Here is a 144,179-nt window from a genome sequence, read left to right on the forward strand (position 1 = left end):
TTGAAAAGCACAAGTCAGGAGATGGATATGAGAAAATTTCCAAGTCACTGAACATCTCTTGGAGTAGTTAGATCAGTCATTAAGAAATGGAAAGAATATGGCACAGCTGTAAATCTGCTTAGAACAGGCCCTCCTCAAAAGCTGAGTGACCATGCAAGAAGCAGACTAGTGAGGGAGGTCACCGAGAACTACGACAACTCTGGAGGAGTTACAAGTTTCAGTGGCTGAGATAGGCGAGACTGCACATACAACAACTATTGTTTGGGTGCTTCACCAGTCACAGCTTTATGGAAAAGTAGCAAAGAGCAAGCCACCATTGGAAAAAAAATCTCACATGGAATCTTGCCTAGAGTTTGCCAGGAGGCTTGGGGAAGACTCTGAATTCAGCTGGAAGAAGGTTCAATGGTCTGATATAACCAAATTGAGCTTTTTGGCCATCAAACTAAATGTTATGTTTAACACCTCATGTTATCAAAAACACATCATCCCTACTGTGAAGCATGGTGGTGGCTGCATCATGCTGTGGGGATGCTTCACAGCGGCAGGCCCCGGAAGGCTTGTGAATGTAGAGGTAAAATGAATGCAACAAAGTACAGGAAAATCCTAGAGGAAAACCTAATGCCGTCTGCAAGAGAACTGCAACTTGGAAGATTTATTTTCGAGGAAGACAACGACCCAAAGCATAAAGCAAAAGCCACACAGGAATGCCTTAAAAACAGAAAGGAGATTGCTAGCAGGTCTTAGTGGAAGATCGTGTTCCAGTACTGAAGGCATATGCTGCAGAAGGAAGGCTATTTGATTATGTTATTAATGACCTGACAGCTGTTCCTATCTCTACATCTCCGGAAGAGGGTAAATACTGAGACTTTTATTCATTTTCAAGAACTGGGTATGGTCAGCAGTTACTGCCCGTCCCTGTTTTATGAAGGAGCTTGCTTATTATGGTTTTATGATAACTTAGCAGTTTTATGGTTCCCATTAATCATTTAGATTTACTTTGCTTTACTTAATTAGCTTCATTTAAATACCCTTGTCATTCTCGAGCTACTGTGTAGCATTGCAACTTGTGCATAACGTTTGTCATTTTGTTCCGTAGTTACTATTCCACTATTACCAAAATCACTAAGAACCAACTCTGACATCATTGCTGTGGATCCACTGCACTCCATTTGCCAATTCTTACAACTTTATTTTTTGTGAAAACTCTAATTTTATCTGTACTTGGGTTGAAAACTTGTTGCTGAAGGATAGTGTGAGTATTTTCTGATTGCTACTGAGAGTCTGCAGAGATATAGATGGGTTAAGTGAGTGGGCAAGGTCTGGCAGCTGGAATACAATGTTGGTAAATGTGAAGTCATCCACTTTGGAAGGAAAAATGGAAGAGCAGATTATTATTTAAATGGTAAAAATTGCAGCATGCTGCTGTGCAGAGGCACTTGGGAGTGCTTGAGAATGAATCACAGAAAATTGGTTTGCAGGTGCAGCAGGCTATCAAGAAGGTAAATGGATGTTGGCCTTCATTGCTAGAGGGATTGAATTTAAGAGCAGGGAGGTCATGCTGCAACTATACAGGGTACTGGTGAGGCTGCACCTGGAGTACTGTGTGCAGTTCTGGTCTCCTTACTTGAGGAAGGCTTTGGAGACGGTGCAGAGGAGGTTCACCAGGTTGATTCCAGAGATGAGGGGGTTAGACCATGAGGAGAGATTGAGTCGCCTGGGATTGTACTAGCTGGAATTCAGAAGAATGAGAGGTGATCTTAAGGAAACATAAAAATATGACAGGGATAGATAAGATAGAGGCAGGAATGTTCTTTCCACTTGTGGGACTAGAACTAGGGGACATTGCCTCAAGATTTGGGGGAGTGGATTTAGGACGATGAGGAGGAACTGTTTTTCCCAGAGAGTGGTGAATCTGTGGAATTCTCTGCCCAATGAAGCAGTGGAGGCTGCCTCAGTAAATATATTTAAGACAAGGTTGGATAGATTTTTGCATAGTAGGGGATTTAAGGTTATGGGAAAAGGCCGGTAGATGGAGATGAGTCCATGGCCAGATCAGCCATGATCTTATTGAATGGCAGAGCAGGCTCGACGGGGCAGCTGGCCTACTCCTGCTCCTATTTCTTATGTTCACTAATAAAGTTAATGTCCTGAAGAGGCCAAGTCAGAGTCCAGATCTCAATCCAATTGAAAATTTGAGGCTGCACTTCTAAAGGGCTGTTCACTCATAATCCCCATGACAGAGCTTGAGCGTTTTGTAAAGAATAGGGAAAAATTTCAGGGCCCAGATATGCAAAGCTGATCCACATAGACTCGGCTGTAACTGCCGCCAAAGGCATCTCTCTAAGACAACTGCATTGCTCCAAAGTGTGCGACATGAGTTCATTCTTACGCTCGGCTATGAGGTTCTATAATGAGTCAACCTATAGCCAGGGAAGTGATGAGCCCCTCCTGTTAGACATTTGAGGTATTTATTTTTTACTCTTTCTAACTTCTCTTCTAATATTTGTATAACTGTGCACTTGTAATGCTACTAAGACACTGTAATTTCCTTTGGGATCAATAGAGTATCTATCTACCAACTAAATTCTCAGTTGAAGGGGGTGAATACATATGCAATCAATTACTTTGTTTTATATTTGTAATTAACTTAGCTCACTTTATAGAGATCTGTTTTCACTTCAACACGCGTCTTTTTCTGTTGATCGGTTTCAAATTAAATCCACTGTGATTTCAATGTTGTAAAACAATAAAGCATGAAAATTTCCAAGAGGGGTTAATATTGTTTATAGGCACAGTACACTGGTTGCCTTCAAACTGTCTTGAGATTTTGGCAATGTCCCTGTCATCCACACTGGTAACAAATTTTGTCATCCAGGTAACACTGAGTTCCTGGGCAGCCTTGCAGCGCCTGGTCCATAGCTTTCTGTCAAAGTGCAGGTCAAGAAACTACTCCAGAAATAAACCTATTATGGTGATAAAGCCTTCTGTGAATATTTATGGTGAGCAACACTTCGGACTCTTCTTTCATTCCAACTGTAGGTAGGTCTCAACTAAGTTCACTTTGCAGCAGTGTTTCCCTCTGGAAAGGTTTTCAAAGATCTCCTCTATCCTGAGCAGAGAGTATTGATCTACTTTCTGTACTGGATTGACTGTGACCTTAAAGTTACCACAGACCCTGGCAGATTAATTCTTCTGGGCTACTAGGAACACTGGTGTTGCCAATGGACTACATACAACCTTGGAAAGAGTTCCTCCAGCCTCCATGTGATCGGGCACACTGGCTACTTTATCACAGATGTTATACGGAACCGGATGGGCTTTGTATAAATTGTGAGTGGCAATTTCATTTAAATCGACTTTACCTTTGATTGGTGTGAGTTTTCCAATGCCATCCATGGATACTGCTGAGGCATCGTCCAGGGGCTATCTCAATTTGCCGTTAGTTGACTCTATTGCAGGGGATGTGGCATGCAAATTGTGGATGGATCTCCAATCACATTTTAGTTGTCTCAACCAATCATGGCCCCACAATGCTGCCCTTCCTGTCTTTACCAAATAAGCCCAATGTGGCTTATTGGTTGTTGTATTTCACTGTTATGAATGCCATTCCCACAGGACTTATCTTTTACGTTCACCGACATCTTTAACCTCTCGAATCGGCAGTCTGAGGTACCCACCTGACTTAAGCATCCTGCAATTATACTCCTGGCTAAGAAGAACATGGTTACCTGCCTCAATGTCTATCATCCGGTACCACTTACATACACAGGGATGAAGTGTTTTGAGAGGTTAGTGATGAAACATATCAACCGGATCCACTCCCATTGCCTACCAGCACAACAGGTCCACAGCAGATGCCAGCTTATTGGCTCTTCATTCAAAATCTGGACAGCAAAGGTGCTTACACCTGGATGCTCTTAATCAACCAACACTCAGCATTTGATATTATGATCCCCTCAAAGCTAATTAATAAACTTCAAGAGCTTGGCCTCAATACCTCCTTGTGCAATTGGATCCTCAATTTCCTCACTTGCAGACCCTAGTTAGTTCAGATTGGCAACAACATCTCTCCACAATTTTCCTCAGTGCATGTACACCACAACCCTGCTTTACTCGCTTTACACTTATAACTGTGTGACTAAGCACAGCTCTGATGCCATATTTAAGTTTGCTGATGCTACCACTGTCGTCGGTGGTGATGAATCAGCATGTATAGGAGGCAGACTGAAAATCTGTCTGAGTGGTGCCACAATAACAACCTCTTACTCAATGTCAGCAAGACCAGGGAGATGATTATTGACTTCAGGAGGAGGAAACCAGAGGGCCATGAGGAGGTCCATATGTCATCGAGATATCCGGGGTGGATAGGGTCAACAGCTTTAAATTTCTTGGTGTTATCACTTCAGAGGCCCTCTCCTGGACCCAGTATGTATATGTAATTATGAAGAAAGCACAGTAGCACTTCTACTTCCTGAGAAGTTTGTGAAAGTTTGGCATGACATCTAAAACATGAACAGATTTCAAAAGATGTGTGGTGGACAGTATATTGACTAGTTGCATCGCAGCCTGGTATAGAAATACCAATGCCATTGAATTGTAAATCCTACATGAAATCATAGATATAGCCCAGTCCATCACCGGTAAAGCTATTGAGCACATCTACATGGAGCGCTGTTACGAGAAAGCAGCATCCATCAGCCCCACTACCCAGGTCATGCTCTCTTCTCACTGCTGCCATCTGGAAGAAATACAGGAGCCTCAGGACTCACACCACCAGTTCAGGAACAGTTGTTACCCCTTAACTATCAAGCCTTTGAACCAAAGGGGATAGCTTCACTCAACTTTAGTTGCCCCTTCACTGAACTGTTCCCACAACCTATGGACTCATATTCAAGGACTCTTCATCTGATGTTCTTGATATTTCTTTCTCTTTCTTTCTGTACTTGCACAGTTAGTTGTCTTTCACACACTGGTCGAATGCTCAAGTTGATGAGGTCTTTCATTGATTCTATTATGGTTATTATCTTATTATGGATTTATTGAATATGCCCATAAGAAAATGAATCCCAGGTTGTACATATTGATATATACGTACTTAGATAATAAATTTACTTTGAACTTTTATCACCTGGTACTCACTGTTAATGAAATCTGAATTTCGTCTGTTTTCTGGCTTTTTGAAAAAAAAAACTCAACATCTCACTGCACTTTTGAAGTAAAGAAATGTTTTTTTTAACATGAACGCCTCACTGTTTGCAAAGAAATAAAAACAAGTTGCGCCTCTTTTTTTAACTTGAACATCTCCCTTCACTTCAACAGGTAGCTAGTCATCTCAGGTACATTTTGAAACTTCATCTTTGCCACAATTATGTTTTATAACTCTAATACTGATGAAAAGAAAAATACAGGAAACTAGGATAAATGTGTTCTCTTCATTTTTACTTTAGTGAGATGTGTGCACTTATGATGTGGTGGCATAATAATGTAAGACATTCACATAATTTTACATATAACCTGTAATGAATTATTTAAACAAACAAGGCATGGTTAATCAAACATTGTATTTACAACATTACTCAACTATTCTTGAAATATTAAATACACAACAGAACTCAGTGGATCAGGCAGCATTGGGAATCAGTTTGTGGCTAGACCTTGCCCATAAATGGACTTTGAATGGTAAGTGGCTGATAGTGGTGACATTCAGCAAGTGGAAGTGGCATTCATGGCATTATCTTTGCCAGTTCCCCCCCCCCCCCCCCCCCACCCAAGAACATTCTGAGGTCCCCAGTGAACAGAAGCACTCCTTGGAGGCTGCATATTACTTAAGATACTGAGACAATATTTTTCAACATTTTGGAATTTCAAACTACACCAACACAGATTCAAAATAAGGCATCACCTATTTGAGGAAGAACAGCTTCTCCCAGAGGGTCATTAACACCCCATTCCAGAGGCTGTATCACCTGATGAAGTCAAGGCTGAGAGAGGCTTGTTTGTCTACAGAAGAGTGAGTCAGAGGTTGTGGGGAATAAACAAAATATTAGAGCCTGAGACCACTATCACTTTTGTGTAACGGCTTGAGGCCTGCACTTGTTTTTGTATAAAATTATTAGCATAAGGTGACTGTGTTTTCAAAGACATGGAGTGTCAGCATATTAAATTACCAGGATTGGAAATCTAGAACTTGCAACATCTTAAAGGGGAAATCTTTAACAGCCTAGATTTTAACCATTAAGAGACCACTTTATTAGGAACAGCTGTACATTAATGCAATCAGCCAATCACATGGGGGCAATTTGATGCATAAAAAGCATGCAGGCATAGTCAAAAGGTTATGTTGTCAAATACTAGAATGTGGAAGAAATGAGATATAAGTGACTTTGACTCTGGAATGATTGTTGGTTCCAGACAGGGTCAGTTAAGTATCACAGAAACTGCTGATCTTCTGGGATTTTCACACACAACCGTCTCTAGACTTTATAGAGAATGGCGTGAAAAGCAACTTTAAAAATCCAATGACCAGCATTTCTGTGAGTGAACATGTTGTTAATGAGAGAAGTGAGAAGAGAGTGGCCAGACTGGTTCAAAGTGACAGCAACTCAAGTAATCACGTGTAACAACAGTGGTGTACAGAACGTCTTTGAACACGCAACATATTGAACCTTGAAGTGGAAGGGCTACAGCTGCAGAAGACCACAAGCATCCAATCAGTGGCTACTTTGTTAGGTACAAGAAGTACAGTATCTCAGTACTGAGTGTATATCAAATATGCACATAGTTACTAAAGGTGTGATATCATACAATTGAAACCACTGAAATTGTGTGTGAATAATAGTGATGTTGTTCAGACTCGTTCAAGCAGTTGTCAGAGGGAGTTCAAAGATGACAAAGTGCACAAGTTATATGCAGTGTGAGGTTTAAGCAGACAGTCAATTGCATTGGTTCTGTGTCCCTCACTCTGACCTACCTCCTTACATCTAATGAACCATGTATTCCTGCTCAAACAGTCCAGGACCCTGCCCACACTTTCTATCACCTATGCCATCCTTGTTCCTTGAGGACACAACCCCACTCTCTCTCCTCTGATACTCTCCCTCCTCACTCTGTTGATACCATTTCTCTCTCTTCTAACACTGTACCTTCTCACCCCTATAATACTTTTATTCTCTCTCACCCCTTTCAAATAATGCTACATCTAGTCTGCTTTCCAATACACTGACCTCCTCTCTTTCTGTCCTGTCTTCCACTCTGATCATCTCTTCCTTCTCTTCCCTCTTGCTTCTTTCTTTGATACCTCATCCTCTCCTCCCCCAGTAGCCTGAACCCACTTTCATCCCACAGACAGTCTTTGTTTCACTCCAAAACCAGCTTCTCTCTTCTCTAATACCAATCCCCTCTTCGTTACCTAGTTTGCTCCCTTCCTTCTGCTACCCTCTGCTCTCTTTGGCATCCTATCCTCCAATGGTTTGTCCTCCATTCCCTGATCCCCTCATCTAAACTATTAGTATCCCTGACCCTCATTGATCCCTGTTCTTCTCCCTTTAATGTTCCTGCTCAATCCTAGTTGCTTTTCCTTCTTATTCCCATGCCCTCTTCCATGTCCCATGGATCCATTCCTCACAGTTCCAACAGGATCTCCATCCACTTACATGAAATGCTGAAGGAACTTAGCAGGTCAGAGAGCATCTATGGAAATGAATGAACAGTTGATGTTTACAGCTAAGACTCTTCTTCAGGACTGGAAATGAAAGGGGAACATATGAGAATAAAAAGGTAAAGGGACAAATGCTAACAACTATTCTTTTCTCTGGCCACATGGCTACACATTGAATACTGACCACAGTGAATATGCTTAAAAATTACTTGATTGCTCATAAAGCATGAAAAATAATATTACTTCTATGTGTAATGCTGGCAATCCTCTTCAACCTGAAGAGCTTATCTTATTTGACAACACAATTGTAGCACACCCTTTTCTACCTTCAAAAGCTAAGAACTTTTCTGGTTCCTGTTTCTAATTATTGCTCCTCCTCACCATCTGCCTTCTTGATCAATGCTCAATGTTTAATGTGGTTGCAAAAGTTGCTGTGAATATGACAAACACAGAAGAATTGTACACAACCCTACCATCTTCAAAGTCTGCGTGAAACAAGCTCCAAGTTTGCTTAACATTTCCTCCATGCAGTTACTCTTGTTTCATTTGAAAATTTTTTCATCCACATTTTCTACCTGGGCTCATCCATTTATTTGCATCCACTCAGTACAAGCCTAGACAGCTCATAGGGATGGTCTTTAAGGCGTACCACATTTCAAAACTGAGCTGATCAGCTTGTACTACATACCAAAAAAAAAAGGTGTGACCAAAACAGAAAGTCTCTCAGCATCAGTTGATACTAAATCCTCATTAACTTGAAGACAAAATCCCCCCAAGACACAGGAGTGGATCGTTAAGGATGTGGTTCCAGGGTATTTGGATGCACATGACAGAACAGGCCAAAGTCAGCATGGTTTCCTTAAGGGAAAATCTTACCTGACAAATCTGCTGGAATTCTTTGGAAAAAAATAACAAGTAGGATAGACAAAGGAGAACTGGTGGATATTATGTACTTGGATTTCCAGAAGACCTTTGACAAGGTGCCAGAAATGAGGCTGCTTAACAAGCTATGAACCCTTGGTATTACAGGAAACATACTAGCATGGATAGAACATTGGCTGATTGGCAGGAAGCAAAGACTGGGAGTAAAGGGAGCCTTTACTGGTTGGCTGCTGGTGACTAGTGGTGTTCCACAGGTGTCTGTGTTGGAACCGCTTCTTTTTTGGGTTATATATCAATATTTTAGATGATGGAATTGATGGCTATGTGGCCAAATACAAAGATAGGTGGAAGGGGAGGTAGTGTTGAGGAATTAGACAATCTACAGAAGGACTTAGACAGACAAGGCAAATGGCAAAGAAGTGGCAGATGGATTACACTGTTTGGAAGTGAATGATCATGCTCTTTGGTAGAAGAAATAAAAGCATAGACCATTTCCTAAATGGAGTGAAAATTCAAAAAATCAGAGGTGCAAGGGTACATGGGAGTCCTTGTGCAAGATTCCTCAAAGGTTAATATGCAGGTTGAGTCGGTGGTGAGAAAGACAAATGCAATGTTACAATTCATTTCAAGAGGTCTAGAATATAACAGTAAGGATGTATTGTTGAGTCTTATAAGTCCCTGGTGAGAGCCCCTTATCTAAGAAAGGACGTGTTGACATTGGAGAGGGTCCAAAGGAGTTTCATGAAAATGATCCCAGGATTGAAAGGCTTATCCTATGAGAAGTGCTTCATGGCTCTGGGCCGGTACTCACTGGAATCCAGAAGAATGAGGGGGGGGGGGATCTCATTGAAACCTTAGAATGTTGAAAGGCCTAGATATAGTGGATGTCAAGAGGACATTTTCGATGGTAGGGGGAGTTTCAGACCAGAGGACACAGCCTCTGAATTTAGGGGCATCCATTTACAATGATGAGGAGGAATTTCTTTAACGAGAGAGTAGTTAACCTATGGAATTTGTTGCTAAGGGTGGCTGAGGTGGCCAAGTTATTTAGTATATTTAAGGCAGGCATTGATAGATTCGTGACTAGTTAGGGCATGAAGGAATATGGAGAGAAGGCAGGAGATTGGGCTGAAAGGGAAATGGATCAGCCATGATGAAAAGATGGAGCAGACTCAATGGACAAAATGGCCTACTTCTTCTCCTATATCTTATGGTCTAAAGTGAACACAACTGCTCTTTCCTGAGGGGAAAATGCAACCATTCGTGGCGAGATTCAGTTTGGGTTGAATCAGACTCAGATTAATTGTCATTGTCTTATATAACATTAAGTATATTGTTCTGTGGCAAGAGTACAGTGGGAAAACATAAAATTACAATAAATTACCAAAATATAGAGCAAATAAAGAGGAGTAGTGTTTATAGACTATTCAGAAATTTGATAGTGGAAGGGAAGAATGTTTCTGAGTTATTGCGTGTGGGTCTTCAGGTATCTGGACCTCCTCCCTGATGGTAGTAATGAGACAGTCCTTAATAATGGATGCTGCCTTTTTGAGGCACCATCTCATGAAAGTGTCCTCGAAGCCTATGGTGGATCTGGCTGAGTCTACAAACTCCCCAGCTTCTTGCAATCCTGTACATTAGAGGCTCCATATCAGGCTCTCCACCATGGAAGAATCTTTGGTGACATACCAAATCACCTTAAAAATCTAATGAAATATTGGTGCAGGCCTATCTTCTATGTGATTGCATCTATGTGTTGAGCCCAGGATAGATCCTTGGAGATGCTGATGCCCAGGGACTTAAAGCTGCTCACTCCTCAGTGTGTTCTCCTGACTTCCCCTTTTAAAGTCAGTCGCATCTTTCGTCTTGCTGAAATTGAGTGCCACGTTGTTGTTGTGACACCAAACAACCAGCTGACATATCTCACTCCTGTATACACTGTCGCCATTTGAGTTTCTAATCATCAAATTTACAGATAGCGCTTATGCTGGCCGAAGCATCAGTTGTAGGTGTGGACAGAATAGAGCTGTGGGCTCAGCGTGTATTCTGTAGGTGAGGACTTGTTGGAAGGTCCAAAGGAAAAGGTTGAAAAAGGGTAGCTGGCTCCCATCAAACAGGTTCAGCTCAGTTTCTATTGAAGCAGCCAACCACCACTACAAATTGGAAGCCTACAACTTGTGTTGTGTCAATGAAAACAAATCAAACAAGATTTAATATCATTTGATAAAAAGTTGCACAAGTGGTCACTAATTCCGATAAATTACGGCCTGTTGCCGTAACTACTAGGCAAGTCTTGATCAAAATAGTGGATGGTCTTAAAGGTTCCTCGCTCACATCTCACCTCTCCGCCCGCCTGGCCACGCTGTTTTGAAAGCGTTGCGCGGTCGGCCTTGGCGGTCGGGCCTCCGTCGTGCTCTGTAGCGCAGGCGCGGCACGTGACCCGCCAAAGCTGTAGCCGCGCTGAGAAATGGCCGCAGCCGCCGCTCCGTCAGCCGCCTGCGGCCCCGCAGTTCCTCTGGCTGAGACTCACCTGTCCCCCGGCGCCCAGAGCGAGCAGTCGGCTGCGGCAGCCGCGCTGCTGAACGGCGCGGCGGTAGTGGCATCAGGTGGTAAGAGCTGCCGCGCGGAAGCGAAGAGCGGCGGCCGTTGCCAGGCCTCGAAGCAGCGGCGGCGGCGGGAGGAGGACGAGGACGAGGACGACGAGCCGGTGGAGGAGGATGACGAAGATGAGGAGGAAGACGACGAGGAGGAAGAGGATGACGAGGACGACGAAGAAGAGAGCGAACCTGGCGGTCCCCGCAGGGCCCGTGCCCACTCCGCCGGCGGACAGCCCACGTCCCCGAACACGCACCGGCCCCAGGGCCCGGTCCGCGGTCCCCAGCACCAGCAGGCGGCGAACGCGGCGTCCAGAACCGGAGCCAGGGGCGGCCAGCAGCAGCAGCAGCAACAACAGCAACAGCAGCACCAGCGCGGACGGGACGAGACGGCAGCACCGGCCTCCGGCAACAGGAGGCAGAGTTTGGAGAACTCGTCGGACGGCGAGCCGCTCAGCCGCATGGACTCGGAGGACAGGTGAGAAGTCGGGGTTAGGTCTCGGGCTCTGTGGAACAACTTGGGATTCTGGGACGAAGGTGTGGGGAGAGGACATCCATCGGTGTAAAATGAACCGCGCCCACCCCTTCTCTTCCGCCCCCCTACCCGGTCCAGCGTTCATCTTCGCCTCGCTGTTAAGCTTCAGTGACGAGACCAAGTTCAATAGTTTGTCCCAAACTCATTCACCCAGCTTCCTGAGAAGATGCAACAGCCTTTCCCCACGCTCTGTATTGTTCCTCGGCTCCACGCCAGCTCTTTCCCTCCTCGTCTTTCAAGAGTCGACTCTGCTCTGAACGCCCCTTGTGTTTTCCCTTTCGTGTTCTGTGTGGAAAGTTTGAACTCCTTCCGTCATTTTGTTTGAGTGGACACTTGTAGGCAGCGTAAATAGATTTGGAAAACTGATTTAAAACTGCTTTACGTTAGCAATTCGTCTATTTGGTAATGGAGTTTTGAGACGTAATTTTCAGATGAAATGGCGGTTTCGATGTTGAATGGAAATTCCCAAGTTTGTACTAAATGAGCATGTGAGTGTGATTTGGGTCTCAATCGTTTATCCTAGAATTGCCCACTGTGTACACACGAAGATCAAAATGCTGCAAGTGTTGTTTCAGGCATCATTGGTCCCCGGAGTAGGATTAGAATTCTGAAATAGCATTTAGTGTAATTAGTAATGCTCATTTTGGAGTTATGCTTGTTTTGCATTTTGAACATGAGTGTGATTTTTGTCAGTTCTGGTAAACTTGCATCTGGCTCATGTAGTGGCCTAAGTACAGTACATAAGCATGTAGGTAATACAATTTGACATCAATTTGAGCGAGTGCTGTATTATCAGAACCTCCCTCTTTTAGTTGAGACCCTGAACAAAAAAATAGGCTTTCTTCAGGAAGAGGGATTTCACTTTTAGCCAAATTAAGTTTCCTTTCTAACTAGCAGTTAAAACATAACTGTTAACCTGGTAGATTATTTGATTTTCTATGTAAGCAGTCAGGTTATAGGAATAATGTGCAGATTGTGAAGTGTTATGCTGTGTAACGAAAATCGACCTGAATGCCTGGGATGAAAATAGGAGAAACAGAATTTCAAAGTTACTGGCGTTTTGGGCATTTGACATGGTAGGGAATTTAATTTATCTCTTAACTTTTGGGATGTGGTGCAGTTTATTCAAATAGTTGCAATGTGTTAGTAAATAAACTAGCCTATACATGTGTAAATCTCCAGAGAAAAGTCTTGTCATTTGTGACCTGTTATCTGGAGTTTGATCATAAGTAGTGATTGCAAGAAGTGATTGACTATTTTGAAATTGAATCAAATTGTTTTACGTCTTTAATATGGTTTACTACACTTTTGTTAATCTCATGATTTAAACAGTTGTAGAAGTTTGAAACTTCCACAGACTGATCACAGTTAACTAATTCATGTGAAAATTGTTTTCTCCCATCTCATTCATCAAATTGAATATTTTAATCTGTACAGCTGTGGGTAGGAGGGTGTAAAATGATGATTTACCATAATTTTTGACACAGATTTGCTGAAGTTGCCAGCAATTGACTCGGTTATCAGTGCAAAATGTTTACATCCTTTTCAAAAACCAGTTTCCCTTGTGCATTCTTTCCAGCTGGATATTTTGGATGAGACTATTACCTGCATTCAAAACTGTCTTTTTCTGCAGGTTTTCATTCTTTATGACAGTGCAGTGTAAATAAAAGGAGATTATTTTTGTTCAGAGGGTGAGACGATGTTACTATGTAAACATGATATTGAGTTTGACAATTGTGAGCTAGATCTAACAGCTGATTGGGCTGTTTAGAGAATGTTCAAGGATGTTCTGGAAATTGCTGATACACTTGAACATATGGAGAGAAAATCAGAATCAGGTTTATTATCACCGGCATGTGATGTAAAATATTTTAATTTAGCAGCAGCAGTTCAGTGCAATACGTAATCTAGCAGAGAAAATAATAATAATAAATAAACAAGTAAATCAATTGAATATATTGAATAGATTAAAAAATGTGCAGAAATACTGTATACAGCCGTCCCTTGGTATCCGCGGGGGATTGGTTCCGCGGATACCAAAATCCGCAGATGCTCAAGTCCCTTATATAAGATGGCATGGTATTTGCATATAACCTACGCACATCCTCCTGTATACTTTAGATCATCTCTACATTACTTATAATACCTAATACAATGTAAATGCTTTGTAAATAGTTGTTATACTGTATTGTTTAGGGAATAATGACAAGGTGTTCAGAACAGACGCAACCATCATAGCTCTTCTGGGAACGCTGATGCTGCCTCGGCATCAGCCAATGCCGATTCTCCTGTGATTTTTAAGTTCTTGAGGCTGTGGCACTTTACATAGCTAGCCAGCCATCCCTTACCAGCCTTAAACTCCTTTCTCTTGCTCACAACACAGCTAGCGAACGAACGAGATGCAAGGCAAACAATGCTCGAACAATGAGTGCTGGAGAGAGACTGAGGATCTGTGAAATGGTGGGAGGCTACAGCAGGGTACGCTTGTACATCATTTCTTGTGGATTCAGCGTAGTGCTTGGCGCGCAGCAAATTCAAGTTTTGTTTTTGGAACTTTCTGGAATTTTTTTCCGAATATTTTCGATCCACAGTTGGTTGAATCTGCGGATGCAGAATCTGCAGATACGGAGGTCCGACTGTATTAAAAAAAAAGTGAGGTAGTGGCCATTTAGGAATCAGATGGCAGCGGGGAAGAAGCTGTACCTGAATTGCTGAGTGTGTACCTTCAGGCTTCTGTACCTCCTACCTGATGATAACAGTGAGAAAAGGGCATGCCCTGGGTGCTGAAGGTCTTTAATAATGGATGCTGCCTTTCTGAGACATCATTCCCTGAAGATGTCCTGGGTACTTTGTAGACTCGTACCCAAGATGGAGCTGACTAGATTTACAACCTTCTGCAGCTTCTTTTGGTCATGTGCAGTAGTTCCTCCATACCAGACAGTGATGCAGCTTGTCAAAGTGCTTTCCATGGTACAACTGTTGAAGTTTTTGAGTGTATTTGTTGACATGCCAAATCTCTTCAAACTCCTAATAAAGTATAGCTGCTGCCTTGCCTTCTTTATAACTTTTAAACCACCTTTTGAGAGTAAAATACTGAGGAATTTATGCATTTATGTGAGATGTTCTTTCTCTTCCACTCCCTCCAACCTCCATTTTATCTAGAGCTTGTGTAAAGTTGAAATGAGGATACAAATTTATGTGGGCATACCTTGACTGGTCATAGTGCATTTCAGTCCCTTTGTCTGCATTGTCCATTATTTCTGCATAGTTTTAAATACTTGCGGTTTTTTCCCCCTAAATGAAACATTTTTGGAACTAAATTATTGAGTTGAAATTTCAGATCTCTCATTCTAAGGAATAATAATTTTTGAATGTTGCCATGTCATCTTGAATGTTTCAGACGGAATCATCCTGAGCATTATATTGATTCTTGTCATTAAGATACAAATCCTGGTTTGGTGTGGAGAACCACAAGGAAGCAATAGAAAACAAGGTTTGATGTTCAGTGTATTCAGGTTTGGAGGGAATTCAACAAGAAAATGATGGTAAACCATGTGACCAAATGAAACCTCTTTTTGAATTAATGAAAGCCAAGGCCTGTCAGCAAATCGCATCCAAGCAGTCAACAAGAATAGACTTATGAACAAAAAGCTGAAGGCAAAGATTGATTAATTTCAAGCTATCCTCCATATATTCAAATATATAATCATGCCCCTGTATATGAAACATCTTATTAGTGTAAAGTGCATAGATATTACTTTAAAAGCAAGCAGTCATTGAAGGATTAAATTTGCCTGTTTGACACACTAAACCTGCAAAATATCATTGAAATCAGAGGCAAGGATAATTAGAGAATTTGGTTTGAGATGAATATTTCTAAGGAAGCCAAGAGGTGACTAGGTGTTGTGAAAACAAGTGGTTGCTTGTCTTGGGATATTGCAAATGTTGTCTTTGAGCAACCCTTATCTTGTGGGTTAGCAGCCACAAAATTACAATTGTTCTTTCAAAAGAAAAAGATACTCATGGCATTTAAAATATGGAGGATTTTTTGAGTGTACAGTTTGAAATCTATGCTTGCAATGTATTCCTGTGCAAAGCCATCATGTGGTTTCTAAATACGGCCTTGAAATTTTGATATCAGAATGACACTATTTGGCCTATCTTCCCTCCCAGTAATCTGAGTTGTTTTAAGAGAAAGGAAAGTGTGATTTACCTTGTACTCCAATGGCCCCTTTTTAAAAAACATAATTGCTTAGTTAAAAGTCATCTGGTATATTTAAAGTAGAGGTTGGATAGTTCTTGATTAGTCAGGTCATCAAAGGTTATGGGGAAAAGGAAAGTAAATGAGGTTGAGACAGGTAATAAATTAGCCATGATGGTATTGCAGGGCAGACCAATGGGCCGAATAGCCTAACTCTGCACCAATGTCTTATGGTATTCTCTGGCCACAGCTATTTGCTGCCAGCTCCTCATGACTTATATCCTGGGAGTTGTTTGCCCAATGAAAGTGCTAACACGCAAGCCCACTAACTTTGCGTTGCTCTGGATTTCAGCAGTCTTTGCTGCAAGTGATGTCAATGGTTTTTAATAAACTGGTAATATATAACTGAAGCAAGTAAATGTTTATTGAATAGAATCATAAGATAATTAAGCATGATTGAACTAAAATGTTATCTTATTATTAATAGGGAACATACTGGAGTATTTCCAGAAATTTTCATTATGATTTCAGATTTACATGCATTTTTACTTGTAAGTCACTTATGGAGAGGCTTAATGATCTTGGGTATTTCATGTTTAACTCAAGTGATCTGTCATTTGCTTTTCCCTTACTGGGTTTTTTAAATCATTTCTGAGACTCATTTGGAGAACTCTGCTCACAGTCCAGTGTGATGAATAAACTTCTGTCTGGGGATTACATTAGACTGGAATGCTTAAAATTGCATGTGAATTGTGAGCAGAAGTTCTTGAACAAAGCGAACAGATTTTCCATGTTCCAGGATAGTCAGTGATTTTAAAATGATAATGAGGTATGGCTATTCCTGCAGGCACTGTGATATTTTACTTTGAGACTCTGCCCACTTGCTTAAATATCCTCAGTGTGGTGTTTTGATTTCAGACTTCTATGTATAGTTTCTTTACTTTCAAGTGCTTTAAGCAGTTGCTTACTTGAAATTTTATTAGTGAGTGTGTAAATCTTCTAAGAAAGGAATTTTAAATCTTAGTTCTGAGTCATTGCAGCTTTTTAACATAATGTGGATAACTGATGCAATTTAGAATTATCAATTTGAAGCTCTAAATCCACTGGAGGAAGTTTGAGGTACAAGAGAAGGAAAACATTATAATCCCAGTTCTCCATTAGAATGTGCCCCAGCACAATTTCCAGTTACAGAAGGCTTAGATTGAACTCAGCACTGATTTATGAATGGTGATTGGGCCCATCTTGTTTCTTCATTTCAGTCCTAAGATTCAGTCTTTTCATCTTGGTGAGTTTGTTGTTATTCCTTTTATTTTCATTAACTTTCCTTTCATTAATTCTGCCATGGTCAGTATTCTATTTGCTTTGAAATACGGTCTGGAAGATTACATTTTCAATTGTAAAATGGAGAAAAAGGCTTCAGTTTCATTTTTAATATTTTGTATGTATGTAATGCAGTCCCTTTTAAATCTGGATTATTTTGGCAAGTATACATAAGTATTTTTTCACATTTTGATGCAGGAGGATGCAATAATGAGTTAAGTGTAAACTATCAGAAATGGTCAAGATATTATCTTGAAATTGTCTTGTATATGATATTAGCTTTGACTTTTTGTTACAGTTTTAAAGTTCATGTAGTCTTTTGTCTTTTTTTTTGTCCTACAGCAATAGAGAATGGCAGAGCAAAAGTCATTTTGCACATTTGTATTTGTTTGGATCTCTTCAGCTGTAGTTTTTTGGTGTTTAATTGTAGGGGGAAGTAGGTTACAGGCTGTTTTTTTTAGTCTGCAAGGGCTTGGATTTGTCTGCCCAATGGACCATGCTTGTTTCTACAAAAGCGTCTTCAAAGTTGGATTCTTTCTTCAGTCCAAATGATTTGTTTAACATAACACATCTCTAAGAGCACCTAGCAGTGCTCAACTGAATTAAGCACTTTTGTTCCTAGAGATTTGAGAAATACTAAAGCTTGCAGTGTCATGGTTTTAAATTACATTCTTTATTGCCTGTCATTCTAATGTTGGCTTGTAGAAAATGTCTAGAATGCTTATTAGCCCACATTAAACTTTGATAGCAGCTGTTTGAAAACCCTGATCTTTAAGGATTTTAATGCTACATGGTTTTGACTTGTCATATCTGTGTATTCTACATTAATAGTGTTTTAGAGATGTACTTAAAATACGAGGAATAATTTGTTTCTCTGATTGTCATGTAACATCCAGGTCTGTTTGGATTTTATTAGCTTGATAACTTTTCAAACCACATGATCAGGAATGGCTCAAAAGAAATTCTTGTGAATTTTGAAGAATATAGAGCAGAATGCTTGTAAAATAATGCTTCTGATTTAATATTTTCAATATAGATCTACAGAAATAAAAATTGGACAAGGAAGGAAAAATGTTTATTGCAAGTAGAATTCTATAAAGTGGTATTTTAAATATTGATAAGGAATCCAAGTGATGACATCAGATTTATTTTCATGACAGTAATCAGCACCGTTGCAGTTGAATTCTCCTTGCCTCTTAATACATCCATACAAATGTGTAATTGATGTATAGAGGCAAATTGGAAAATGTAATTTCACTAAAGTTTCAAAGCTCTTTCCACTTTGGTGTATTTGTCAATTGCACCTAGCCTCAGATTAATTAATAGTGCAGTGGCATGGTGGATGTCTTTTTCTGAAATTGTAAAGAGCAACTTGGTAGATTGTCAGAACTGCATAGAACTTCACTTCGGACATAGTCTCAAAGGACGTGATTGGTATTGCTCATATTATTAAGAGGCTGTTGATGGAAGAGCAACTGTAAACATGGATCCTTTTGAAGCAGGAATTTAAAATGTACACATCAGAACACTGATTCTTTTTTGACTTTTTTGCCATCCCAGTTGAAACTAAAATATATCAAGTTATGATCCACCAAAAGTGAGGGTAAATTATTTATTGTAATAGTGAGGAGACATGAACAAGTCTTGTACCTGAAGTCTCTGACTTGGAGATAGCTCCAAAAGAAGTAGATATGAAAACAATAACATTCCTGGACTCCTTAGGATCTGGAGCCAATTGTAAAATAGCAAATGCTATAATAATATAATATAATATGCTAAAATAGCATATGCTCCCCCATATTTTCTTCTCATTCAAACGCAAGTTAGTAAATTGGTATTAGTCAACAGAAGTTTTTAAAACGATGGTTCTGAGGAACTTTAATCATGTCTACTACTTAATCATATTGTGAAGAGATAATATTTGGCTTTAATCATGTCTACTACTTAATCATATTGTGAAGAGATAATATTTAATAATTAGCAGATAGATAATGGGGGGGGGATATGAAATAAATATGGGTAGAGCAGTTCTGGTCTCTTCATAACGTGTGGTCTGTCTGTAGTATTCCGTGACTGTGTGGGTTTTCCTTGCATTCTCTAGTTTCTTCCTATAGTCCAAAACCATGCCAGTTGGTAGGTTAATTGGCAGGTAAATTGTCCTGTGATGCTCGGTTTAAATTGAGGGTTGCTGGGCAGCATGGCTAGAAGGGCCTATTCTGCACCGCATCTCATTAAATACATATGTAAAAATTGAAACTTGAGCTAGCATTTCACTAAAAGATTGTTTACAAGATAGAAAATGTTTTACTGTTGCAACAGCTTTCCCTGTCCATTGATCGATATGCATGGAAGTAGTGAAGTGATAACTTTTCCCCAGTGGGTACGACCCTGGATTGAGAAGATTGATTTAGAAAGATTGAGTAGGATTGGGCTATTCTCATTGGCATTCAGTGGATTGAGGATGTCACTGAAATAAGGCTTGGAAGGATTAAGCGTAGATACTGAACAAATTTCCTTTGTGAGAATTTCAAATTGGTCTTGGGATAAGGCATCCACTGTTTAGAATAATAAGGTTATTAGGGAAGTGGCCATTTTGTTCAACAAACCCTTGCCAGCTCCAAGAGCAACAATCTCATAAATAATTCCCTTGAACTCCCATTTTCTCCCCCTCAATTGCTCTGCAAATTACTCATTCCTATTCATATATATTTTCTTTGAAAGACCTGATTTGATACTCTCCCTGTACCCTTGACAGATAGTGTTCATTATTGTCTATACTATGTATGTTTTTCTTTTGTGTTGCTTTTATCTCTCATGCCAAAATTTCAAATCTCTGTCTTCTGGTCTTTGAATCTTGGAACAGTTTTTCTTTGTTATTAAACCAAGTGAGCAGTCGTAAATATCTCAAATCTTTCCTGCTCCAACTAGAACTCTAGTTCTCCCATAGCAGGAATTTTTCTGTCCTGGAATCATACTAGAAAATATTTTCTGTATCCTTGCCAGGATCTTCACACCAGTAGTAAGTTAATTGGCGATTGTAAATTATCCTGTGATTAAGCTAGGATTAAATACAGGGGTGTTGCTGGGCGGTGCAGCTTGTTGGGCAGGAAGGGCCTGTTTCATGCTGTATCTCTAAATTAAAAAATATAGCTGAGTGGATGAGCAGGTTTATAATGCAGTACTCAAGTCATGGTCTTAACAGTGGTTTATGCAAATTAAGTTACCTGTTTTTGTACCCTTTTTTTGAGTCCTGGCAGTTTGTGCTTTAACTACTCTCTCAACCTTCCCATGACTTTCAAGGTTATAAGGGTACCTCCTGATCTTGTTTTCTGTTAAGTGATATTTGTTTCCAGACAATGAACATTTATTGTTTATTGCAATTAGATGTTGTGATTTAATTGATGCTCTTCCTTTCCACTTTTCCTCTGTACTGCTTTTGGGCTTTATTAACTGGGATAACAGGATCTTTTAAGGTATGTCCCAAGCAGAGAATATTGCATCATGGAATCAAACCAGAACTGAGAAAGTAATGCAGCTTAAAATTTGTGAATATGGTCATTTGAATGTGAGGAGTAGAACTACTTTTTTTTTAGACCGTGTTTATTCATAGCTAGATGACTAGCCCGAGGAGGAATAGCATTTTCATCCAGTGCATCAGAAAGTTGTGAACAGACGAACAAGTTGACTAAACAGTGAAGCAGCAGAATTTGTGTGCCAATTTGGAGCTTTACATTTTTTTAAGCAAGCTTGGTGTTAAGACCAGGATGAACGAATGCTGAATTAGAGAGACAGTCCTTCTGGAGGTCTGTTGGACCCAAGGCTTGCCTGGCTATTTGATAATTCCTGTGTCAGCTTGTCAGCAGTATTGGAGTTGCAGATAGCTGAGGCTCATTGCTCAATAGAGGCTGTCTAACCTCAGAGTTCCTCCAGCGTTTTGTGTGTGGGTAGCAAAATCAATTCAAATGTAAGTCTTCCCGCTTAGGTGATTAACCCCATGGTCATTCAGCACTGTAGTGAGGACTTTTTAGTACCATCTAAAATAATCTGAAGATCAGCAGAGGTGCATGCTTGATGTCCCCTGTGCCACTAGTAAATGCTGGATGCCGAAGCTGTCAGGTGACCCAACACTGAATGGTCTACATCAGTACTTAAAATTGCAGTTCAGCAAGTCCCATGCTTCCCAGAAGTTTTATTTTGATATGATCATTCTTCCCTCAGACTTTATCTTTGCTCATTCGGGGTTCTCCTTGGGGTTTCTTCCTCCCAACACTTTGCAGGAGCAAATTTCAGACCTGACTTTTTGTTGATTAGAGTAAATCAAATTGTCTTAGTTCAACTACCCTCTTAAATTACCAGTTAACTTGCCTTTGTTCTCTGGTATTGACTACACTGACTCTCTGGACCTTTTATGCGATTTCACATACATCAGTCAAATTAGTCCTTGTCTCCTTTTTGTTTAAAAAGATGACATCAACTGCCCTAACTGGACTTGCCTTGTAACTGCAAGTCTTTAGCCTGGCAGTACCCTTGTATCCTTTCTGACCTTAATGCTGGTCCACCTTTATAGTGTTATGGTTTGATAGTTTTGTACTGTAGGCTATGATGCTAGTCATGCCTACTTTTGTTGCTTGGTAAGATCATGGCCGATCTTATGAGTCTGTTGTGCTATCACCCAATCCCATGGTGTCCAAAAATGTGCTTGGACAGCATTGTCTAAACCAAGAGAATTCCAAAGATACATAAAACAGAAAATTTCTCATTTCAGACAAAGCCATAGATGTTTTTTAGAAGGAGAAATTGTCTCTTGGTCTCATCGCACTCTGCAGATCCTGGTCTATTAAGCAGATCATATCTAGCTTAGCATTATTTCTGGATGAACATGTGTCATGATTTGAAGGATGTGAAAGAATATTCCTCTTGATGATTCTATTCCCTGAGCTGTGGCTTTTCTGGCATTTCTTATTGTAACTAGTCAGATTGAGGAGGCCATATTGAGTTTTGTGCTGTCAGAGCCAAGAAATTTTATAATCAGTTTTAAATCAAATGGCAGAAAAATAAAACTTTCCATGGGATTAACAATTTTCATTTTATCATAGCTTAAATCTGCAATAAGACTTCATGCTTATAAAAGTTTATATTGTAGTACCAGAATGCTTGTTTGGTAGAAATGGCAGAAAATTGTGCAGTTTTTGAGGAGAAAATGTATCCAAATTTAAATGGACAAACGTCACTGTTCAGTTATCAAAGACTGTCCCTTTCTTGAAATTTATTTTAATTAATATTTTTCTTGAAAAGCAAGTTTCTGAAGGAACAGAGTAACTGGTTATGGAGTCGTATATCACAGAAATGAGCTCTTCAGCCCATGCAATCAGTGCTGACCATTACTCTTGTGCCAGTTCATTTTTATTCTCTCCACATTCTTATCTCTCCACCCCCCCAACCCCCCAGCTGATTGTACATCTCATCTATGCACTCGGGGCATTCTACATTAGCCATTTAACTGAACAGCCCTCACTTACTTTAAAAAAAAATTGGAGCAGCACCACGCAGTGTAAATTCCACACAGCAGCTGAGATCAGGATTGAACCCTGTTCTCCAGTGATTTGAGATTATCGCTGTCTTAGCTTTACCACTCTGCCCAGTTTCTTGATGCTGTTTATATGCAAGCTTTAAGCTTATCACACAATTGCAAATTAAAAACCAACTCAGGAAAATGTTTTAAGTTTTGTATTGGTCTTTGTGTAACATTGCCTAAGGCGGATTGCTAGAACTGTTCTTGTGAAATATTGAAGATTTTGAAAATGCTGGTTGGATTTGTGATTTCAGTGAGTAACAGAGTACTGGTAAAAATCTGATGTTTGTTTTGTTTGAATTGTTGCTATCAGTAAATAGGTTTGAACAGGCAGAAGATGACTGGTAATTTTTTGTGATTGTATTATACAAGTAGTTTCAAAAAAATTTTTGACTTGTATTTAAGCAAGATTCTATATTCTAGAATTAGTTTTGAAAGTTTAATTGTTACCCTGTCCTTTCTGTTAAAACATCTACCAAGCTAGGTTCTAAGAATCTTTCTGGACACAGCATTGGTTTACTAAATTAATCAAATTTATTTTGTGATTTGTAACCATTTTCAGTATCAAATGACAAATCAGGTATTCTGCTTCATTGCTTTCATTGTGACTATAATGGAAAGACATGAAAGAGGTACTGAAAATTTGAATAATTGAAATTTTTATGCAGGCATTTCATGTTCCACTAAACTTTGCGACTGAATTTATTTGTTACCAGTCTTAATGGTGACATTCTTGTACTATCTTGCCCCACTTGCTTTCATTAACCATTTCCACATTTCTTTTGGCATTGTTAGAAGTCAGAGCTTAAGTTACTGACTTGGAAATGGAATCAGTTAGGAAAAAATACAGAATTAACTAAAAAAAAGGCGATGTATTGTCCCAAGCCATTCAGTGAATGCTCTGGGTTGAATCTGTAAACTGCTGGGAACATCAACAGGAACTCTTGAGACTTGGTGTAGAAACTCACTTTCCTGTCAGCTCGTGTTACTAAATCCTGCAGCTTTATATTTGGCTTGTAGCATGGGTAACACCTGCAAAATAGTGACATAGATGAAGTAAAAGTGCCAAATTTGCCAACCTGCTGCTACAAGGCAAAGTAGAATTTATCTGTGCAAATAGCTGATAACTAGTTCAATGGATTAGCCTAACTAGTTTGAAGAATAGCCATTCAGCATCTCTTGCATCCACACAATTCAAAGTGAGCAACTACTCAGTTTGAATCAAACCTTACAGGTAATGACTGCTTTTACATATTGTCAGTTGTATTGAAACCTGTTCATTGCTGTTCAGATACTGTGCAAATACTGGTCTCGCTGCAGTTATGTGTATGGATGATGCCCCTTTTACGGCCAATCATGTTGGAGAAATTTGTCGTCGCAAGTACCCAAAAATATACTGCAAAAACAACATATTTCACAACGTATGCCAGTGATATTAAACCTGATTCTAAGTTGGATAACATTTATCATGTAGAATTTGTGGGGAAAAAATAATCAATGTTTTAAAACTCCCATTTCTTATGAATATGTAAATAACTGCTTCATGTCGTAGAAAATCATGATGTGGTCTATTTGCTAGGTGGCGTGGGTTGCCTCTAAATTCACTTTTTTAATTGACTTTTTTTTCAAATTTTGTGATTCTTTCAGTCACTTTTAACCATATAACAATCACAGCACGGAAACAGGCCATCTCGGCCCTCCTACAATTTACTACTCTTTGTATCTTTGTGCACAATGTTTACTAAGTATCATTGATTTGATATGTACCTGTAACTACAACTTAAAAGAAGCTGATTTATTATCATTCCACAATCCTTGTGTGCCAGCACATTTTCCTTTGTTTCTGGTTCATTAAGGTTGACATGTTTGTGACCCAGTATATCCCTTATAGTATCAGCAGAATAATTACAATACGCCAGAAAGGAAATTGTTTCTTTTAGTTCACCTATTTGCAAAAGTGCATTTTATTTTGTAAGGAGGGTGTTAGTTGATAGTCTGCTGGTCTTTACCAAGAGTTAATGTTATTATCTTGGCAAATGTTTCTAAACCAGAATGCCTACTGCACAGCCTGGTGATTGAGGGGTGGCAGGATCTTAAAATTAGTGAAATGATGTCATTCAGCAAATTCTTCAGTTCTTCCATTCTGTAAAAAAAATTTTGTACCCAAACTAGACTTCTTACAGTCTATCCAAGATTCTGTGTGTATTTGGCTTAATTGCTGCTTCATTTTCTTTAATGATAAGGAGAATCATTTTTTAATTACCTTGTATGATAGTTTAACCTGGCTGTCCATAATTAAGGCAAACACGAGGAAATCTGCAGATGCTGGAACTTCAAGCAACGCAAACAAAATGCTGGTGGAACACAGCAGGCCAGGCAGCATCTATAGGGAGAAGCGCTGTTGACGTTTCAGGCCAAAACCCTTAGTCCTGACGAAGGGTCTCGGCCCGAAATGTTGACAGCGCTTCTCCCTATAGATGCTGCCTGGCCTGACCACCCATTTTGTGTGTGACCATAATTAAATTGGATTTCCTTTTTCTTCCCTTTCATTCAGCATTTGCATTTTTTTTACCACAGTACCTGAAAAGCAACAATATACATTTCATTTAATTGAACACCATCTAATTTGCAGCGGAGTTGCTTGGCTAGTTACTAGCAAGACTGGTCTGCATGGTCTTAAGTGCTGCTGCTTTTTGACCAATTAGAAGCCTTCAGAATTAGAAATTGTGAAAAGGGTTTTTTTTAAATGACACAAGTTGTGCTACAACAGTTCTCAGAAGAATGTGTCAACATAGTTTTGCTCACTATGTGCTACAATTCAATGACAATTTTAATCATTATTCTATTGTTAAGTGTACTTGACACTGTCAATGACAAGACTTTTACTTTGTGGCTATTTAAGAACTCAATTGATTTGTAAGTGCAGCAACCTCCTGAAAAGAAGCATGAAGGACTTTCACAGTGTAGACACATTAAGCAGCAGGAGGTGGGGAATTGTTGGTTCATGGTTCTAGTTGCAAGTTTCTGATTAGATTGCACGTTATTCATAGCATTCTAGCGACCCACTTTCTGTGCAGGCGAACCGGCTCTCAAATAGCTAGCGTGCGGGGGGAGACTTTGGTAATGCACCTCTGACGTCATTTCCGCCCGGAGAGGGCGGGCGCTAGGGATTAAATGCCAGCACCGTGAAGTTTGAATAAACTAGTCTCGAAACAACTTACCAACTGCGTGTCATTATTTCAGCGCTGTGTGTAGCACACCACTACATTGGTGACCCCAACAGTCCAAACGGGATTTGGACCAAGGATGGCAGACTCTTCATCTGTTCACGCAGTTTCACTAAAACTGCTGACTTTCTGGACGCTGCGACCACGCGTGTGGTTTAGCCAAGCAGAAGCCCAGTTCCAGGCTGCCCAGGTTGCGGATTTCATACAGTCGCCCCCGGAAGAAGGCAAATATGAAGCATTCAAAGCGCTGCTCATTGGGACCTTTGGCCGCTCCCGGCGTGAGCGGGGTGCCCGCCTGCTTCACCTGGACGGTTTAGGAGGCAGACTGCCGTCAGCATTGATGAACAAGATGCTGGCCCTGGCTGACTGACACAAACCCTGCCTCATGGTCGAGCAAGCGTTCCTAGAGCAACTGCCTGAGGACATGCATCTGCTGCTGGCCGACGCAGATTTCGGCGACCCCCGGAATGTGGCAGCCCGGGCAGACGTGCTGTGGAAAGCCAAGAGGGAGAGTGTGGCGTCTGTCGGACAGATTACCAGGCCACGTGCCCAACAGCGGACCAGGCCCAGCAGGACCAGCACACAACGCAGAGGCAGGAGTGAGGAGGCCAGTGAACGGTGGTGTTTCTACCACCAGTGGTGGGGCACAAAAGCCCGCCGTTGTCGTCCGCCCTGCAAGGGCCAGCTGCTGCTAATGACTATGGCCGCTGGCCACCAGGGCAGCCTCTTGTACGTCTGGGACAAACAGTCGGGATGCAGCTTCTTGGTCGACACCGGAGCAGAAATCAGCGTCTTGCCCCTGACGGGGTACGACACCCGCAATAGGAAGCCAGGACCCAGCCTGAGGGCAGCAAACGGCAGCACGATACAGACCTATGGCACCTGCAAAGTGCAGCTGCAGTTCGGCGCCAGCTGTTTCACGTGGGACTTCACACTGGCCGCCATGGCCCAACCACTCCTGGAGGCGGACTTCTTGCGAGCTCACAGCCTGCTGGTCAACTTGCAAGGGAAAAGACTGGTACATATCGAGACTTTCCAGTTGGGTTGGGTGAAGCCAAGTTGCCGGCCCCACACCTGGACTCCATCATCCTGTCGAGCAACGAATTCACCAGGATCCTGGCCCAGACCCAGCTGTCCAGGCCCTGTCCCTGGGGGTGGACTGTGCAGCACTGGCAGAGGCGCAGCAGGCAGACGATGAGATGCCCAGCTACAGGACCGCAATCTCGGGTTTGCAGCTGCAGGACTTTCTCGTAGGCCCAGGTGATAGGACCCTCCTGTGCGACGTGGCTACCGGCCAACCTTACCCCATTGTCCCGGCAGCCTGGAGGCGGCAAGATTTTGATTCCATACACGGTTCGGTGCACCCATCTATCAGGACAACTGTCCGGCTGGTCTCCAGCAAGTTCGCGTGGCATGGACTTCGCAAGCAGGTCAGTGAATGGGCCAGAACGTGCGCGTAGTGCCAAACAGCCAAGATGCAGCGGCACACTAAAGCCCCGCCTCAGCAGTTCGAACCCATCCACCGGAGGTTTGACCACATTCGTGTGGATATCCAACAGAGGCGCCCAGTTCACCTCCAGCCTGTGGTCGGCTGTGACCAGCCTGTTGGGAACACAGCTACACCACATTACTGCCTACCACCCACAGTCAAACAGACTAGTGGAACGCTTCCACCATCACTTGAAGTCGGCTCTCATGGCCCGCCTGAGAGGACCTAACTGGGTGGACGAGCTTCCCTGGGTTCTGCTTGGAATTCGCACAGCGCCCAAAGAGGATCTGCATGCCTCGTTGGCCGAGTTGGTGTACGGCGCACCCCTGGCTGTCCCGGGAGAGTTCATACTAGCCCCAAGGGGGCAAGAGGAAGAACCTGCAGCAGTCCTGGACAGATTACGCGAAAGGCTGGGCAACCTGACCCCCGTACCGACTTCACAGCACGGACAGACCCCGACCCATGTACCCAAAGACCTGCAGAGCTGCAAGTTTGTGTTTTCACAAAGGGGTGGACACCGGGCACCGCTACAGCAGCCTTATGAGGGGCCGTTCAAGGTGATCAACAACAATGGGTCCACGTATGTTCTGGACATTGGGGGGAGAGAGGAGGTTTTCACGGTGGACTGACTCAAACCAGCGCATGTAGACTTGGCGTAGCTGGTCGAGGTTCAGGCACCGCGGTGCAGAGGCAGACCTCCCAAACAGATGCTGATCCAGACTGTGAACATTGGGGGGTGTATCGCCGGTTCTGGGGGGGGGGGGGAGAGGTGGGTTATGTGGCGACCCACTTTCTGCGCTGGCTAACCGGCTCACAAATGGCCAGCGCGCGGGGAGAGACTTTGGTAATGCACCCCTGACGTCTTTTCCGCCCGGAGAGGGCAGGCGCTAGGGATTAAATGCCAGCACCGCGAAGTTTGAATAAACTAGTCTCGAAATGACTTACCAACTGCGTGTCGTTATTTCAGCGCTGTGTGTAGCACATTGCTACAGTATTCAATTACTCCCATTCAAAGTTTTAATTAAGATTAAGGTGTACAAGATGAAATCAGGCATAGATCACGTGCGCAGCTAGAGACTTCTTGCCAGGGTAGAACTGTTCTGTTTTTTTTTATTTGAAGAAAATATAAGAATCAGATGTGTTACAACCAAAGAGTGTAGTTTCTTGGATACAAATAAAAATTCCATTTGTATACATTCTGAACACTTATCAGACAATGTAGGAGTTGGAGCCTGATTAGATTGTAAATTGTTTTATGATTTGGCATATAAGTTCTGGATTTAAATTCCAGAGTTAGTATGAAACTGAGTTCAAGAATTGCATCAACTCCCATGCTGTCATATCTATATATTTAGCTGTCTTCAAGCTCAATTTTGAATATTTTTTGGAAGAAAGAAATTACTTACACCATGATATTGCATTTGAAATCAAAATAGTTTCCTTAGCTTGCCATTGCCCAAAGAACCTTCTTGACTTGATTTGTTTGAATGAATTGACACCTGTATAGAGGGTCATTCATAGAAAATTCTCTGTATCATGTTCTAAAATTTGAAGCTCTAATTCCCATGAATTCCATGTTATAAGTGGAACTGTGTTCTTATGGGATGATTTTTCTCTCAGCAGTAACAATAAGTACTGCAGCTGGGTTGTGATTTTTATCAATTCCACAAGGATGAATATCTGTAACCTGAATTCCGTAACGTGGGGGCAGATTGGGAGGTGCTGTCAAATGTATTGACTTTCAACTATCTGTAGGACACCAGGAAAACGGTTTGAGATTAAGTAATGAGACTAAGATAACCTGTCCCTACTGGACTCCGCAGGAAACCCATTGTCGCAGTTGTTAAAAATTGCAATTAAGGTGGCAAGAAGCTGTGTTGTACAAATCGATCCAGTACAATTACAGAAGATAATGTGCTGGACAACTTGAGTAAATCAAATTGACCATGGAGACCAGCCAGAGCAAATGTCAACAAAATAAGCTGCTAAAGTGTTATGTTCGCAGGGCTTGAGTTTCCATCCTAGAATTTTTAAGGAAGTTATGAATGTATCATAGCTGCCTTTAATTGAAACTATTTTGCACACATTTAGTTTGGAAGGGTGCTTGTATAATCATTTTAGTTTTAAAAAAGAAACTGCCAGCTAACTCATTGAGTAATTGCTTGAATCTGTAATTTATTTTTGGAGATGTGGGCAACATGAGAGCAGCAAGTATTTATTGTTCATCCCTAATTATCATTGGGGAAAAAGGTGGTGAACTGCCACTTTAAATTGTTGGAATCCTTCCAGTGACTGCTCAAGTTTGTAGAGTAGAGATTTGTAGAATTTGGGTTGGGTCTATTATATAATTCCATAGGAGGAGATTGTGCTACGTATGGGGAAACTACAAGTGTTGGTTTCCCATGTGTCCATTGCCTTAGCCCTTGGGTCATCAATGTGAGAGATGCATTGAAGTAGCCTGTGTAAGCAACTACATTGTAGCTTGTAAAACAAGTTATATACTGTACATGGGTTTTGAATGATATGTGAGATACTGAACAAGCTAGCTGCTTTGTTCTGATTGGTGTCATGTTCACTGAATATTGCTGATACGGCTTTCATTCAGGCAAGTGGGAAGTTCTCCATCACATGCCAGACTTGAGCCTCACAGATGGCCACCCCTTGCTGTGATTTGCTATTCTTGCAGCAATATTTATATGGGTGACATAGATGAGGACAATTCCAGGAATCAGTAATAAAATGCCATTGGGACACTTAGATTTCATTGGTGTGTACTGCCCTGCATTGTAAACTCTGAAATTTACGTGGGTTAGTGCTCCTAAAGTGCATGATGAAATGTGTTGAAGTTTCTAATTTCTCAAATGATCATTTTTATTTTACTTTGTAGATGTACCTGCTGCTTCAGTTGTATATTCTCTACTGTACTTCATGTCCACTATCAAAATGCAGTTAATAGGGCCATGCAAGGGACTAGTTTATTAAAGTTGGGGGAGTGTGGAAATGCACTGATTTTCAGCCGCAATTGTAATTGGTGTATATTGCTGTACTGAATTAGATATTCAGCAAATAAAACAGATTTGTGACAAATGTATTTTGATTTTTTTCAAATAGCTGTTGCACTTGGAACTTTTATAGTTACAACAGGATACTCTGAACTATTTATCATTCAGTAAGCATCATGTTGAGTATTATTGTATCAATTATTAAGTAAATTATTAAACATGGGTGTGTGATAGAGTAAAAGGACGCAAGAGTTACAATTGCAGATGTATCAGCATCTGCTTATTTTACATCTGGTACCTTGTGTAGTGATGTATTCAAACTCTACCAAGGTATCATCTGTGGAGAAAGAAACAGTTAGCATTTCAGATGTAATAAAGTTTAAATCCAAAGACACAGATGGGAAAGAGATTTAAAAAAAAAATATGGGGTAGATTATAGGAGTCATTAATTCAAAGATTAACAGTAAGTCGAGAATCGTGAATGGGATAAAAGAAGAAATGAGCTGTGGGTTGGGGATGTGCATGTCTGGCATTAACTATAGAGTGGGGAAAAAACATGCATGATTAGTTGCATGGGTTTCATCAAATACATCACAAAGCTGCTTTAAAAGATTAGATGCATTTCCTCAAATTCCAGGAGAATAGTGTTGGTGTAGAGAATGGAAAAACATCTGGAACTATAGATGTGTGCTAATGGACTTAATGAAAGTGTTCAGAAAACAGCTAAACCAGAATATACTGTGAACCTTCGATGTAATCTGAATACTTCATCTACGTGGAGATTAAGAATTACACAGAATGCTTTGGTTCATCTTAGTGTTGGTTTATGTTGGTTCACAAGTTTGACTTTTGTATTTTAGTTTTCCTGGTATTGATATACACAAAATGCTTCAGGAACTAAGCAGGTCGAATACCTTCTGTTGGAGAGGAATAAACAGTTGATATTTCAGGCCAAGACCCATCCATCATCAGCTCTGTAAGGTTTGAGTCCCAATGCAGGGTGTCAGCCTGAAATGTTGATTATTCCTCTCCATAGATGCTGTTTGATGTGCTGTGTTTTTAACAGGGTTTTACTAATTCAATTCTTTTGAGGTTGTTCTGTTTTCCAGAAACCCACAGTGTTCAGTTTAGCTTAGTATAGTTTAATCAAAGGAGATATCCCAAAGAAAGGGGAAATAAATTGATTATTACATTTTGCATTATAGATTTGATTACCTTGCAATATTATTAAAAATACTGCTTTCTTTTCAAAGTATCAGCAGCACCTTAATGGATATGGACAGTACTATCTCCAGTGGACGCTCTACTCCTGCGCTGATAAACGGTCATGGAAGCACTACTTCAGGAAAAAATATCACTTACAACTGCTGCTGGGACCAATGCCAGACCAGTTTCTGCTCCAGTCCAGATTTGGCAGATCACATCCGTTCAATTCATGTGGATGGGCAACGTGGAGGGGTCTGTTTTTCTCCTTATTCCTATGCATTCGGATAGCTAAGTATCAAAATGTAATAATTGGCTCATTATAAGGTTTAGTAGGGGTTGCTTGAAATCTTTTCTCGAAGTCAATTTTGACGCCAACTATGTTCTTTAGTATAAATTGCTATATTCTTCAATCTGGATGTTTCAGAAGAAATTATGTTAATGATAATTGGTTCTCATTCTTATTGCTGATTTGATATTTTACATCTGCGAATGAAATCTTGGCCAAATTGATTGCTTAAAATTTTTCAGTTATTAAGCAATTAACCAAGGCACTGATATTGCTGTGTCTACTTTCTTTATCCTCCCCTTTCCCTGCACGGGAAAACATATATTTTAGAGCTCTGCAGCCATGTGTCATGGAGTTAGTCAACAGCATGCTCTATGTGGGATGTGTAATGCCCTTGTAAGAATATCATCTCATTAATCAAACTAAAAGATTAAACTTCAAGTAATCTTTCACAATACTTCTTTCATATAACCTTTCCAAATTTTGTGCCATTAGTTTCAAACTGAAGTCTGTGTTTGTACAGTGTCATTAGTCGTCCACTGAGCTACTAAATGTCTGATGTTTTTCTATTCATTCTCCCTATTCACTGTTTTTCACTTTTTATCCTACTGTTCCATCCCACTTTCTAAATGTAGTTGTCCATATAGAAAACATGTTGTAAAACAATATGAATCTGGTTTCCTATTTACTTGTGCTGATTATGGAGTGTGAAGTTGAACATTTGCTGCATGGTACACTATTGAAAGTCTTTATGGAGCAGTGAATGAAACATACTTCACTGTTCTTCATCAGAGCTGTAGTGGATTTGATAACTTAAATACTTAGAATAGTAATTAAAAATTGTTACAACACTTAATTCTTTTAATAGCTTCTTGTCCATACTGTAACTCTCCAATGTAATGCTGCAGTATTTTAGATTTATCTTGTTTAATATTGCATGCTATTTCATTTAAAATTATGGTTATAAATTGATGTTTGTGTAAATGCTATTTGCTCTTGCTTTCTTTCCATAACCTATTTTTTTTTCCGAGCTACTTAACTAGTTTCTGGTTGCGGTCTTTTAAGTTGTAGCTGCCCACACAGACAAAATTAACTGCCAAAATTTCTTTGAAGCTCAGTAACTTAATCAAGATGTTTTACCAATTTGTATTAATTTGAAAATTTCCTTCCCTGGAATATATATCTTGATATGCCTGCATAGACAGAAGCTGCTTGAGTGTCAGGGAAATACAAACAGGCAAGCAGTTCATGACTTGTCCCTTTATAGGTGGTAAAAAGCCTTTGGAGAGTCAGATGGCAAGTCATTCACCACAGGGCACCGAGCCTTAATCCTCTTGTAGGTATGGCATTTGGAAGTTACTTGGTTTCTGGATATGTGGGGCTGATGCAGATAATGGTATAATTGTTTGCATTACAGTTACAAGTAATTCACATTACTGCAGGCTAAATACTTAGATGTGTCACTTGTTACTTGTGGCACACTGTCTTGTATCAACTGGCAACTGAGTTATAAATGGTTTCCCCTAAAAACTGGTTATTGTTTGTTGAATTTAAAAATAAATAACAATGAAGGATTAATTTTCTGATTGTTTTGGCAAAGTTGAACTCCTTGAAATATTTTTGATACAGCATAGTTTAAATATGTTTAATATTAAGTGTTGTGTAAATTTAACATGTACTGATAGTTAATGTATATTTCAATTGTATGCTTGGGGTGCTTTTCAATCATTCATAAATGTATTCAAATGTGGTTTGTATCTGGAGAGAACACTGATCTTAAATGTACTGGTGAAGTGGATCCTCCTAGTTAAAACAGTAAGGTAATATGAGGATATTTACATTTTGGTTTTATGTTTGTTTCCTGCTGCCTTTAATGTTTATTAGTTCCTTAGATGTGCTAGCATTGGTAGCAGTGATTTCAGTTGAGGGAGCACTAATATTTTAAGTTTTTATAAACCAGGTGGGATTGTGAAGTGGATGCATAGTATTTGAGGTGACTTCATTAATTGTGCAATTAGTGAAAAGCATAGTACACTGCAGATAAATGTGGATAGTACTTCAATAGTGAAACAGAGAAGTCACTTAAATAATGTTCAATTGGGAAATGTTGATATACAGAGAAAGTGTTTTTATGTGTTGGTCAGTGAATACAAACATTCCAGTGCAGTAGGCAGTTCAGGTTGCAAATCAAATGGAGGCCTTCATGACAAGGGACTTTTGTATGAAACAAAGATGTATTGCTTAAATTTACAAGGTCTTGGTGAGACTCTTACTAGAGAATTGTGTGTAGTTTCAATCTCTTCACGTGCCTTGAAGGTAATAAAGTGTTGGTGGGACTACCATATGAAACATTAAGTTGCCGTGTTTTTCCTTTGTTAGAGATTCAGAAAAATGGGGAAGGATAGGTTCTAATTGAAAGGTGCACAATTCTAATGAGGTTAGGCAAACTGGATGAGAGGAGAGAGTTTTCACTTAGCTGGAGTGCTGAGAACCAGAGTTGATAATCTTAGGATTCCTAATAAAAAGACTGGGATGAAGATAACTTTATGTGGTGCTATGACAGCAAAGTGAATATATTTGAGGAGGTGGAAAAATCTTTGGACATTAAAGGCATCAATGGGTACTTGGGAAGTATGGATAGTATAGGTGGCCAACCATGTTGCTGTATTTTGGAATGGGCTCAAAAAGCCTATTGTTTCTAATGCACCTTGTAGTTTGAATTTCTTTTCATGTTTTTAATTGTAAATTGAATGGATTTTGCATTTCTCTGGTATTTGTGTTCTAGCATAATAGAACAATACTATGGAAGAAAGAATTTTGCAAAGGCTCTGGTGAACAAGCAAAACATGAGTGAGGGGGAAAATAAAACTTGAGGGTTATCAAGTTGGTCTGAAATTGAGTTTAAGTATTTAATTGTGATGGTTGATAATTAGAGAATTTTGTACAGTAAAAGTCTGATAATCCATCATTCTTGGAACTTTTGTAGATCTGGTTAGATCAGCAGATTTTCACCCTTTTTACATGTTTAAGGAATAATATAAAATTTCCAATTAACATGTTAAGTTTAAAGGAATTGGGAAATATGCAAGCACCTTTGGTCCCAGCTCCAACGGAATACTCACCCCCTTGTCCAGATTCTCAACTCATGATGCAAGACCATCAGGATTTCTGCAGTCAAATGGTGGACGATTGGGGGGGGGGGGGGGGTGGGAAGGGCAAGAAGCACATCAAATTGTGTAGAGTCGGAAACATAGGAGAGAAGTCAGCTGTGTTATGCTCAATGAATACTTAATCCTAGCCTAGAATGAATGCCTGTCCATCCATTACTCACATTTGTTGTCCTGCAGCTTCATTTGAGATTTTTTTTATTGGTACAAAGCTATGGGTAGTCTTGTGTGTACTTGACGGAGTTAGTTCTAATTTTTTAAAAACAAAAACACAGAATTTGAGTGACTGCCAAATTTATTCTGGAGGAACAGGGGATAGCAAAAAAAATTTAATTAATCATTTGGTGCTTTCTAACACCAACATGATGTGTTATTATTCTTGTACAGATTGGAAATGGCTAAATTGTGAAGGATCAGCTGTTGTCTATCTGTTCAGATTGAATACAAATTGCTTCAAATGCAGTGTTTCACATCAAACTTTTGGCTTTTGAATTGCTAGAGTGACACTTTATCAAAGGTCAGCCTCGTTCACTCAGACAGAGACAAGACTGCATATATTGAAATCTGGAGCAAAATGAGCTTCTGAACTACCTCAGCAGGTCAGGCAGCAACTGTACAAGGAAACATTAACTGTCCATTTCCCTGGTTTGCTGAATTCCACGAGCAGATGTTTTTTGCTTGCTCAGTCAAATTTACAGAGTAGTTAGATTATTACTGTTGCTTGCCAATAAAACTACATTATTCCATGGTAAAATTTTATTTGAAATTCAATCTTTTTTTTCCTTCACCCCAGTTCTTAAGGATAGCTAAAGATATTTTTCCCTGCGCAATTTACAAATGAATTGCCTAAGTATTACAAAGGTGTCTTTCATTTTAATTGATTTCATATTTCCACAAATGAGTCTGCATTTCTTAGTTTCAGCATCAATAATGCATAGTACTGATATTAACATTGTTCTTTAAACCTAAGGATATTGTCATCTATAAGTCAGTCATTCCAAATTTATGACTTTCTTAATACAAGCAGATACGAAGGCCCTAAACCTTTATATCACTTGTATGTCATAAAATCTCTTTTTTTTTGTAGTTTATTTCTACCTTTCATCCCTTGTGATTCCATATTAGTTTCATTATGGTTGTCTGTAAGCATAGTGTCTGTAGGCTTCCTTTTAACTTTTGGTTGTTTCTTTGCTTGGACTATATAATTGATTAAATACTTTTGAGATTTGAAGTGATTTGAAATTTTGTCCATCTTGTTTATTATTCACACTGAAAATGTTGAGGAATTATTTACCCAATAGTCCATTGATTCTGCCTTTATAAATTTCATCAATGACAATGGTCAGTATGCATTTTGTCAGTGCTATTTGACCTCGTTCTATAACTAATCCTGGTAGAAATTTTGTGCTGGCTTTGAAATCTTCACTGCTTGAGTCTGCAGCATCTTTGTTTCTCATCTAGAGTAGTGAGATAAATTTCCTTGGCAAGTTTGTGGAAAGAGTATTCAACCTGAATTCTTCTGTTTTTATATCTGTCATCCAGCTTTAATGTATAATAATTTGCTTTAAAATATCTAATGTACGTACTGAAATTTGAGCTTGGTTATTCAAAGTGTTCGTTCAGTATTTAAGTGACTCTCATTTAGAGCCTTGGATAATAGGTTCTTCAATGCTTATCTGAAGTGACCCTGTCTGACATGATTTTACCTTGCTGTACAACCTAAGTACAATTTGCTAAGGTCCTCTGTAAAATTAATTAGCATTGAGTGTGTGGGAAATTTTAATTTAGTTATCTAAAATCTCTAAATTTGTATTTGTAATGATAAAAATATTTTAAAAGGCCACTCATTTGATTATATATAAAATGTTAGATGTTTAGTTTTGAATGTTCAGAGGTCAAATTTAATGTCAGAGAAATGTATATGATATACATCATGAAATGCTTTTTTCGCAAACATCCATGAAAACAGAGAAGTACCCCAAAGAATGAATGACAGTTAAACATGAGAAACCCAAAGCTCCCCCTCCCGTGTGTAAGCGGCAGTGAGCAACAATTCCCACTCCCCCCACTGGCAACAAAAAGCGCACCTGCTACCGAACACAAGCACGATCTGAGCAATAGCAAAGACACAGACCAAACTGACCCCAAAGGCTTCACATTTCATCCAAAATTCGATAACCCACAGGTTCTCTCTCTCCCTGGCATTTTTACAGCGAGTGGGAGACATAACAGCAACCCGCTGGTTTATGATGTTAAAAGTCCGTCTCTCGCTTTTTACGAGCTCTGTGTCCGAAGGTTGCAAAGACCTTGGGTCTTCGGGCCTACAGTGAAAGATTTTCCAGCCTCCTCGACGACACACGAATCTCCTACCGTGACAACGACCCTCGAGCTGCCCATCTCCAGAGCCCTGAGACCTCAGGTTTCTGACCGTGATCGAGATTCTCAGACCAAACCCTTGGCATTTTGAATATCGGCCAGTTGTGGAATCCCAAGACCAGGTCCCATTCCTTCAAAGAACCGAAGCCTGTGTGTAACTCAGGTCAGGGTCTTCAAAAGAACCCTGAAAGGGGAAAAATAAAGATATTAAAGGTAGAAATAGAGCTGTTTCCAAAGTTGCAAGCAAAGGAGCCGCCATTAGGCGCCATTATCCCTCCTGAGCTCCGCCTTTTCCTTTGGAAGTAATAAGTCAACTTCAGTGGAAGAATTGACTTTTTTAGGGTTTCAAAGCTTATTGTGACCAAAGACTGGAGAGATTACATTTTATTTTGTAATGATTGGGGTGCTATGGTAATGATAAAAAGATGTTTCTTTACTGAGGATTAACATCCTTTTTCATTTTGCTAAAATGCATAAAAGGCATGTTCCTTGAATCTTTCAAACAATGTTTCAAACATTGTAAATTTGTTTTTCAGGTATTTGTTTGCCTATGGAAAGGGTGCAAAGTGTACAACACACCATCTACTAGTCAGAGCTGGTTGCAGAGGCACATGCTCACACACAGCGGAGACAAGCCATTTAAGGTAGGTCTGAAAACCTGTGCATATTCTACCTTTTCACAATGCATTGCAACAATCATTTATTTTCCTGAGGCTGAACCAAAAGTCCTGTATGTGTTTGCACATTGATGAACCCTTAGAGATTCCAAAAGGCTAACCTTTAACTCAGCAAATAATATTAGGTTTAATTGTTCCTTTTGAATAAATATGCAGATCATAATGTTAAGACAGAGGTTGCTGGATTCTTGATTAGTCAGGGATATGGGGAGAAGGTAGGAGATTGGTGCTGAGAGAGAAATGGCAGAGCAGACTCAATGGGCCAAGTGGCTGAATTATGCTGGTGAGTATATTTGAGGATGTTGTAAAACTCCATGTGATACTTCTGGCTAAACTCCTGTTTGGGCTGCATGTGATCTACCCACATAGGAGCTTCAGGTCAGGAAACTTGAAAATGTATAAAAAGCTAAGCCAAATGGTATGGGACAGTGTGATATTTAAATGGACTTGTCCTTGACAGAGAGTGCAAGATCTATTGTTAGGATCTTAATTTTTTTTTCTCTTTTCTGGTCATGTTTCAAGCTGAATTGCATTGTCATGTATTGAAATGAAAAGTTGACAACTACAGCCAACCAAAACTGTTTCTGGAACATCATGTTATTATGAAAGGCACGAAGTTAATTATAAGGTTTTTATGCTGCACGTTGTTTCACCAGATACTCTTCAGTTGAAGATTAGATCCTAGTGGATTATTAACATTCTTAAATGAGAAGTTGACATGACATTTTTAAAAAAAACAGATCCCTGGAATGAAGCTTATCATAAATTAGAATCATGACCAGTCAGATTTTACTGGAATTTTATCTATTTTATCAGTGTTCTCCAGTAGTATGGATAATGGTTTAAAAGTGTATGGTTAAGTTAGTTGTAAAAATTGTCAACAGACTTCATTAATATCCCTACAACTCTGAAGTCAAAACATCTGTTTGCTTTTATTGTTTCTGTTAAAACCAAACTGTTAAGCTATTATTGAAGCCGGAAGCAGAAAAAGAAGCCTAAATGCACGGTAGCTGAAACCGATCAGGCCGGCTGATGTCACTGGTTCAGATTTCAACAAATCAAGCCCTCTCATCACATTTTGCTATTGAATAGGCAAAACTGATATTACTGCCTGCCTTTTTCCATAAGAGTCAGGGTTCTTTTCAGCTCCTCTGCATTCTCTGACCAGTGCACATTTCAATATTGCTTCAAATCACTTCATGATATTTTTAAATGACAATTCTCTTTGACCCCGTAGGTCACAGGTTTTGATTAGAGTGGGTTGCAGATTTTGTTTAGTATTTGCATGATCATGTTTCTAGATTGCATTGCTGTATAGCTTGTCTAATTTTTAGATCTTTACCCAATTATTCTAGATTGCCTTACCAGGGGACAGAGTCTTACATCGTCTACAGATTGTGATTTCATCGTTTTTCACAATCCCAATAGAATAAGTCTGACCATACAAATTCTTGTATCTTATCAGTTTATATCCTTGTCACCTTGTCAATCTGTATGGTAGCCTTAGAAATCCATTATATGTTTATCCTCTCCCTTGATTATGTTCTGCAGGAACATTGAGCAGTCAGCACTCTACAAAGCTATACTTTATATTTTCTTCCAGAATTAATGTTTCCCACTTGCTAATTGAGACCAGGGCATTCAATTAAAAAAAATCTACCCAATTGTTTGCTAGATTTGAAACGTACTTGTTACTTCTTGAGTACAAACTGATTTTGTGGATGTTTACATGCATATGAATTAACACCCAGTTGCCTAATTAGTATCTTCAAAATTTGCACATGTGCTTCATAACTATTTCATCTAAATTAACTGTTTAACATCTGAAGTGATTTTTATTTTAAGTCATAATTGGGTGAAGCTCAACGCTTCATATTCTCTAGCTAATGGTTTAATTTGTTCAAAATTAAGTATTTTGCACAGAATTTGTGGTGACAATGTTTCCTTAACAAGTATTTTCACTTTATTTTAGTGTGTTGTTGGTGGTTGCACTGCTAGCTTTGCATCTCAAGGTGGCCTTGCTCGGCATGTCCCCACTCACTTTAGCCAACAAAACTCTGCAAAGGTCACTAATCAGCCGAAGGTCAAAGAGGAGTCCCCTTCTAAAGCAGTAATGAATAAACGAAGGAGGCTAAAAAATAAGCGACGACGTTCATTACGTAAGTTTTTCAAGCCTGTCTGCAACTAAGAGCCAATTTTTCAAACTCTTACCATTATTAGTGGTTTGCAATACAGTTCTTTGCTGCGTTATTGTATTCAGCATTTGACGCCTTGCTGAATTGGTGGTTGTAGCTGAAGGGGTTACTGTGTGGGTAAACTTCCTGAATTGAAGATGGAAGCCTTTTGTTCTTTGTGGTTAGATGTCATGAACAATGGAAGTTTACGTTTTCTCAACACAATGCCATTTGGGCATAATATTGCCAGTGATTTGAGAAGTGACTGGTGAAGGAGATATTCATTTTCTATTAGAATGCTTCAATGCTGGGAACAGATAGAACTAAAAAGATCGAATATGCACATGCTTGGTTGGATGGTTTGTTTCCCTGCTCATTTCAATCTTCTGTTTTATAAACTACTGATTTGTGGGTGTCTTCCTCTGGCTTGCATGAGATTTATGACTCGTTTTATATAGTTCATATTTAAATGCCTTCAGAAGTGAGCCAGCTGTTAACACACTACACAGTTCTACATTGTTTCATGTCTTGTGAGTTAAGTTTCTTGTGGAATGGTATAAAAGTAACATAGCTTTATCTGAGAACTGTCATATAGTTTTTGCTTATCAGGATCGCTATACTTGGGCCAAGTACACCAAATAGTGTTTGACAGGCAATTCTAAATTGGAATTTTAACATTATTAACTTTATAGCACAAACAGACCTGGATGTTTTAAAATCCTTCCTCAAATGAAGTAGTAGAACATCTGTTACTGGAAGTGATTCAAATTTTGATAAACTGTTCATAAAACTCTGCACAAGGAATATCAGAAGCAATATGACCAACATTTAATGAGGTTGGGAACTTGAATGTGATATATCAAGACCTTGGAAGATGTAAAAGAAATATGGCAGAATGGTACTAATGTTTGTGATTCTACTGAATGGGGAGAGTAGAACATTTGGAATTCCACTCCGTCAAAAAGCAAAGGTTAAGGGAAAACTTTAAATAGATGTTAAACATGATTTTGATAGAGTAATTGATAAGAACTGTTTCCATTCACAAAGGCAGATGTTAAAACAATTTAAAAATAGAAAGGTTTTTTTGCACAGTGTATTGTGAATGAGAATATAATGCCTGAAGAGCTAGTGAAGTATATTCAACCAACTTAGTTGACATAAGTACTAATGGAAATATTTGTAGAGTTCTGGACAAAAAAAAATAGGGAGTTAGGTTAGTGGGATGCCTCTTTCTTAGAGCAGTAAGGATGGACTAAATATCTACTTTGATGCTATGACGAAGCTGAACACTGCTGAAAATGAAGTAACACCAAGTTATTGTCTGTGATGCAGAAAGCTTTGTAGTTAGTTCACCCAGGTTTCCACAATTTCAGACATGCATGTTTTTTTGCAAACAATGGCACATTATAATCCATTGTTTATAACATTCATTAAAAATCTGGTGTTTTCATGTGTTAAATTATGTGCAAAAATTTGAACCTTCTATGGCTGTAAGCTTATAAATTTAGGTTGCTACACTTGGCTTGTGGGGCTGAAGAGACTGCAGTAAAATGAGTTTTGAGAATTAATGTTTTGAGGGCTACTCAATAAATACTCAATAAATAAAATGAACTCAGTAACTAATGTTGAAAATCAGTTTTGCACTCCATTTCATCATCCTGAGCAAAGCAATGACTTGTGTGTCCTTCAGTATGGTAATATGTTTGCACAGCTTGTGAAGGTAGTGATCTGTAATTTGTGGTAGAATTCTTTAATATTGACCAGTTTTCTAATTTTTTTTACATTTTCATTGTATTTCACCATAACTTTAATTTTAGACAAGTATTCCAGTTACAGTATTGGTGACCTGTCCCTTTTTGATATTGTTTTAACAGCGCGACCACATGACTTTTTTGATGCTCAAACAATGGATGCCATAAGACATCGTGCCATCTGCTTTAATCTGTCGACCCATATTGAAAGTCATGGAAATGGGCATAGTGTTGTGTTTCATAGCACAGTAAGTAAAGATTTGCAAATAGATAATTTATTAAAGTAATTTATTGCTGCTCATTATCCTATTCATTTGCTTAGCTATAAATGGAAATGGCCTCATGATTTTAGAAAGCTTAGACAATATTTTGACTTTGTTATTGAGACAATTCTGCTCATTGGCGAGAATGATACAGCTACATCTGTAAGGCCGTGCTTGTCCTGGCCATTTTGTTTCCCTACACGTTGTTGCATGCTGGTGTTTTCATTCTGGAAAACTAGCAACAATTGCTCTGAAAATCGTGTCCAGGAAAGTGTATAAAGAATTGTTTATGCTCTCATGTTCCTGAGTGACACAAAAATTTTAAGCTTTTGGCTTTCTATGTTAACCTTTGTTAAGTGTAACATTTATAAAATGAAATACTGATATGAGATTCTGCAGATGCTGCACACAAAACACAAAATGCTGTAGGAATTTGACAGGTCAGGCAGCTCTGTGGCAAGAAATTAAAATTCAATGTTTTGGGCTAAGACTCTTCATCAGGACCAAATGAAATATTGATTTGTTTTTGGACTTGCCATTTAGGGTTCTTAATTACCCAGTGCATCCCTGGAATAGCAATTTATCACATTCCCTTTGCACTGGGAAAAATCACGCATGGTAAGGATAAAATTGGGCCTAAAAGTTTAAGTAGGAAAATTGTTTAAACCTCTCAATAAGTTCAGTAGCAGCTGGCAAGAAAGTGTATACCCATTTTGAGCAATGGCTTCTCATCAGAACTGGGGAAAGTTTCTGTTCTGACGTAAAGACAATTGCCTGATTGGATCATTCATAGCATTTCAATACAGCAAATTTCTGATACATGAAGAATTTTTGAGTAAGTTGGCCTTCATTCAGAATGCCTTTGTAATCCCTATGGTGGATTACAAATTGATGTATACTAGACAGCATGACTGGACAGCAACTGCTAGCAAGCTGGATGGGGAGCAAGGTGTCTCCAAGTGGAGGTTGATTGTAGGGGATTCGCAGCCCGTTCCTTAGCCAGAGCCTTCAGCAATTTGGGCATCGAGGGAGAGAGGAAGAGGAGAACCATCCGCAGTACCATCGATGTGGCAGAGAGGGCCTCAAGATGGCTGTGGCTCAAAAGAGGGGAGCCATGGTGTCATAAGTAGCTAGCCATCTGGACACAAGCTGATCAGCCCTGGCTGGGTCACCTGGAGGAGGGTGTATGATGTTAAAAGACCGAAAACACCCGATGATTCCAGGAACATCACTGAAGATATATCCAGTGGCATCAGTAGATAATATGTGCACAGACTAAGCCAAAATTAAGGGCAGTGCAGAAAGAAGGCAGAATGTTTACACATACATGATGCATCTGGTTCAAAGGTAAAAACTTGCGTTGGTTGGTATACAGTAATTTGTTTTTGATGTCACACAGTCCATTTCTGGAGTACAGTCGGCCCTCCTTATCTGCGGGTTCTGCGTGCGCGGATTCAACCAACCACAGATTGAGTAAACACGGAAGTTCTCTCTCCAGCACTTGCTGTTTGAGCATGTACAGACTATTTTTTCTTATCATTATTCCCTAAACAGTACAGTATAACAACTATTTACATAGCATTTACATTGTATTAGGTATTATAAGTAATCTAGAGATGATTTAAAAGTATAGGCTGTCCCCAGGGTATGAACGAGTTCCGTTCCTGAGTCTGTCTTTAAGTCAGAACAGGTACGTCTGGTATTATTTAATGTCAGTTAGTCAAACACGTCTTATTAAATGGTATATATTTTACCTTTCTATGCATATAAAAGACTTAAGAAATGAATATATTTCAATAATTAAATCACTGCGTTGCTTGGTAATAGTTGTAGCTTTCATCGGGGGAGGGTCTTTCACATGCTCAATTAAAATTATTCCGATCGTTGACCGACTGTAGCCTAATGCTTTTCCAGTGACCGATGGTGTTTCACCTCTTTCCGATCTCTTTTATTACTTCCACTTCATTTTCGATTGTGATTTTCATGAACAGAAACACTGGATTCGGAGCTGCGCTGGGTTGTAAAGTCCACCACACTGAGACAGGTTAAATGAGGTCCGGGGTTCTGCTGGGTCCTAAAGACCACTGAACTGAGACAGGTTAAATAAGGGACTTGAGCATCCTTGTTCTTTGGTATCCGCGGGAGGTCCCAGAACCAATCCCCTGCAGATTAGGAGGGCCAACTGTATAGTTTACTTAATCTTTCGTGCTAAAAGTTGTGTAAGAGCAGCAATGCTTGATTTTTGACTTCACTGAGGACCTTGAGATGATTAGTAGTAAAATTATTTGCAAGTTTCCCATTGGCCACAAAGTGAGAAAGTAGAGTTTGGAGTTTAAAAAATGACTGAGAATCATAAAATGATTCTTTTAAACAATCTTGGTCTGTCTTGTGTTGCTGTGGTTCTGAGAAAGATACCTCTGACACCCTTATTTGCTGTTTGGATTTCTGGTTTCTGCCATGAAGGTTCATAAGTGTCTGCTTACTGTCATTTGGGGTATGAATGGGTCCATCAAGCCTGCAGCACCATTCTGTAAGATCACTATCCAACACAATACACTTTGCGTCTAATTCATGCATAAGTCTAAATTCTATATGTAACTTCAAGTGTTCATCTGTCTTGGTTCTGAATATAATTGTAGGAGTAACAAAGTGCCTTTAGATTTGCATCTTTAGTGTGAAGAGTTTTATAAAACTGTGATGTATAGTGGGTGGCATGGTAGTGTTGCAGATTTTAAACTCCTGTCTCTTGCTGACTATTTGTCATCTAAGTATATACTGTATTTATCCTTGTAAAAATATTTAGGCCCTCTCCCCTGGTCTTTGTTCACATATATATTACAAGCAGAGAATTTGATCAATTTTTAACCGAGAATTTTTGAGAATCATACTCAAGCCCAGGAAAAGGGAAAATTGTAAAGCATGAAAAACTAAAAATTCAAAAACTGAAATGTCAGCAGTTCAAATAGTATCCATCCCTCTTTGGTCAGTACTTATTTGAACCACCTCCTTGCAGCTATTACAGTCCTAACAAAGGGTCCTGGCTTGAAACGTCAACAGCGCTTCTCCTTATAGATGCCACCTGGCCTTCTGTGTTCCACCAGCATTTTGTGTGTGTTGTTTGACAGTCCATTGTTGTTTTGAATATGTCTCTATTAGCTTAGCATGTTATGAAGCAAGATTTGTATATTGCAAAATTGCTCAAGCTGTGCCAAGTTAGTTGAGGAATGACAGTGGACAGCAATCTTGAGGTTTGATGTTTGATCAGGTTAGGGTCAATGAGTAACTTGAAGACATCATCAGTTTTCTTTATTTGAAGCCGTTCCATGGTAGTACTGGCACTATGCTTTGGGTCATTGTCCTGCTGAAAGACACCCACCTCACCCCAGTTTGAGCTTTCTGGCAGATGCTAGCAGGATTTTATTCAGAATCTCTCTGTATTTAGCAGCATTCATCTTCCCATCAATCCAGACCAGATATCCAGTTCCTGCTGCTGAAAAGCATCACCATAGCATGATGCTACCTCCATCATACATTACAGCAGGGATGGTGTTACTTGGCTGACGTGCAATATTAGATTTATGCCATACGAGCTGCTTAGTGTTGAGGCCAAAATGTTCTACTTAGTCTCATCGACCACAAGACCTTCTTTCAAATCTTTACTGTGTTTTCTACCTTGCCACTCTTCCATAAATGCCCTTTTTGTGCAATACCTTAGAGATTATGGAGCGGTGAATTTCATCTCCTGTTGCAGCCACTGACTGCAACTCACTCAGTGTCTGTTGATGTCACAGTGGCCTCTCTTTACAAGTGCCATTCTTCTTTGGCAACTAAGTTTAGAAGGGCAGCCTGACCTTGGCAGTGTGGCTGTGGTTTTATAGTTTCTCCACTTTTCCCGATGGATTGCTCTGAGCTCCAAGGTATGTTCTGTGCCTTTTGAGGTGGCTTTGTACCCTTATCCAGATTTGAGCTTCTCAATTATTTCTCTGACTTGTCTTGAATGCTCTTTTTGCCTTCATTTTGGTTTTGTCTGTTGAAAATCTGCCATACTGTTGGACCTTACAAAGAGATGGGGTTTTTACAGTATTCTTATGAATTCATTCAAAGTAGGCGATCCTCCAATTTTCTACATCAACAAATTGGGTGAGTTGGTAATGATATTGCTACTGAGAAAAGTTAGTGTAGTAATTACAAAGGGAATGAATACTTTTTCAGCATCTCAATTTTGGTTTTTAAATTTTAGGAAATTGGTGTGTTTTAGAACTTTTGATTTGACATGCGCAATGTTTTGTAGGTTAGCTTAAAATATTTTACTTCAATATTTTAAATTTAGAAAAATGGATAGTAAAATGTGAGAGTAGTTGTTGGGACTGAGTACTACTTAAAGGCAAATTCCTTCCTGTAACCTTCCGACCATTGATGTTAGTCTCACAAGCCTCTTAATTCCCTGGTTTATCATTGCAGCCAGTATTAAATAAAGAAACCATTAACAACCCTTCATTCTGCTGATACAGCTCCTGAGAAGATAGAAAGTTCTCTTCCAGGGTCCCAGAAATAGCTTTCTTAGCATTCCAGAGTCCTAGGATGCACTTGATCATGCCCTGAGTATTTATCCACCTTTATTTGTCACAAAACTTCCACACCCCCTTAGGTAATGTCAGTGTATTTCATGATGTTGTAGCGGTGTGCTACATGCAGCGCTGAAATAACGACACGGAGTCAGTGAGCTGCAGTTGCAAAAGAGGTTTATTCAAACTTGGGCCTCGCTTTAAAGCCTTCCTGATCCCTCCCTCCCCGGGCGGGAATGCTGTAGGGGGTGCGTATTCACAGTCCCGTCCCACGCGTGGGCTTTTCCCCTTGCTGATGAAGCAGGCTTGGCGCTCTCTTTGGGACCGACCTCAATGCCGACGTGCGCTGCTTTGTGAGCCGGTTCGACTGCGCTGGGAAGTGGGTCACCCCCCCCCCCCCCCGAACCGGCGATACACCCCCCAGTGTCCACAGTCTGGGTCAGGCTCTGTTTGGGAGGTCTGCCTCTGCACCGCAGTGCCTGAATCTCGACCGGCTGCGCCAAGTCCACATGGGCAGGTTTGAGTTGGTCCACCGTGAAAACCTACTCTTTCCCCCTGATGTCCAGCACGAATGTGGACCCGTTGTTTCTGATCACTGTAAAATGTAGCGGTGCTCGATATCTGCCCCGTCATACAAAAACGAACACAGTTTTGTAGGTCTTTTGTAGGTCGGGTTCTGCCCATGCTGTGAAGTGGGTATGGGGGCCAGGTTACCGAGCCTCTCACGTAGTCTGTCCAGGACTGCAGTGGGTTCTTCCTCTTGCCCCCTTGGGGCTGGTATGAACTCTCCTGGGACGACTAGGGGTGCGCTGTATACCAACTCGACCAATGAGGTGTGCAGATCCTCTATGGGTGCAGTGCGGATTCTGAGCAGGACCCAGGGAAGCTTGTCCACCCAGTTAGGCCCTTTGAGGTGGGCCATGAGAGCCGACTTCAGGTGACGGTGGAAACGCTCCACTAGTCTGTTCGACTGTGGGTGGTAGGCAGTGGTGTGGTGCAGCTGTGTCCCCAAAAGGCTGGCCGAAGCTGACCACAGTCTGGAGGTGAACTGGGCGCCTCTGTCAGAGGTAATGTGGGCCGGTACACCAAAGTGAGATACCCAGGTGGCAATCAGTGCCCGGGCACAAGATTCGGAGGTGGTGTCCGTGAGCGGGATGGCCTCTGGCCATCTTGTGAGCTGGTCTATGATAGTCAGGAGGTGCTGCGCTCCACGTGACACTGGCAGGGGGCCCACGATATCCACATGAATATGGTCAAAACTCTTACGGGTGGGGTGGAACTGCTGCGGCAGAGCTTTGGTGTGCCACTGCACCTTGGCTGTTTGGCAGTGCATGCATGTTTTGGCCCATTCACTGACCTGCTTGTGGAGTCAGTGCCAAATGAACCTGTTGGCTACCATCTGGACGGTTGGCGCCCTCTTTGGGACCGGCCTCAATGCTGGCACGCGCTGCTTTGTGAGTTGGTTCGAGTGCGCTAGGAAGTGGGTCGCCACAATGTCACCGTTGGGCTTCCACAATAATCATAAATGAGAAGTATTCATTTAGGAGCTCGCCCATCTCCTATGAATTTCTTGATTTTTCTTGATTGTGATTTTTTAACCCCCCCCCCCCCCCCCCCCGCCTTTTGCTAAATGGCATTTCATTTGCCAAATCAGCTTGTGGAGTAAATTGAGCCCTGTGAAGTCTGTTTTGTAGTAATATGAGATAACACAAAATGACATTTGAACTATCAATATATCTCGGCAAATGCTGTGGGAAATAGAGTAATATTTGGAACACCAATAGTGCAAGTTAGTTGCTTCTGGCAGCGTTCATAATATTTAAGCATTTTGAACCTCCTAAAAGCTTTTGAGCAAATCCACATTTTTAAGATATTTGAATGCCAAAGAAAGGAACTATATTTTGAACAAAACACTACTTCATACTTCATTTGAAAGCATCTCAGTTGGTGGTTTGTGATTTGTAATTCACTGTCTTGTGGGATGCTGGAAAGAGGCTATACAATTTCAAAAGGGAGCATGGTAAGACCTTGAGAGACAAAGAATGGGAACGGGAGTGACATCACTCTGCTGAAGCTATAAACACTAACAGGCCAAATTACTCCATCCATTATTGCAATAATTTATGATTTTATGGTTGCACTGGTCAGACAGGTAAATTTTGATTTGGCTTCATTGAACTATGTCCATATTGCTCGAAGTTGCACGTAATGAAATTTTAATACTGTGCCCCAGCCACTAGTTCACACACAGCTTTAAATTCAGTTTGTCAGAAGATCCCAGTTGTGTTGCTATATGCTCTGAGGTAAGTTTTGAAAATCAGTCAGGACTTTGATGTATATTCAATACATTTGAAGTTGCCATTTGCTTTCTTGAGCTTACTAAGTCTGCTACTCTCAGAGCAAAAATTTGCAGGCTGACCTTTGGAAGGAGTTATTAACAAAATGTGTAATGCTTAGTGACGATGTTGTGAAGCAAGTGAGACATTAATGTTATGAGATGATTCATATTGATTTTAGTGCCTGGCTCATGAGAGGAGTAATAAGAAAAAAATTCAATCATTGAGTTTCTTAGCAGCCGACTTGAGCTGCTAACCTAGATATCTATTTAGAGTAGATTTCTACTTTGAATTTTGGGGACATCTCAATTCATTTAATAGTCAAAATTAAAAAAAAATACTACTGATGTTTAATATCAAAGAATTAAATATTGACACAATCAATTTCTGTAAAGTTCAGTTGAAAATTAAGATCCTTTTCCAGAGGCATGCATCTTCATTTTGGGAACTGAACTTTCACAACCATTTAATTAAAAATATTTGGCTTTAATAAAGCATAGTGGCCTGTTTGCTACACTTTCACTGTCACTTTCTTTTCTAGTCTTTGCTTTATCTCCAAAGTATACATAGTTTTGTGAAGATACATAATGCACATAACTCCCTCAAGTCATTGATTAAAATGGTTCAGCCTTAAGTTCTCATCATTGTTGAATTCTTAGTTAAATATGGCCAACCCAAAAGTCTGGAAGTTCCTGGTTTAGTAGCTGAAGGAGCACATAGCAGTCCTCATGGACAGGTCTAACAGTGGAAAGGTTGAACTGTTTCAAGTTCCTGTCTACATCTCAGAAGGTCTCTCCAGGGTCCAACATATTAATGCAATTCCAAAGAAAGCGCAACAGCAGCTTGATTTATAATAGGATTTTGAAGAGCCAAAGATCTCTAAAAATTTCTGTAGGTGTACAGTAGCAAGCATTATAATTTGTTTCATCACAATCTGGTTTGGAAGGCCAATGCACAGGATGGGAAAAATCTGCAGAAAGTTGTAAGCTTACCAAGAATCATCATGGGCAGCAGCCTTCCCAACATCCAGGACACCTTCAAAATGCTATGCCTCAAGAAGCAGCATCCAACATCAAGGACCCCATCACCCAGGCCATGCCTCCTTCTCATCACTGCCATGAAAGAGGAGGTACAGGAGCCTGAAGACACGCCCAACTTTAAAGTGAAAATTTGGCAAGATCATTTAAGAAAATGAATTCACAAGACTTGCAAGGTATTCTACTTTTCTCCTCTTTGTTAAATATCGCATGATGCAGCATTTCTACAAAGTGTGTGAATAATATGTCATCATTTTGTGAGGTGTTTCATGATCATTCCTCAGTTTGGGGCCATTTTACATCTCTGGAAGCTTTCCTATAAAACTTGAAAGATTAGTCATTCTTTTAACCTTCATTTAGTGAATTTGAGAAAATTAATTGGGTGCCATCTAGTGGTGGCGTGAATCAAGCTGCTGCCTTTTGAGGATTAATCGGCATTCTGGAAAAGAGCCAGGACTCCAATAATGCTTAATTTGTGTGTTGTGCGAGTGAAAGGCACTTCATTTTGTTAAACCAATTTTTGTTTTTTTTTAATATAAAGCTTGTAATAACATCCTGCTTTTCAGCCTAATTCCACCTAACAATTTGTGAAGTTTTATACTTATTTTCTGAAGAGGTTGCTTGCCATCTGTTGCTTTTTCCATTGCTTTCTGAAAAACTCAGTAGAAAATGGCATTAAATTGTCAGTCTTTTTGTTGAATAGGTGCCGAGAAAGTCACTGCTGTGGTTAAGCGATTGGAGGGATGTAGAAACGAACTAGAAATTATTGAGTGAGCTAGGTGTCTGTCACACAACATCTCTAATGGTGCCCTGGGTGTGACAAGTATCTTGCTCAAATTTGGAACTGCAAGATTTTGTAAAGCTTTTGTATGAAAGGGTTAGTGCTGTCTTTGAGGTGTCAGTTCAAGTACTGTGTTTAACTGGGTGCACAAACTTTTATTTAGAGCTTCAGACAAATACAGCGGGTTCTGGTTAATTGGACCATCGGTCAATCGGGGCAGCTGCTTATTTGGGACAACTCTTCAGGAACAAAAATGTTATCCAAAAAATATCTGGGGCTCCCTTAACAAACGAGAAAATCTTTAACTGCTGGATATCCAAGCAACACACACACAAATGCTGGAGGAACTTAGAAGGGAAACCCAGGGGTTTGGCCCAAAATGTCAACTGTACTCTTTTTCCTAGATGTTGCCTGGCCTGCTGAGTTCCTCCAGCATTTTATGTGCGGGACTCCCTCTGTTTATTTGGGACACTGTGGCACTTAATCGGGACAGGAGAATTTTGCCAAACAGTTTCTAACTAGCATCAGTTGTGTACACTTGCATGGCCATTAGACATTACACTCTGCTTAGAGCGAACTGTTTTAAATAGTGTCAATTGCATGTGGTTGTATTGAAAAGCCAGTGATTTTTGTCATCAACATTTGGCAAGAAATAAACAGACAATTTAGAACTGTTTTGCTCAGTGTGATTTCAAGCATTTGGGTTTGGAGATGCTGGAAACGGTTAGGAGTACAAATGAAATGATTTCACTGCTTCAACACGTTAGGAACTTTGGAATGTTACAATGAAAGTGGAGATTTGGAGGATATAATCGTCGAAAGCATTGTACAGTATAAGGCATTTGATTATCTGCACTTGGTGTTTGCACTGGTTTTGTTTGTTTAGTTATCAAAAGAACATGGCAGCGTACCCTGGATGAACTCAATAGAGTTTTATGGTACTGTGTTGGTAGTGTTCGAGCTTGTTCTGTATTTCATTTAAATATATAATTTGTTACTCAGATAAAGAGTACTTTGTGATTTTATACATTTTGCCTAACTATTTTCATTAAACTTCCGCTGAGGCAGTTGCTTAATTGTGCCAAAGTGTACTGGTAAAATCCAAAATCCTCTGTATATTGTGAATGTAAAATCTTAAAATTAAACAATGTTAACGTGTAGTGAAAATGTCTTCAATTCCACTCAAACCACCCCCCCATCTGTATTTTTTGAATGTCTGAGTTTGAACCTTGGCATGGATGTGAACTGCCCACTACCACTTGGATATTGAGCTGGATTCTGTGCATTGTTGTTCCCTTTAATACATTTACTATTGCCCACTACACAAGATAGCTCATAATGAAGAAGTGGTGGAAGATGGAGAAAGGGGAAGCAACTGCAGTTGATGATGCTGCTGAAACTGAGGAGAAAATAGTTGCAGAGGAAGGAGAATTCCATAAATGTTGCCATAAGCCTGCTTTGTTAGCTGATACTTCATTCATTGCTCTAGTTTTTCCCCATGTAGCCAGTACCTCAATTTGGCTTTGTTTAAAATTTCTTCTAAAGTAGTGCTGTCCAGAAATTCAGAGGTGCGTGTTCATTGTGGTATTGTGTGCTAGCTACCATTGGTGGGCAGTATCCTCAGCCCTGAAATTTTCTGAGCCAAACTTTGGTCTTAAACTGTTATCCTCTGAGGTTCTCCTTAACCCTCTTCTCATTTAGGGATTTAAATGAACGAGCATGACTTGATGTTGTCAGTAAACGAACCAGCTAGTAGTTGGGGAGCAGTTGATATTCTGCAAGAGGTAATCATCAACACTCCTCTGCTTATTGAAACTGAATGCAACTTGCCTGATATCAAATGACAAAGTAACTGAAGCACATGCAAGACCAACAGAAATCTACATGTCTCTGATTCTGGCTGAACTCTTTCTGTCAATATACACTTTATCACTGTCCCAGCAGGATAAGGTTGTGGGTCCATCTATTCATGTAAGCTTCCAGAATGTATACAAGTGGTTCCATTTTAATATCAGAGAATGTATACAGTATGCAACCTGAAATTCTTGCTCTTCGCAGATATCCACAAAAACAGAAAATCATCCAAAGAATAAATTACAGAAACATTAGAACCCCAGAACTCCTCTCCCTCCACCCATGCACCAGCAGGGGCAAAGCATCAGCCTCAACCATTCCCCCCCCCTCACCCATTCAGCAGGAAGTATCAGCACCCAGCACCCACCAAGCAAGCAATAAATGCCTACAAAGAGAGACCATGATCTGCAGTCACTAAAAGCTTTTGTTTATCCAACAGTTCGACATGCCACAGGTGCGCTGTCTCGCTGTCTTTGTGTGTGTGTCTCTCTCTCCCCTCCTCCTCGTCCTCCTCCTCCTTCTTCTCCCCCCCCCCCCCCCCCCCACCGAATGTGATATTAGGATTGCCTTGATATTAGTTGCTGGAAAACAAAAACAAGATTAGGAACCTACGGTTTGTCATCTCAATCATGATCACTGTCCCTGGAATGCATATGAGCTTGTCATCCTATTGGCTAGGAACCATTTCTGTACTGCTTGTGATGACTTGGATTTCAGAATTCATGTCTGGATTTATTACTTTTATTCAGCAATACAGTGTGAAGGCACTACCAGGCCTTCAAGCTGCTGCAAATGGTTGCGATATAAATATGAAGCTTATAAATGTGAAATGCCGGTGAGTCAAATGATTGAATTGCCAAAGTAATTACAACTTTCATATGAGATGCAACTAAGTGTGTTTGTAGATGCAGTAGTCAGCAAACAAATCCTGAAGTTTGCTACAGAATGCCCGATGTGAACAAAATACTGGATGGAAGTAAGCTAAGAAGTATCGTCTCATACCTATCTTTCATATCGATCTGTTCTTGACATGTTTCCAGCATGTAAAGTAAATCTAGACAAAACTAGATAGTTTACTGAGCCACATTTACATAGAAACCCAATCTGCAAAGTGAGCTGGCATACCAAGTATCTACAGTGCTGGTTATGGCCAGGCCTCTCACCCAAGATATCAATTTAGCAATAAGGAAAAGTTGAAGTTGGACATTTTTTGGAACGTTTTTAAAATTCATATTTGATGCTTTGTTGTTTGTCCCTGGTGTAGTGACGAACTTGCTTTCCATTCCATCAGCAGGGTAACACTGTGGTAAGGCTTATAGTATTACTGCTGCATAACTCCAGCAGCTCAGGTTTAATCCTGACCTCTTGTGCTGTCATTGTAAAGTCTGTAGGCATTCTGCAGTTTCTTCCAGTGCTCTGGTTTTTTCTCACTTCACAATGAGATGTTGTTTATGTTAATTAGCTATTGTTCTATAAAGTCACAATACTGTATGTGCGAATGGCTGAGGTGCAGCAAAATGCATGCAGTGCACATCTTGCACAAACAGTATGACTAATAAGTAATTGTGCAACTTAAGAGTATTCTCTCTTGCGGAGTATTCTTCAGTTCAAAGTGCCTGAACGGCCACTCGTTTATGAAACCAAATCAGTTAACACTGTTCTTTTATTTTTGTACCCAGAAAATAACTGTATAAAGGAAGATGTTTCGAATAGTTCTGGGTGGCAGGGTTGGGATATGCCTCCACTGAAGGAGGTGTAAGGTGCTGCTCCTTCGATCCACTAACCTGCAAGTCACAGGTCCTATGAGCAGCTGGTGCATATCACGTCCTGTTTATGTGACCACTGACGCCAGCCAGACAGCCTCTGAAGAGTATTGATAATGGCTAGGATCATTTGTAAAGACAGTGCCCAGAAGAAGGCAATGGCAAACAAGTTGTATAGAAAATTTTGCCAAGAGCTATAGTGGTCTTGGAGACCATGGTCACTTGTATCATATGTCACTTTAGATAATGGTGTTGAATAATTCACATTTCATAAAACACCTACATGTCAGTCATGTCTGATTATGATGAGAAACTCTTGAATTAAGATCTTGGTGTTTTTTTTTATCAATAACATCAACTGTACTACTGTTATGTTCCCATTCTGTCAAGAATTTAAAAGTGGGTTAGGGGAAAGTTGAATAGCTCAGAACCCAGGTACTGATGTATGAATTTAAGAGCTGAGGATATAAAGAACAGTTTGACTCCAAAAAAGCTGTTTGTCATCTTGAAAGGTTATGTTATGTTCTTTCTCCAGATGTGTCCATTATTATTTTGCAACTTAAAACTCAAAGCTGCTGCTCAGCAAAAATCGAAAACTTAATTTTATTTTGACTTAAAAACTGATGTTGGATGAATTTTGAAGAGAGCATTGTTGGTGCAGATTGCTTTTGTTTGTCACAGTTACTCTTAGTATGCTGAGCAATTGCTTTTGACAAACTTTTTGCATGTGCAAACTCATATCTATTCTGAATGGTTTGGCTAATATTTGATCTGTGGTGTTGTAAACATTACATCTGATAGCAATATAGATTATCAATTGGAATGAGCCTGTGCACAGCCAGTAGTGAGATGACATCTCACCATACACTGCCATTGGTTCTTGTTGAACTTGATGAGCAGGAAATGTTATGCTTTAAATTTTTACTTAATGTCTCCTTCATGTTTTACATTGATGTGCAGTACCTTCTATATTCCTGTAACAGCTATGTTCCTACATTACCAAATTGTGAACTAAAGAAATGACAGAATTATAACTTTTAGCTGCCTGAGGATTTGTTTCAGCCAGAAATCTGTTCAGTTGTCCACAAGAGGGCAACCCACTCCCAATCTTTAATAAACATGTTTCAAAATATTCTCCAGTTACAGTACTTTGCATTCAGTAATATAATTCAAGAGTACATGGAAAAAAATTGAAATGGCATCCTTGGTCTCAGGATATCCAAATCTAAGCTGCAGATACTAGAAGTATAAAATAACAAAAATTTTGGAAATACAATGTGAGGCATTGCCCCTGTTTTTCTTCTATCAGATGTGACGTGACTTGAATATTTCCAGCATTTTCTAGATATCCAACATCTCTGGCAGGTCAAAAGCTGGTATAAATCATGAGATATAAATACTGTGTGTGTGAGAGAGATATGTTGCAAATTAGAACGAGTATATCCAATGCTCTTCCCGCACCCACCGAAGGGCTAGTGGGGGAAAAATAACAAAAAATAAGTCTAGAGGTAACTAAGGCATAGACATGGAATTCTGCAGCAAGTTGCTAAAACAAGAATGGAGTAGAAATGAGAAGTTTAGCTGATTGCATTATATTAAATGGAACTCATATTGGAGTTGAGTGCAACTAAGGCTCTAAAGCCTAGTTTCAGTTTTATTGCTCAGATGATGGACTTTATGATTGGAATTGAAGCAATGGTTTAAAGGAAATTTATACTTGTTTCATGCTGAATATCAGGCAACTGAATAATATTAGATGTGTTGAGCTTCACACAGTTGGTGAAGTTGGGGGAAATGAGAGCAAGAAAGCTGGCAGTTGCCATTTGGACTCTGATGAGGAGAACATTCTTCAACCATCTGTGATGAAATTCTTGAGGCTAGTCATTATTCAGGGAGCTGTCCAGAACAGTCTACTTAATTAGGAAGTTGTATGGCACAGCCAAATGGCTGTACAACCAACATAGGAGCACTGCTACTCCTATTTTGATGCTTCTGTTATGAATTGTTTTCAGCAGTTCAGGTTTGGACCCAATGACTTGTCATGTGGTCCAGGCATATCTGCTCAGTAGCTATACCGCATGGACTTTTGAGCTGAGTTGTGCTGAGGGCTGTATTTGTGTATACTCATTGTGTAACAAATGGTTTTGATGAGGTTTCTGCTCAACAGTGCTGTATTTTGCTGCAGCTCAACTTTTTAGCGAAGTAGTTGGGATTTACCAGTATGCTTGCACCTAATGGACACGGGCAATGTCAGTTGCATTCCATGCATTGCTTAAGTTGAGCCTTTTAATAATTTAAACTCCATTCTCCACACTGGGGAAACCCCAGAAAATAATTGGTCGGTAGAGTCAAAGTACTTGTGTAGGCAGACTGGCTGGCATTGGTGAGGGCACCCCCTTTATACTTAGAAAGGCTACATCTTGAACTTGACACATGTTGGGATTAATTCAGGCTACAGCCAGTAGTGATGACTGTTAAGTGGATTGCATTAGGTAATGGTTAGATCAAGCTGGTGTCAGTGCCCTGATCATTGATGTCACTTGAACATGTTTATGGTATTGTTTAGAGGAACGTATTATTTACAGCCTATGATCGCTTGGAGATAAAATGAAAAATAAATCTCTTGCAGGTGGGTGATTGGTGGTAGAGGAGGAGTTGGATCAGCTTTAAGAAGGTTAAATGGGGAAATGTCTTTTTTTTTTAAAAAAATGAAATTGATACAGGTATCAAGAAGGGATTGTTGCTCCATTTTATTTAGTTAGAGCAGACCAACTGCAGGTAAGTTGATGAATGGATTTTTTGGTAATTGTAGGCTACTTAATTGGTATGTTTTTTAAAATTGTCACTTTTACAGAGATACAGAGCAAAGGCCACGCCAAGCCTTGTATCCAGAAATGATGCTTTCTGTGTGCATCAATTAAAAACTGGTAAGGCTTGACAAGGACATGCAAAAAATTTTTTAGCCTCTTTTCTTGGCCATGACGTCTGTGTGGTTGAACTAGGGCAGGAAATTTGTGATGTTTACTCCAAGGAACATGAAGCATTCACCCTCAAAACAATTTTTGTCGACAGGAGCATGTGCCCCATCCTGAAGTCAATGACTAGCACTATTGTTTTGCTAGCATGAAGGGAATGATTGTTGTCATCACATGGTTACTAAGTTCTATATCTCCTTCCTGTAGTCCATGACATAGTTATTTGAGATGAAGTCTAATATAAGGCACTTGGATTTTGGAGCAATAATTAATCAGTTTTTCACAAGACATTAAATTATTTTATGAAGTGGGACTTCATTTTTCCAAGATGATTTGAACAGACCTTTGAACTTTGCATTCCATTATATGGAATGCAGACTCACTAGACCCACTAATTTGGCTAAAATATAATCTGTAATTACACATGGATATTTGCATTGCCTTTTCCAAATTGATGTATTTCTGTGCCATGATCACATGATATATCTGCCGTATAGTATTGCTTCAGGCCATATACTAGGACAAGAACAATCTCAGATTCTCATTGAGAATTTTACACTTGAATGTTTTCTTTAATAAATAAACTTGGTAATATTGCACATGGAAACCTGGGGATCAAAATGTACTTTATTCGCTGTCAGTAGTGTTTGAGTGCTTTTTGATCTTGTACTTGATCATAGATAATGTTGTATGTATGAATTTGTGTGCAATAAATGTTAGACTTAGTTGTGTTTTATTTCCCAGGACACCATTGTGGCCCACAGTCACCCACACTGGGAACAGCTAAACACCAGTGGTTCAATTGAAATGCATCATCCACAATCAGTACTGTTCGACAGCAGTCTACTGATTGCTGCTTCCAATTATGCAATTCTGAACAAAATTGTGATAATCCATTTTTAGCTTTTTTAAAAATCATTTGTTGTTTGGTTGTTGTATCCGACAATGACAGGAGACCTTTGCAGGAGAGTTTTTAAAGTGGAAAAGTTGTTGCACTGGGACAGTTCCACACTTCAAACTTTGAATTCCAAGTCTAGTGGTATGAGTGATTGTCACAAACTGGGGTCTTGAAAATCATTAATGCATTGGAATTCAAATAATGTTATCTGTATTGCTTGGCGTTTTGTGGGCAAACTCCATAACTGTCATTAAATTGCCTTTGCCTGATTTCAGTCACTAAATGGATACGATAGTGAGCAATACACTCATCATGGATGCTCAGTGTATTAATGTGAGCACTGGGAGATTTAGGAAAGTATTCTTCCTTGGGCATTGTTGGTGTCAAATATTGTAGCCTTGCAAATAGAAATTCACACTACACAGGCTTGATTCATATAAGCACTATTCTCTTGAGATTGTGCTTGAAATGGAGATGTCAGTTGGGTTTGTTTTGGGTTATCTTAATCTTGTGGACCTTTGTTTCATTATGAAATTACATTGGCTGTTTCCCAGACTACTAAATTGTGTTTTTCAGGTAATAGCAAGGAGGAAAGAGGATTCTGGAAAAGTGAAAGTGCTGCTTCACTGGACACCAGAAGACATGTAAGTTATCGAACTATCATATTTTGGATTGAAAATTTGTGTATTTGTATGTATATTTATACTAGTTTAATTAAGACTTCTGTGGAGGGGAGTCATTATATTACTCTAAACACTTTAAGACAAAAGAAAGTGATTCTTTGTGAGAGTACAACTATAAGCTTTAAGGCATAGGGGTTAGAAAGGACAGAGATCTACACTCATGAGTTAGTAATGCAAATAAACACTACACCTACAAGAATGATCTCTGATAGCTATGTTTCCTTTGTAGTAATGGGGTCAAGAATAACACACAAGAATCAGCAAATATTAAGGGGGGACATGTACAGCCATGCATGGTGGTTTATTTTGGTACCAATTATAAAAGTCAAAACAACGCGGTTTTGGGAAATGGATAGTATATAAAAAGTAGAACCTCAAGTGTAGTAATGCTACTTGGCCTTGGACCACCTGGACAACAACAGCAATACCTACTTTAGGCTGTTCTTTATTGATTGCAGCTTGGCATTCAACACAGTCATCTCCTCAGTACTAATCAACAAACCTGAAAACCTAGGTCTCTACCACTACAGCGAGAACTTTGACTTCCTCATCGGGAGATCGCAGTCATTGTTGGTTAGAAATAAAATCTCCTTGTTGACAATTAACAAAAGTGCACCTCGTGCACAGGCTAGATGTTTCTGATGTTGGGGAAGTCCAGAACGAGGGGTCACAGTTTAAGGATAAAGGGGAAGCCTTTTAGGACCGAGATGAGGAAAAACTTCTTCATACAGAGTGGTGAATTTGTGTAATTCTCTGCCACAGGAAACAGTTGAGGCTGGTTCATTGACTATATTTAAGAGGAAGTTAGATATGGCCCTTGTGGCTAAAGGGATCAGGGGGTATGGAGAGAAAGCAGGTACAGGGTTCTGAGTTGGATGATCAGCCATGATCATACTGAATGGTGTTGCAGGCTCAAAGGGCTGAATGTCCTACTCCTGCACCTATTTTCTATGTTTCTATGTGGATGAATGCTCAGCCCATTGCTCTACTCTCTTTAAATTCATGAATGTTGGCTAGGCACAGTTCAAATGCCATTGGTAAATTTGCCAATGACACTAATGTTGGCAGAATCTTGGATGGTGATGTGGAGGCATTCAGGAGGTGAGATAGAACAACTGGTTGAGTGGTGTCGTAACAACAACCTTGCACTATCAGCAAGGCTAAGAAATTGATTGTGATCTTCAAGAAGGGGAAGTCAGGAGAAAATATGCCAGTCCTTACTGAGGACCCTGTAGTGGAAAGAGTGAGCAACTTCAAGTTCCCATGTGTCAGCATCTCGAGCAAACTATCTTGAGCACAACAATATCTAATCACAAAGAAGGCAAACTAGCAACTGTACTTCATTATGAGTTTGAGGAGACATGGTATGTCACCAAAGACCAACAAATTCCTACAGATGTACCATGGAGAGTATGCTGACTGTTTTCATAACCACCTGGTATAGAGGCTCCAGTGCACAGGATCGAAAGAGGCTACAGAGGGTTGTACACTCAGCAAGCTCAATCCAGCACAAGTCTCTCCAGCATTGAGAACATCTTCAAAATGTAATGCCGCAAGAGGATGGCATCCATCCTTGAGGACCCTCAGTATCAGCGCATGCCCTCTTGTTGCTACTATCAAGAAGGAGCTACAGGAACCTGGAGATGCACACTCAATATTTTAAGAACAGCTTCTTCCTCTGCACCATCAGATTTTCAAACAGTCCATGAACACTGCCTCACTAACCCTTATTCCACATTTGTCCCATTTACTTATTACTTCCTATTTTAATTTATACTAATTTTTTTCATGTCTTGCCCTGTACTGCTGCCATAAAACTACAAATTTCACAACCAATGTCAGTGATTTATAAACCAGATTGTGTTTCTGAAATTATTCCTGGTGCTAGGAGTTGGTGCAGATAAGAATGCATCAAGAAGAAATTTTTTTGGATGATGGGACCCATTCTGAGGGAAGCAAAGCATTGTTTGTGATCTCTTGTTGTAAAAAGATCCTCTTTCACTATGTGTATCCGACTTTATGCTATCAATATCTCAGCAGTTAAATAGGAACCTGGCACTAATTTCACATGAAAGGTAAAGTAAATAAATCTATAAAGCAGCAAAAAGGTATTTGGGACAGGGGAAAGAAAGGAAATAAAACTGAAAGAGTTTGGCTCTTTAGTTTGTTTTAATCAAATGCAGTTGGTGAAGAAGGCTTTGGTATGCTTGCATTCACAGGTTTTGGCATAAATATAGAAGATGAGGCATTCTGTTGTAACTTTACAACACATCAGTTAGACATCACATAGTGTTACGTGCATTTCTGGTCACCACTGTAGAAAGAATGTGTTTGTGTTGGCGGGGTATGTACAGAGGAGATTCACCATTGTTTGGATCGGATGATTTTGGTTCTGGGAAGCAGTTGGATCAGCAAGTGTGAAGGAGGCTGACGGGGTGACAAGGTTGAGGTATGTAAAACTGCAGAAGATATTGAATCTTTTTACTGCGGTAGGGGTACGAAAACATGAGGGCATTGGTTTAAAGTGGGAGGAGAGTTCTGCAGGTGATTCATTTATAAAAAAATTAATTAATTTGATTATCTGGATTCTTCTAGCGGAGGATTTACCAGAATTAGATAGTCACAAGTTTTAAGAGACGTTTAGACAGGTACTTAAATTAGCGAAGGATACAGACCTTTTATGGCAAAGAGGGATTAGTGTAGGTGGCAAGAAGGTGGAAATGGTGAGGGATTAAAGGACTTGTTTTTACTGTAAACTGTTACGCACGGGTGTTTCTGGCTGATAGTATCTCAGGTTTTTCCAAGTATAGCTGTAATGGTTAATGAAACTTACAGCTGTGAGGGATGAAACACTAGAATAATCAACATTTTACGCCATTTAAGTTAAAGCCATGAACAATCAAGGAAGCTTGTAGGCAAGTTTCTGAGAAGAGGAAAATACAGGTTTGAGAGGCTAGTGCAGAATTTACAGGAACCCTAGCAGAGGTAATTAAAACATCCTTGGCCACAGATGTTGTGCCAGAGGATTGGAGGATAGCCAATGTTATTCCATTGTTTAAGAGACTCTTGGGAATAAGCCAGGAAATTATAGACCAATGAGCCTGAAGTCAGTGATGGTGAAGCTATTGGAAGGTATTCTAAGGGGCCAAGTATAACTATTTGGATAGACAATGACTGATTAGTCAACATAGCTTTGTTTGTAGTAGATTGTGTCTAACCAATCTGATTTTTAAGAGGAAGTTAGCATGATGGTTGATACAGGAAAATCAGTAAATGTTGTCTACGTGGACTTTAGCAAGGCCTTTGACATGGTCCCGCATGGGTGGGGGGGGGGGGCGGGGGGGCGGGGAGGTGTTGCTCAAGAAGGCTAAGTCGCTGGGCATTCAGAATGGAGTAGTGAATTGGATTAGATAATTGGCTTTGTGGGTGAAGCCAGAGAGTGGTAATAAATTGTTGTGCCTCTGACTGGAGGCCTGTGACAAATGATGTGCCGTAGGGATCAATGTTGGGTCTGCTGTTGTGTGTTATCTATCTATATCATTGATCTGGATGATGTGGTAAACTGGATCAGCATATTTGTGGATGAAATCAAGATTGGGGATGTAGTGGACAGTGAGGAAAACCATTAAAGCTTGTGGGATCTGGGCCAGCTGGAAAAAGGACTGAAAAATAGCAGTTAGAATTTAATGCTGAAAAGTATGAAGTATTGCACTTTGGGAGGACAAACCTTGAATTGCATGGTGAGTGGTAGGATACTGAGCAGTGTGGTAGAACAGAGGGATATGAGAATACAGATCTATAATTCCTTGAAAATTGTGTCACGGGTATATCGGGTTGTAAAGAGAGCTTTTGGCATGTTGACCATAAATCAAAATATTGAAAACAGGATTTGTATTGAAGTTGTGTAAGACGTTGGTGATGCCAAATTTGGAATATTCTGAGCAGTTCTGGTCACCTACCTACGGGAAAGGTATCAATAAGATTGAAAGACTGAAGAGAAAATCTACAAGGATGTTGCGAGGACTTGAGTTATAGGGAAAGGTTGAATAGGTTAGAGGTTTATTCCCTGGAGCATAGGAGAATGAGGGAAGACTTGTTAGAGGTATGCAAAATTACAAAGCATTTTGGCATGGACCAAAAGGGCCGAGATGGCCTGTTTCCGTGCTGTAATTGTTATATGGTGATATAGATGGAGTAAAGGCAAGCAAACTTTTTCCACTGAGGTTGGGTAAGACTAGAACTAGAGGCCATGGGTGAAGGGGGAACATGAGGGGGGATCTACACTCAGGGTGGTGAGTGTGCAATAAGCTGCCTTGGAAATGGTGGGTGCAGGTTGCATTTCATCATTTAAGAAAAATTTGGCTGGGTATGTGGATGGGAGGGTTATGGAGGGCTATGATCTGGGTGCAGGTCAATGGGACTAGGAGCACAATAGTTCAGCACACAGACAGAGTAGCCTGTTTCTATGCTGTAGTGTTCTATGACTAGGTAGTAACAATGTTAATGATCCTAAAATTAACTAAGCAGTTAAAAAAAAAATGTATAGACAGAATAAATTACTCAAGTGCACTAAAACTGTTTCATTTGGCAAGTTGCAAGCTCAGTGAGAAGGGACTGCATTGGGTGCATAGGAACCTGGGCAAGTGGAGAGTGACAGTAGGGGGTAACTTGATGGGATTGTATACAATAAAAGAGCAGATTAAGAGATATAGCATCCTTTTAAAGTAAATACATCACAAGGCCTTGACATGTCAGTTAGAAAGGAAATGGAGACGACTCTGAATAGTGTTTTTCAATCTTCTGATAGAAAAACTGATCGGATTCCATGTTGCTATGTTTTCACCTGAGATTCTATGCCTGATGGTGGATCTAGAATCCATCATCACTTTAAAACGGATGACTGAGTTGTAATGCTAAAACTATAGGCTGAGAAATGGATCAAAATCAGGTTTATTATCACTGTCATATATATGTCGTGAAATTTGTTTTGCTGCAAATAGTAAGATATAAAATTATTAAAAGTTACAAAAGTAAATGCATAGTGCAAAACTGGAATGATCTAAAGCAATGCTTGCCAGCCTTTTTATGCCATGGGCCAATACCATTGAGCAAGGTTGAGAACTGAAAAAGAGTTCAATTTTTGGCTGCAGTGTACACATTGGGATGGTTGACTGCTTCCTGTAGTTCTGCATGAAATTGCTGGCACTTTAGAATACTAAATCAGTTGTTTATTTTTATTTACTGAAACAACTGCAGTATCCTGTGATTGGAAATTTCCTTTAGACAGGCGCTATCTAGGTATCACACACAGAATGCTGGATGAACTCAGCAGGCCAGGCAGCACCTATGGGTGAAAGAAGTATAGTTGGCGTTTTGGTCCGAGACCCTTCAGCAGACTCTTTGTACGTTTTTCTATAGCTGCTGCCTAGCCTGCTAAGTTCCTCCAGCATTTTGTGTGTGTTGCTTGGATTTCCAGTATCTGGTTTGGTATCTGGGTATGCTAAGTTTGTATTAAAATTGCTGTTCCTGATCTGTTTGTCAACACATTGAGTCATAAATAGTACAATTTGTGTCTGAGCTGAGTTTTCATTTGTCATTGAAATTTCCTACTTACACAGCTGTACTTTTCTCCTCTTCCAACACACCACTTGATTTTCAGGCCAAGTTATTGCTATTAGGAATGGATTATAATTTGATCTCCAATCATTTGCCACCCATAAACTTAAGCGTAACAAAAGCTTGCTTTCTGTTCCAACCACATCTTTTGTCAAGGAATATTTAAGTTGAAATGTAAGTTGCAGCTACAAGTATTCTTTGTTTAGTTAAACATTCTAATTGTACAAGATTTTATTCAAACTCCACACAACGCACAGGAAAATAATGGTACTATATAGAAGATTGTTATAAAAGACAAATTTAAAATTTACTTTTCAGAATTTACCCTTCTCAGTTTCAGCATTTTGGTTGCCTCTGTACTGCAGTTGTTGGAAAATTCAGAGTAAAATAGTTTTATTATTTCTAGCTAGTTTATCCCAACACAAGAGTCACAACATATATACATAGTTCCTTGTCTGCTTTTCATATGTTGCTCCCGATGTTACCTGTCATTGAAAAGTGACCTTTCATATTATTTGATTCATTTCAAGATGAGACAACATCACCAATTGTCCTCAATACAACTTCATCTATAAGTTTTACCAGTTTGCATTGAGATTCTACAACCAAAATGTTATGAGCTGGTGATGGTGGGAACTCTATAACCCTGTTCTTTGGTGATCACCTTCCTGCTTACTAATATCTCTGAGCATTGAATTTGAAATTGTGATATAAAAAAAATTGATATGCTCCTTGCTGTAAATCTATGCACTGATTTGCTGTGTTAGTAGCTTTCTGAAAATGCTCAAGATGGGTAGCATCTATGGAGAGGTAAAAGTTTCAAGTCATTGACTTTTCATCAAAACTATAAAGTTTTGCAGATAAGCTTTGAAATGCAGCAAAAGTGGCAAAGGGAGAACAGGATGAAAGAGAAGAACAATGCAGGATAGAATGGAGGGAAGATTAATGTAACAAAAGGATGGTGCAAGACGAAAGGTTGAACAAGTATAGAAACAGGCACAGTGGAAGCAGTGTAAATGGTGATAAAAGGCTTCTCTGAAACTGAACTCAACATAAAAGTGGAAGGTTGCAATGTGTCAGTTGAAAGATGAGGTGCTGTTCAACGAGCTTACATTGTACAAGATCTGCGGGAAGCTGAGGCAAGTGGTCAGCTTGCAAGAGGGACAGAGAATTAGTCATTTCAATTCTCTGTCTCACTCCCATTCTGTCCTTGGACCCCCCCCCCCCCCCCCCCTCCATTTTGCTCGTAAAGTTCAGCATAAGCTCAAGAAACAGCATATTATCTTATTTTCAACACATTACAACCTTACAGATTTGACATTGAGTTCAATTTCAGATTATTTTCCCATTTACCTCTTCTCTAGACTGATGCTTGTTTCTATACATTGCTGTTTTCTTTCGTTTTGTGCTATTTTCCTTGTCATTTAATCTCTCCCTTAAGCTATCCTATCACTAATCTTCTCTACTACCCCTTGCTCTGCATCTCAAATCATGTACATCTGTTTCTCCAGTTTTGGTGAAGGGTCATTGACCTGAAAATTTAACTCTGTTTCTCTCTCCACAGATGCGTTTGACCTGTTGAGTATTTCTGTCATCAGCAGTATTTTGCTTTCGTATTCTTTTTTTCTGAAAGATGCTAACAAACATATTTGGAACATAGAAGATGAATCACTGAATTCTAGGCTCCAGAAGGTAAATAAGTGGATCAACACCACTTTTCTCATCAGTTGCATCGCAGATATTCTCCCAGAGTTTTTCCTTCTGATTTCTTTGTTTGAATAATTGCTAACACTGCCTTTAGTTTGATACTGCTCTAACACATTAATAAAAGAGCATATTGATCTGATTCCCTTAAGGAATTTTCTGGATAAGAGATTACTTTTTTTTAATGCTTCCTTGTGGTGATTTGAAAACCACCTATTTTCCTGATGATCTGCCAGTCCATTGAAAGAAATTAAAGCAAGAACTTCTTGGCAGCATGCATGTATTAAGTGATTGGTTGTGGAAGTAATAATATAACAACTGATAGCAGGAATGAATTTGGTAAATGTGCCAGAGACATTGCTGAATATTGTCATGCACTTCAAGATGATTTTTATATTTAAATGATTTTAAATGACAGCTTTGGGAAGAGAAATTCACATTTTTGACAGGAATGCAGAAATATGTTTTGTTACCCATGTTCAGAAAGTAAAGGGATTTGATACTGCATGTGTTTGAGACTTTTATATAAAGTATTATTGCACATTGTACTGTTCTGCATTTTGAAAAGATTAATAAAGTCATGCATGACTTGGAAAAAGTCTCTGGAGAGAAAACATAAACATCAGGAATTCCAAATACCAAATTGGTAGAAGTAGTGATGCAAGTTAATAAAGCCAAGAAGTATGTATTATTTTAATATTTGAATTCCTTTCCAGTGGTTTAAAACTGGGAAAAAAAAACAATTTATTAAACTGTGAATAGATTGCATTTACAATACGATACTGCAGTCTGACTTTTTTTTAAAGACAGTAGAATGTGCAAAGAAATTCAATTATTTCAGAGCATAGGTTAGAGCAAATGTGAATTGTTAACTGGTACGGAGCTTTTGTAAAATCAAGAAGCATTCAGCCAGAAACACAGCAGGTCAGTTAGCATCTGTGGGAAAATTCTTCAACCCAAAATGTTCAGCTTGCATGCATCCATTGTTTGCTGTTTTCATTTGTGATTTCTAGCATCTGCAGTTCTGTGATCTTATTTGAAAGACTGAGGAGTGAGATACTATGCTAAGGGTAATGTAGATTTTTTATTTTTGCGGTAAAAAGCGACAGTATACCAGAAATATTACACAGACATCCCACCTGTCTCGGAAGTTCCGCGAGTCTCCCGCGTATTGACAACAGCTCCCTGATGCTCGCAAATTATATACAATATCCTGGAAGTTGATTTTTTTTTCTTTGAGAGTGAGAGAGAGAGACAGAGAGTGAGTGACAGACATAGCAAGAGCGTGACAGAGAGAGCATCCTGATTGGTCTCTCCTTGTTATAAGTAGACCTATCAGTTTTCTCTGTGGGCGGGCTTTACAGTCGACCTCTCTCTAGCTTCCGCTGTCTCTCGCTCTCACACACATTGCCCATCAGTTCAGTTTAGTGTCCTGCAGCGCCATGGCAGTGTTCCAGAAAAAACCGTAATTCACCCTAAATTACACTAAAGCATTGTCCTACATGCTGGCTTTCTTTAGGAAAAGGTTTGCTCCACCAATGGTCAGCCTTTATTTCATATTTCGAGTTAAAGAGTGAGAATCAGAAGTCATCTCATATTCAGAAGAGGCTGAAAGACCCCCAAATGAAAATATACACATGCTTTCTCCATAATGTCACAAAATGTTTTGACAAATCCAATTTGATTTTTCAAAACATGGCACCTATCCTCTTCAAGTTGGATCAGAGTGTAGAAGAGCTCCTGCATGACAGAGCAAGCAGATTTATTGAGCCAAAGGTATTGAGATAACAGAACATTCAGGAGATAGATGTGAGCAACCCTGAAATTCACCGCCCAGATGAAGAGCTTTTTATTGGGTACCTGGCAAGGAGGCAGTTGCTAAGCGAGGAAGCACAAGAGATCCCCCCCACCCTTACAAGACAAAGCAGTTCTTCAAAGATGCCTTAACATTCTATGTTAGGAGCTTTCAAAAAATCTTGGAGAAGTTCCCAATGAGAGACCAAATCTTGAAAAATCTGTCAGTGGTCAATACAGAGAGCCAAGATGAGGTGAATCCAGAGCAGATTTTTGACTTTGGCAGAGAGATTTCCAAATGTGATCAAGGCAGATGCAAGAGAACAGCTCCACTTTGGAAGTTCTGGATTATGTCTCAACTAACCTTGAAGGACTGGTGCCAAACTACAAAAGTTTGCTGGTTGTTGAGTTCTAGGGGAGGCTGTCCAAAGTAAAATCTGTGAGCACAGGCCAGTTGAGATTCAAAGAGCTCTGCTGATGAAGCTGCTTTTGATGAAGCTGCCAATTCTAATTGTGATGTAGAAAGGGCATTCAGCATGGTGCGTCACATTAAGACGGAATTGAGAATTCAGCTGTCTCACAAAACACGTGATTCTGATGTCTTGCAAAATTAACAAATACATTTAGTGTATAAATAGTTTCAATATGTGATCAAATAAATTGTTGTGTTCTTTCATAATCAAATGTCCTGTATACATACACCCTTGGAGGTCGACCAGGGTGGGGATATGGGGTTGTGGGTGGCGGGGTGGCAGTGCTGTCTCCCCTGAAATGAGTTTTTGCAGAGTGAGATGTCTGTATTATGTACAAATAAGTTCAGTAAGGAGTTCAAAATATACTTTCCCTTTGATTCTGAACAAAGTTAAGCTTACTGGCTAAGGTGTATTTATGGAAGAGTGAGATATTGCATCAGAGAGTGGGGACAACTATTATTTGACACACTAACTCAAGCCTACTGTTCGGTTGGGCCATTTCTCTGTAATAGTTAAATTTAGTTTTTCCAAAAACACGAACAGTTCTCTTACTGTTGGTATAGAAAGCCTCTATATGTACAAGAGGGCAAAAACAGTGTACAGTTGGGAAATCCAAAGTAATTCTTGGAGTGGCATAAACTTTGATCCAGATACTTGTTGAAATTGCTTAGTGAAGACCAAGAATGGAAAATTGTGAGAAAATCAATCTCTCCATCTTGCTTTCTTCTTGTAGGGTGTGATAGGTCTCAGACGTGAGGACTCAGTGATAGAATAGATCTTTTTTGTTGTTGCTCAAGACAATGAGATTGCAGTGCTGCTCCAGTTTATGTAAAACAGATATTTACAATGCATGCAGTATGGCTTAATTTAAAAAAAATTATGCAGTAGTCCATAACACTCCAAGCCCATTGGCAAGCAGGGATATAGCATTATTCAGCTGCATAACAGCCCCTGGGAAGAAGCAGTTTCTCAGTCTCACTGTCTTGGCGAAGATGTTTCTGTATCTCTTACCAGATGGCAGGAGATTGAACAGGCAGTGTCTGAGATGGGATGGGTCTTTAATGATGTTACATGTGTGCTGTAGACATTGGGAGCTGTAGATTGTCTCCAGATCCAATCATTGAGTCCCAGTGATGTGCTGAGTTGTACTAATCAGCCACTGGAGAGCTTTGTAATCTGTATTGCTGCAGCTAGAATCCCACAAGGTCATTCCATATGCCAGTATGCTCTTTATCGCACATCGATAAATGTTGGCGAGCAATTATCTGGGGTAGATTAGCTATCCTTAAGCTCATCGAGTAGTATAGTCACTATTGTGCGTTCTGTACTGCTGAGGTGTGTTGACGGACTGAGAGATCCTCGGTGATGTTCATCCCCAAAACCTTGAGACTGGAGATGCTTTCCACTACTTACTTCATTTATTAATAGTGGGGCTACCTTCCTGAAGATAATTATCATTTCTTTTGTTGTCTTGATGTAGAGTGATGGTTGTGGTTCCTACATCAATTGGACTGTTTTTTTAGCTCCTCCTCTCAATATGCAGATCCATTATTGTTTGTGATTAGGCCAAACACAGTTGTTATCACCTGCAAATTTGATAAGTCATGGGTGAAGAGTAGAGAAGTGGGCTCAGTACATACCCCTGCAGGGCACTGTGCTCAGGCTTAGAGGAGTTGATAGTTCTATCTACATACAATTAGTGAGGAAGTCCAAGGTCCAATTATAGGTTGAAGATTGTGGAGCTTGAGCATCAGCATGTTAAAGGCTGAGCTGTAATCAATGACAAGCATCCTGACATGGGTGTCTTCATGCTCCAGGTGTTCCAAGACAATATCAAGGGTGATAGAAGTGGCTTCTTCAGTTTAAATATTCGTCTTGTAGGCAAGCTGATGTGGGTCCAAGGTAGCCGAGGTTACGTCCATGATGTGGGATATGACCAATCTTTCTAAGCACTTGACAACTATGGGAGTGAGTGCCATTGGTCTGCAGTCATTAAGACATGTTGCCGCTGACATTTTGGGGATTGGTATGATGGTTGTTGCTTTGACTCATGCCAGAACCATAGCCTGGGGCAGCAAGAAGTTGCAACTACCTGTCAACTTCTGCCAGCTGGTCAGCACTGTCCTCGTGGAACCATCCAGGTACACTATCTGATCCCACTACTCTGCGTGTGTTGATATTATGGAGTATATGCCTCACCTTATGTATGTTCAATGTCAGCGGTTTTCCTCTGTCGAATGTTAAGGCCCTCATCACTGGTTCCCTATTGTCTGTATGAAAGCGAATAAAGATGAGCTTTTCTGCTAGTTTGGCATCACTATGCGCAGGAGAGTTTTCCTGTGTAATCTGAGATGGATCTGATGCCTTCTCAAACACATCGGGGATCAGTGGTGTTAAGAAGTGTGTCTCAATCTGTACTTTATGTCCAAGATTTGATCTGACCTTGCTGTATACTTTGGCATCACAGATCTGTAAGCAGCACCACAAGCTTCAAGCAGGTTTGTTCCTCTCCGTTCCTCCATGGATTCTGGTTCAGGAATGCCTGGATGTTTTTGGTGACGATATTCTATGCAGAATTTGATGTAGTGCCTAACTGTGGCTGTATATTCCTCTAAAACTCAATGCCTGAGTCATGTGTAGCTGGTGTACTAACAGACTCCCATCGGTGCTCTCAAAGCAATCTTGAAGACTGGTGATGGTTTCCTCAGGCTGCATTATCATTGGTTATCCTTCCTTACTTGGGATCAGAGTGTAAAAGACAGTCCCAGGTGAGGGCATGGGAAGGCCCTTTGTAGAATAGAATTCGGGGAATATTGTTTTAAGGTTGACCTGATTAAAATTGCCAGCTACAATAAAAGCGCCATCTGGGTGAGCAGCCACTTGTTTAACAACAGCATTATGCAATTGATGCTAACTTGGTGGTGGCCTGCTGAGGTATATAAACTGTTGTAATATAAGCAACAGTGATTCTGTTGGTAGATGAAAGTGTCTGCACTTTTACCATTTGGTATTCCAGGTTGGGTCAGCAGTAACTTTCAATAAAGGCGCATTCCATTTTCCATTCATGCAAAGATGACAAGGAATGAATGGAAGGAATTGCATGTCCATGAACATCACAGGTTTCCTGGAGCAATAGGCTAGCTAGTTAATGTTACAAATTTATCAATGATCTTGTATTAATTACCTTTGAAGGGTGTGCATTTGGAAAACTGCTTAACGCATTCCAAACCATAGCTTAAACATGTCCACTTTTTGGATCTTGAGCAGTTTCCTGCTCTTCACTGCACTGTTCAGAAGCACAGTACAGCAGATGCTCAAACTGCATTACAATGTGGTGTAAGGACAAGGCTCATCATTCCCTTCCCCTCCCCTCCCCCAACATTCCAAAGAAACCATTTTTTATTATTTTATTTAGAGGTACAGTGTTGAGTTGCACTTTCTGTTCCTTCAAGCTGCTGTGCCCAGCAACTCCCCTTCCCGATTTAACCCTAGCCTAATCATGGGATGTTAACCTACTAATGGGTACAATTTCCGACTGTGGGAGGAAACCTGATCATCCCGAGAAAACCTACACATACCAAGAGGAAAACGTACAAATTCCTTACAGATGACGCTGGAATTGAACTTCAAATTCTGTCTTGAGCCGTAATAGCATTGCGTTAGCCACTACCCTACCATGGCGCTCACAGTGCTACTTTTCCACTCTTCATCTCTGCCAGTACCACTTCTCTTGTGACATCTTGCTCTACAAAAGCATGTAATGAAACATCTTTTACTTTGTCCAGGAACCTATCCACTTTCAGATGAAAGGACAGTTTAGATGTACCACTATCAAATTAGCCTAATGTAAATAATGCTTAATGTGTTCTATTTTACATTGTGGAAGCCACATGCAGATGCAAGATTACTTTACAGATCATCTCCATTCAGTTTGTAAGGATGTTCAGCTTCCAGTTGTCTGCGGTTTTAGATGTCCATCACCTTCAACTCAGACCCCTCACTTTGGTTTTGTACACTCTTCAGTGAAAATCAATATACGGAAGTTCAATGAAAATTACCTAACCACTTTCACTTGTGCTGCCACATGAACACCTGTGCTGCAGGAAGGACTACAGAGACATCAAGTGGCAGAATAAGGATACTGCCCATATGCCAGATCTAAAAATTAAAAGTACACTGTAATTGAAGCTGCTGGTCTGGGTATCTGAATTGTTGTATTTTCTTGGGGGGTGGAGAGTGTTTTTCTTAACTGTTTAACTTTTTTTTAAATACTTTCCATCCCTGTTCTTAACCACCAGTCACAATCCATTTCCCACCCTATCCTTTATTGATTTATTGAGAACTGAATCAGTGACTGCATGTTAATCTTCCTTTTGTCCTCTGCCAGAACTGGGCAAACTTCTTTTAAGTACACTGTACATACTACTTTTAAGTTGAAATCTTCTCATTAATGTTTGTGATGCTGAAACAAATTCGTAACAGTGAGGGATCAAAATAGTTTAGTCACTGTTCTCTGTGAAGGCCCAAGTTTAAATACTTTGAGCAGAATCTCCTTCTCAAGTCATTAAATCTGTGCCTTTAGGTCTGGATGCAGTAAACCAAGCTATTATTAAAATCTACCTCAATTTCCAATCAAGTGGTTAATATTTAAAACATAATTGAAAACCAGAGGTCCATACTGTCACTAGAATATAATGCACTGTTTACTTTCAATAGCAAAGTCAATTTTTTAAAACTTTGAATTGCTTTCACAGCAAGCATTACAACTTTAAAACTTGTTTTAATTTTGTCTCTGAAATGCCTTTTCTAAGTTAATTATTCCCAGTCAATGAATGTGAGGGGAATGTTTAAACTATTTTCCAGAATTTATTGTTAGCCCTCACAAGTATGGTGATGTCCATTTCTATCTTGAAACCACTTTCTTTGACTCTGAGTGACTAGTCTGTGGAAATTACCAGAAGGGTAATAATTAAGAGTCAAGAAGCCCTTTCAGCCCATCTATATTGGTGCTGCGGGAACTGAACAGGTCTGAAAACATCTGTGGGCACCAAGGGGTGGTCAACATTTCTAGTCAATACCATGCGCATCAGGACCCTATTTTGTGGTTGTGAACAGTTCCCACAAGGCTGACTTTAAACTTAACAGTTTTGCTTAACATTGACCTTGCATGATTTCGAAACACCGTTGAATAGCTGCAAAAGCTATGGTTAAATTTGACGGAAAGATGGAAGCCCTCAAAGCAATTAATAAAATAGGGATCGTAGGCTGAGGTAAATCGCCAGCAGAACTGACATCTGATAACGCAGCTGAGGTATTTTACTATGCATTTAGGCAAAGCTAATTTGTTGTGTAGTAATGTGTTTTGTAGTAATTGTTTGATTTCTTTTACAGTTTGCCTGATGTATGGGTGAATGAAAATGACAGATCTCAGCTAAGGACAAAAACAGTTCATTTATCAAAATTACCACAGGATGCTGCTTTACTACTTGACCCAAACATATACCGGTACGGTTGAAGTAACTTAAGCTACGCATCTAATTCATTGTACCTTGTATGATAAGCTTGTGTTCTTGGTGCAAATTGTGCCAATATATGTATTGCCTGAGGGGAACAGTAGTTCAGATAAACATCCCAATTTTCCATTTCAAATTACTGTCTCCCCATTTCTTCAGTTTGTTTTGGATCATTTTCTAAAACCTGTAATCTGTTTGCCTGGTTAAAATGTGAGTACTTCATGAGAATTCATTCAATTTGCCTTAAGGGCATATCAACAAATTTGTTTTCCATTTTCATAATCAGTGAAGATGATGTGGAGATATAATGAGTTTAAATGAACTAAAATCACCCTGATTTCAAGATCTATCATATTTGTATCCAGCGGAACATGCATTTCCTGTTTTGAAATGAGGTAGAAATTTGATTTTCTTCGAAATATGGGAGGATAAGGCTATGTGAAGCTTTTTTTTTGTTGGCTGAGTTTAGCTGGAAAAAAATGCTGACTGACCAAGTCCAGGAAATTTAAAAATAAGGATTTCAAACATTTGGGAACATCCAGTGCCCCAAATTAAAGGTAGCAAATAATAATATAAGCTTGCACTATTCACTTTACTGATTTAAGATTTGATTTAAGTTGCACCTGCTGCCATGTCCAACAGCCTCCAGCCCCCTTGGACTCCCCTCCTTTATCATAACTTATCCTTAATGTTTATGATTACTTATCTTAAACCTATCGTGTCTCAATTGCACCTCCTGTCTTCACCACCACCCTTTTGCAAACTGCGTTGAAGTTTTCTGCAATCTAGTGTGGTTTTTTTTTTACACACACATTTCTGCAATATCCACTTGAAATTTATTTTGTGAAGCTGAAATGATAACTGGCTGCTATAATTATATATTGAGGTAGTGAATATAGGTATTTGAATATTGTCTATAGGCCTATAATATTTGAGTGGAAAACTTTGGAGGATTTGCGCTTAAAGGAATGGGCATTTATAAATGCTGTTTACGGCTTTTTGGACCTCTTTTACTATTTAAGTATATTTAGTTGAAAAACTTTGTAATTCATGCAGTTTGAAATTGGAAGGTTTGAGAATGTAATCACTATTTTCTGCAGTTATGATCAAACATGCACCAGTCAGTTGTCTTGTAGCTGGCACATCTTGCCATTGTTATACTCAGCATTTTAGCTTTCATTTCAAAAGAATTTCTTAAGTAAACTGACTATTGTTCTTCTGGAGTAAAGACATCAAATTTTAAAATTTACAATCCATTTTTCCCCCACGGAAATGAGAGTAAAGCAACAAGACTGAGTGGAAGCCTCTTTTATATGGACTTCGAAGGGAAGCCCAAAATTTATTGACATGAATTTATTGGTAGGCTGCCACCATGAAGTAAAGGGGTAGTCACAGGGCTGCTGGATAAGAAACTAGAGAACTTCAATGCAGCAGTAATAAAATAAAAGTAATAACCTGTGAGATGCTGTATTATTTCTTGGAGAAAGATGGGCGGTGTCCTCTCATTTAAATAGTTAGTGGTCGTCCTTGTTTGGTGTTGATGACAAAGCTTTGGTACATTTCTGTAATGTTTGAGAAATGTGCTGTGGCCAGAGTGCCAGCCCAGCAATAGAGGGAGTGAATACCTTTTATGTAAAAGGAGTGCCAGTCAAGCAGACTACTTTGTCCAGGATGGGTTAAAACATGGTGTTGGAATAGCATTACTTGTCCAGACAAGGGGAGTGTATTCCATAACACTCCTGTCCTGTACCTTTTAATGGTGGAAAGTTGTTACAGAGTTGTTTTGTAAGTTGATCAGAGCATACTTGGCCTTCAGTCTGAAAAACAAAAGACTCGGCAGTGGAAAGGGAAACAGTTTCACAGAAGTAACCATTTATCTGACCTGGGAATGAGAAAAAAGTTTTAAATAGCAATGAGGATGAGAGATTGATAGATTTGAAGGCATATACTTGTTTGGCTGTGGGGATACACTTTTAGTGAGCCCATTTGGTTTTTAGGTTAGTGAGAGGCCAAGGAAAAGGTTTGAGTAGGATGTAAAACTGCCTTTGTAGCTGCAGTTTGTCCCGTTAAAGTTGCTGGTTAGTGCCGAGTCTTCCAAGTTGTGAATTTTGCAAGGGGATACCGTAGTTAACTGTAATGGTTTGATAAATTCTTTGAAAGTTGTTTATTTTTATTTGATTTGTAGCATCCCAAGACTAGTTGTGGGTAATACAATACTGCATGGGCCATAGTGATTCAGTATCTGAAGTTCTGCAAAGAACAGTACTCTTTATGGGGCTTGGTAGGATGGATCAGCACTTGCTGTTTCGCCTGACTGCCATGTTTGGAACCAGTCTCATCCACATGCATGAAAAAGTTGCCTCTCAGGCCCTTTTTAAATTCTCCACTCTTATTTCAAACCATGCCCTCTAGTTTTTTTTTGTTCCTACTCCCTGGGGAGGGGGAACTCAAGAATTCTCCCTTTGTCTGTCCCTCATTATTTTATGAACTACTAAGGTCAAATTATTAAAAATAACTTAAAGCACAAGAAATTAATTTCGGAACAAAGTATTGGTACGTTTTAGTCAACGTCAGTGAACCCATTAAAGTGAATTTGGGTTATCCATCTTTTGCCATAGAGTAGCAGGACCTAGAGCTTTCAACTCAGCAGTTTATCCTTCACTTGGATTGATCCTTCAAGTGAAGGAGAATAATCTGCAGTCCATCTGATTTCTGAGGAACTGCTGACCAGAGAAACTTGCATTTGTACTGCCTATAACCACCTGACATGAATTATTGAAGGAGGTAAACAGATGATATCACATCCTTAAGATGCCTAGCACCTTGGTTGAATACTCCTTGTCCATGCCAATAAGCTACCAACAGAAAATGGTAAAGTAAGTAGCATTTAATATGACAATCTGCAGTGTGGTAAATAATAATTATAAATGATCTGTCTTGAATTTTCACTTTGTCAAATGCACTAATGACATTGTAAGGCTCAGGTACATAACATTATTGGAGGTTATTAGTAAATATTGCACTGGGTATTTGGTGCAATTACAAGTTTTTAGAATGCTGCCTTCTGGGTGCAGGTTCTTGATCTTTTTGATCATTAAAGTTCAAAGTGTAAATTTGAAGCACAGTGGAGGTAGAGAGGAGTAACTCATTGTTGCCATTTTTATTCTGCAGTCTGTTGAAGCGCAAAGTAATGGGATTATGCAGTTTTCAAAGTATTTGGGGGGGTGTCTAAACAGATTCTAACGTATATTTCATTTCCTTCAACTGTTAATTTTACCATTTTGAGAAGTAAACATGTTTTACCAATGCCAATTGTTGAATGATTTAAGTTGACTATGTGGAGTAGTCCATGTTTCAAGCGTTACCTGGTAATGTTCTCCAAGTTCTTCTGTGCTACATTAACCATTGCATTCATGCTGCTGAGCTCATCAATTTCATCAACTTTGTCTCCAACTTCCACCCTGATCTTAAATTCTCTCTCTCTCTGCTCCCCTCATAAACTACAGATTCCCACAGCTAATTTGACTGTACCTCTTCCCACCCGAACTCCTTTAAAAATGCTGTTCCCCTTTCTCAGTTCCTTCACCGTAGCTGCATCTGTTCCCAGGACAAGGCTTTTGATTCCAGGACATAAGAGACACCCTCCTTCAAAGAACGGAGCTTCCTTTTCTCCACCATTGATGCTACCCTCATCCTCACAACTCAATTTCGCAGGCATCCTTGCTCACCCCATCTTCCTGCTGTCTTTACAGGAATAGAGTTCCTCTTGTCCTTACCTGTCACCCCATGAGCCTCCGAATCAGGCTTAATGTCACCGGCATATGCCATGAAATTTGTTAGTGGAACAGTACAAAGCAATACATGATATAGAGAAAAAATAAATAGGTCAATTGCAGTAAGTATGTATTTATATTAAATAATTAAATTTAAAATGGTGCAAAAACAGAAATAGTGTAAGAAAACAATAGTGAGGTAGTTTTCATGGGTTCAATGTCAATTTAGGAATTGGATGGCAGAGGGGAAGAACCTAACACATGTTTACCTCCTCCCCACCCCCACTCTTCACTCTCTGCAGGATAGGTTCCTCAGTGATTCCCTTGTCCATTCGTGTCTCCCCACTAATTTCCCTCCTGGCAGAAATCCCTGCAAGCCACAGAGGTGCTATATCTGTCCATTCACCACCTTCTTCACCTCCATTCAGGGACAAAGCAGACCTTCCAGGTGAGGTACCACTTCATCTTTTGGGGTTGTTTATTGTATCCAGTGCTTGCGATGTGACCTCTATTGGTGATACCTGGCATAAATTGGAGGAGCGCTTTGTCAAGAGCCTTCCATGCATCTTCCAAAAGAGGAATTGCCTGGTGGCCATGTCGGTCCATGGCTTCCTCTTCTGCCTTTGATAAGGCCACTCTCATTTGTGTAAGGGACTTGTTGGGTATCACCTTTATATTTAAAAAAAAAAGTGACCGGTTCTGGGAGTCATGCCTGGATGTCAAATCTGCAATCTGAAAACATGTTCATAGAACCAAAGACCATTATAGCACAGAAACCAGGCCCTTCAGCCCTTGGCTATGCCAAACCATTTTTCTGCCTAGTCCCACTGACCTGCACCTAGACCATTTCCCTCCATGCCCCTCTCATCCATGTACCTGTTGAAGTTTTCCTTAAATGTTAAAAGTGAGCATGCATTTACCACTTCATCTGGCAGCTCATTCCACACTCCCACCATTCTGTGTGAAGAAACCCTCTCTCTTCCCCCCCCCCCCCCAGTGTTCCCTTTAAACTTTTCCCCCTTCACCTCATGGCTGAAATTGCTTGGTAGAAATAAGATTGGACAGTGTTGGCATGGTGTATTTTGTGAAATAGGGAAAGAGCTTATGGCTAAATGCAAGCCGACTTGATTTGTGACTGAATTGTTTATGGCAATTTAAATTTGATCTTGTCTAGTCTACAGAGAGTAATGCTTAACTTCTGCAGGAAGTAAGAATGAGACCTGCACTGGTTTGATGCACTTTGGGGTTTTCCTTTGGTTGATTCTGAGATTATAATATGTGAGAAAGAGTGCTTCCCTGGGAAACCAGATCCTTCACTGAGCCTTAGGATATGGTAAACCAAGCAAGCACTTGTAATATTTGAGCAAAATTCAAATGGTCATCTGAAAACATGGTCTTTGTTTTGCTAGATGGGTGTCGATAAAACCATACAGTCATATCTCATTTTTTCTTTAATTTGAGCACACTAGTAGATTAAACTGTGCCTAGTTTCCAAAATCATAAGCTACTGCATGGATACAAGCAGAATGGAAAATGGTAGGTAGAGAATGTAATTGTATTTGCTTACTGCGTTGCACTTGCAAAACATTTTTACATTTTTAAAAAACTGACTTTGTCATAACTAGAAAATACTTTTAAAAACATTAGCAAAAGCAGTGCTTAAAAATAAACTGGTAAAGAAAAAGAAAGCTGGCTGAAGTGGTAAATATTTTGTCATCCTAATATAGGGAAGGACATTGTCAAGTTGGAAAGGGTACAGAAGAGATTTTCCTCTGGGTTTGGGACTCCAAACCTAGAGGGTGCAGATACAAGATAGAGCGGGCAGATTTAAAAGACACCTGAAGCATCCTCTTTCATACAGAGGATAGTGAGGATCTGGAATGAACAAATAGAGGAAGTGGTTGAACTGGATACAGTTGTAAAATTTGAGACATTTGGTTAGGTACCTGGAGGGTGACTGTCTTGAGTCCCAAGCTCAGGCAACAGTCGGAAAGATGCTGTGGTTTGAGTGGATTAGTTTGGCTGAAAAGCCTCTTTTTCCTTGTTGTATTGTTTTCTTGTATTCCCCTTCATGAGAAGAGAAAACATTCCAGAAGGGTCTGTTGAGACGGCCCTTCAAATTGCTTCAGTGCTAGAACGCCCATCCACTGGCCAGTTGTTGATCACTTGTTGATCTTTCTCCCCACATTGTTTTTCCCTTGATAGCCTGACTGGCAAAGTACATACATTTGCCAACCCTACAATATCCGATGCCTGAATTTGTTCATGTCAAGGTTAGTGTCTTGGAACTAACCCGCAAAGATAACCTTTTGGAATAGGGATGCTGCATAGGACTTGCGTTTCTTCCTAGTTGGTGCTTGGGTTTTTCCAACAGTCCTGGAATCCATTACTGGGAATTGTAGTAATTTGTCTTGTATGAGTATCCTGATGGATTGTGGTTGAAATTTGGATTTGGCCAACTGAATGTTTCCTCAACATTGAATCTAAATGCGGTGGATTCAGATCCACTTTCAGAGACTTGAGTACAAACAATCCAGGTTAGAAATCAAATGCACTTATGATGAAATGCTTCACAGTCAGAGGTGCCATCTTTAAGTAATAGATCTATTTCATCTGATGGTACAAACAAGGAGGAATACCTCAGCGATTTTTGTTATCCTGACAAACATTTATCGAAAATCAACATCACTAGAATCTGTTTGTGATGACATTCTTGTTTACAGACCTTGTTCTGTACCTGTATTGGAAAATTCTTTGGGAACTCTTGGGTTGGAGAGATCTGAAATTCGGACACGTCTCAGGTTGGGCCTGAACCACGTAGGACAAGAAGAATATTCTTTTCAAAAATGGAGTTTTTGTAAATCTTTGACCAGAAAGCTGTGAAGGCTTAGTAGTTGAGTATTTTCAAGTCTGAGGTTGACGGATTTCTATAAGCTTGTTCGATTTTGCAATTAAGAGCAGCTTGGCTGGTGGATCAGCTGTGATCTTGTTTGCTGTTGTGGCAATTTTGTAAATGTTTGAAAATGTACAGTGGCTCATTTTCCATTTTTAGTCTGCTCTGAGTTCTTTTTAGCAAACGTGGAGAGAAAAAAGATGTTCATATATCCATTATTTCAGGAAAGTGGGAGGCATGCTTTTTTAAAAATAAAAAATAGGCTGGTGTTATTAAGTCATACAGAAAGCACTTTCCTGAATGTTCGGAAAGTATAGAATGTTCAAGGTACATTGAACAAGGTATAGAATGTTCAGGGGTATAGATGAAGTTTGCCATTTAAACTTTCGTTTTTTAAAGAAAAACTTAGTCTGTCCACAAATGCTGATATTATGATCCTTGTATCTTTGTTTTTACTATTCCAATTCTTGTTCCTGTTTTTAGAAAAATCCACTGATGCACCCCTGTGCATGTATTACATGCTAAAGCCGGTTGTGATGCCATGGTGCTTGTTACTTTTGCACCTCCTAACTCTTCAGCTGGTTGCACTGAATGAATTCAACAGTGTACCCACTTTGCTTCCCAAATTTCATTGAATTTTGCTAATTATACTGGAGAGTATTCAAAGATATGTGAATTTAAGATGTGCAATCAATGTATAATTATGCTCATTTATTATACCCTGACACCCTATCTTAAACATTTTGACTCCAAAAATCCCTTAACATTACATCTTTTTACGTTTTAAGTTTAATTTGCAGGAGGTAAACTTAAGTTATTAACCAAGGTGTGAACAGATCTGAGAAAACCAGTTTTCCCGTGCTGACTATTGATCATTGACATTTTATTATTCATTGTTGCTTTAAAACTGAGCTAATCAAATTTTCACAAATTTTTGTTAACCTTCAAGTGGTAGAAGCAAGTATGTTTTCTTTCCATCCTTCCCATATTTCCTTAATGTTTTAATGTTTTACTTGTAAACCTTTTACTGCTAATTAAATGTAAAATCAATTACCCACCTGTTTTGTTTTTTTACCTTCTACTCAAAGAACTCTCCAAAGACTGGTGTTCATTGAATATAATGCAAAGATGTTTTTATCAGTGACACAATCACCCAACATTGATCTGGAAACACTGCAAAACAGACTTCTGAAAGATGAGCATGCTGGGCAACTTAGTACTCCTAGCATTTTTACTTGCTGTGTACGTAGAAGTTCATCATGAGCAGGGCATGTCACTTTAATAGCATCATTCTTACCTGTCTCCTGCTTTACCCCTGTGATAGATAGGAACGTTCATTGCTTTATTTTAATATAGTTTCTGTGCACGTAAAATGTTGCATTTGTGCTTGATAGAAATGCTTTTGAGTTTTTTTAAAGCTTTTTATCAATAATTGCCTAAATCTGTCTTAAAAGACTTTTTAAGAATAATGCTACATTAGATTACGTAATCTTGAAATTTATTAAATGATATATATTGGCATCCTTTTAAGAGCCTGTCTTTTCAGTGGGTCACAAATAGAATGAGGTCTTAATCACTGCAAATCAAATAGTACAATTTTGTGCTGCAGCAGTGTATTGTACTTCTGAATAATTCGGCTTTGAGCTGTTTTTACTTGTGCTGACAGGCCGACTGGCTTCCTACAACATTATGAACATGGCTCCATGGTTGACACATGACAACTAAACTTCATATAAGTCTAGAAGAAGCAGCACAGGTAGGGCTAAAATAAAACTCGAACTGCATTCTACTAGTATTGTTACAAGTGTACCCAAAAGGCAGGTCACTTTTTTTACCGAGAAGTTCTGTTTTTAATCCTTAAAGTAGAAGTATTTTACAAAATTCCGTGTGTCACATAACAGCCTTCAATGAATCGTAATATATAATTTTATCTATCCTTTGTTTGAATTTCCATTTGACCCTTTGCCACCCATAAATCGAAGTGCAGGAAAATAACATCACAGTTTCAACAACATTAAAGAAAAATTCAAAATAGACCCAAGCCACATCAACTTTGAGATTTTGGATTGCATTTATTGTTTTGCATAATGAAAACTTGTAGACTTGTAAGGCAGCCTATTTAATTATTTAAAAAAAATAACAATTTTGTTTTTATTACTTGCAATTGAATAGCTTTTAGTGAAATAAATTCAAGGAAAGGAATATAAACGCTGATCCTAGGCTCTTTTTTAATTCATTGTTGAGGCTTAAAAAGTCTGTCATGCTGATGTACTGATTTGAAATCATTGTGTTTTTTGCTGTTTGTACTAAAAGGGGCAGAATGATAATTCTTTTGGACTATGGCAAATAGGTTCTTTATCAAGCGATCTGCCTTTTTTTTTGCACTAAGTAGCAAAAGCTTGTTCTATAACACTCTTCTCCCTCTGCTAGAATCCTGTCTTGGCAGAAACACCAGAAAATAACAATACTGCAAGGTGAACCATGATCTTGATGGTGGCATTGTTTACCTAATTCTGCCCCTTCCAAACTTCAAGTAGCAAGGATTTGTTTTTGCCAATCTTACCTTTCCTTTTCTGTACCTGGTCCCTTTTGAAGGTCAAAAGATTTTAACATCAGTTGGCATAGATGTCAAATGTATAGTGGTTGGATACAGAAAATAGCTGCAAGGCAAATCAAATCTAAATTTAAATCTTATTAGGAATCTGAAATGTTAAAGAAAATGTATTTTGCTTGATTCAAGGTACTGGTTAGATACTGTCAGGTATAATTGAGACATTTGAATGAAAATATGCAATACAGATGCAAAATGCTCGAAATATTCCAGGTGCTAGAAATTTGAAATTCTGATAGGGATCCTCAGCAAGGCAGTCAGTGTCTCTGAAGAGAGAAACAACATTTTCAGATTGATCGCCTTTTTCAGTACCTGTGAAAGATCATTGACTTAAAATGGTAGCTCTCTTTCTCCAGAAAAGCTGTTTGACTTGTGTGAGTATTTTACTCTTCTGTGCGTTTTACTTTCACTAGAATTGCACCAAGATTAGTAAGAGTAGTTCATGAGGAGAGGTTTCCAAAACACAAAGCTTTTATTTCTTGATTGTTTTCTCCTCCTACCCCCCCGTTTGGTGTTTTGAAATGAATTGATAATTGACAGATAACTTTTGCTGACCGAAGAAGTTGTTTCTGTTAAGGAAACATCAGAGCCAGGCCATTCAGGAGAGAATTTAGGAGACTTTCTGAAAACAAAAGTAGATGTCTTTATGTTTACTTTAGCTTAAAACCATGGTTTTTGCTGGATATGCTTCATGTATGGAGCAAAGCAGGTAGATGGAGTTAAGTATGGTCATGGTCTCATTGAAGAATAGAGCAAGTGTAAGGGGCCGAGTGACAGAACTTTTAACCAATTGTATATCTTGTGAGACGGGTATGCAGATCAAAGCTGATGTTTAAAGTACCTGCTGAAAATTATGTGCAATCTGAAGAGGCACATTTTGATCTTCTGCTTTTATTGCTTTATAATTTGCAGGATAACTAGATTAAAATAGATTTAATTACTGTTTCTGAGCTGCAGTATTTTAAGGATAGAGTCTTCCTCTGAAAGGTTTAGAAGTTGTTAAATTCAAGGATGTCATTTCTGCGCCCCCCCCCCCCCCCCACCCAACTGGGAACAAGTTTGAATTTGATCAAGATCAGCACAAATAGTGCGCTTTGGCCAGACGATCGTATCCCTTTAAAAAAAAAAAAAAAAATTGTATGAAAACAACTGGTCTTTTTATGTTCATCAGACCTTTTTTCCTCGAAGAAAATAAATAAATTTCTTCAGAAGAGACCACTACAATACAGTTCGATATTTCTGGTGTTGCATTTTGTTAATTAAAGGCTATTCATTATGAGCAGGAAACTGATTATTTAGGAGTCAGATGCACACTTCTACATTTTGGAAAGTGTGAGGAGCCCAGTAGCAATGTGGTCACTTTTGGCTTTTTCTGGGAGGGGTTTTGGGGGAAGTGGGTTTTAATTTTAGTATTAAATATTCTTTCTGCATTTCCTTTCACCATTATTTTGCACATTTTCTACTTTGTGACACTTTCCAAGATTGTGACACTACAACATGACGAACAAAATTCAACTTGTAAATTGTTAATTTTTTTTATTTGTTACTGATCTGCATATGTTTATGGCATAGATGAACATTTGAGGTTTTTTTGTCTTTACTGACCTTTTACTGGAGAAATCCAGCTCAATCAACTACATTGCTTTGTTCCTTCCTGATAACAGTATCTTCCAGTGACTCAGGTGTTTAAACACTATATTTTTAAATGAATGTAATTATCAACAACTTTGTAACAAAGCAGTCTATTGATAAAGGAACAAGTGTGCATCAGTAATCAATTTTAAGTATGGGAACAGCTTATCTAATAGTGTATATATTTTAAAGAAAACAAACTGTCAGGTATTAAAATTTAAAATCATTCAAAGTTTTACAATTATTTTCTGTTCCTGCAATAAGTGACTTTTTCTTCTGCAGTTCTTTGCTTTTTAAAATAACTTTTTTTTCCCCTCCCAATTTGCTCCACAACCCCTCCCACAGGACAATGCCACAGAAGAGGCTGAAAAGGAGGTAAGGTCAGATCCAGGAACCAAAATGGTGTTCAATTTAGCCGCCAAGACTGGGATAGAATATTGCACATTAGAATCAGTTGTTCCCCCAGTCTTAACTCGTTATTGTACTAAAAGCAGATTTTGGGAGAATGGATCTGAACCTTCAGTTGGGTTGGCACTCCACCCTTTTCGACGATACAATGGAAAAAAAAACTACAGGGATGCTTGTTGACATCTATTGCGAGAAAGAGCAATGAGGAACTTTCTCCAGAGACTTGTTTGCTAGCTGCTTCAGGCTTTTAATCTCAATTCAGGATTTCAATCTTCACAAGGGTTTCCAAACAAAAAACATGTAGCTCTTTGTTGAAATGCAGTCAACATTTTTCCCTGGTTGTTACGTATGGAGAAATGCCTCAGTGTAACTGGACGCACTGTATTGTTTTTGTTCTTTAATCTGTATCTTTCAAACATCTTGATGGTAAAAGGACACAAGTTTAAGATACATGAACATTTAAACTTGAAATCAGTCTTTAAAAATGGAACTGATCTCAGACATTGAAAATGGATTACTTTCTACCACCAATTTAGGATGCCAATTTTCTGGGGGAGTAAAGGCTGGAATGTTTTAATTCAATGCACCAAAGCTTGCTGCATAGAAGATCTTAGAGTCAAAATTAACCAACTGTTTGCATAGTTGTTAATCTTCATGCTTATGTATACACATGAAAAGAGCCTGTATTTTTACTTGTACGAAAATGAGATTTCTAGAATATTCTGTAACATCCTAGACGTAGTTTCAGAAGGCGTAAAGAGTTGCATATAGTTAATAGTAAATTGCCTGTAAATATTTCTGCAGATTTGTAATATATTTTTATACTTTAAAATGTACTGTAGATTTTAATTTTGGTTTATCTTTTAGGAGCATGGAAGCAAATCTTGAAATGTATATATTATGGTAGAACAAATGTTGAAGGATAATGTAATTCAATTGAACTGGCAGAATATCTGTTAACAAACCTTCCTTGGATCCCAGAAAAAACAGCACCTTTCCTAATTATAAGTATAAAGGGACATTTGGAGTTTGCTGCAAATGCCTAATACTACTGCTAATGTCTTAAAGTTTTGTTCAGGATATAATCAAAATGACTTGAATTGTGTCCTTAAACTGTACAGAAGGCTGGTTTTCATTGACAAATGCAGGCTTCTTTAAAAAGGCCTTCTGTAAAGGATCCTTGTTTCATTCAGTTGTCAGCCCTTCATGTAACGTATCTTCACCCAAGCACTTCATCTGTATCCACTGCTTTGTTCTGCGTCTAAATCAATGCCACTGCTTTATCAGCTATTTTTTTTATATAATAAAGTACCAACTGGAAGGTTTTGTATTTCCTGTTATCTTTAGTTGATGTGTAATTATGTAACTTGAATCAAATAGTTACACTATTAAGTGAAAGCTGGTCAATTACAAACAATTGGAATGCACTTTATCCAATGACAGGAAGCTCTTAAACTGTGTTGCCCAATTTATGCTGTAGTATGTAGATTGTATTGGGCCCATGATGATCTCCCTCTACATTACATGGGAGTCTTTCTTGCATCCCCACCCATCTCTTTTAATCTTTCAGTGCAACTTATGTAAGAAAGGAGTAAGTATCTAATTTGTCTTCAAGTGAATCAGTTACTTGCTGCAATTTTCCATTAACTGTTTCAAAGAATGAAGGATTTTAAAAGTTAATATTTTTGTTTATTTTATTTATCACATGCATTGAAACATTCAATGAATTGTGTTGTTTGCATTAATAACCAAGCCTGAGGATATGCTGTGGGGAGCAGCCTATGATCTTTAATCATATTATGCCCCTTTCAGCATTTTCATTTAGTATAAAAACAATTTTTATCAGTTACAAAGACTAATACAGATGAAGGCTTTGAGAGTCATTCATAATATCAACTAAAACATTATTCCACAGAGCATATGAATACGTGTTTAGAGCATGTATTAATAAAAGTTATTTGCAGAATTATAGAATACATGAATGAAAGTGCTGGTAAGTTAATTGTTTAAATCGGGTAAGCTAATTTTTTAATGTAAATGGTTTACAACAATTTCTCTAATCTTGACCTTTGGCTGTTTTTAAATTTATTTGATTGTCGTTTAGAAACAATGGAAGGGGTTTCTCATGTCAGAAGGCAATTAGCACATTATGTAATCAAGGCCATAATATTGGCCCCCTGCAACTTAATAGTTGGGTGAAGTTAAGGCCCGCAAACATCTGGAGCTTTGAGCAGGCAGGTCACTGGGAACAATGAAACGTCAAAATAATTATTATCAGAAGAGAAGGGAGACACTAAACTGGACCACGTTATACATTGTTAGTAACAACTTGGGTATTACTAATTAAGTTTTATAATTTGGATCTCCAATATATTTTCAAAAGCACAATCTCTGAACTTATTTATGTACCTTCTTGCTGAACCTATTATAGAAATGGACATTAAGTCAGTGGCAATCCTTGATTATTGGGTTTTAAAAAGTTTAACCATTTTCCATGTTCAGAAACTTTTATAGCAAATGGGAGTATCAATACTGTTACTGTTCACTCTTTTTGGCACAGTTAATAAAAATACTGATTTACTTGCTGTTTTGAGTTACTGTTAAGTACGCCCTATGCTGTTGAGGAAGTTGTCAGAAGCTTTGTGTCAAACAACCTGTTTAAGATGAGCAACAGAGTAATAAAGGAAAATGTGGTACAGGTGAATTATTTTTCAAGGTTGGATTGTAGGTGGGATTATACTGGGGAATGGTTTCAACTGATTGGCAAATGTTCAACATACTAGACTGGTATGATGTAAATATCTTTTGAGTGGGATCAATTTTTCTGGGTCTATTGGAAGGTTTGAACAAAATTTAGAAAACTTTTTGAAACTTAAAAGGACCAAACAAAAACTAAACACTAGATGACTAACAAATGTGTTAAGTGTGGTGGTACTGAACTCTGACATCTTGTGTTTTAAATGTTTCATCAGAGCTTAAGTAGCTCCAGTAATTTATACTTCCATGAGGAAATCAGATATTAGTTCTTTAGATGGTGCTTAAGGGAAAACGTGCTTAACCAAATTGCCGTGCATAGATAACTTTCCCTCACCTATATGGCTTCAGCTCTCCTTCCCCACCCACCCACCCACCACCATCTGGCATTTCTTCCCCAAGCCCCCGCCTCTCTCCTCCTCCCCCCCCCCCCCTTTACTTTCTGGTACTGAATGTTGACTGTTTATTTCCATAGATGCTGCTTGACCAGCTGAGTTCCTCCAGCATTTTGTGTGTTACTCTGGATTAACAGCATCTGCAGAATCTCCTTAGTTTATGCCACACGTAAATGTCAGGTGCCTGTTCATAGTTTCCAAGCAACACACAGTGGCCAATTCATCTTTTTTTTTAGCCAGTCTTTGAAATAGGATCAATGTTTGCAGAGGTACTAGATTACTGCAGATTTTTACTGTACCTTAAAATGTTGAGCAGTCACCTGATATCCATACACTATCACAGAAACAGCTAAGCATATTTTTCTCATAACACTACCTGAGAAGATCAATATTTGCTACATTCCCAAGGTAATTGATTGTTGGAACCTTTAATATTTTGCAAATTCAGCTAACCCTAACCCAAAGAGCCATAATTTTCTGCACTAGTTAGTAAAATGCCCATGAGATTAGGGCTAAAAAAGTTGTATTAACTAGTGAAGAGCTTTGAATGTGAAGTGATAGAAATTCTAAATGCTAACATAAATACTGAGATCTGAATTGGTCATGTGCACACTTGTACTTTCTGATTCTGCTGACTGGGCAACATTGTATGGTTGAGTAATATTTTAAAATAGGTGTTAGTATACACTGGGAGAACCATGGTTGTTTAATAGCTATTTAAGTTAAATGAATTCTGGGTAGCATTGAGATAAATGTATTTTAGAAAAATGCTGCTCAGTTATTTGTGATATTTGTCCAACATTTTATGCAAATAGCCCAGCTCCACTCTACATTTGGAGTTGTACTTCCTGGTGTTAGTAAGAGTTTAGCTGGCAAGGTTGATGCCAGATGAGAAAGTTTTGCTGAACTTCGGTTGATAAGTATTTTTTTAAAAATCACTATTTCTTATATTTTGGGAAAACTAATAATTGGTGATTCAATGGGAGTGAGGCCTCAGTAGGTAAATCCTTTTTACATCCTCACTTTATTTAAAAAAAAAATCCATTTTCAGCAAGGGTTATAAAAATATTTTGATTGCTTGTTGAGGCAACATTTAAATTGGATGTCATAATTATTTCAATCAGGTTTATTACTGCCATGTGATGTGAAATTTGTTAATTTAGCAACAGCAGTTCAATGCAATACAAAATCTAGATGGAAAAAACAAAAAAAAAACTAAATAAATTACAGTATAAGTATATTGAATAGATTAAAATTTTTTGCAAAAGAACAGAAATATATTTTAAAATGAGGTAGTGTCCAAGGGTTCAATGTCCATTTAGGAGTCGGATGGCAGAGGGGAAGAAGCTTTTCCTGAATCACTGAGTGTGTGCCTTCAGGTTTCTGTACCTCCTACCTGATGGCAACAGTGAGAAAAGGGCATGCCCTGGGTGCGAAAGGTCCTTAATAATGGATGCCGCCTTTCTGAGACACCTCTCCTTGAAGATGTCCTGGGTACTTTGTAGGCTAGTACCCAAGATGGAGCCGATTAAATTTACAACCCTCTGCAGCTTCGTTTGGTCCTGTGCAGTAGCCCCCCGTTCTCTCCACCCCCCACCACCATAGCAGACAGTGATGCAGCCTGTCAAGAATGCTCTCCACGGTACAGTTATAGAAGTTTTTGAGTATTTCTTGACACACCAAATCTCTTCAAACTCCTAATGAAGTATAGCCGCTGTCTTGCCTTCTTTATGACTGCATGGATATTTTGGGACCAGGTTAGATCCTCAGACATCTTGACACCCAGAAATTTGAAACTGCTCACTCTCTCCACTTGCCCTCTGAGGATTGGTATGTGTTTCTTCATCTTACCCTTCCAGAAGTTCATAATCAGCTTGTTTTCTGGTCTTTATCATGTTTTTTGTAAATGTCACCTGAGAGCTAAATATCAGCCTTTTTTAAAATAAAAGCAATAAAGTTATCCATGAGATTGTAATGAGACCAAGACAACCTTTTGAGAGATGAGTTGGTTTCAAAATCTCTTGTAAAAGGTAGTCCCTAGGATGTTGCAGAACTCATTCAGTGAATTAATCCAGACATTAGTGTTCTGCACTGTGTACTGAGGTTTGAACATGTAGCTTGTCAATTTGGGCAAATGGGCTGTCAACTTCGCTGATCCATTTCTCCTGACGCAGGTAAAAGCCCTTGGGCTGCTTGAATACAATTTATGTTCTGTTCTCCCACCACTTTAAAAAGGTGTGAAATATCCAAGCTTCACTTTTTCCTCCCTTCTGTAAAGCAGACAATTTTGAATTATTCAGTATCATTTATTGCTTTGCTTCCCATTCTGGATTTCCATATATTTACACTTTAAAACAAGTGTGTAGAGTTGTAATTTGGGAGGTCAAATACAGTGGAAGAACATACACTAAATGGGGTTTCCTTTAGCATTGATGTAATGGGATAAGTCTATAGTTCTCTGAAAGTGGTGACAGAAGTGGATAGAGTGATAAAGAAAATGCACAGCATGCGCCTCCTTCATTGGTAGGGGTATTGAGGAAACGTGTGAGGTAAGTTTTACTGCACTTCCAAGGGAAGTGGTAGAAACATATAACAACAACAATAAAGAGGCATGAATGGGTAGAGATTAAGGGTATATAAGCTATTTGGAGGCAAATGGTATTTGATTTCCACAGTCTACGTGGTCCAAGGAGCCTGTTCCTGACAGGATTCCATGTTCTGTGATTTGTAAAGCCATTTCTGTTTCCATAGATCTTCATGCTTACCTGAGGCAGAATAAAGGACAAAGTGAGGAGAAAACATAAGAGCATTGTGTGATCTTTTCAGATCCTGTGTGTAAGTAAATGGAACATTACTTATTTGAGGCTATTTGGAAGACTGACAACCAACCAACGTGTAAAAGTAAACAATATTCAAATAAAAATAATACTGAGAATGGATTATAAAGAATCCTTGTAAGTGTGTGTGTGTGTGGGTCATAAAATCAGTCCAATGTAGTATTCAGTGAAATTATCCACCACTGTACTGTTTCTGGTCTACTTTGCTGCTTCAGGTGCCTGATGGTTTTAGAGTGATGACTGTTCCTGAAGCTGGTGGTGTGGGACCTAAGGGTTCTGTAACTCCTGTCTGATGATAGAAAAAAGAGTGCATGGCCTGGATGGTGGGTGCCTTTGATCAAGTATGCTGCCTTCTTATTGCCACACTGCATGAAAAGGTGCTGAGTAGTGGGGAGGGCTGTGAGGACTGGGCAGTGTCCACCGCTTCCTGTAGCCTTTTCCATTTCTGGAGATTGATTCCATGCGAAGCCATGATGCAACCAGTTAATATGTTGTCCATGTGCATCAATAGAAGTTTGTCTCATGGACCTCTGGATTCTTCCTCCTGTAATCAATAATCAGCATTTAGTTTTCCTAATGTGGAGTGCGAGGATATTGCTGTGGCACCACTCAACCTTTTTTTAATTTCCCCCTTGTATGCTGATTTGTTACTACCTTGGACAATTTTGGAAAATTCTGGCATGACTTTGTGTTCTTATAGAATAATGAGAGCTGTATTCTATTTCTGCATTGGTTAACACAAGTTTGGTTTAATGTTCACCAGAAAAGAGAGAAATTTTTCCCTATAATAGCGAACAATGGAATCTGAGATGTATATGTAGAATAATAAGCTGAGCCTTATGACTGCACCAGTCACTTGGGCAGGTCCTTATTTGAATACAGCAGGGAACTGAGTTGCATGTAACTGCATTGTGAGAGCTGCAAATAAAATGGATGTTCAGGGTAGTGAATATTTGGTTCCTAAGTGATTGTACTCAAATATCTTGCATAATGTTTTCAGAGGATCAGTAGCATTCTGCTGCAACTTGTGAAATGTAATTCCTTCCTGCTTCACTGTGGCTGCCTTCACCTGACATAAAGCATGGCTTTGCAACAACAATAAGAATTATTTCTCAAAATCAATTATTCCTGGCAAAGTGCCTTTTGTAATTATCCACTTTTCAGTGCTTTCTATATGACCTAAAGTTAACTGCATATAAATTGTTTGTTGAATCATTGTGGTGGAGAATATTGAATCTGAGGCAGTAACTTGTGTTAGCATTAATTCAATAATGCTGTCAACTTGTCAATGGGACTGTCATTTACTACTGTGGCAAAACAACCTTGACAGCATTTGAAAGAGCTGTATTCTATAGTTGGAAAACCTTGAGTTGCCTTCCCCCCCCCCACCCCCCCCTCCAGCTTTGCTGGGACTGTGGTGTGATGAAAGAAAGCCTTGTGAAGCCTTTACTGTCATGCACAAACTGATGTGCATCATTCCTGATGGCCATAAATGTTTAATCATTTCAGACACCACAGTCCAGATGCTTGCTTTGTTTCTAGTCCAAGAGCCTGAGGAGATTTGCCTTCACAGTTCTAGGTCACTCACAGTAAAGCTACAGCAATCTGTTATAGAAGGGCTTCATGACATCAAAACATCAGTATTTCATTTCTTCCTTAATGCAAAACTGGATTATTTGGGTCCCATAGAGATGCCATTAATTTCATCAGTTTATTTCTTATATTTTACAGTAGCATTTGTATTCCAAGTCTTTTTCCATAAGAAAAATTCAGTGACAGAAGATGTATTTAATAATTACCAAACAGTTCATATTGAAAGTGTTTGAAGTGAAAGCACAATATGCTGGCATGCTGTTAAATTGCTGATTGACATCTTGTAGGATGTGCCCTTTACGTTCCGAATTATTGAAGACTTCTTAACAACTAAGAAATATAATGGAACAGATGATGGTGTTGCAAGCATTAGTATCTCAAAGCTCCAGGTTTGCTTAGTCTGGTTTCTTTAAAGCTGCTGCGACTGGAATTCCACAAACGCTGCCTGATTGCTGAATGGATTTATAAACTTGTAAAGATTGGAAACTGAATGACAACACACACATTTTAAGTGTTAGTTCTAAGCCCCCTCTGACTGTTTTGTATTGTCCAAACTATCCATTTTAGGCAAATCATGAAGGATTAGTGTGTGGATTTATCAAAATTATTTTACTTGCACAAATTGTTTTGCTAGGCATTTTGTTTAAATTCAAATGTATTAATTAATTACTGCATATTATATCTTAAACAATAGCGCCGAGGGTGAGTCATTTAGTTACAAATTGCATGATAATCAACAAATTTATTTTGCAAATATTGGGATTTGAAACACCTGGATGCATAAATTCAGGTCAATTTCCTACAGTTGTCCAGTTCTTGATGTATAACAAACTAAGACTGAACATGGAACAGTACAGCACGGTACAGGCCCTTCAGTGCACAATGTTGTGTCAACTCTTTAAACCTACTCCAAGGTCAATCTAACCCTTTACTCCCACATAGCCCTCCATGCTTCCTTCATTGATGTGCCTATTTAAGAGTCTAAATATCCTTAATGTGTATGTCTCTACCACTACCTCAGCAGTCTGTTCCATGCACTTGCCACTCTGTTTTTTAAAAGCAGAACAATTGTGAGATTCCCTCTTCTTCCTCCCACCCCCATACTTTCTTCCATTCACCTTAAAAATATATCCTCTCATATTAGTTCCAGTGAAAAAGAAGCTGTTGTCTCCTTTATCTATGCCTCTTATCATTTTATATATCTTTAAGTCTGCTTTCATCCTCCTTTGCTCCTCAGCCAAGTGTTTCTGGATCTGATGCCCCCAACTTTCTGAAAAATCCTACAGTAGGGATCCTTGTCTCAAATACCTTGCTAAAAATTCACCTCTACCTTCATTCTTTTGTCACTTACTCAAAAATCAATCGGGCTCATAAGACATGACTTGCCTCCTGATTATCCTTAATTATGCTGTGCTTATCCAAATGGTCATAAATTCTATCTCTAACAATCCTCTTCAATAGTTTGGCCACTACTGATGTAAGACTCACAGGTCTATAACTCCCAGGATTATCCTCATAACCTTTCTTGAACAATGGAATATCATTTCACTCCTTTGATCTTCTGGTACTACTCCTGTGGCCATAAAGATTATTGCCAATGGCCCAATACTCTCATCTCTAGCTTACCTTAGTAAATCAAGCTATATTCAGTCTGGCCCTGGGGACTTACCTATACTAATGTTTTTCAAAATTTCCAACAGTACTACTTAAGTGTATTCCAGTACATTAGCCTATTTTACACTGACCTTGCAATTCATCAAGGTCCCGCTCACTGAGGAATACAGAAACAAAGTATTTATTAAGGAGCTCCCCTTTGACTTCAAGCACATTTTCTCTTTTATCCCTGATCAGTCCTCCTCTCTTTTTAGTCATCCTCCTGTTTCTCATGTATTTATAGAACACCTTAGAGGTTTCCATAATCCTACTTTCCAAGGCCTTCTCGTGACCCTTCTAGTTTTCTTAAGTCCCTTCTTAAGCTCCTTCCTGGCTACCTTATAAATCACAAAGCCCTTCTTTTGAATAAATATTACACATTTCTTGTCGGCCAATTCCTTCACACTACCTGGCTCAGTGGGACAAATCTATCCCGTACCCCATGCAAGTACTCCCCAAACAACCTCAACAATTCCATTGTATATTTCCATCTGAGCACCTGCTTGTAATTTACATTCCAAGTACCTGCCTTAACAACACCACAATTTGTCTTCCAATTAAATTATTTTCTATACCATCTGCTATCCTTCTCCAGGGCTACACTAAAGATTAGGTAATTGTTATGACTGTCTCCAAAATGGTGTCCCAGCAAGAGATCTGTTACCTGACAATGTTCATTGCCTGTAACTAGATCCAAAATGGCCTCTCCTCTAGTCAGCCTGTCTATATATTGTATCAGGAATCATTCCTGGACACACCTATCAAATTCTGCCCCATCTAAACCTGTTGAACTCATCCATGGCAGTAACTCAACTCTGCTCCTCAGTGTTCCTATTGCTATTGGAGGACCTATAGAAATTGACAATTGGAGTACTTGCTCCCTTTTGCTGACCTCCATCCACACTGACTCAATAGATAATCTCCATGATGTCCTCCCTTTCTATACTATGGGTCTAACCCTGATTAGCAATGTCACTCTTTTATCTCACTCCCTGTCTCTTTTGAAATGTCTAAACCCTAGAATATCCAACAGCCATTCCTGTCCTTGTGACAGGCAAATCTGTAATGCCACATCATCATAGCTCCAAGTACAGATAAATGCTTGCCTGTCATCCATGTTCCTGATTCCTGCATTATAGTAAATATTTCAACCCATGTAACTGACTGCATTTATGCCCCATCAATCTTCCTACTCGAGGCATCTACCTTTACATAAATAGGTCTATTATCTGATCTATCACTCTGGTTCCTATCCACCTGCCCCAGCCAACTTTGTTTAAACCCAACCCAACAACTCTAGCAAATCTGTCCACAAGGAAAGTGGTCCCTCAAGTTGGGTGTAACCCGTCCCTTTTGTACAATTCATACCTTCCCAGAAGAGATGCCAGTAATCTACAAAACTGAAACCCAGCATCAACTCTTCAACCACACTTTCATCTGCGATATCATCCTATTCTTCCCCTCACTAGCACATAGCATAGACAGCAATTCTGAGAATACTACCCTTGAAATCCTGCCTTTGTAAATTTGACAATGGTTTGTAGAGCTACCATATGACCAATTCATTTCACTGATATGACTAAATTAAAGGGCAAAATTGAAAAGTCCCTAAACATCTCTTGAATATCTGGCAGCAGTTTGTATGCTGCCACATGATTAACAATCAATTCGTGCGCTTTTACACTTGTTTTGCTGATGGTTGTTAAGGTAAACAAGAGATTCTGCAGATTCTGGAAATTGAGAGTAGCATACAAAATGCTGGAGGAACTCAGTAGGTCAGGCGGCCTCTATGGAGAGGAATAAAGAGCCGGCATTTCAGACAAGATCTTTCATCAGGACTGGTACGCAGTCTTTCAATTCCTTGTTGAAGTTTCATAGACCACTGCATTATTTGGTCCCATCACTTCATAGATGATCAGAGAATTTTATTCTATAACTAGTAATTTATCAAAGTTATCAGATTTACTTAAGTAATCACTCAATGTCTATTGAGTGAGAAATCCTTGTTCTAATGATTCACTAAACCCCATAAAATTGAGCATTGGAGATAATTTCTTTTTAAAGCCACTTATGAAAGTAAAAGAGGAATATGAAGGGAATTCCAGAACTGAAGGGAATATGACAAATTACTGGCACAAGTATTTGCTTACAACAGGCTAATAGTGCAATGAATTATGGATTCAAATAACTGGCCGATCCAAATCAAAGCCTTTAACATAAAATTGGACACAGCTTATTAATTTTGTTTATCTTATTTGAGGGTTGAGCTAGGGCCAATTTAAAATGAATAACAGTTGCATCAGGTATTGGTCTTAATACCTTATTCAGTGTTTAGCATTAATGAATAGTTCAGTTCAGATTTACTTGCCATATGAACATTGAAACAGGCAGTGAAATGCATCGTTTGCATTAACAGCCAGCACAACCTAGGGATTTGCTGGAGGTATCTTGCAAGTGTCGCCATCAACATGGCATGTACACAGTGGCAGACAGGGAGGGGAGCACGGACAGACAGAGGGATGTGTCACAGATGGACACACACACACACACCTCTTGACACCCCTCCCACCCCCCCAAAACAGATCTTCAGGCTTCAGTCATTAGGCTCAGACAACTGGACTTCCAATTGTTGGTATCGACCCCTTGTTGCTGACCTTCGGACCCTCGCTCCAAGTCCACTTCGTCCGGTGGTCTACCAGCTCTCTCCATTTGTGTCTTCTCTCCTCATCTCTCCCCGGCAAAAGACTGCAAAAATCTCTCTTCCAATCTCACAAGAAAGAACATTTCTCTCATTGAATATCCCTGCATTCTAAAACCCTGTTATCTCTAGTTGTAACGCACATTGCTACTACAGAGAAACCATTACCTCAGCACTGAAACAATACAGAGAGGCCATCACATTAGCAGTAAAACCTTACAGCATGTTAAACCATTCACAGAGGCATTTGTGGACCTTAGGTTGAGAACTCATGCTCTAAATAGACAGGCCAGGAAGAAATTTAAAAGTAGCTTTATTCTGCCTGAAAGGCAAGGAAGTGTTAACCAATAAAGAGATGGCCTTGATTGTAAAATCTCACTGAATATTTTCTGTAGTGAATTGAAAACAATTTAAATAGAAGAGCCACAGAAGCATTATTTCATATGCCATTTTCTCCAAAATAAATTGTTACTTTGAGTGACCTATTTTAGATTCTGATTTAAAATCTCGTGTGTATTTATTGTATTAGATATTTTCAAATGAGAAGTATTCTGCAAGACCATTTTCAGTGAGATTTTTGTGAACTATGCTTATACTTGTTACTGCATGATCATACATTCCTATGTTGCTTCCATCAGGGAAAAAGTAAATCCAAGTAAGCATTAGAAGAAACCTTATCCTGATACAAGGTCTCGTTCTCGCCAAGGACCCTGATTGAATTTGGCTAAGAGCAAAGTTGTGATCATGCAAATTTCCATTGGAACAAATTCCAGTGCTTGGCACTTATGGTAAACATACTTGGAAGACTTAAAGTTTATTGTTCATCTTATCATTAAGGTTGCAAACAGATGAACATAGGAAGATGGGCAAGAAAAGAAAAAAAACTAGTTTTTAATCCTGCCCTACCTGATGACTGAGCTCTCATGGCTATGCTCTTCTCTCCGAGCATCTTGGCCACCTTGAGGATATTTGTGTTTTAGGAGAGATAAAATTAATGCCAATAAGAGATATCCAGGACTGTTAGGGGAATAATGAAGGTATTGATGAACTGTGTCTTCTCTAGAAGTACAACATAGATTTGGAGAACATTCTTACATGACCTTGAAAATACATGCCCACTGTACACATATTCCAGAGGTGTATTTACCTCAATCAGAAATGAAACTGCACACCATTCTGTTCCTACTCTTATTTTACTGAGATCCTGACCCCTGCTATTTATTCCTTTCTAATGTTAAGCATCAATAATTGGTCATTATGGAATATATTGACAGATAATTTGTCACTTCTTGCCGCAAGCCTCGCCCTTACATCACGTGCCATGGTGTGGTCTCTGGGTCCAGTTAATTTTTTTACTCCAGACTTTTTCTGCTCCTGACCGTGGTGTGGTCTCTGGGTCACTAATCCAAGTTTTTGGATCACTGAATAGTAATTGAACAGCTGAGAACTAGGGTGACAGTTGCAGTTCTGCCTCACGTTGCTTCTTCATGTCGTAAAAAAAATCTTGCAGATGTGCAGGATACCTCTCACAAACTGATGCACGGACAAATTGATTCCATTTGAAAGTAATTATTAAAATTTATTCATTCTGTTGGAAGACTTTTTAACTATCATGGGTCAAAATGAACATTCAAGGTAAACCAAAGCACGGCTTGAAACTCTAGGCAGAACAGTTTGCATCCTTACATCTGGAGTAGTACAAAGTCAGACACTAACATAAACAGATTTTATTAAATGATCAGAAATTTGGTTAATAAGTTTGATTTTTGAGGAGTGAATGAGTTAAGGAGAAATGTTGACCTTGTCCCGAAATGGAGGAGATTAACTGCAGGCATTTTTGTGGTGTAGCCTGAATTGCCAATGGATGGACGGAAACTTACCCAAGTGCCATTTGGATTGTCCCATGAATATGCAGGGATATGGGTCATGTACTGGCAGAAAGGGTTAATTTAATGTGACATCTGACTCAGCACAAGCATCATCGGCAGAAATGCCTGTTGAGTTGTATTGTTCGGTGCTCACAATTCTGCAACAATTCTGCAACAATTTTCATATTGTACAATACCAGCTATTTAATGATGACTCAGATTTATTTTAATGTATTAAAAAAAGTAAAATTGCAATTTTACACTTAATGAAAATAATAGTCCTTGAACCAAGGCTGATCCTCCAGCAATAGATGTTGTTGGGTGAGTGGGGGTGCAAGCAAGGGACAAAACCATCCTGTCAGATGAAGAATTAAGCATTGGAGTTTTAAGTTTGTGCAAGATGGATGCAATCTTCAGAAAGCTAAATTATGGTTTCATAGTTTATAGATCAAAGGAAATTTGTTAATTTATTGCTTACAGGTGTAAGTAATCCCAGACTAATAGAGCTTCATTAGGATAAAATTTGACACCTCATCAAGAATATTTTTGAAGTGTAATAGCAGAAGATCTGCCATCGAAGCAGTAAAGTTATACTAAAAGCAAACAACTGACTCAGTAATAAAAATAAAAAATAAATGAAATTGTAAGAGTGTAGGCCACTTTTGAAGAGAGTGGAGTAGAAAAATTAACCTGCAGTAAGCAAAAATATTCCTCTGGTAAATCTCTTCAAGACTAGAGCTGGTTAAACAACTGTTGCTCTGCAGAATTTTGTACATCCTGCAAAAACTGCTTCCATTTAAGGAGAAGAGAACTACAAACACTTGCACTATCCTGAGACAGGAATGATCCAGAGGCTAGAAAATTTAGGATGCCTATTCAACAGATAGAACTCCTAGGCATGAGTGAATGTCCGGTGCTTTGCCTGCCGATAATGGCAGTTTTTTTTTTCCTTGTTGCTTAAGAAATTCTTGGTCTTTCAGGAGTTGTTCCTTAATCTAGATGGAGTAGGAGTGATGGTCCCAGATGTTACATTTGTAACTCCAGAAACTTATCGAAAGAAAACCACAGGAGCTGGGATATGTTGTCTACTTGGTGAAACATCCACATATGACAAGGTGGTTACACACACAAAATGCTGGTGGAACGCAGCAGGCCAGGCAGCATCTATAGGAAGAAGTACAGTCGACATTTTGGGTCGAGACCCTTCGTCAGGACTAACTGAAAGAAAAGATAGTAAGATATTTGAAAGGGGGAGGGGGAGATCCGAAATGAGAGGAGAAAACAGGAGGGGGAGGGATGAAGCTAAGAGCTGGAAAGTTGATTGGCAAAAGTGACACAGAGCTGGAGAAGGGAAAGGATCATGGGACAGGAGGCCTAAGGAGAAAGAAAGGGAGAGGGGAGCACCAGAGGGAGATGGAGAACAGGCAAGGAGTTATTGTGAGGGGCAGAGAGGGAAAAAAAGGGTGGGAGGGACTAATAAATAAAGGGCTGGGGTAAGAAGGGGAGGAGGGGTATTAACGGAAGTTGGAGATATCAATGTTGATGCCATCAGTTTGGAGTCTACTCAGACAGAATATCAGGTGTTCCTCCAACCTGAGTGTGGCTTCATCTTGACAGTAGAGGAGGCCATGGATAGACATACCAGAATGGAACATGGAATTAAAATGTGTGGCCACTGGGAGATCCTGCTTTCTCTGGTGGACAGAGCGTAGGTGTTAAACGAAATGGTCTCCCAGTCTGCGTCAGATCTCACCAATATATAGAAGGCCACACCGGATGCACTATACCACACCAGCCGACTCACAGGTGAAGTGCCGCCTCACCTGGAAGGACTGTCTGGGGCCCTGAATGGTGGTGAGGGAGGAAGTGTAAGGGCAGGTGTAGCACTTGTTCCGCTTACAAGGATAAGTGCCAGGAGGAAGATCGGTGGGAAGGGATGGGGGGGACGAGTGGACAAGGGAGTCACATATGGAGCAATACCTGCAGAAAGTGGGGGGGGGGGGCGTGGGGGAGATGTACTTGGTAGTGGGATCTTGTTGGAGGTGGCAGAAGTTACAGAGAATTATATGTTGGACCTGGAGGCTGGTGGGGTGGTAGGTGAGGACAATGGGAAACCCAATCCCGAGTGGTGTGGCAGGAGAATAAGGGTGAGACCAGATAAACGTGAAATAGGAGAGATGCGTTTGAGAGCAGAGTTGATGGTGGAGGAAGGGAAGTCCCTTTCTTTATTTAAAAAAAAGACATCCTCTTTGTCCTGAAATGAAAAGCCACATCCTGAGAACAGATGTAGCGGAGATGGAGGAATTGTGAGAAGGGGATGGCATCTTTGCAAGAGACATGGTGGGAGGAGGAATAGTCCAGGTAGCTGATAGAGAGTCCATAGGCTTATAGTAGATATCAGTAGATTAGCCGTCTCCAGAGGTGGAGACAGAAAGATCAAAAAAGGGGAGGGAGGTGTCGGAAATGGACCAGATAAATTTGAGGGCAGGGTGAAAGTTGGAGACAAAGTTAATGAAGTCAACAAGCTCAGCATACGTGCAGGAAGCAGTTGTCGATGTAGCGAAGGAAAAGTGGGGGACAGATACCCGTATAGGCTTGGAATATGTTCTGTTCTACAAAGCCAACAAAAAGTCAGGCATAGCTGGGACCTGTACTGGTGCCCATGGCTACACCTTTGGTTTGGAGGAAGTGGGAGGAGCCAAAGGAGAAATTATAGAGTGTAAGGACTAATTCTGCTAGATGGAGGAGAGTGGTGCTGGAGGGAAACTTGTTAGGTCGGGATCCAAAAAGAAGTGGAGAGCTTTGAGACCTTCCTGGTGGGGGATGAAGGTATATAGGGACTGGACATCCATGGTGAAAATAAGGTGGTGGGGGCCAGAGAACTTAAAATCATTGAAAAAATTCAAAGCATGAGAAGTGTCATGAACATATTGTTTTAAGTTATGATTTGAACTTAAATCATATGAACATTGTGTGTGTTGCTTGAATTTCCAGCATCTGCAGATTTCCTCGTGACGAGGTGGTGAAAATGACATATGCCTTGAGTTCGGTATCTTTGAAATGCTGTTCAAACTCATTTTGTGGAATGACTGAAACAGCCAAGCCAACACCCAATTACATTTTAATTGCTGTTTCCTTCTGGTGTAAGCCATATTGCTCGTCTATTGTTAGCTTTCGTCTGATGTAGGTGAGCCCTTGTCACAACAGTAAAACAATTTGTTCAGCCAGCCAGGTTTTTATTTAGACATTGCAATTTTGTTCATGCTCACCTTCTTTCCTGACTGCAACTGAGTTGCACCCCTGTCCACTGCTTCCATTGATACAGAGATTTCAATTCCTCTTGTAAATATGAGTTGTGCCTCAGTTAGGAGCAGTTTTTGAATGCTTTTTCATAACATTCTGCAAACTCTCAGCTATCCCATTCACTTTCAGATCTGCTCAATTCATTCCATATACATCATCCAGTTATCTGTTGTGCAATCAAACTCAACTATCATTCCAATGTGGTCAGCCATTTTAATTTTTAAAAAATATTATCACTGGGTACTCAGTTTATGGATGTACACTTTGCCTGTTAATTTTGTCTCTTCTGCCTTTTTTTGTTGGAACTAATACCATCTCTCTCTCTCCTCTTGAAGAAATACATGCTACTCTTTTTTTAAAACTCGAAAGCCTCTCTCACCTTCTGAAGAAAAATAAATGCTGCTCTTCAACAGGTATGTAATCGTCTCGGGCTAGTTTTAAAACTTCCTCACCACCACTGCTATGTTTTGTAACTCCAGAAGCTAATTGAAAGAAAAACACAGGTTGGTGTACGTTGTATCTACTTAGTTTTTCTTTAGTGAGGCACTAATATATGGCCTGGTGGTGTAATGACTTATGCCATTCACATACTTGTATATAACCCATAATGAATTATGTAAGCAACAAAAAATGTTTAATCAAACAATATGTTTACAGTATTACTGAAATATTAATACACTACACCAGAGATCTTCTGCAGGATTAGGTAGTCCCTAACAAATTCTGTTCTACATGCACCGCCTCTTGGCAAAGAGACTTTGCCTTTATTCCCCTCTCCAGCCTCAAATGTAGAAGAGGCTCTATTGGATCTTGGTGTATTTACCAAATTCTTGATAAAAGGAAGGGAAATGGTTTAAACAACTAAATGCTATGCTATGCAACTGAACTTCTGCAATATTATCTCAATGCTGTGTTTCAAATGGTCCCCAATATACCCACAAGCAAATTATAAACTGACATATACTGTAACTTAAACATATGAGGTTTGTTAATAGATGGTAATTGGCTTGAATAAAGAATATTAAGGACAAAGTAACAGGCTATGAAATATGGGTTTTTCCAAACCAGAGGGTGGAAGGTACCTCTGCTTGAACACCTCTGTTTTCTAAGTTGTGTACAAATAATTTGTGCATCAGAGTAATGGAACTTTGTGACAAGATGCAGAAAGCCAAATACTAGAAAGGTTGGCAGAATGGGCACAAAATGTGCAAATTCAGTATACAGAGGTTTGAGGTAATTTTGGCAGGAGTCAGGAGAGATAATGCAGAATTAATGGTACAATTCTAACGTATGAAACATGAAAGCTGGGAGTTCATGTGGCATGACTTATAAAGTATGTGGGATTCGTAAGTGTGTTATGTACCTCGTGGGTATCTTGTCACTGTCTTATGACCAGGATGTAATTGAGTATCTGGTTGAGTGTGATATACTGGTCTTGTGATGGTGGGGTGATGTATTTTACCGCAGTGTGAGGTCATGTGACGGCCTGTTCCAACAGGTATATAATGGGGAAAGCCTGCTGTGACGCAGGAGTTTTTGTTGGGACGTCATTTAAGTCATCCGTTACTCCATTATGCTGCGTATTTGGTTTCATGACGCAGTTTTGTTTTAAAGTGGAGTTTTAATTCTGACTGTGAGGTACATTGTTGTTGTGCCAGCAGTTCTGAAAATCACTGCCAGTTATGTTTGATATATCTTCGATTTAACTTTAAAGTCTAAGTATGGGAGAGTGAAGATTTATTGAAGTACGGAAACCCAAAGGATCAAGTAAAGTTGGTGCCGTCGATGGTTTAATACAGGATCAACCTTATTGGATCTTCGTTCCGGAAATAGTAAACTGCATCCGAGATAGCCCCTGCATTTTAAGAGCAGAAAGGATTGGGCGCAGTGTTATTCGCCGAGGAAAAGGTTCAGCACCTTCAAGCCGTTTTTATTTCCTTCATTGTGAATCCTTCAGGTAAGACATATTTTGGCTGGGATCAGCAGTAATGTCACGTCATTAAGGAATTCATTATTTCAGGAAAGTGTCTCCTAATTGACTGTATAAATCATTTGGATATTTGCATTTATCGCTTTAAGAACTGTTCGAGTTGCCGCATAGCAGTTAACTTCCGGTTAAGTTAGTCATTTGTTTACTTTTCATTTTTATTGAGCAGAGTTTAAATAAATGTTTATATGTTTATTAAAAAAACCTGTCTCAATTCTATATTCATTGTTACTGTATCGTAACAAGTGTAGATACTGAGTGAAAGCTGGGAAATTTTGCTGAATCTATACAGTTCTGGTTAAGTATCCACATCTCCTCATACTTAGGATGGCTGTGAACGTCATTGATCAGGTATAGAGGAAATCTGCTGCAATAGTACCAGGAATGAGAAGCTGGTGTTTTCCTTAGAGAAAGGAACTTGAAGAAAGGTATGATAGACATGCACTGATTTAGGTAAGATGAGGAAAGAAATGCTGTTTTGTTAGCTGCTGGTACAAGGACCAGTGGATAGAAATGTAAGATTTTGTCAAATGGAAAGGTTGGGGGATAGGGGGAGATAGAGACTTGAGGAAGGGTGTTTTTTTTTGCATCATGGGGGTGGTAATGATGTGGAAAACTCCACTTGCAAGATGGTGGAAGCAGAGCTGATTAATTATTTCATAAGATAATTGGATGGCATTCCAGGGAAGTCAGCTTACTTGATTCTGGGCACAGAAAAGGAGAATTCTTTAAAGATTGCTTTAAAGAGTGGTCATGGGTTGGATTGGCTGCTTGTCTGCTTTCTGTGCTGTAACTTTCTCTGGTGTGGCCTGTACTGTCTTGAGAAGCCATCACCTGTGATTTGAATGTGCTTTTAACATGTACGCAAATGTGTTGCAGAAAGATAAATGTTATTGAATGTTACTGTGTGAGAGGTGTTTTAAGTCCCATTGGTTTTTTATATTTCTCTCTCTCTCTCTCTCGATCTCTCTTTCTCTCTCTCGATCTCTCTCTCTCTCTCGATCTCTCTCTCTCGATCTCGATCTCGATCTCTCTCTCGATCTCGATCTCTCTCTCGATCTCTCTCTCTCTCTCTCGATCTCTCTCTCTGGAACTCACAGGCCAGGCAGCATCTGTGGACGAGTAACAGTCGACATTCCAAGCTGAGACCCTTCATCAGGACTCATCCCAACAACCCCGGATATTTTCAAAGTGCCTTTTGCTTTAGTTGAGACCTGATGAGGGATCTCGCCCTGAAATGTCAACTGTTTACTCTTTTCCATAGATGCAGCCTGGCCTGCTGAGTTCCTCTAGCATTTTTGTTTGTGTATTGCTTACATTTCTTCTATCTGCAGATGTTCTCATGTTTCTGAATGTTATGATTTTAAAACACATCATGTGAGGCCTGAGATTTTCCACAAGATTTTCAAACTGAGGAAAAAAGTATCAACATCGGAAGTTATGGCCCTTCTTGTTGCTTGTAAAAGAGCCCCACTTTGTTGAAGTTATGTAGCAAATGGTACTAACACTACAGAAATTATATTAACAATTCTAGACTTGAGGGGATTAATGGAATGAGAAAATAGTATGACTGTTACATTGCCAGAGATTTCTCTTGGCCAATCAAATACTCCTAAAGGAGCTGGATTTCTTAGCCCACTTTGACTTGATACTGAACTTTATAAGACACCCAACAATTATCTATTTAAAGATTTTGAAACATTTTGGCCTATTTAGGATTTATTCTTTATGGATGTAAACTTATGAAATATTCTGTAACTTGTAAACATCCTCATGAACCAAAGAATTTTTGCAGACTTCAGATTCCTGGCTGTCAACCTTCACAGAATGCTGATCTGGAATCATACCTACTTTCATCAGTTGTGATATCCCTCAGGTAGGTGTTGTGAAGTAATGCTGTGAAAGAGCAGTTACTTCACTACAAAATAACTTCCTGAGAGGCTTGAGCAAGCATTGTCAAATGGTTGCACTGTGATGACGTTTTGCCACATTATCTGAATTTTTGTAGAATTAAGGCATAGTGGGTACTCCCGAGCTGAGTTTTCGTGCTCATGTATTATGAAACAAGCTTGCAGAAAGAAATCTAAAAATCAACCTGTTTCCTTTGACAAAAAATTGAGATTTTAGATTAACAAGAGCCAAAGATCAACGGAACTTACTGATGGCCAGTCATTTTTATTCTGATTCTCATTCCGGTTCCAATATCTTGGTCCATGGCTGCGTCTTGTGCCACGATGAGGCCACCATCAGGGTGGAGAGGCAGCACCTTGTATTCTGTCTGGATACACTCCACTCTGATGGCATGAATATTGATTTCTCTTTCTGGTTTAAAAAATTCCCTCCCCCTCTTCTCGATTCCCCACACTGGCCTCTTACCTCTTCTCATCCACCTATTATCTCCCTTTCTCTTTTTCCTATGGTCCCATTCTTCTCTCCTATCCGATTCCTTCTGCTCTAGCCCATTACCTTTTCCACTCACTTGGTTTCACCTATCACCTTCTAGCTATTCTCCTCCCTCCCCCCCACCACCACATTTTTACTCTGGTGTTTTTGTCCTTCCTTTCCAGTCCTGAAGGAGGGTCTCAGCCTGAAACATCAACTGTTTATTCATTTCCATAGATGCTTCTTGCCTTGCTGAGTTCCTCCTGCATTTTGTGTATGTTGCTAACAGGTTATATTTGACTTGATTGCAAAGTTTCAGTTTTAGAATTGAAGGGATTTAGTTTCATTCAGATGAAACTTTTTTTTTGCAGGGGAATTTTGTGTAGAGCTTTCATTAATCTCAGCCCATTACTGTAAAGGTGAAGTACTTAAGAGGAACCTGAGCGGGAACTTCTTCACTAGTGGTGCCAGTGTGGAATGAGTTTTCAAAGGAAGTGGTGCATGTGGGTTAGATTTCCACATTCAAGAGAAGTTTGGTTAAGTAATATATATGGATAAATGGAGTATGGGAGCCTATGGTCAGGTCAATGGCAGAATAAGTTTGCATGGACCAGACGGGCAGAAGAGCCTGTTACTGTGCTATATAACTCTGTGATTCTAATAAAAACTACTTTAGGCATTGGACTAGTTTGTATTTTGGAGTCTTAAAAGATATTGAGTAAGTTCAAAACTCGAAGCCAATATCCAAAAACAAATTGCTTGGCCCAAGAGAAATCTTAAAGGAGCATCTTTCAAGAGTACAGTAACTTTCTGGGTGAAGATACTGAGCTTAAGGCTAGGACAACTCTGTTTGGACTGGTGATGAGAGGTCAGGGGTATGATGTTCTCAATATGTGCTGCTCATGCTAGTTGAATCCAAGCGTAAGGTTGGAAAGAGTGACAAGTCAGCGTTAGATTGTGGCAGTGTGTGAAAAATTGGATGAGAATTTTAAATTTGAGCTATTGCTGAAGATGTTAATTGTGAATACAAGGGTGATGACTGAATGGAATTTGGTGCATGTTAGTATATGAGCAGCAAGCTTGGATGATCCCAGTTTACAGAGGATGGCCAACAGTTAGAACATTGGAACAGTTGAATGTAGATTCGATGAATAAAAAGTTCAACATTATTTAGACTGCCTAACAATATTGTGGTGATGGAAAGTGATGGTATTATGTGTTGGAAAATCTACAATTGGAAGCTCACATCAGGGTCAAAATGAAGTCGAGGCTGGGAACATTACTGCTCAGCCTGTGCCATAGTCATGAAAATGGATGAAATATGAAGGGTAAGTAGCATGTGTACTGAGGGCATTCCAGAATGATCATTTTTCATCTGAACAAGAATATAAAACAGAGCTGAGTTTAAACAGGTTTTGTGGAAGATCCATAAATGAGGAGGAATAATGGACAGAAAGATGGTTCAGATAAAGAGCCTTGAAGAGATTTGACATGTCAGCACATATACTGAAAAACTTCTATAGATGTATGTGGAGAGCATTCTGACAGGCTGCATCACTGGCTGGTATGGTGGGGGGGGGGGCACAGTGGATTACTGCACAGGACTGAAAGAAGCTGCAGAGGTTGTAAATCTAGTCAGCTCCATCTTAGCCTACAAAGTACCCAGGACATTTTCAGGGAGTGGTGTCTCAGAAAGGCAGCGTCCATTATTAAGGACCTCTAGCACCCAAAGCATGCCCTTTTCTCACTGTACCATCATGTAGGAGGTACAGAAGCCTGAAGGCACACACTCAGCGATTCAGGAACCGCTTCTTTCCCTCTGCCTTCTGATTTCTAAATGGACATTGCACCCTTGGACACTACCCCACTTTTTTAACATACACTATTTCTGTTTTTTTGCACATTTTAAAAATCTATTCAATATACTTATGTTGTAATTGATTTACTTATTATTTTATTTTTTATTTTTTCTCTTCAATATTATGTTTTGCATTGAACTGCTGCTGCTAAGTTACAAATTTCACATCACATGCTGGTGATAATAAACTTGATTCTGAATTAGTATATATCTTTGGGACATCTGTCAAGCAAGATGTAATCAGCCATTGAGTTATCTTTAATATTGATGTGATTTTAGTGGGTTTGGTGGAAGTAAATGGATTATACCAAAAGCTTTGCAAGGATATAAGGTTGACATATCCCAAGAAACTTGGCCACTCAGTAACAAAATTGAGATAAATGTTTCTGCAGTCAATGCAGTGCGCAATTTCTCAGAAGCAGAACTAAGAAGATTTCAGTTTACAATTAATACGGAGATGCTGTAGCTAAAGTTAGTAAGATATTTTACTATTGCAAATCTTAGTTCTCTTTGACACTGTAGGTGCCAAAAAATGACTCCCTCTAGACAGCATTCTGTCTGGTTTCGCCTAGTGCTTTGACTTCCATGTGGTGATACAGACAATTACATAAACATGCTTTATGATCTTGGAAAGACTAAGAAAAGAGCTACAAGGCTAAATCAAATAACCTCAGCTACTCAAATATGGAGTGTGGAACCACCTGGTCTTGAAGCTGGACTTCATTGACCTCTAATGAGGAATCAAGGTTGGAAAGCCTCCCCTTTTGGCATGTTTTAATAGATTAAGGACACTTTTTCTGGGGCAGAAGTGGCATCGTCAGTGACATTGGTCTGTCATCTCTAGAACAATTTTTGCTTAACATTTTTTCCTGTACTTTTGTTATCCTTCAATGAGCTTGAGTATCTTATGGAGCTGCTGGAGTAAGAGTTCCAACAAAGGATTGATTGGCAGAAGTACTTGTTGGGGGTTGGGCCTCAACAATTATGGTTTGCAACCGTCTTGGTGGAACTGACTGAATTTTTCCACCCTGTGAATTTGCGGTATTACTTGTTCTACTAATCAAATGTAATGTATTTTTCTGTTATATTTCCAAGTCAAAGGCAAAAATATGAAGGATAAAATTTATGATAGCTGAAAAAAAACTAGGTTAGACAACAGAGCTCTGAATGGCGCCATAAGGAGACATTGAGCAAATTCACAGGGTGTCACCAAAGCTCCCATAAATTTTGTTAGTGATCATATGAACCAGGCTTTCATTCTCTGGAATATAGAGAGCTAAGGATTTTTTTAAGGAGTTGATATGCTGGCAAATGAGCAATTCTTTCACTGTCTTCTGATGGGAAAATCTAGTAAAAGGGAAATAGCCTTTAAATAAAAACCAACTCATGTAGGATATAAATTGGAAAATTTTAACTGGTTTAAAAGTTGAACTCTGTATCCTATATTAAAATTAATCAAATACAATTCATTATTGAATTGAATAGGTTTTTGCTTTGCACGAAAAAAGGCAAGACGACAAAGCAGATACTGAGATTAAAGTGCAGATTATATCGAAACTCAAAACAGGATGGATAACTGATCAACATACTTCATTCCTGTGTACTTACAACAAATACTAACATTCAACTCCCTTTTTCCCTCCTTCACACTGTGTCATTATCTTGTAATTCCATTTTTCCCACTTTCTCCTGTTCTAGGTTGTCACAAGCTGAGTTGTAATGAAATTAGCCATGTAGAAGGTGTATGCTGAAAACACACCAAATTAATTTGTGGATGTGGACTGAGCAGTCACTTCCTAGTTCTAAGTTCTAATTTTCTTTATAGATCTTTTGCGCCTTTCAGGTAAAACTCAATAAATAATCATTTTGGTGGTTAGTTTGGTGCAACTTGACCGGAGACTAATAAAATGGGCTCCAATTCATATGAAAATACCGTGAATGACTCAGGAGGTGACTTGATAAGGCTATTGTCTTCTGTCATTGACTCCATTTTTGTGTTTTGCAACATGCACCATATTGTAATAAAAGTTAACCTGTATTAATGTTATATGGCCCTGTATAATGGCAGGAACAATTTTCCATTATGCACCATGCATGTGATGGTGTTTATAGATCTATTAGTAAGCCCTATTTTTAAGCAGTGATTGATACTTTCTCTAAGATGCTTTCAGTTCTCTTTGAGCAAAAACAATACATTCTGAGCAAAGGAATCTTTTACAAATGAAGACTGACACATTATGTGAAACCAGCTTGAGTTGGTTTAGTTCCCTTAGAGACTTTCTACTAGAATCAGTGTTTTGATTTTCAAACGTGTTTGCTAGATTTTCCATCTCAAATTTATCAGCATAAAAAGGGGGTGAGAAAGAATGAAATCTAGCTTTAAATTTAATTTTCTAGTAGAAAGCAAGATTTAACTTTACTATAAACTTGCTATGCTCTGCAGCTCTAATTCATTTCATTTATTTAAGCTTTTCACAGATCAGCTTACTGAATTGGTAGGCAGAAGGGATCTTCGATGCAAAAATCATTCTTGCACAGGCTTAAGGCCACATTTACAATGTTCGAGAGCTAAATGCTGTTTATTCTTGCAGAGTTGTGCACAGGGAAGAAAGGCAAAGAAGACTTCTAACCACCAAGAAACTGGTTGTTTCAAATTTGTTCTTATGAATATGTGGGATTAAATACAAATTTTATAGTTTGGGACTGTTTGGGGAAGAGTGGTCATGAGGTGGTAGAATTTTACTTTATTAAGGTCACCTGAAATTGGTCTTAAACTTGAAGGCAATTATTTGACTATGAAGGGCAAGTTGGTTTGGAGCAATTAAAATCTATGAGCATAGATGGATAGTTCAAGAAATATTTTGTATTTCTTTATGAAAAAGGATGAGTGATTTAACCATGGCTAGCTAAAGGGAACAAGTGATGAGCTAAGGGGAACAAGTGCCTAGCTAAGGGGAACGATGGTAATACTTTGAATAAAAAGTGCCACACCCGAGAGCTGGAAGTATTTTCAAAATGTTAGAGGGTGACTAAAGTAGAGCTTTGAGTAATATTTAGCAGCATCTTTGGAGAGAGAAAAGTGACCTTGGTTCAAAAGCCAGTCGTCAGGATTTACAAAAATTGATGGAGTAAACCAGAGAAATGTCAAGCCATTTGGCTTAACCTTGGTGATTAGGAAAATGCTGGAATCCATTTATCGGCGTCATCATCATCATTATGTGCCGAGTCGTATGATGTGGGCGATCGTGGTCTATGACCATGATTGTTCCTGCCAAATTTTTCTACAGAAGTGGTTTGCCATTGCTGCTTTCTGGGAAATATTTTACAAGAAAAGTGTCCCCGGCCAGTATCAATACTCTTCAGAGATTGTCTCGTGTCAGTGGTCACACAACCAGGGCCTATGAGATGCACCATCCACCACCTTCTCCTATGGCTTCATGTTACCTTCATCAGGGGCTAACCAGGTGCTACACCTCCCCCAAGGGTAACCTACAGGTTTGCAGAGGGTAGGAGTACCTTTCACCTCCTTTGGTTAGAGGCATATTTCCACCCCACCCCCCACACTCAAAATCCATTATTAGGCATTCAAATAACCAAGTGAAGCAGAGCACAGTTCAGCAGAAGTTTCATGAGAAGAGCATTATGTTTGCAGGTTTGAGAATTTTTTTTGAAGATAGAGGGGTCGATGGTGGTCAAGGATTTCTGAAGGACATTTCATAAGATGCCATAAGGAAATATGAGTTTCATGCAATGGAGGCTGGGATTACAGCGCATAGAGGGGAAGTTAACAAAAAAAATGCAAGTTGTAGGGATAAATGGGTTATTTTCAAGCTAACAAGCTTCAATGAGTAGCCTGCTTTGGGGATCAGTTGTGGGACTTCAGCAATTCACGATTTATACTTGAGACTTGACTGAAACTACTGGACTGAACAAAAGGGACCTGGCATTTCCAGTTTTAATTATTCCCTTTGGTTGAAAGGATCAGATATAATATGCTAAAGTTCACTTCTGATACAAAACCTGATAGGAAAGTAAGTTATGAGGGAACATAGCTAAGTTCATTATTTTAACTTAAGTTTTCAAACTAAATTCATTATTATTCCAGTATAGCATTCGTATAGGAGATCTCCTGAATATTATTGTACAAGCTCATATAGTGGAATGCATTTGTGTTTGTTCCATATCAGTGCCACCAGGCTCTCTTCTATAACAAAATATTGTTTCAAGAACAGTAGCCATAAGAGTTTGAAATTCTTGTGTTGGTACCACTTTACATTACAGGTTTCACCAAAGTCTTGCTAAATTTGTAACCAAAGTCTTGCCATGAGAAGTTGGCCACTTGAGAAAAAGATAAATTTCTTGCCTGATAAGGTTGAGTCTATGGAATACTCCACCCTAAGAGATCTGTGGATGTCCTGATGTATATTTCAAATCAGTTGTATTATAGGGATTATGAATCTTTAGCAGAGAGTAGTTGAATCTGAAAATCCTATCAGTCATGGCAAATATGGTCACGTTCTTTCCATATCTGTTGTGAAATGTCTCTGTAATCTAGCTCCTCCTCCTCCAACTTTTGAATCAATATTGTCTGTAATATAATGGTACCTGTTGGAAGGTTGACTCTTTCCATGGGTACTGAATTTGAGCTCTGACCTATAGAAGGTGCTTGTGTGGACTGTGGGTAGTATGGGGTTTTTAGAAGCAGTAAGGAAAAAACTTTAATGATTTTCTCTATGAATACAAACCACTCCTTTATGAAAAAGGATGATGTGGGACAAGTGATTTAACCATGGCTAGCTACAGGAAGCAAGTGATTACCTGAAGAGAACCAAAAGTGAAGCCTAAGAGATAACACTTAAACATGCTTTTTCTTGTCACTCTCATGCAAGACTTGGACAGAAATATTGTTGGCTGCTGGATCTGTGAACCAATTAATACCATTTCTTAATAAGGGTCACTGTAGCATAGATGCTGTTAATGAACCCGGAGATGTTTAGGCTACTGAAGTCATGAACATTTATTAGACCCTTTCGGAGTAATACTTAGAATTTCTGAAGAAATGTTGGATTTGTGAGCGTGAAACCTACCAAATGGCTGTCTACCCAGAAGAATAACACACTATTAAATTTTTGTTCTATTTTATATATGTCTAATTGATGGAAAAGTTGATTGTGCCAAAAAGTATTCTCTAATGGAGTAATTTTATATCTGGACATATGTTCACAATATGCACAAATGTTAACATGTTTGATTATTTATTTGCAATAGACATGGTTATTTGAGAGTCAACTTGGCCAACAGATAGAAAAATTACTAGCTAATTCCTTATAGAGCCACATATCTTCCAGCTAATTCAGTCATTTTTTGACCAACTTGCTTTAAAGCCAAGGATCAAGTTTCACAGACCAGACAAAGACATTAATAATCATAGTTATGTCATAGTGGGATAACTGGTGCTGTAGTGGCCTCAGCACTGGGCTTCCAGGCAGATGGTCCTGGGTTCAAACCCAGCCGGGTCCCAACCTGGGCAGCAGCAGTATCTACGCGGAAGAAAAGCCTGGCAATCTACTTCTGTATCTTGCTATGAACCCTATGGTCCCTGAGGTCATGAAGAGTCTGACTCATCTAAGCGACTGAACAACAAAATGTAGTATTGATAATATTGTCACTGCTTTTCATTCACTCACTTTATTGGTTTCTGTCCCTTCTCATTGCAGTGCCTTTACTGTACATTGACTAATGACTCGTTGTTTGTCTCCAATCTGTATAAGAAAAAATAATCAAACACAGTTTATAGCATTTACACACAGGGTTTTTTTTTTGCCAGGTTATTGCAGACATGGTGATCTCTGAGGTGGATACTTGGGCTTGGAAAAGTTTTTGTTATGATTTCTAATTTTCTGGTGTCCCAGAATCCTCATCTGAATCATCATTTCAAAAATTCTGAAAAGAAAGCATGAATGAAACATGTTGGTGCTATTTGGAACTAGTGTTAGCAAATTTCCTCTAACACTCCATTTAGTAAACAGTGGGGACAAAGAGATGGAAATTTCTGCATTAGTTTTCCTGAAGGTTTTAGTCTTTGAATATCCTAAAGGCTACACCACAAAATCGGGGAACATTGGCTTGGTACATTCTGGGGGGCATGGGTGGCAGAATCCGTCAGGAAAGGCAGGGGAACTGGCGAGTGCTTCTAAGGAGCAATGTGCACAAGAAGCCCTCTGAAATGGGCTTTCGTGCAAGATGTTACCAAGGGCAAGTCTATAAGTGTGTGTGCGTGCCCTGTGAAATCCTGTTCTTTTGGGCTCCCTACTGTGTGTCTATTGAAAGCAAATATGCTGCATGATGGTTCTGCAGTTAGTGATTTGATCTTAGTCCTTTAGAGTGGTTTTAGCTTGAGGTTTACTTGTTTCTCCATTTTGTCCCTTGGGTTTTTGGTGGGTGTTCCAAAGTAATGGCAGGTTAATTGGCTTTTGTAAAATATTCTTATCACATTCCCATCAGTTCCAATATTTCTCCATTCCCTTGGACACTAGGGGTAAACTAGACTAGCAAAGTAACTGACCATCCTGCACATCTTTGGGATGGTGGAGGCTACTGGAAAATCCCAAGCTGTCCTAGAAAACATACCACCTCCACACAGCACCAGAGCTCAGGATTGAATCTAGGTCTCTCGCAATGTCAGACCAGCACTTTTAGCTGTACCACTCTGCTGCTCCTGACTTAACTAAGTAGTTGGGTGGGCCAGTTGAACTAACCAGCCACTTAAACTTCTGAGCAAACATCAAGATTGTTTCTGCAAGTGAATTCTGTATTTTGATTTCAGCACAAATAATATACTTAATAGTCATGTGTCAAGCTATAATGGTTGCTTCTGAAATAAGATAAAAATAAAGCTGCTGGAAATATTAGGGCATGTTATAACTTGAAGGCTATTCCAAAATTTATAAGTGGTTCCATTATTTTTAATACCTTTTCCATTGCTTTTGCCTTACAGAAAAAGTTACTGGGAGAATTTGCCGATGGGCTTAATGACTTTGTGACTGTGATACTGAGTAATGCTGAATAAATCATTCATGTATATGGTAAACCTCCAGCTTGTAGTGGCCCTGCTAAGATTGCCTTGTAGTCCTTGTCCTTTAGAGGACATACTCAGCATATGTTGCTATCCTGATAGCGTTTCTCAAGGTCTCCTTATGGCTGAGAATTTATCCTCACTTGTTTTTCAGTTCAAAGCAAATTTATTATTAAAGGCCCTACATGTCACCATATACTAGCTTGTGATTCATTTTCTAGAAGGCACTTACAGGAAAATCAAGAAATACAATGGAACTTATGAAAAACTATAAACAAAGATTGACAGTCAATGTGCAAAAAAGCAAGTCCAGCTTTTAATAATAAAAAAGTAAATAAATAGTTTTGAGTTGCAGAGTCATTGAAAATGAGTCCATAGCAGGGCTTTCCAACCTTTATGCCACGGACCAGTGGCATTAAGCAAAGGGTTTGCAGACCCCAGGTTGGTCTATAGGTTGTGGAGTCAGTTCAGTATTTAGGTGAGTGAAGGTATGCATGCAGCAGTGAGAAGAGTGCATGGCTTGGATGGTTGGGGTTCTTGATGCTGCTTTCTCGTGCCAGCACTCTTTGTATGTAACTGTGCTCAGGGATGGCGGGCTTTGCTTATGATGGACTGGGCTGTATCTACAACTTTTCCCAGATATTTCCCAGCATTGAAGTTTCCGTACCAGGCTGTGACGCAACCAGTTAAGTTACTCTCCACCGTGCATATATGGAAACACGATCATGTTCAAGTTCAGTCATACATGAATACACATGAATGCTGCCTTATGATGCAGTGTTCCTCTGGGGCCAAGGTGCAAAACACAACCAACAGTCACTAAAAAAGTATACAGTGCCTATAAAAAGTATTCATTCCCTTCTCTCCGCCTCCCTCCCCAGAAATGTTCATGTTTTATTGTTTTATATTTGTAATTAATTTAGATCACTTCATAGAGATCTGTTTTCACTTTGGCACAGGAGAGTCTTTCCCGGTGATCAGTGTCAAAAAAGCCATATTGAATCCACAAAATAATTGATTGCGTAAGTATCCGCCATCCTTTAAGATGACACACCAAATCATCACTAGTGCAGGCAATTGGTTTCAGAAGTTAAATGGAGATCTGTTTTTGGAGACCTGTGTGCAGCCAAGGAGTTTCACTTGATTGCATATAAATACACAGGTATCTGGAAGCTCCAACTGCTGGTGAGTCAGTATCCTGGCAAAAACGACAACATTAAGACAAAAGAACACTGCGGGCAACACCGCGAAAAGGTTATTGCAAAGCACAAGTCAAGCTGGATCCAAGAAAATTTCCAAGTCACTGAACATAAAGTCACGGAGTACAGTTAAGCCAATTATCAAAAAATGGAAAGAATATGGCACAGCTATAAACCTGCCTAAAGCAGGCCATCCTCAAAAACTGAGTAACTTTGCAAGAAGAGGACTAGTGAGGGAGGTCATCGTGAGGCCTATTACACCTCTGCAGGAAGTTCAAGCTTCAGTAGCTGAGATGGGAGAGACAGCACATACAACTGTTGTCCAGGTGCTTCACCAGTCACAGCTTTATGGGAGAGTGGGAAAGAAAAAGTCACTGTTGGGGTGGGGGGAGGGAACTCGCATGGAATCTTGTCCAGAGTTTGCCAGAGACTCTGAAATCAGCTGGAAGAAGGTTCTGTGGTCTGATAAACCCAAAATTGAGCTTTTTGGCCGTCAGACTAAACGCTACATTGGGCGTCAACCAAACACCACACATAATCATGGTGGCTGCATTGTGCTGTGGGAATGCTTCACTGCAGCAGGCCTTGGAAGGCTGATGAAGGTAGAGGGTAAAATGAATGGGGCAAAATCCAAGGAAGTCCTGAAATACAAGGAAAACCTGATGCAGTCTACAAGAGAACTGCAACTTTGGAGAAGTTTTATTTTCCAGCAAGACAATGACCCCAAGCATAAAGCCAATGTGATACAGGAATGGTTTAAAAACAGCAAAGTTAATGTCCTGGAGTGGCCAAGTCGGAGTCCAGACCTCAATATAATTGAGAATTTGTGGCTGGGCTTGAAAAAGGCTGTTCACTCATGATCTCCATGCAACCTGACAGAGCTTGAGCAGAAAAGAAAAATGGGAAAAAAATTGCAGTATCCAGATGTGCAAAGCCAATAGAGGCCTATACACACAGACCCGAGACTGTAATTGCTGCCAAAGGTGCATCTACTAAATGCTGAATTGAAGGGGGTGAATACTTATGCAACCATTTTGTTTTATGTTTGTAATTAGCTTAGATCACTTTGTAGAGATTTGTTTTCACTTTGACACGAGTGAGTCATTTTCTGTTGATCAGTGTCAGAAAAGCCAAATTAAATCCCACTGATTCAAATTTGTAAAGTAGTAAAACATGAAAACTTCCAAAGGGGGATGAATACTTTTTTTAGGCACTGCATAATGCAAATGTATGAGTGATATTTCCTGTACTTTGATGGCGCATGGTGCATCGACAGTCTGCCTGCGGATGTACGCAAGCATCCAATCTAGCTTGCCTTACACCGAGCGAACACTGGGGGACAGCACTGATGGGAAGGGCCAGTCCAGCATGGATGCTATGCTGTGCCTCACTGCCTCTGACATCTCTGCTCATAGACTGGCGCGATGGGCAAGTTTGCAGCATGAGGTCTAGTCCTCACAACAACCAAGGCCACGCAACTCCCCTGCCATTGGTCTTGCCAATCAACCAGTGAACCAGACCCACAGTATTTCACATTACCAATGTCCAACAGGGCTTTGCAATCACAAGAAAGATGTCCAAGTCATTGTTAGACTGCACGCTCCCTTCGCACGCTGACTTTGATGCCTTTCTCTAGTAGGCACCAATGAGCAACTTTCTCTATCAATGAGCAACTTGATGATGGGGTAGACCTGCAGTACATGAGGTTCTCAATGTCCAGCATGGTCTTGCAATAAAAAAAATGTTCTTAAAAATACCAAAGCATCCTTGCTTGGCCACGGAGAGGCTGCTGCGTCGAGCACACCTCCATCCTACAGGAAGTATAACACCATCAGTGGCATACCGAGTCTATGCAAAACTTCTAAGAAAGAAGCATGGACTATTACTAGTTTCTTATCATGCAACTTTCAGGATGGGAGGTAACAAGGCAAGGAATGTAGTATCAGCAGGAGTCTGTTCAGCCCTTTGAACATATCCCAAACTTCAACCAGTTTATGATTGCTCTATTTATTAAATCCATTCCTTTGCCTTTATTATTGCCCAACAAAAATCTCTCTTGGGACCCAGGGAAACTTGGCTGTGTGAATTCAGCATCAGCTGGTCCACAGAGGGCAGAGGTTGGTAGCAGATGGAACGTACTCTGCCTGGAGGTCACTGACCAGCAGATTTAACATAGAACATAGAATAGTACAGCACATTACAGGCCCTTCAGCCCACAATGTTGTGCTGACCCTCAAACCCTGCCTCCGATATAACCCCCCACCTTAAATTCCTCCATTACCTGTCTAGTTGTCTCTTAACTTCACTAGTATATCTGCCTCCACCACTGACTCAGGCAGTGCACTCCATGCACCAACCGCTCTCTGAGTGAAAAACCTTCCTCTAATATCCCCCTTGAACTTCCCTCCCCTTACCTTAAAGCCATGTCCTCTTGTACTGAGCAGTGGTGCCCTGGGGAAGAGGCGCTGGCTGTCCACTCTGTCTATTCCTCTTAATATCTTGTACACCTCTATCATGTCTCCTCTCCTCCTCCTCCTCTCCAAAGAGTAAAGCCCTAGCTCCCTTAATCTCTGATCATAATCCATACTCTCTAAACCAGGCAGCATCCTGGTAAATCTCCTCTGTACCCTTTCCAATGATTCCACATCCTTCCTATAGTGAGGCGACCAGAACTGGACACAAGTGTGGCCTAACCAGAGTTTTATAGAGCTGGATCATTACATCGCGACTCTTAAACTCTATCCCTTGACTTACGAAAGCTAACATCCCATAAGCTTTCCTAACTACCCTATCTACCTGTGAGGCAACTTTCAAGGATCTGTCTACATGTACCCCCCAGATCCCTCTGCTCCTCCACACTACCAAGTATCCTGCCATTTACTTTGTACTCTGCCTTGGAGTTTGTCCTTCCAAAGTGTACCACCTCACTCTTCTCTGGGTTGAACTCCATCTGCCACTTCTCAGCCCACTTCTGCATCCTATCAATGTCTCTCTGCAATCTTTGACAATCCTCTACACTATCTACAACACCACCAACTTTTGTGTCATCTGCAAACTTGCCAACCCACCCTTCTACCCCCACATCTAGGTCGTTAATAGAAATCACGAAAACTAGAGGTCCCAGAACAGATCCTTGTGGGACACCACTAGTCACAACCTTCCAATCTGAATGTACTCCCTCAGCCACGACCCTCTGCCTTCTGCAGGCAAGCCAATTCTGAATCCACCTGGCCAAATGTGCCTGGATCTCATGCCTTCTGACTTTCTGAATAAGCCTACGGTGTGGAACCTTGTCAAATGCCTTACTAAAATCCATGTAGATCACATCCACTGCACTACCCTCATCTATATGCCTGCTCACCTCCTCAAAGAACTCTATCAGGGTTGGTAGACACGATCTGCCCTTCACAAAGCCATGCTGACTGTCCCTGATCAGACCATGATTCTCTAAATGCCCATAGATAACATCTCTAAGAATCTTTTCCAACAGCTTTCCCACCATAGACGTAAGGCTCACTGGTCTATAATTACCTGGACTATCCCTACTACATTTTTTGAACAAGGGGACATCATTCGCCTCCCTCCAATCCTCCGGTACCATTCCCGTGACAACAAGGACATAAAGATCCTAGCCAGAGGCTCAGCAATCTCTTCCCTCGCCTCACGGAGCAGCCTGGGGAATATTCCGTCGGACCCTGGGGTCTTATCCGTCCTAATGTATTTTAACAACTCCAACACCTCCTCTCCCTTAATATCAACATGCTCCAGAACATCAACCTCACTCATATTGTCCTCACCGTCCTCAAATTCCCTCTCATTGGTGAATACCAAACAGAAGTATTCATTGAGGACCTCACTCATTTCCACAGCCTCCAGGCACATCTTCTCACCTTTATCTCTAATCGGTCCTACCTTCACTCCTGTCATCCTTTTGTTCTTAACATAATTGAAGAATGCCTTGGGGCTTTCCTTTACCCTACTCGCAAAGGCCTTCTTATGCCCCCTTCTTGCTCTTCTCAGCCCCTTCTTAAGCTCCTTTCTTGCTTCCCTATATTCCTCAATAGACCCATCTGATCCTTGCTTCCTAAACCTCATGTATGCTGCCTTCTTCCACCTGACTAGATTTTCCACCTCACTTGTCACCCATGGTTCCTTCACCCCACCATTCTTTATCTTCCTCACCGGTGCAAATTTATCCCTAACATCCTGCAAGAGATCCTTAAACATCGACCACATGTCCATTGTACATTTCCCTGCAAAATCATCATCCCAATTCACACCCGCAAGTTCTAGCTTTATAGCCTCATAATTTGCCCTTCCCCAATTAAAAATTTTCCTGTCCTCTCTGATTCTATCCTTTTCCATGATAATGCTAAAGGCCAGGGAGCGGTGAATGCAAGTCTGCTCTTTATAATGTAGGATTCTATTATTTTAGATAATTGTTGTTTTGAACCAATGAAGATCATAGCATAACATATTAAACTGGACTTCAAATAAGCAACAGCTATTTCCAGTTTTACTTAAAAATAAAACATGTTGGAAATACTCAGCAGGTCAGACAGCATTAGTGGAAAGAGACTCAAGTAACTTTTCAGATCAGCGACCCTTTGTCAGGATTCTCACTTTTGCACTTGAATCCACTGTCACATCTTCAGGACCAGTCTTCCTGAAAAAGAGCCTCTGACCTGAAACATTCACTCCATTTCTCTTCCCACAGATGCTGTTTGCCTTGCTGAGTGTTCCCAGCATTTCTCTTCAGAGTCATCAGTCTTTCTTTTCATTGATAATATATTTTGTTTTGTGGCCACATTGAAGTCTGATTTCACAGTAACACACAGGAAATATTGGAAATATTGATCAATTGATCAGGCAGCATTGATGGACATGAATAAGCTGTCAATGTCTCAGGCCTAATTTCTCCCTAGTTTCATTTGATCTTGTAAACTGAAATCTGTGATGTGGGTTATAAAGTCTAGATATCCTCGAGATAAACACTGACAGCCTTTGTTGCAGGTTTTAGAAGAACAGAAGAAAATGAGAACAGGAACAAGCCACTAAAGCCTTCACCGCCAATCAATATGACCATGGCTAATTTACACTGGTCTCAAACTTCCTTCTGTGCCAGTTACCTGCAACGCTCAATTTCTCAGTCTTACAAATATCCATAAAAAAACTTCTATCTGGCCTCCACAGCCTTCAAGGCAGAGAATTCCAGATATCCACTACCTTCAGAGAAGAAATTTCTATATATCTCAGATTAAATTGACTGTCCCCATTCTTTGTAGCAGTTTTTCTCCTTGTTTGTGAATATCCCACTTGTGAAAACATCTCAGCACATACCCCATCATGTCCATTTGAAATCTGGTATGTCTGAATAAGATCACCTTTCATTCTTCTAAACTTTAAAGGAATACAAACCCAAACCGTTGATCCTAACCTAATAGGATGATCACATCCTCATCTGAAGTTAGCTAGAGACTGGATTGACAAGGCAAGCTCCTCATGTTATGTCTATATTTAAAAACATGAAGGTTAGCAATAAAATGTCAACTTTTATTGCACGGTTGAAATTATCTCTATACCAGACCCTATGAACCATATGGATAGAGTCCACAGATTTCATGTTATTGGAATACAACTATTAAATACAAGCACAGTATTAAACTTACACTGCTGAAAATATGCAGCATTTGAGATGGTATCTGTATAGAGAGAAAGAAGCAGAATTAATATTTCATTTTCTGATGAAGTCATTGACCTGAAACATTAACTTTTCCTAAGGTTAATGGCCTACCTGATGAGTATTTAGAGCATTTTCTTTTTAATTAAATATCTGTCCAAGTACTCATTTATTTGCATTTTAAGCTCCAGACTATATTAATAAGCCTTTGAACATGCACATGAATTGGTAGGGAATGGAGGAATGGGAGGCATAGTGACATACAGTTAATGTAACACTATTACAGCGCCAGTGACCCAGGTTCAGTTTCTGCCACTGTCTGTAAGGAGTTTGTCTGTTCTCCCCATGACTGCATGGGTTTCCCTTGGGTGCTTCGAATTCCTCCCACATTCCAGAATTGGTTTTGTAGGTTAATTTGTCACATGGGTGTAACTGGGCTGCACAGGCTCGTGGGTCAGAAGGACCCATTACTGTGCTGTATCTCTAATAAATAAAATACAGATGCACCATGTGCAGGCAGATGGGACTCATTTAAACGGGCATCATGGTTGGCACAGACATTGTGGACCAAAGGGCCTGTTCCTGCTCTCTACCATTTTATGTTTCATGTTCTGTATTAACTTCTATAATAGTTAAACCATCCTTTCAAAAATTAAGCTGGGTTTAATCAGGTTTTCAGTTTTCTATTGTTGTGTAACACTTTGTCAGTTTTATTCCTTCTGACAATGCTTTTTTTCCCCTCTTTTGACTCTCTTCTTTGGGCTCATTGTTCTTCAAATCTTGACTCAAGTGCTTGCTTTGCTTCACAAGAATGCATCTGAGCTCTCCCTTGGAGGCCACTAATCACATTAGCCATCCCTTCAGAGAGCCTTTCACTCTCGAACAAAACTAAAATTAAATTTTTATCAATTGCTGCTTGGTTAGCTCAGTCCTGCGTCATCACCAGGCCCCCGCATACATTCGATAATTTGCCTGTGAGATTGTGAGCTTAACTGTATCGGATACCATGCCCGTTAATATGAAGAGGTGTGTGCCTTATCACTTCATCTAATCTCTGCCTTTATCTCAGTGGAAGCTTCTTAATAGATAACTTGATGAGTGTGTTCCATTTATCCAATTGCTACCGTTTAGGTCACATGAGCAATAAATCAGGGCTCCATTCAAAGGACTATTCCTATGAATTTTAAGTTTATTAGGTATAACTTTTCTTTGCCCCTATAATCAAAATAGAGTAATTTTAGATGGTCTTTTACTTATTGGACTATATGGAAACATTTAATATGCTATTAAGTTCAACAGCCTTTCATTGCAAAAGGTATTTGCTAATCATGCCAAATAGAGGTCACAAAAGAACTTGCATCAGGCAACTGATTGGCTCTGGTATTTTCCCAGAGGGTGGGAGATGAAGCAGAACAACAGAAGTGAAGTCATTCTTGCACGTCCTCACAGCAGAGAAACATAAAGTGCTTCTTTATGCATCAGCAGCACTTTGGAATACAAGTCAAGGACAGACGATTGCTGGCTTTTTGAGAAGCAACACAATCCCTAGCCACTGCTTTCATTTCTTCACTTATACAGTAGTGGTTTAGAAGTTATTATTTAGATTAAATTAGCAGAAGCCTCCTCTACAATAAAAAAATCAAATTTGTAATATTTTTATGATTGTAATTTGGTATGTTTAAAGTGGTGCCTGATAGGTTCTTGATCAATAAGGGTGTCGAAGGTTAAGGGGAGAAAGCAGGAGAATGGAGCTGAGGGGAGGTAATAAATCAGCCATGATGTAATAGCAGAGCATATGTGATGGGCTGAATGGCCTAATTCTGCTCCTATGTCTTATGATCAATATTATTATTTCATGGAATGAAATGGCATAAAAATCATATTCCTGTGGTATAACATAAGCCAAGCACAGAAAATCAGTTGTCATGGGCATTAAGGATATTAAGATGGTCTATCAGATTTTGCTCAAGATTAATACAGAACTAGGAATGGGTCAGTTGTCCTTTATGGGCATTTGCTATGGTATTCTAGTGGATAAGCGGGTGGCACCCGGAGCTTTTATGTAAAGGGAGCCAAAACTGTGCGTTCAGAAATATTAAGAGCAGAAGCCCTTGTGGTTTCTACAACAACAGCTCATGTGCACAGATGAATAACTTGAGTAGTTGCATCAAAAATTAGAAATACACTTGCAGACTTACTCTTAATGGCCACCTGTACACTTTTTAGTCAATGCAAATATTCAATAGCCAATAATGTGGCAGCAAGTCAATGCATAAAAACATGCAGGCATGGTCAGGAGGTTCAGTTGTTATTCAGACCAAACATAAGCGTGGAGGAAGAAATGTGATCTAAGCGACTTTGACTGTGCAGTGATTGTTGGTGCCAGATGGATCGACTCAGAAACTGCTGATCTCCTCGCCTTTTCATGCACGGCCAAGTTCAAAGTTTAAAATAAATTTATTATTAAAGTACATGCGTGTCACTATATACAACCCAGTGATTTCCTTTCTTGCAGGCATGCCTAATAAATCCAAGAAACCCTAATCGAATCATTCAAAGACGGCACCCAACAGGACGGGCAAGCAACCAATATGCAAAAGACAAACTGTGCAAATACAAAGGGAAAGACTAAGCAATAAATGTAAATAAGCAATGGATGTTGAAAGCATGAAATGAAGAGTCCTTGAAAGTGAGTCTATAGGTCACAGGAGCAGTTCAGTGATGGGAAAAGTGAAGTTATTTCCACTGCTTTCAGAGCCTGATGGTTGACGGGTAACAACTGTTCCTAAAACCTGGTGATGTGGGTGCTGAGGCTTCAGTACCACCTTCCTGATTGCAGCAGTGAGAAGAGAGCATAGCGTGAGTTGTGGGGGGTCCTTAATAAAGGATGTTTCCTGAGAGTGCACCATGTAGATGTGCTCAATGGTGGGGAGTGCTTTACTTGTGATGCACTGGGCTATATCCACTATTTTTGGTAGGATTTTCTGTTCAAGGGTATTGATCTTTCCATTCCAGATTTTGGTGCAATCAGTGAATATATACTCTGTCACACATCTATAGAAGTTAGTCAAAATTTTGATGTCATGCCAAATCTTTGAAACTTCTAAGAAAGTAGCGATGTTGCTGTGCTTTCTTTATAATTACATTTACATGCTGGGCCATGGACAGATCCTCTGAAATGATAACATTAAGGAACTTTAAGTTGCAGACCCTCTCTGCCTTTAATCCCTTGATGAGGACTGGCTCTTGGACCTTCTTGTTACCTCCTCCTGAAGTCAATAATCAGTTCCTTGGTCTTCTTGACACTGAATGAGAGGCTGTGGTACCACTCAGCCATATTTCTAATATCCCTCGATTATAGTGACTCATCACCACCTTTGATTAGGCCAATGACAGTGGTGTTGTCAACAAACTTAAATACAACGTTGGAGCTATGCTTAACCTCCCAGTCATAAGTATAAAGTGAGTAGAGCAGGGGGCTAAGCGCTCAGCCTTGTGGTGTACCTGTGCTGATGGAGATTGTGGAGGAGATATTGTCACGAATCCAAACTGACTGGGGTCTGCAAATGAGGAAATTGAGGATCCAATTGCACAAGGAGGTACTGAGGCCAAGCTCTTGAACAGTCTTTAGAGTTTATAGCAAACAGTGCGAAAAACAAAAAAAAGTCCGGTGAGCAGCAGTTCTGTGGCAAAAACACTTTGTTAATGAGAGAAGTTAGAGGAAAGTGAACAGACTGGTTCAGGCTGACAGTAAGCAACAGTAACTCAATTGTTTCTGCACAACTGTGGTGTGCAGAAGAGAACCTCTAAATGAACAACGTATCAAACCTTGAAGTAAAGGAGCTACAGCTGTAGAAGACCTCGAACATACACTCAGCGGCCACTTTACTCAGTGCAGGAGCTACCTAATAATGTGGCTACTGAGTGGACATCAGGCTAAACATCTAGCATCTGGAACAAAATGAGAGCAGAAAGAAAGTAAATATTGTTGCTGGGACTAAGAGGACAAAAGACTTGGCCTCTTTAAAGTATGAATAATGTTTATATTCTTAACAGTAAAGAGTGTTGGGATCGAGATGAAATTTAAGGAGTAATTCCGTACTGTTCCCCTCCACTGGGCATTTGTGTAGCTTCCAACCTATTTCTGCACAAGTGGCAAATTGTAATGCCGCTTGCTTTCTTTAAATTGTGTATTAAGTGCTGGGGCAGAACTGCACCATTTTGACCATCTGGGAGATGGTGGCCTCGCATTCAGTGGCATGGTTGTGGTTCTGAGTGAGGTTGTTCCCTGAGTACAGTTTGTTCTGAATGCTGTCTACTGTTGCCAAAGTACCCCCTTGAAGACCATGGAGGACAAATTCACCTTTGTCTGTTGCTGCCCATGTGGAAAATACTGAAAGGCTTAAAAATAGTTGAGAGGAAAGTATCAAAAACATGAGATTCTGCAGCTGCTGGAAATCCAGAGCAACACATGCACAATGCTGGAGGAACTCAGGAGGTCAGGAGGCATCTATAGAGAAAATTAAGAGCCACCATTTCAGGCCGAGACCCTTCATCAGAACTGAAGTTAATCAGTCACTGAAAGTTACTTTTGTGGTCAGTGGCATATTTTTGTTTTGATTCCAGCAAATACTAGATCTTATGGAAATCAAACTGAAATATTCAGAGCAATGAGAGTGCAATTCTGTATCTGTGTGCAAAGATTTTCCAAATTCTTTGGGGTGGTCAATTAGAAGTAACTGTAAAATTAGGTTAGAAATCAAAAGGCTTAGAATTGTTCAAATGTTCTTGGAAAAAAAAGCTGTTACCTTTCACGGGGTGAGATGGCTCAAGGCACTTTCAGAAGATTGTACAACTGGTTCATTAGGATATGTTTGGGTGCGGAGACTTTTCAACTATAGCAACCTTGTCAGGGAATGGGCTTGGCTTGATTGATCTGGTGTTCCTTTCATGTACTTATAAATATTATTTTTTATTATGATGTACTGATCTTGCATCTTAATGTAACATCCTGGATTTACCTCTCCCATCTCAACCAATTCTTCAAGATCCTCTCGTGGGAACGCATGGTACAATAAGGCCCAAATGAGAACCTGTGTCTTTTGGAAGCTGCCTATAGAGTCTGAAGCTGTGTTAACTCCAGTGAGTCAGGGCTAATGATCTCTCTCCAGGACCACGTCCAAAAGGGACGCTATTGAAGTGAGGCGGGGAGGGAGGGCAGATGGTGCTGTGTCTGGGGCCAGGATTAGACTCCAGAAAGGGATGGTCAACCCTGATTAGCTTCTGTGTCATGACTGATCAGAATCCACCAATCACATCGTGTAGTTTACAATTGATTTGCGTAAAGATGCTACAGTCAGTAAATGGAGAAATACTCAGGCTGGCCATTGAAAACTGAAGTGCAGAGGTGCTGTTTGAGACATTTATGTCACAGTCCCAATCCAATAATTACCACCTTTTCCCTGATTCCACTGCAATGGGCAATGAGACCTGATGCAGGATCTTGCCCAAAATGTTGGAAATTCCTTTCCTCCCTTGAATGTGACTTGTCTGGCTAACTTCATCAAACTGATGATTTGTTGGAATGTGTCCCTGGTTTTTAGGTGAATGGTGAAGATTGTGGGCTCTCCCAGGAGCTCCAGTCTCTGCCAGCAGTGGAAGCAACATATGCTGCAGTACCTGTGATGCGCCTGGCAGATGTCAATTGTTCTCAGGGGCATACGAGGCTCCAGCGGTGCCCATGAGCCTCAGTCTTCAACAGTCTCCCAATGTAATGCTCCATTTAGTGATTGTAGCCTATTTACACAAACCATTTGTATGCTGCATGATGTGATTGGTGGAAGCTGATCAGTCCGAGGCCAATCATGATATTGATCTGATCAGGGTTGACCTTCACCCTCTGGAATGTAAACCTGATCTTAGACACATCATGCTGAAATGCCTAGGCCAGCTTCCAATGGGCGTCATATCACCAAGGTGATTTTTGAGTGATGTGTGTGTCTGGATGCTCCAAATGCTAGGCTATCCTTTCCAAGCTCAGAGCCAACAAGACTCCTAAAGCTTCTTTCAAACTCAGAGTGTGGAAATCATGAACCAGATTTAGCACTCTTGCAGTGCTCAAATGTTTCCCTTAGAGTCATGAAATCATAGAACATGCCAACACAGAAACAGGTCCTTTTGCTCAAATAGTACATACTGAACTATTCTGCCTAGTCCCATCGACCTGCATCCATAGCCCTCCCATCCATCTACCCACCCAAGTTTCTTTTAAATGTTGAAATTGAACCTACATCACAGCTTATTCAACCCTCTCGCCGACCTCTAAGTGAAGAAGTTCTCCCTCATGTTCCCCTTAAACTTTTCACCTTTCACCTTTAATATTCTAGTCTCTGCCAACCTCAGAGGAAAAAGCATTCTTACATAAACCCTTCATAACTTTGTATACCTCTTTCAAATCTCCCCTCGTTTTCCTACTCTCCAGGGAATAAAATCCTAACCTAGTCAACCTTTCCCTCTAACTCAAGTCCAAGCAATTCAGTCAATTTTGTCTGCACTGTTTCACTCCTATTGATATCTTTTATATTTTAATATTTATATTTTTCCCTTGAAGACTAAAACTAGACACTGTTCCTTGCTGGGAGCACTTTCAAGTTGATAATTTCTGGATTACAATCTAATGCTTCAGCAAACTAACCCAATTTATATGTTCTGACAAAGAGCCCATCTGGTCCAATATTTCTTTCAGGGAAGGAAAGCTGATGTCACTTCAGATGGCATTATCACAGGAAAACGGCATCCATCATCATGGATGCCACCTCCCCCCTCCCGCCACCACCCAGCTCATGCTCTCTTCTCAATGCTGCCATCAGGAAGGAGGTACAGGAACCTCAAGATTCACACCACCAGGTTCAGGAACATTTACTACCTCTCAACCATCAGGCTCTTGAAGCAGAGGTGAGAACTTTACTCAACTTCACTCGCCCCATCACTGAATTGTTCCCATAACCTACGGACTCACTTTTAAGGATTTTTCATCTCATGCTCTTGATATGTATGGCTTATTTATTATTATTATCTGCTGCCGGTGGCGTAGTGGCATCCACACCAGATTTTGGGTTCAAATCTGGCTGGCTCTTTGCACACTTTCCATCCATGCTAGGTTGAGCATCGAACTAGCAACTCGACCTCGCTAAACAGACAAACGCTAAAGAAACAACAAGGCCTGATGCACCAAAAGCCACGGGAAGGAACTTATTATTATTTCTTTTTTTTCTTTTTGCAATAACAGTATGTGGTATTTTGCACATTAGTTATCAACAATAGAATCTTTTATTGCTTCTATTATGGTTATTAGATATATTGAGTACGCTGCAAGAAAATGAATCTCAGCATTGTATATGGTTACATGCAAGTACTTTGATAATTAATTAACTTTGATCTTTGAAAATTTTACACAGCATGATTGCATCTTAACTGCTCTCTGCAATAACCCAGGAAGCCATGTGTATGGATGAAAATTTCTCAAGACAACTGAATGTGGTTGGTAAATGTTAGGCTCTCTGGTAATTCTGTGACCCCCACTGTGAAAAGTAAATTTATCCCCTTAGTTTTAGCTACAGGTTCCCCGCCTCTACTGGTGTTTTGCCAACAACATTTTGAACTTTTTTATATTACAAAGGCAATAAAGTAAAAACATCATAGAGGCTTGAAAAGCCTGTGCAAAGCATCAGCTAGGTGGTAATGAAAGGGATTGTAAAAGTGCACCTGTGCATTGATCCAAGGCTACTTAACAATCCCCTCCGATGTATCAGTGCCCACTTTGATCTTCTTCTGTCTGAGCTAATAAAAGCAACATTATTCAGAACTGTCTAATGCGAAGAACATTTTAACTTGTTGTACTGGGGAGAGAGATTTTGACTGATCATCTTTTCCCATGCTCATTGGAAAATTTGTCTTTCAGTACTTCTATAGGTCTTTCGGGAAGACATTTTCCTTAGAAAGGAAAGAAATTGACCAGAGACATTTGTATTAATAATGTAGATGAATGAGGTTCCCATATGAATGAGATCCTTTGGTTGGCACCATTTCAACAAGTCTATCAAAGGGAACAAAGATTAAATGATGATTTGCAAGAAAACAGATGTTGCTAAATATTGAAATAGTGGCTAATACATATTCTTGCATTGACAAGCAAGTTATCCAATGCTAAATGTCTGCATCAGTTCACTTTAATGTAATCACATGATGGCTAATCACTTCCGTTCCCTCCACACAAAAGGATTGCCTTCCTGGTGGCCATCCATTTCAATTCCAACATGTCTGTCCAAGGCCCCCTGGATTGCCGCAATGAGGTGACTATCAGGTTGGAGGAGCAACATGTCATGTTCTGACTGGGTAACCTTCAACCTGACAGCATGAACATCGATTTCTTTAACTTCTGGTCATTTCTGCTCCCTCACCCTTCACTCTTGTTTTCATTCCCATTCTGGCTCTCCCCTTCCCTTCTCACCTCCTCTGGTGCCCCTCCTTCTTCCCTTTCTCCCATGGTCCACACTCCTCCATCAGATGCTTTATTCTTCACTCCTTTACAGTACCACTTCCAGCTATCACCTCTCAGTTTCTCACTTCACCAATTTTCCCCCACCTACCCACCTCCCCCCCACCCCTGTTTCACCTATCAATTGCCAGCTTGTGCTGCTTCCCCTCCCCCAGCCTTCTTATAACATCTTTACCCCCTGGCCCCCTCCCCCTTTCCAGTCCTGACAAAGGGTCTTATTTATTTCCTCCATTGTGGCTGCCTGACTTGCTGAGTTCTTCCAGCATTTTGTGTGAGTTAATTAAAGTCTGTCCTGAGCCTTATAGGCTCATCAGGTCGGTGCTTATGCCGGTTTCCGTGGCGTGAAGCGACTGAGAGTATGAAACTCCACCCCCCACCCCACCCACCCCGAATAGGATGCACTCTATCATGAAGTTAACCCCCAGCATTTTGCCGGCACCAATTTTCAGCTGGGTGGACTGGAGCAATGTGTGGTTAAGTGCCTTGCTCAAGGACACAACATGCTGCCTCAGCTGGGGCTCAAATTCATGACCTTCAGATCGCTAGTCCAACACCTTAACGACTTGGCCATGCGCCACACACTTTTGTGTGAGTTCCCCTAGATTTTCATCATCTGCAGAATCTCTTGTGTTTATCATATGATTGGCTCCTTTTCTGAAAAAAGAAAGATTAACTTTACTTACTGGAATTAATTAACTGAAATGGATTAACTTTACTTACTTGCTCTTTTGGAAGAGGACAGCGAGGCTTTAAGAGGAAGTGCGGCGGCGGCCATTTTCAAATTGTCCAATTGCTTCTCAGATCGGAGTTCTGAGAGGTGGGACTACGCAGGTGCGTGAAGGAGGCCTGGGAAGGAGGGAAGATATAAAAAGAACGCAGCCTTAAGAAGCGGGCAGCGGAGTGCGCTGGGAGCAGAGTGTAGGGCTTGGGCTCAGGGGGCTTAGGCAGAAGAGGGCACAGTTGGCTTATTTTTTAGTCCTTCTTGTTATTTTCAGTTATTCGGGAAGTATGAGTGTGAGGGCAGCTTGTTGTTCTCGGTGTCGGATGTTGGAGGTCCTGGAGTCTCTGAGCCTCCCGGACGTCCACATCTGCGCCAGGTGCACCGAACTGCAGCTCCTGAGGAACCGAGTTTGGGAACTGGAGCTGCAGCTCGATGACCTTCGCCTGGTCAGGGAGAGTGAGGAGGTGATAGAGAGGAGTTACAGGCAGGTGGTCACTCCGGGACCACGGGAGGCAGATAGGTGGGTTACAGTCAGGAAGGGGAAGAGGCAGGTACTAGAGAGTACCCCAGTGGCTGTACCCCTTGACAATAAGTACTCATGTTTGAGTACTGTTGGGGGGGACAGCCTACCTGGTGGAAGTGACAGTGGCCGGGCCTCTGGCCCAGAGGACGGCCCTGTAGCTCAGAAGGGTAGGGATAGAAGAAAGAGGACCATAGTAATAGGGGACTCAATAGTCAGGGGTTCAGACAGGCGTTTCTGTGGAGGTGATCAGGAGTCCCGGATGGTAATTTGCCTCCCTGGTGCCAGGGTTCAGGACGTTTCTGATCGCGTCCAAGATATCCTGAAGTTGGAGGGTGAGAAGCCAGAGGTTGTGGTACATGTAGGTACCAATGACATAGGTAGGAAAGGGGAAGAGGTCCTGAAACAAGAGTATAGGGAGTTAGGAAGGCAGTTAAGAAGAAGAACCGCAAAGGTAGTAATCTCAGGATTACTGCCTGTGCCACGCGACAGTGAGAGTAGGAATAGAATTAGATGGAGGATGAATGCGTGGCTGTGGGATTGGAGCAGGGGGCAGGGATTCAAGTTTCTGGATCATTGGGACCTCTTCTGGGGCAGGCGTGACCTGTTCAAGAAAGACGGGTTACACTTGAATCCTGGGGGGACCAATATCCTAGCGGGGAGGTTTGCTAGGGCTACAGGGCAGACTTTAAGCTAGTAAGATGGGGGGGCGGGAATCAATTTGAGGAAACTATGGGAGAGGAGGTTAGTTCACCAGTAGAGCAAGTAAATAGACAGTGTGTGAGGGAGGAAAGGCAGGTGATGGAGAAGGGATGCACTCAGCCCGAAGATGTAGGAGAAAGAAAAGGATAATAAATTTGAATGCATTGTTAGGGACGAAAAGAGAGGAGGAGGTGGAGAGTATCTTAAATGTATCTATTTTAATGCTAGGAGCATTGTAAGAAAGGTGGATGAGCTTAAAGCGTGGATTGATACCTGGAATTATGATGTAGCTATTGGTGAAACATGGTTGCAGGAAGGGTGTGATTGGCAACTAAATATTCCTGGATTTAGTTGCTTCAGGTGTGATAGAGTAGGAGGGGCCAGAGGAGGAGGTGTTGCATTGCTTGTCCGAGAAAATCTTATGGTGGTGCTTTGGAAGGATAGATTAGAGAGCTCCTCTAGGGAGGCTATTTGGGTGGAATTGAGGAATGGAAAAGGTGTAGTAACACTGATAGGAGTGTATTATAGGCCACCTAATGGGGAGCATGAGTTGGAAGAGCAAATGTGTAAGGAGATAACAGATATTTGTAGTAAACACAAGGTGGTGATTGTGGGAGATTTTAATTTTCCACACGTAGACTGGGAAGCTCATTCTGTAAAAAGGCTGGATGGTTTAGAGTTTGTGAAGTGTGTGCAGGATAGTTTTTTGCAACAATACATAGAAGTACCGACTAGAGATGGGGCAGTGTTGGATCTCCTGTTAGGGAATGCGATAGGTCAGCAGACAGATGTATGTGTTGGGGAGCACTTCGGGTCCAGTGATCACAATAGCATTAGCTTCAATATAATTATGGAGAAGGACAGGACAGGACCTAGAGTTGAGATTTTTGATTGGAGAAAGGCTAACTTTGAGGAGGTGCGAAGGGATTTAGAGAGAGTGGATTGGGTCAAGTTGTTTTATGGGAAGGATGTAATAGAGAAATGGAGGTCATTTAAGGGTGAAATTATGAGGGTACAGAATCTTTATGTTCCTGTTAGGTTGAAAGGAAAGGTTAAAGGTTTGAAAGCACCATGGTTTTCAAGGGATATTAGAAATTTGGTTCGGAAAAAGAGGGATGTCTACAATAGATATAGGCAGCATGGAGTAAAGGAATTGCTCGAGGAATATAAATAATGTAAAAGGAATCTTAAGAAAGAGATTAGAAAAGCTAAAAGAAGATATGAGGTTGGTTTGGCAAATAAGGTGAAAGTAAATCCAAAAGGTTTCTACAGTTATATTAACAGCAAGAGGATAGTGAGGGATAAAATTGGCCCCTTAGAGAATCAGAGTGGTCAGCTATGTGTGGAGCCAAGGGAGATGGGAGAGATTTTGAACGATTTCTTCTCTTCGGTATTCACTAAGGAGAAGGATATTGAATTGTGTAAGGTGTGGGAAACAAGTAAGGAAGTTATGGAACCTATGACAATTAAAGAGGCGGAAGTACTGGCGCTTTTAAGAAATTGAAAAGTGGATAAATCTCCGGATCCTGACAGGATATTCCCCAGGACCTTGAGGGAAGTTTGTGTTGAAATAGCAGGAGCTCTGACGGAGATCTTTAAGATGTCATTAGAAACGGGGATTGTGCCGGAGGATTGGCGTATCGCTCATGTGGTTCCATTGTTTAAAAAGGGTTCTAGAAGTAAGCCTAGCAATTATAGACCTGTCAGATTGACATCAGTGGTGGGTAAATTAATGGAAAGTATTCTTAGAGATAGTATTAATAATTATCTGGATAGACAGGATCTGATTAGGAGTAGCCAGCATGGATTTGTGCATGGAAGGTCATGTTTGACGAACCTTATTGAATTTTTTGAAGAAGTTACGAGGAATGTTGACGAGGGTAAGGCAGTGGATGTAGTCTATATGGACTTCAGCAAAGCCTTTGACAAAGTTCCACATGGAAGGTTAGTTAAGAAGGTTCAGTCATTAGGTATTAATGCTGGAGTAATAAAATGGATTCAACAATGGCTAGATGGGAGATGCCAGAGAGTAGTGGTGGATAATTGTTTATCGGGATGGAGGCCAGTGACTAGCGGGGTGCCTCAGGGATCTGTTTTGGGCCCAATGTTGTTTGTAATATACATAAATGATCTGGATGATGGGGTGGTAAATTGGATTAGTAAGTATGCTGATGATACTAAGGTAGGAGGTGTTGTGGTTAATGAGGTGGGTTTTCAAAGCTTGCAGGGAGATTTATGCCGGTTAGAAGAATCGGCTGAACGTTGGCAGATGGAGTTTAATGCTGATAAGTGTGAGGTTCTACATTTTGGCAGGAATAATCCAAATAGAACATACAGGGTAAATGGTAGCGCATTGAGGAATGCAGTGGAACAGCGAGATCTAGGAATAACAGTGCATAGTTCCCTGAAGGTGGAGTCTCATGTGGATAGGGTGGTGAAGAAGGCTTTTGGAACGCTGGCCTTTATAAATCAAAGCATTGAGTACAGAAGTTGGGATGTAATGTTAAAATTGTACAAGGCATTGGTAAGGCCAAATTTGGAATATTGTGTACAGTTCTGGTCACCGAATTATAGGAAAGATATCAATAAATTAGAGAGAGTGCAGAGACGATTTACTAGGATGTTACCTGGGTTTCAGCACTTAAGTTATAGAGAAAGGTTGAACAAGTTAGGTCTCTATTCATTGGAGCATAGAAGGTTGAGGGGGGGATTTGATCGAGGTATTTAAAATTTTGAGAGGGATAGATAGAGTTGACGTGAATAGGCTGTTTCCATTGAGAGTAGGGGAGATTCAAACGAGAGGACATGATTTGAGAGTTAGGGGGCAAAAGTTTAAGGGAAACACGAGGGGATATTTCTTTACTCAGAGAGTGATAGCTGTGTGGAATGAGCTTCCTGTAGAAGTAGTAGAGGCCAGTTCAGTTGTGTCATTTAAGGTAAAATTGGATAGGTGTATGGACAGGAAAGGAGTGGAGGGTTATGGGCTGAGTGTGGGTAGGTGGGACTAGGTGAGATTAAGAGTTCGGCACGGACTAGGAGGGCCAAGGTGGCCTGTTTCCATGCTGTGATTGTTATATGGTTATATGGAATGAGATCAAAAGGACCAGCAATACCATTGAGAGTTACTTAATGCAGAAGCAGACCCTTTGGCCCATCAAGTCAATGTCAACTATCAAGGATCTATTTCTACTAAGCCAACACTCATCCCAACCTATTCTCATTCCCAGACTCAACCACTCACACATACACTATTGCAATGGCCAGTTTACTTACCAACGTGTATGTCTTTCATGTGAGGGAGGAAACTGAAGCACCCAGGGAATCCCATGCTGTCATAGGGAGACGGCATGCAGAGGTCATGATCAAACCTGCAGCAGTGAGGCAACAGCTCTGTTAGCTGACGACTACAGGTTAATTAACATGCATTTAATCTGAACGAAGACGAAGAACATGAAACCTACAAAATGTTGTGTTACAGCCCAGTCCATCACAGGTAAAGCCCTGCCCACCATTGAACACATTTACAAAGAGCGTGACCACAAGAAAGCAGCATCCCTCACCAGGGTTCCTCAGCATCCAGACTGTGCTCTCTTCTTGCTACTACTATTGGGCAGGCGGTACAGAAGCTTTCGGTCCCATACCACCAGGTTCAGGAGCAGTTGTTACCCTACCCACCATCAAGCTCCTGAACTGATGTGGATAACTTCACTCAGCTCAACTCTGTATAGATTCCACAACCTATAGACTCACTCTCAAGGAGTCTACAACTCACGTTCTCAGTATTATTTACTTGTTTTTATTCAGTATTTGTACAATTTGTCCTCTTTTGCACATTGGATGTTTGTTAGTCTTTGGTTATATACAATTTTTCATAAATTTTACTGTTTCTTTATTTTCCTGTAGATAATCGTAAGAAACCAAGTCTGTCTATGTATAGTTGTTCATAAATTCTATTGTATTTCTCTATTTTCCTATAAATGCCTGCAAAGAAAATGAATCTCTGGGTTGTATATGGTGACATATACGTACTTTGATAGTAAATTTACTTTGAACTCCGATTAAACTGAGGCCCTTTCTTCTCAATTTAGATTTGAAGAAGTTTGTGTCGTGTGCCTGTAGAAAAAAACCATTGTGTAGAAAACTAGCATAATCTGCTTTATGCAATTCTAATATTAATTACTTAGTGTCCCTAAAAGTCTGCAGAGAAGGTGAGAATCTTAAAATGATAACTTCCGTGATGGTTGGGGATTGAAGAAGATAATTGCTGCAGAATGAAGGAGCAGAATGCATTTACCTGCAAGACCTGAAAGGCTGGCAGTGAGATAGTCAATTGATCCGTTTTCTATGTAGGAATGAAAAACTGTCACAGTGGTGTTGTATTCATTTCCAAGGTGATAGAGAGCAAGTGTGAGTATTAGGGAGTCTTTTCATACAGTTGCAAAGTGGGGTGTGTATGTACAATGTTAGTCTGTGTCTATTTAGTTTGTATGGTTATATCAGAGTGTTTTGTGTACTTGTCTATTAAAGTGTTTCTCCAGATGTGCAATGATATTTTTTACTCTTTGATTGATACACTGGATTTTGTTTCAGGAGGAAGGGCAGTTTATTTTAATCATGCTTTATCACCCATCAGCTGCAATTTCGACCATTTTCTGATGCACTTGGCGTGGGAACTGTTATAAATGCTTTAGAAAATCATCCTTCCTGTTCTGGGCTGAGTTCTGGTATTGCCTGCATGGATCAGGCAAGGAGAAAGCTGGCCAGAGTTCATTTTATTCGAGACTATAATAGATAGCAGGGTACCCTGTAAAGAACAAGGGACCTGGAGGTATTTGCAGAATACCACACTTGTTAGTGCAAACAAAGTTTCAGATAGAGCAGGGGTTCCCACCTTTTCGTTTATGCCTTGCACTCCTACCATTAACTGAGCAGTCTGTCGACCCCAGGTTGGGAACCCCTGAGATGACAGACAAGCCTCCGAGCCTGTTGTTTGCTTGTGTTGAAATAATGATTATAAATGCAAAGTGTCCTTGGAGCCAATGTGGCAGATCCCTTGCCTTTGGAGGTTCAATGCTCTGCTAAAGCCTACAGATTTTAGTTTTATTCTTAAGTGGTTTAACGGACGTATCACAGACTCACTTCAATCCCGGGCCCCTTAGTACCATACTTCTACTGTAAGTAGAGATCAAAAGCTATTTATATCAAAGTAACACTGCACAGATTACAATTTGTGTTCCATACAACTGCGTCTTGTGCTACATTTTTCCCCGGTGTTTAATCTCTTTTGCTCCTCGTATTAATTTTCGTCACTCTTCAAACAAACACGTTCCTTTCCCTGCAAAACTGGACAGAAATAACCATCCAAATGCTTATTTTAATGTAGTAGTTGTATGTGCCTCTACCATCAGCTCTGGCATCTCATTCCACCTTCTCAGTGATAAACATGGGGAGCTGGTATTTATATTGGTTTATTATTGTCACTTGAACCAAGATGTAGTGAAAAGCTTGTCTTGCATAGTGCTCATACAGATCAGATTATTACACAGTGTGCTGAGCTAGAATGAGGTATAAAAATAACTTTGCAGAATAAAATGTAAAAGCTACAGGAATGTTGGAGAGCAATAAGGTGCAAGATCATAATGAGGTATATTGTGAGGCTAAGATTCCATCTTATCATCCAAGAGATCTGTTCAAGAGCCTGATAACAGTTCAAAGTAAGTTTATTATTGAAGCTAATATCGAAGGGACAGGGAGAGGTGGTAGCAAGCCTGCAATTCTCAGCACCACAGCAAGGAACAAAGCAACGTCAAAACGAGTTCTGTTCCTCCCTTCCACCCACACACATACACAGTACTTTAACCACAGGTTGACCTCCAGCCTCCTGCAGACCTGGACCTGCAGTCATTAGGCTTCAACGTTCCCCTGCGGACACAAAGATTCTCAGACTCATCTCCGCCCAAAGCACTTCCAATTTGACCCTTGGCATCAACCCCAGGACGTGCCAATTGCTGAACGCAAGGCCTCCCAACTCCAAATTTGCTGATGAAGGGATCCCGAACGCTAGGCCTCGAACTCTGGTCTCATTAATTTGCAAACCCAAGGGGTCATCAAAACTAGTTCCACCTGCCTGCATGGACCTCCAGCTCTGGAACTTGCCGGCAAGTTGCTGATCGGAGGGGAGAGGAGGGGGCTCACGACAGGTCCAGCATTTGCATCCTTCCATGGATGGCCCAGCTGTGTCTTTGGTCGTCAAAGTTCAAGTTCAAAGTACAAAGTTCAAGGTACATTTATGATTAAAGTGTCTATATTATTATAGGCCGGTTGGTGGCGTAGTGGCATCAGCGCTGTACTTCGGAGCAAAGGCTCCTGAGTTCGAATCCAGCCGGCTCCAAAAACCTGGAGAGGGATGGGCATTGCCAGGTTTCAGATGCCCAAGACACACCGTATGCTGAGCAATCACCAAAAAGATCGGTGCAAAAAGCTTGTCATGAGGCCATCCCAACGACTCTACCAGGAGTTAAGGGTGAGTGTATACACACACTCACACACACAGACACACGCACACACAGACACACACACAGACACACACAGACACAGACACAGACACACACACACACACACACACACACACACACACACACACACACACACACACACACACACACACAGACACACACACACAATACAAACCCTTGAGACTTGTCTTCTGACAGGCAGTCACAAAAGAGAGAAACGAAATTCATGAAAGCGAGTTCACCGCCACACAGCCAACCCAGGAACCCGTTGGTTATAGGCCACAGCCTCTGTTCAGCTGAGATGAGTGAACTTTACAGAGCAGCAAACTGAACACCAACACCTTGCCTCCAGTCCTGACACCCAGACTTTTTCAATCTGACACAGCACTTAAATTGGGCAAACTTCAAGTCATTCCACAGTCTCAGGCCTGCACCCTGCCACTTTGAAACACTCTTCCTCTGGGACCTGCCACCTCAATTCAACCCAACCTGAACTTTCCAATCTGGCCAGCACTTAAATCGGTCAAGCTATGGCCTGTTCCTTGCTCTTGGACCCAGGCCCTGCTACCTCACTTCAGATCTACTGCTTCAAATTGGCTCCAAGTCTGCTCCGGCAGCCAAACATTGGCTCATTCTCTGCTCCCAGGCTTGGGCTTGTTGCCTCGATTCGGCCTGTACGCACCACACCGTAACTTTCCTGCACCTTCAAGACTTCAGTTCACAGTCCAAAAATGCCAGATCGTATAGGTGGTTCGAAAGCTCAACTCCAGAAGGAAGTTCCAGATTATTGATTTCAGTGATAGTTTTCAATAAAGAGTGTGATTAATAAAGTAATTAATAGCTGTGTATGCAAGTCATCACTGTGCTTCACAAGTGCCATCTCAAACTGGGAGAGAGTTAGAATCTGGCTTGACTTATAATTCTCTCACATCCCTGCCCCTAAATCCTAACCTCATTTCTACCTGTCGCCAAAACCACCCTTAGGAATCCAAAAACAATTAAAAGACAACTAAATGGGAGCCATTTTGGATTCTGTCAATCTGGGAAAAAATTGAAATGATACACTTCAGAAGATCGAATCTGAAGACAGAGTACAAGGGTAATTGCATGGTTCTTGGCAGTTTTGAGGAGCGGAAGGATCTAGGGGTCCAAACCCACGGATTCCTCAATGTTACCATGCAAGTTGACAGGGCAGTTAAGAAGGTGTATGATGTATTGGCCTTCAGTATTTGGGGGCTGAGTTCAAGAGCTTCGAAGTAATGTTGCAGCTCTATAAAATTCTGTTTAGTCCACACTTGTAGCATCATGTTCATTTCTGGTTGCCTCATTAATAGGACAGAAATTAAAACTTTAGAGAAGGTGCAGAGTATATTTACCAGGATGCTACCTGGATTAGAGAACACTTCTCATGAAGTAAAGGTGAGTGAGCGAGAGCTTTTCTCTTCGGTGCAAAGGAGGATGAGAGAAAACTTGATATGGATGCATAAGATTACGAGAGGCATAACCCAATTAGAGTCGACAGCCAGCATTATTTTCCCAGCAGGCATCCTTTTAGGTTAGTGAGTGGAGGAATTTTTAGGGGAGATGTCGGGAGAAGTTTTTTTTAGAACAGAGTGGTGGGTACCTGGAAAGTACTGTTGTGGGTGGTGGTGGAGGCTGATACAACCAGGATATCTAGGAGTCTCTGGATGTAAGAAAAATTGGGTGTTACAGGCTATTTAGGAGAGAAAGTTTAGATTGGTCGTGGAATAGGTCTATTTAGGTTGGTACAACATTGTGGGCCAAAGGGCCCTTACTGTGCTGTACTGTGTTCCATATTAAAAAAAACTGAAAATCAAAACACTGCAGAGGCCAGAAATCTGAAATAAAAACAGGGTCAATGCTGGAATCTTCAGCAAGTCAAGCAGCTTCTATGGAGAGAGAAACAGTTAACAATTTGGGTATTCAAGGGTGTAAAGCCACAATTGTTAAGAATAACTTCCTCAGTGTTTCCAGTGGTTTGAATGCTTGTTATAAGGATCATCCATTAATCCCTTTGATTATCTAAGACTATACTGTTGTATCTGGTGACACTGTTCTGGAGATTATTCGGAAGTCGAGAATGAGGCATAAAACTTGGTGGTTATGGCTGTTTATTGAGTGTTACAAGAACAGAGAATGAACAAAAAAAAAGTGATGATAATTATCCTTTAAAATGGCTAGATTCAAGAGGCATGACCCCGGCTGTAATAAAACTGAGAAGCCTATTGAATCAGCTATGCTACAATTATTGGCAACTTCACCAAACAGCTACATGCATATAAGTGATTATATAACATTTATAAACAAGCACAGAAAGATAAAACTACAAGGAAAAGACTAGAAAATGTCAATCATACACTGATAACGTTACTAAACAGATTTACTGTTAATTAAATATGATAGCCAAGTTGGACGGTGCTACCCCAACACTTTATGGACTAGATAATTTCACTTTAGTGATGTTGAATGAAGAACTGATGTTGGTAAAGATAATGAGCAGCACTGGACCTCCTGTTTGAATAAAATTAAGAATCTTCTGCACCCATCCGAGAGGGCAAAAGATGGCATCTCCAACAATAGAGCACTGCCTAGCTACAGCAGTGATGTGCCCACAAGTTTCAGAGGCAATATTGCTCCCGCAGTGCCTTGGCTGCTTATCTTAATCATTTAGTTATTACTGGAATGATACTTTTTTTTGACAATTCGCAATATTCCAGAATCAATAGTGTTCCACATTCCAGGATCCATCACAGTTAGCAATATTGGACCCCATGTGCGGAGGATAGACAGACTCCAAAGTAGAGATGGTGACAAGAGTTTAATCATAATAATTCCAAACAAACATTGATGGCTTGACTGAGCAATGCCATAAGACATAACATTCTCAAAACTAGGACCCCAGATTAGCACTAATCGGGCATCGGTTTAAATAATACAAATGTTTGTACATGGAATCCTCAATCCCATCAAAATAAATTTAAGCTTCAGCAGAAAGTGCCAAGAGACCACATTACAAAGAGTGAGTTGCTCACGAAAACCACAAGGAACTCTAAACAATTAACTACTGTTGTTAAACAACATTAACCAATTCTGATGTTCTATTTTTGAGTTTTTATTATGCAACAAAACAAAAAAAGAGGTTTATATGGTGCAAAACAAACAGTTCAAGGTACAATTCATAACAATTAAGCAAAGCACCCATAGCAGAATTATGTAAAGTTAGTTATCACCCCACACTCCCACTACCCAACTCCAAGCCAATCTTATGATATATAAAAAAGTTAATCAGAACTTTATCACCACAGAGCTGTATTTATAAAAAGAAGGTATTGTGGCGACCCATTTCCTGGCACATCCGAACCGGCTCACAATTAGATAGCCTACGGGGTTTTGCGAGCACAGAGCTTTGGAGCCTCTGCGCCATGGGGGGCAGGTTGAGGGAGGCTTAAAAGTGAGGCTGAAGATTTCGAATAAAGTTTTTTCCTGCGACTGCAGTTACCGACTCCGTGTCGTAATTTTAGTGCTGCGTGTAGCACACCGCTACAATTGGTGACCCCGACGGTCCAAACAATTTTTGGACCAGAAATGACCGACGCCGCCTCTGTTCATGCGGTTTCGTTGAAACTGCCGGGTTTCTGGACACAGCGACCGAACCTATGGTTCCGGCAAGCCGAAGCCCAATTCCACGTTCGCCAGATCACCTCAGAAGACACCCACTACTACTACGTGGTGAGCTCCCTCGACCAGGACACAGCGGCCCAGGTCGCGGAGTTCGTACAGTCGCCCCCGGCAGACGGCAAGTACACGGAATTCAAAGCCCTGCTCCTCAGGACTTTCCGACTCTCACGGCGCGAGCGGGCTGCCCATTTACTGCACCTGGATGGCTTGGGCGACAGACCTCCATCGGCTTTAATGAATGAGATGTTGTATCTCGCTGACGGACACACACCCTGCCTCATGTTTGAGCAGGCATTCCTGGAGCAGCTGCCCGAGGACATACGCCTGCTGCTGTCCAACGCGGATTTCAGTGACCCCCGGAAGGTGGCAGCCCGGGCGGACTTGCTGTGGAACACCAAAAAGGTGAGCGGGGCGTCCATCGCACAGATCTCCCAGCCACGCTCCCAGCAGTAAACCAGTCCAGGCCCGGCCGCAGAGCCCACCAACCCCCGGCCC

At 40.0% G+C, this 144,179-nt stretch overlaps 1 protein-coding gene across 4 annotated transcripts; it reads left to right on the forward strand.

Annotated features, from left to right (window-relative positions):
* Positions 1–10,968: 10,968 nt before the first annotated feature.
* Positions 10,969–87,018, forward strand: aebp2 (AE binding protein 2). Of its 4 annotated transcripts, XM_059987635.1 has the most exons (10): positions 10,969–11,611; positions 31,733–31,937; positions 38,051–38,158; positions 40,164–40,350; positions 42,240–42,364; positions 59,165–59,232; positions 74,250–74,363; positions 78,447–78,592; positions 82,704–82,793; positions 85,626–87,018. In XM_059987635.1, the coding sequence occupies exons 1-9, from the start codon at positions 11,007–11,009 to the stop codon at positions 82,760–82,762; spliced, it is 1,617 nt and encodes a 538-aa protein (XP_059843618.1). In that variant the 5' UTR covers positions 10,969–11,006; the 3' UTR covers positions 82,763–82,793; positions 85,626–87,018. The 4 variants fall into 4 exon arrangements, 3 of the variants coding, with proteins under 3 accessions (XP_059843618.1, XP_059843619.1, XP_059843620.1); XR_009515379.1 differs by lacking the exons at positions 78,447–78,592; positions 85,626–87,018 and adding an exon at positions 66,452–66,579 and having other exon boundaries at positions 10,970–11,611; positions 82,704–82,720; XM_059987636.1 differs by lacking the exon at positions 78,447–78,592 and having other exon boundaries at positions 10,970–11,611.
* The last annotated feature ends 57,161 nt before the right edge of the window (positions 87,019–144,179 follow it).

Source organism: Hypanus sabinus, chromosome 13 (assembly GCF_030144855.1).
Source record: "Hypanus sabinus isolate sHypSab1 chromosome 13, sHypSab1.hap1, whole genome shotgun sequence".
In the NCBI taxonomy this organism is placed as follows: domain Eukaryota; kingdom Metazoa; phylum Chordata; class Chondrichthyes; order Myliobatiformes; family Dasyatidae; genus Hypanus; species Hypanus sabinus.

Bases quoted from the DNA above. Each gene is read 5' to 3' on its own strand.
- aebp2 (XM_059987635.1), top strand. From the start codon at position 11,007: ATGGCCGCAGCCGCCGCTCCGTCAGCCGCCTGCGGCCCCGCAGTTCCT. The intron at 38,159-40,163 runs GTAGGTCTGAAA...ACTTTATTTTAG, and splicing joins GCGGAGACAAGCCATTTAAG to TGTGTTGTTGGTGGTTGCAC. The intron at 78,593-82,703 runs GTGAGGTACCAC...TTGTGCTGACAG, and splicing joins GGACAAAGCAGACCTTCCAG to GCCGACTGGCTTCCTACAAC.